General features: G+C 28.1%; 1 protein-coding gene across 3 annotated transcripts; it reads left to right on the top strand.

The window, feature by feature from the left end:
* The first annotated feature begins 308 nt into the window (after positions 1-308).
* Positions 309-112,507, top strand: LOC132920945 (lachesin). 3 transcript variants are annotated; one of them, XM_060983696.1, is made up of 9 exons: positions 309-712; positions 51,445-51,551; positions 89,412-89,619; positions 90,363-90,524; positions 94,337-94,465; positions 104,807-105,097; positions 106,300-106,362; positions 110,346-110,465; positions 112,344-112,507. In XM_060983696.1, exons 1-9 carry the CDS (start codon positions 637-639, stop codon positions 112,439-112,441), a joined length of 1,254 nt encoding a protein of 417 aa, XP_060839679.1. In that variant the 5' UTR covers positions 309-636; the 3' UTR covers positions 112,442-112,507. The 3 variants fall into 3 exon arrangements, with proteins under 3 accessions (XP_060839679.1, XP_060839678.1, XP_060839680.1); XM_060983695.1 differs by having other exon boundaries at positions 94,334-94,465; XM_060983697.1 differs by lacking the exon at positions 110,346-110,465 and having other exon boundaries at positions 94,334-94,465.
* The last annotated feature ends 4,069 nt before the right edge of the window (positions 112,508-116,576 follow it).

Genomic DNA, 116,576 nt, shown 5'->3' with positions numbered 1-116,576 from the left:
TGTATACAGTTTACTCGGAAATCATTGTCCGATCTGCAGGCGGCTGTCGCGTCTGGCTGGTGTTATTTTTTTTAGGGGTCACCGGAGCGATGGTAAAACTGTGTTCGACCTTAACACGGTATAACATGCGAGTGGTAACCCACGAAGTCGATAAGTACCTATGATGGTAATAACAATGAAAAAAAAAAAACGAGAAAACCGTGCGAGACGCGTACATATTATTATCCGGAAAGCACATGCGTACGGTGCCGCCCACCGAGTAGGAAGGCACCGACAGAAGCAGCTCGCCGCCCGCCGCTGCCGCCGCCGCGCGCCGTCAGTGCACTCGCCGCAGACCGAACGTCCGCACCGTGTACGTCCACACGCGTTGTCGGATAGGTGAAATCTCGTCGGTCCCACGTGCGTGGCCCTCGTATCACCGCATTATTGTGGCGCCTTCGGTACCATCGCCGGAAGTCCGGACTACTGTCGCAACCGAACAGGGGCACGCCGGCAACCAGAAACACTAGTTCACGGGGGGTGGGGGTGTTCTAGACTTCTAGAGTATCGATAATATCATTATTGTTATAACTATCATCATCATCATCATGACGGGTTCGTGTTGCTAGGGAAGTCACGAAACGCACAATATTCGCCATGCTGTTGTTTTGTCAAAGACCGGACCGGTACGTGGTCATCTGGTTGTTTCAAATACTGACCGTCATCTGTGCAGGTAAGTCGAAAACATAATAATATATAATAATATAATATGGAATGCACACTGGTATACCGTTGGGGGGATGTGGATTTAAACCATGTTGCACTAAACGCGCCGTGGTTTCGATCCAAGACTAGATTGATAAAGTACGATATCAGATAATTAAGCAAATTTTTCAAAGGGGTTAATCGTCATAGTCACAGCATGGTAGGTTGTAACAACAATAATTGATTTCATTTTGAAGTTTTTTAAGACAAATTTGCAATAATTATCGGCTTAATATTATGTTAAAAAATAAAAATAAAATACGTGTTTACTGCCTAATCTAACACGAAAGTTAAATATTTCATTTTATTATAAAAATAAATTATTTACCAAATGGCTAAGTGCATGATTCATTAATTGTTGAAATAATATTCATAAGTATAGATATTGAACAAAGAATAATTTACATACTTAATAATTTTAAAAAGAAAATAAGTAGGATCTAATCCATAAGTTTATTTTCTTATATTTCTTATGTACTACAATAGAATATCAATTATATTTTTAAAATAAAAAAATTTTAATTTTTTCGTTAGACATAAGCATAGTAAAATTGTTAGTAACATAGCATAGAAAAAATATGGAAACAAATTTTCATTAATTAATATATATTAAGGTAATAATAATACATAGAATATTGTTAATATGACGTGAATTATTTATAGCGTCGAGGCCAATAGTATTTTATAATATACTTAAGCACATCATATTTCTCAAAAAAGCAAGAACTTTTTAAAAAAATGATAAATTGATAAAATAATGATCAAAAATTGATGTAATAATAGATATTACAAATAATATGTATACTATTATCGTTGTGTTCGTTTAGGTTTTAGAGGTTCGTGTGAACCCAACTGTTGATTATAACATAAAAACATAAGTATGTTGATTAAAGCTGGCTAAATTTAGAATTTTTTAAAGATAATTAAGAAAAAGGGAAAAACTATAAAAGTATGTTTTTACGTATGTAATTATGAAGTTAACTGCAGTGTCTAAACATTAATCCGTTTATATATTGTACTTGTTTATTAGAAAAATAACAAGAGTTATACAATAAATATTATTTAAAAATTGAAAATATAATAATTTAGTAAAGATATTCGTTATATTTTAACTGATTTTGATTTTAAAACAAAAAAAATTAAAAGTCGTTATTTAGTCTTTATACAACTGTATTTTGGTAGAAATCATTATTTTCAAAAATAAATACAATTAATTAAAAAAATTCTTAATTTTAAAAAGTTTAACAGCATAATATTATATGTTAAATATTGGACAAACTATAGTTGAGATATTTAAAAATTACGATTATATTTATAAATTTCGTATTAACATACTTTCAATTAAACAAAAGTTTTTTATTCTAACTAAGTAGTTATATATTTATAAATTCCTAAAAATTAGAATATTTACATAGAAGTACAATATTTATAATCACATTTACAATTTGAAATAAATTGATTTTATTCATTATTATTTATTACATATTGTATATTTATTATATATTGTATATACCAATATAAATAATAATAACAACTTAAAATATAATGTCATTAAAAATGTTATGATCTATTTTAAATGCAATTTTACTAAAAATAAATTGTATGTTCAAGATAATTTATCGCAAGATGTAACTTTGAATACTTCATCAATTATATATGCAATTTATTCAAAGAATTTTTTAATTTCGTTTAAATAAATATTTAAAAAAGAAAGATTATAATACATTTTCTTTGATCTTTGAAATATTCAATAAATGGTAAATTAATAACTGTATAAAAATAATAATATTCGTTTATAATATATTATGCATTTAAAAAAAAAATAAAATAAAAATAAAAGATACTATATATATATCCATTCGTTCTATTCTAAAATACCATCAAAATATATAAAAGGGTGATTCCTCTAAGGAAGTTAAAAATTCTAAAACGAATAGTATTTTTCTTCTTTTGTTGTTTGAGTATCAAATATCGGCGTATGTGTACAATATATATTCTTATCCTATGATGCTTTGTTCATAAACCGAATAGGTGAACCGTACAATAATAAGTTTACTTACTTTTCAAAGTTACTGGGTCATTCATTTTTGAGGAAATTGTAAAAAAATAAACTATAACCAGTTGAGAATGAAATCCTTATAATATTTATTGCTTATATATAACTGTTTACTGACAAAGCGATACATATATAATCTATATGAAATCGAATTCAATTTAAAATTATTTTACTTAAAAAAATTAATGATATCATTATAAGTATTATTAATTTAGTGTCAACACGAAATTATAGTATGATGTTTATTTTATAACTACACGTATTTTTATTTTTATTTTTGGTTCAAAATTAGAACTTGTAGCAAAAATTATAGATGATAAGTACTCAAATTAATCTTAGTATAGTTATAACTGATACTAAAATTTTGTTTTTATAAATACCCTTTAATTATCCTTAATGATATCTCATAATCACTGAAATAAATGCACTTTATAAAAATTTGTATCATAATTTATTTTTTACAATTTCGAGTTATGGATATCAACTGATTATTTTGACTAGAACTTAAATATTATTGAATCGAATGTATTTTTTTATCAAATATATATAATATATATATGTACGTTGTATAAAAAAAACTCCAGTATACAAAGTAATAGATCATAGTCAGAATAAATATTTTTTTAATGAGTTTTGTTTTTGGAAATATTATATTTATAACTTATTGTTTACCAGATTTCCAGGTTTGTAATTTTCTCAACGATTTAGGTTTCTAAAATGCACTATATCATAAATAGTTTTACTTGGAAAATATTCTTTGCAGTTTCATTAGACATTGAAAATGTTACAAGAATATTATTTACTTTACGTTCCCATGTAAAAGTAAAATAGTTAAGCATTTTGCAGATTGCATACCTCATATTTATTCGTTAAAATAATTGTTGCATTTATCTGAAATAGTAAGTTAGATCATTTTAACTGTATACATACATTTTCCTTTTTTGTCTATAATAATCAACAATATAATCTCCATTATTAATAATTCAAATGTATTTGTAACTATTTAATTATTTATACAGTTTATATTACTTAAATAGTTATCTTAATATTTATTTTCCTGTAATTTATATTATAGTACAAAACTTTATTGATAGTTTAGATTCTGAATGACGTGAGAATGTATTGGTTTTATATTTTTATAAAGATGTGCTATCTTTTTTGTTTATAAAGTAATATATTATAAATATTTTTTTTAGTACCATAAGAGTTTCAAATAACTTTATACCTAGATAGAAAATTGATTATAGGTGGCTTAATATTCTATAATAAAAAATAATAAAACGATGACTATAATTAATCTTAATTACACTTCATGAATTAATTTATAATTTTAAAATATGTAATGAAATTTGAACCATTATAATTTAATTTTCAAAAATATGTGTTATATAAAATATTAAAATTTACGAGTGTAGATTCTATATTAAATTAATTCAAATTCAAGTTTGAATTTAAATAAACTGTATAAATTATTAAATCATAGTTCAGATATAAATATGAAATGTAATTGAGTTGATAAACGTATCAGGATAGTAAATTGTACAGACATTTTAAATTAGATCTTTCTCGGAATAAGTTAACTAGTTCTCCTTCATTCACGACGTCCATTCGTCTAGTAAATCTGAATGTCAACCATTTTACTCACTTTATATTAATATATTATTAGTATCGGTATAAATTATAAACATGTTTTATCAATCCGTTTCACTGAGATAGTATTGACCAATGTCGATTCAAGATATAGGTACTATTATGATATTATAGTAGACAACCGTCGACCGCACAACATTTTTGTCAAATACTGAATAATAAAATTGAAAGCTATGGAATTATGTGATATGATCTGTGTATAGAGCGAGTTCCCTCTTGTTATTTTGGATATATGTAAAGTTAACACGGTTTGAATCGAAATTGCCAAAAACAGAACGTGACGTGAAGAACCTATGCCAACTTCCGAGCGTCTCATACATGATACGATGAAGTTCAATAGACGGGGGACGTTTCTTCACCAAGGGAATGAGGATGTTCAAAGCTGAAACTTATGCATGCTTTGAATAATATCGAGTGTATTATAATACGCACACCCGTACCCACACACACAGACGTCTAGCACTTCCGACTGTTTTGGTAAAATATCTATTTAGCGATACTCTCTCTGTCTCTCTTCCGTCTATCTTTTATCTTACTTTACCTCTTTATCGTTCTCTCTCAGCCCCATTTCTCATTCATACATGCACCTCCAGCTCGTCCTCTCTCTGGAAAAATATGGTTATCAATATAATTTGAAACTACTGCTGGGAAAGTACAAAGCGTGATACGAACGCATGATAGTGTACGATAGTTATGTATATCTATATACTGTGAAATTTCGGAAGCGTATAGACACTACCGAAGTAAATGATTTGATTAAAAATGATGTCATTTCAGAAATTACATTGTTCTGTTTGCCACTTTGCCGTCAGATATTAAATTATTGTTCGATGAAAATACCTTATACTACAATATTTGTTTATCGGTTATCATAATCATCGCTTTAATTTGAATTACTCGGTTTATTTTGCATAGTAGTATAATATAATATATCATTTTGAGTATTCGTTTAATGTATATGCGTGTTCGTGGTTACGATGTCAACAAGACACAATCCGTATAATATTATAATAATTAACAATAAGTCCTATCACCGTGTTACACCGCGTTCAATTTGATATAAAACATATCACAGAGTCATGGGTTTAATCAAAATTATTATTAGAAAATTAAATATGTTTTGTTTTATAAAATGATTTAGTACGATTAGAAAAGCATTCAATAGTTTTGATAAAACTTATTACCTATTAAAAAAGCAAACATATTATTATTGTCAGAATTTATTGTTATAGTTTTAATGAAAAGAAAAAAAACACGAATAATTTAAGAACTAAGTGGATATTCGTTCAAAAACATAGGAGTAAAGTATTTTTTTTTTACTTTAGAAATCCGTATAGAAAACATCAAGGACATTGGACAATTGTAAGATCTCAGTCCTGGGAAATGGGGATTACATTATATTATATTAGGGAGTTAGGGTGTTAGCATGTTATGATGTACTCTCAAATGTAATCCATGCACCTTCGCCACACTATGGTTCAATTATTATTATAATTAGAAGTCTAAACGTTATTGAACTTGTGTTTTTGTTTAATTATACTATTATTTAACTTAAACTGTGAATTACACATAATTATTTTATCTACACTCCTTGTGATTATTTTGTGTTTGTTGTTGACTGAACGGAACGCAACCTGAATAACAATACAATCGACGTGTGTGATTTGTCTGTCGACAATGAAGTAATCATCTCGAGAAAATACTTGTTCAAACTTCTAATTTCAAATGAGACATAGCGATATTCGTGTATAATGCACATTAAAATAATATCAGCAGCGGAAACACGTATTTTAGTGCTCCTTCGACACCCAAATACTTGTTTTCAGTGATTATCAATAAATGAGTACATGATGTTTAAATATTATCATTTCATATCAAATAATTTGTTAAGCCGTGTCACCACCCCCCCCCCCACCACCAAACATCACTAACCCTGTTACCAATAGCACAGGAACGGTAGGTAGCGATATACGGAGTGCACAAAGTATTATTATTCTGATAATCGTAACCAAGAAGGATTGATGAAAAGCTTGTTTCGCACGCCGCCTTTATCTCTCCGTCGGCCCTTTGGGGACTTAAAAACATTGACGATGAAAGAAACTTTTAACCATCGCTGCACGTTGAATATCGCATTCACATTATCCTGGGTGAAATCGGCTAAAAGATAAACTCGCCCGAGCACGTACTAGGCATTATCTTCTTATGTGTATACGTGTACAGAGCCGACGTAGAAGAGGACTGTTTTTAATGTCGCAATGGTCTTAAACCGCAATGAATGCATAAATAAAACATTTTTAATGTAAACAGGTATATGTATACGAATTCCCATCCCACCGTTACGTCTAACCAATGGATAAAATATGTACACGAATGGCAGCGTACCTATGTACCATGTATATTATATACCGACCACGATAAAAATAAAAAATAATATAAATAATCTTTTAAACTATATCAGCCATAAAACATGGTTTCGATCGTCACAAATTCCCTTGTAACTGTCCTTTGTAATAGGAGTGTAATATAAAATAATAAACCTAAATTATCAATGGTTTATATATATATATATAAACCATATATTCATACACAGACGCGCGCGCGCTCGCGTGTGTGTGTGTGTGTGTGTGTGTGTGTGTGTGTGTTAGACAAATATAATTTTATATTTCAGAAAAATGTTTATGTGATTTATTGAGAATATTTTTTTAAATGTGATAAATCCCCCAATTGAATGACGTATTAATCGAATATATATTTTACTATTTTAGTGTTTTAAAATTTAAAATGTATAATATTATTTAATCATATGATTTCACGAAGTGTATCTACTTATATTATAGGTATTTAGTTACTGTTTTTATTAAATAGAAAGTTTATGTTTTGGTACGTTAAATTATTAATGAAATCATAAATAAATAAATTTAGTTCATTAGCTGTATTCAAAGATTAAAACGATTATAATATTATGGACTTCAGGTAAAATGTATAATATTATGTAAACAACGTTTATAATGTTTTCTTATTCTAATATATCTACTAGACAATTAAGTAATATTTGTATATTTCAAAATAATAATAACACATTTTGTAATTAATAATTAATACTTTTTTAATTGGAGTTATTTTAATTCTTTTGTACTTTAAATAATTGATTATTATTATTAATTTTTTTTTTTTTAAAGAAGCGTACTTTTTTGATAACATTATAAAATAGTGTTTAATGTTTATGTTTTCATCAAGTTAATCTCACATTTTTTTTAATTAAACTGAATAAAAAATAAATAATTTAAGTTATAATATTATATTTATAATTAAAAATCTCAAATCATTGTTCATAATTGCTTAGATAATACAAAGTATTTAAAATATTCTTGGTATTTTTTAAATTGTATATGTATGTTATTTTAAGAAAAATCGTTTTAATTTTTATTTAAATATAAAAATATAAATTATATTACCTCTATTATAATAAAAATATACATTTTATTAAGTGAAATTATTATTTATAATTTAGTTAACTCAGTATTTAGACATTTTGGTAAAAATTTGAATCAATTAAAAACACTTTTAGAAGATTATATTTTTATGTTCTTAATTTCCTAAAAAATAGCCTATTTTTATGAGGTTAAATCAAAATATAAAAAGGAAACTTCAAGACATAAAATAAATGTAATGATATACCCAATGGGAGCATCAATAGTACTTAAGTCTATCCACTACACTATAACCTTTTTTTTATCTAAAATTTAGAGTCTAGTGTTCTTGTATTATCCGTCAAAAGTTTTTTTTGTATCTTAAATTCTAAAACAGTATACTTAAATAAATACATAATATTATATTTGACGAATGTTTTGAAAACTCTCCACTTTATATATTATCTAATACTAAAACCGTCGGTTCTCAGACGAGTATAAAATGATATTTTGATCAATACACATTTGTCCGATAATAATGTATAGAAAGTTTTAAAATAAGAATTGAGATAAAAATATAATAGTTTTGGTTTTAAATCTAAATTAAACGGTTGCAAAAACAGTTACGATTACCCCAAAAATTGTCAACATTTTGTTAAAACAAGCGATCTTAAGTTATACGCGGCGTGCTATTCTTTATCAATACTTGGTAAAAAATGTATATAAATTGTATTTTGTATATAATTATCGCCTATATATATTATATTAAGTCACATAAGACCTTTCAGTCTTAATTTTCATTTATTAAAATTAACAAAAAACTGTACACACAATAGTATCGTCCTAAAACCAACAATTATAATATAGCCGCTCCAGTTTTGGATCAAGACGCAATCGCATCGCTTACAAATAAAAAATAAACGCATTGCGGATGGAAAAATTGAAAGTAACTCGTCAAATTCCTCAATTGTCAATTTATGAAAATTGGTTGAGCACGCCGACGCTAACACGTGTTGTACACAGCGATAGCTAACATGACACGTAACACTATACGATTATGCACGCGGATAATATTATGTATAGGGATGGAATACAGAAAATCGGAATAAAATACTATGTTATAATAATGTTGTCATGGTATATATAGTTATGATTTTTGCGCATCGAGGCGTTCCAGCGTCGTAATATCCGCAAAAAAACACTCGACGACATAATACCCGAATAACAACAAAACTCGGGAGTGCAAATAAAAAAAAATAATACTAAAACGGATGTCTCGGTGGATACTGTCGATACGATTGGTTGGACCTACCGACGTAGCCTTTTTCGGAAGAGAAAAAAAAGCTCGCCGCGGCGTTGTGTATTTAATATTATTACAGTATTGACGTTCGAATTGCATAAGCGGCCGTCGGAACGTGATTATTAAACAGTCCGAGGAATAACGAAACGGAAATTATTATTTAACGATCGTAATGTCATCGCGGCGATATTCGCCGTCTCGGACGATACGCCACAGATAGCGTATCGATGTCCGTACGGTTATATTATATAGTACTTACGTATATATATATATTAAATTGTGTGTAATCGTTGAGAAAAAATAGTGTCCTATTTACCGAGCTGAATTTGATATCGCCAGCGAAAACCCAGATGGTTTCGTCCGCTAGTCGCGCGTTTTCAATTTCGAAACGACAATAATGATATTGAGGAGACGTGAGGCAAAACGGGGAAATGTCTGCATTTTGTTGTACATTATTTTTACTTTTTTAAAAATACAATCGTCCTTCTCGCGTTGTTGAATTTTTAGGCAGCTGTTATCTTGAATTTTGTGGCCGCGTCGCTGACAATATCGTACAATTTTGTGTTGTCATATCGCGAAATTACAAAAATCCATATTTCTTTAATTTTTTCGTTAATTTTTCTATATAATTAGCTTAAAATTAGGTTTATTTTTAAGTACATAATATTATCGTAGTGCGAAGAATTTAGTTTAATTTTACCTGTTTATATTATATATAATCGCGACAAAAAAAGTGCCTATATAATGTTTATGTATCGCGTAAAAACAGTGTACGTGTCGTGCGCTCCCCGATGGATTAAAATTTATCCGTCTATCTTTCGGTCTCTCGGTCTCTCTCTCTCTCTCTTTCTCTTTTCCCTGCGATCCCCCGTCTCACAGTTTTCGCGAGTCCGCACCCCATCAGCGCGGGCAAACACACCACAAATACATACGCACATATATATATATATGTATATAAATATATGCATGCTCAGGGCGGTGATAGGACTAAGGGACAGGGGTAGGTGTTGTGCTGCGAATGGGGTGGCGAGGAATACCTGAAAATTCTTGGCTCATACTGTCAACACCGCGCTAGACTGTACTGCTGCTGCACTACGACCGAACCGCGACGACTGCAACTAAGACGACGACGACGACGACGACGGCCTACACCTTACCACCGCCACCGCCGCCACCGTATTGTTGTTTGCTCACTCGCAGAGTTTCCGGGCAAACAGATTAACCGTTTGGCCAGGCAGTTGTGTAAACCGTTTCTTCCGTACGCGTATAATATTATACACACATATTATGCGCACACACACAGAGAGTATAAATACATATCGTACCGTCTATCGCTCTCTTATACGATATTTCCGCATATTGCGACGTATACGCATATTGTATAACATTATGTGTGGTATTCGGGTAGAGACGATCCCTCTCTGGGGGAGGCGGTGAAGGTTGGTCGGACTTTTCCGCCATAGGTCTGCACCACCAAAGCAGCATTTGTACTATAACTTTTTACACGCGTCTTTGTACAACATAATAATAATAATATGTACACGGTATATATACGACTCGCGTACACACTATACAGCAAACATTCGGCAACCCCGCGAAGACGACAGATGTGAGCAAAACGTATAAACACGCACACGCACACACACAGATATTAAATACCATACTTATATGTATGCGTATATGTGTGTGCGTTGTATGATACGCACAAGTATGTAGTCGCCGACAACGTTAAAATGCAGTCGTATAATGATATTCCTGTTGGTTTTTTTACAACGGTTTTGGACACCACGTATTATGCGACTTAAGTCACCGGGCGGCGTTAATCTCATTATTCCGTCAAACACTAACAAAGTGCGTAGTAGTTGCATAATTAATTTTACCACTTTATTTCTGAAAATAAACTACTAACGCGCTGGATATGTTACGATAATGCAACGCTGATCCGTATACTCTTTCTAAAGTTGAGGTTGCAGTTGTCTCTAGCGCCACCGCGGTTATGGTCAGTCGCATGGTTAGTCTGATATCTCCATATTATAATGCTGAAATTAAATATATTATGTTCGGGGGAGGGGCACCATTCCATTGCTGTGATTGAATTACTTAAGCGTTTTTAATCAGTTTTTACAACCATATAGGTATGAAGTAATAATTGTAAGTACAAATTAACAAATCAACATTTTTTTTTTTAATGAAATAAGCCAGAATTATTTTAAAAATCTATATTTACAGTCAACTGATATACATTTTTATTTCTTTAAATATTTAGGCTAAACAATTTAAAATCTTAATTTTCATTATCTTTCAAATTTAATTTCTCCTCTTCTGCAATAAATTGCAAAATAGATTTAATTATTTTTTATTATTATTTGTTCACACGAAGTCATTGTTTTATTTAAAATATATTTCATTTACATGTTTTTATCAATTATTTAAAATTCATTTCAATAGCTATTGGTGTAGTCGATAAAAAATAAGAAAAATGCTATGTATAAAAAAGGATATATATTTTATTTTTTTTGTTATTGCCAAATGCAAATAATGGAAATTTTAATTTCAGTATATCAGATGACAATAATTTTTTTTTTTAATATGTCTAAACCTATAACCTATTCAATTTTCTGTAAATACGTTCCAAAATAGTATCAAATAACACGTTAACGATAACGTTTTTAAATAGCTATCCAATAATTATTTATTTTATTATTACTTATTCGTTATTGTTAACACCGGCAGAAATACTGTTTTTATAGTTTTATAATAACAATTACCAGTTTAAGAATTTCCTGATGAGAAATTTTAAAAATGAATTTACAACTATGGAGTTCAATTTAAAGTAATATAATCTATAATTTTTATTTAATTTTTATATTTTGACTTTTTACATTGTAATTGATAATATTGTAAGTAATTAAATTATGTAATTTTTAATTAAATTTTCTACTGAAATGTAATTAGTAGTTAATTACTTTTTTTTAGAGTAATATACTCATCTTTGACCTTTGTGTATACTAGCGTTAGAAAGTACAAACAAAAACAACTTTTTAGCGAAATTCCAGTTTCCATATAATTTAAACCTTATTTTGTGGAGTGAACAAAATCGATATTTTCAAAATAATTATAGTCAACAAGACTAACATATTTGTTCATGCATGTCATTGAGGTAAAGAACTACAGCAATCAGAAAGTTCGCTTAAAAACTGCATACTCAATTATGTTCAATGGGTAAGAAAACGAACTCGTTCACTTCACATTATTATAAAAGAACATAAACAGGTTCAATTTCATATAAAAAAAAAAATAACAACAAACACGATTATATGGTTTAATTCATTCCAATTATTACTTTAGAAAATTTTAAATAAAACGATGAGAAGTTTGTCTATGTTGCCATAAAATAATTAGATATAATATTATCGACTATAATAAAATAACCTTAACTAATTCGAATAGTATGATTGGGTTACCAAATGTATTAAAAATAAAATCCATATTGATACACTCAAATATGATTTAAAACATATTAAACAAAAAAAATTGTGTAATCATTTCAAATACATTTTTCAATATTGTATAGGTATTTGAAATTATTTTTTAAATACTATGTAGATAAAAATGACTTAATAATTATAAAAATACAAAATTTATTTGAGCAACCAAAAAGTGGTTAAATTTACTTAAGCGTTAGAATTTCGTTCACATTCGTTTTTTATTTGATATTAGTGGTGTTCTACAGAAGAAACCGTGTAATAATGATATTGTGTCATACGTATTTTGTACTCCTCAGCACTCATACAGGCAATATATTATTTTTTTATTAAGTTTATCGATTGGTGTTAATTTACTATTTAGAATAACTTCAGTAATTTCACTTATTATTATCCGTTATTGCTATAGTCATTATCATTCCCTAATAATCGGCTCTGAAAAAAGGGTACTTACTTATGCACATAAAATATATGCAAACATTTTGAGAAATGCTAATTTCAAAGATGGGCGTGCAAAGTACCCTCTAGATTTTCCCTTTTATTTGTTCCCATTGTAGTACCGTACCATAGATACCTCTGCCTCTACTACCACCGTTATAACACTACTAAAGGTAGTACATATACTTTACAGTGTGTGAAGTATACGAACAGGATTTTTTTTTTTTTTTATTGAAAATAATTGTTATAAATATTTATTTTTTTTCAAATTATTGATCGATCGACCTGTAGTATTTATCAAAACTTTTTTTCTGTACACAAGTGCACAAAATATATTTTACGATTGTAAGAACCATATAATTGTACATAACTACCTGATTATAATATTTTTTTCTATATAGGAATATTTTTCTACTTTTAATCATTCAATTTTTTTTTCGTTTTTTTTCCTCTAATGATATATAGTTATAGCAAAATTACAAAACTTTAAAATAAATATGATTTTAAAAATAAACGGAGATATTTAAATTAAAGAGAAATGCTGATCCGATTAATTATAATTGTTGCAATAACGGTAATATCGGTGAGGATTTTTTCGAATAATTTATTATGAAATCATCATTATTTGCTTCATATTATAAAGCCTGTGCTAAGTTTATATACTGCAATATTAAATGTATCAATCTATGTGTGGGTACGGTGGTCCATGTTATATTTGAAATTTATAGTCATACATTTATTATTTTGTGTGTGTTTAGATATTATCATCATATTTTATAAATTGACCAATAAAATTAATTAATCAAAACGGACAACATATTTCATTAATTTATGCAATTTAAGTTGAATAATAATTTTTAAAATAAAAGTTATGATTTTGTCACATTACCTACATATAATGTTTTAAATGCATTTGGTCATGTAAAATTGAACAACTTTTCAGATTAAAATCTATTGTTATACACTTTTTGTTTTTCATTAATTTTTTGTTTGCCCAGGTATGAAGTTAATTTGGTGAAACCTATTTAAATTTATCGTTATGATGTCTTGAAAATGACTGGGATTTCTTCTAGTAAAATAAAATAAAAAAAAATGGCCACGTAATGCGGCATAACAACAACAATGTTATTTTTTTAATAAGTACACACCTTTTTATACAACATCTTTATACCTTGTAGTCATTATGGCTTGAGTGCTCCTTTATAACAATGGTCGTTTCCTACGAAAAGTTTATTTTTTAACATTTACGTTTATGGCAAAACGCTTTTTGCCATCCATCTTCGAAACTTTTGAGATGATATTCATTTTAAACTATTCGTTACAAAAAAAAAAAAAAATTAACGTAAGTACGTATAAAACACCTCCTTAATTCACTGCTTACCCATGCCGGCACTACCTGCGAAAATTAACACTACCCGAAAATGATGTATTAAAAATAAATCAATGCGTATATTATTTAATCGAGTTTAATGATATTACCACATTTTCTCGGCTCTATTATAACAATAATAATAATAATAATAATAATAATAATAATAATAATACACTTAATAAATAGTTAATATTACGTATATAATATATAATAAAGGTACGTTAGCAAGTGACTCCCGTCATAGTTTGTTAAGAATAGATAACATATATTTATTTTATAATTTCTGAAATATAATATGCAATATTATTAACGCGCAGAAACTGTTTGGTATACGCAATATAGTCACATTGTGATGAGATACATTCGTAATATTGTGTATTTGTATCGGTTTATTAGAAAGCTTATGCAATATATATATATATATATGACATTAAACCGACGAAGGATGGACTCCGTTTCTGCGGCCACTACAACTCATTGTATATTATTGCACTGGCTATTGGCTACCGGCATTATAATAATGTCATAATCTAAATTCTTGTGGTCGCCGTAATATTATTATTATAACCGCCATTGTACGTAATGGTTAACAATGCGGACACTTGGCTTTTATATAGGCTATAAGGCTTCGGCAGCAATGTTCACAAGCTTTTTTAAGCCGACGGACAACCAATAATAGAAAACAATTAGTATACGGTAATAATAATAATAATAATAACAAAATTGGAAAATTTAAATATATTGAAAATAATTGTATTTTTACCGGAAATAACTGTAAGTATAGGTGCGTGTATATTACTACAATATAATATTATAGTGTATTTGTTTTGTCTATATATTATATAATATTGCAGTTTTTAAAATTCCTATATTTCTCATTGGTAGAATAGGAATAGCTTTTCAAGTATCTTTAAAAGTCTTATCCTGCAAATTTCAATCATCCAGCCCACGCGGGAAAAGTTTATTTATATTTTTATTGTTTATAAATTTAAACATTTAGATACGTATACTATATTATAGTTACGTGGTTAAATTTACAGATGATAAGAATAACATTTTGCGGTTAGCTTTCTTAAAATAAATTTACCAACCAAAATCTAAATGGGTAGAGCAGGCTAATGCCACTTATTATCTCCACTAAGCCTGAATATTTCATTTAAATATTCTACGCATTTTATAAAAATATCTTTTCTGTGTCCGCTGTAAATGTTAACAACACGGTTGGTCATATCATTTCGTTTTCGATTTTTTGAAAAATACCATTACTTTATTGTTAACAACTTTATTGTTTAGACTATAATACTGCATTTATTCATTATTATCATTATTATTTATTTAATTTTTTAATAAACCAATTGAATAATAATTGAAATAAAATGTCAATATTATAACTTAATATTATATTTTATTTCACTGCAATAAAAATGTAGCTACCTATTATTATACATTTATACCTACTTTATAATGAAGTCATAATCTAATAGATTTGTATTTTTAAATTATTATATTAGACAAATCGCGTTATATAAATCCTTTAGTGCTGTATAATAAAGGATGCACATTTGCAACTAAAATATAATAATCACGATTAAGAGGTGCGAGTCACTATGTGTGTATGTTCTGAGGCAATACGATAGGAATTATATTCGGTGCCTTCTGAAATGCTTATACAGTATATACTATGCAGTGCGATTAATTTCTGATTCATCTTGTTTTATATGTTGAAATATACTGAAAGGTAGTGGCAGTAAAGGTATTACGGCATGTCTGAGTAAACTAATATATAACAGAAAATAAATAAACTCCAAATAGGGTGTATAATGTTTATTTTGATTATTGATTTTATATTTGAATACTATCTAACTTCATTAGTGGCATATACAAACAGTAATTTTAAAACTTATTAATGTTTATAATATTTTATTTATGAACGAAATATCACTATAATATGTAGAGTTTATAATATAAAATCTCCACGACTGATGTGGCCTCGTTGAAGTATTGACGATTATAATAATAGAAAGTATACATAGTACTTTAAATAATAATGAGGGTCTATACTCTATGTGATAATAATTTTGAAAAGGCTGTTTTTTCAATTTATTATGCAAGTTGTAAGTATTTCTTGTTTTCATATTTAATATATTCTAACCAAATTGAATTGCAGACTCGCATGAATCTATTCATTAGTTCACGACACTTCGTTGAATTTTTCCTTTCTATCGTGTATAGTAATAACTTTTATTTTTTGTGCCGGTAAAAAGCAGTAGAAATTAAAATGTACGTCTCAAAATGAAAAGGGAAGAATAAACGGGGTAGTTTTTTTTTCATTCTCACTTGTTGTGTTTATATTTCACCAATTAAAAACCACAAACCATTGAAATATGTTCAGAAACCACTATAATCACAACCAACCCCAATCAGGCGGGTCTGGGTATATACTTGTCTTCATCAACTTCATGTTATTAACATTAGGCATTGACGTAAAAATAATTTTAATCCAATAAAATATAGAGTATATACACGTGTGTGTATGTATAATATACAACGATAAGAACCAACCAAAAATAAAATTGTTGTTCTCATATACAACGTAATGAAATATGAAACTTGAACGATTTGTTTAAGATCAGGCATTAGTTGTATTTGATAATTTCATATTTCAAGCTACTCAATATTCATAATCAGTCATCATATAAAAATTAAATTGTATAGAACGAAAAAAATGTATACAATTTATTTACATTTAATTATGCATAATATGTTTATTATTAAAAATTTTTATGAAACTTATTTGACAACGATAATACGCCAATATTGTGTCTAATACACAAGCAAATTTTAATATTTTTGTATAAATTAATTATAATCATATTTATAAATTATTATTATAGGTAATTATCCAGTTTACTAAAATCGTATTAATAATATTTCAAAATATTTTATTTTATTGATTTTAAAAGAAAACATCATGTTTTTATTACAATATGACATATATGATTTGAATTCATAAAATAATATATTGTACTAGTTTATCTAATTATTTTAAAATTTAATCATCTATTTAATATTAAACATTCAATAATATTTTACTACATTATACATTATTATTATAATTGGGTTTAGTATAACTTTTATCAATCGTTAATATTTATTATAGCGTTGTCATAAAAATACAATATGATATTTCGAATTTAATGATGACTTAACATACAATTTCATGATATCCCGATAGTTTTAAACTTAAGAAAATAATGATAGAAAACCTAAAAATATCATAATAATAATGTGTATGTTAAATTTTTAAACATTTCAAGAAGGTATTTAAAAATACTGCTTCGGAAATGATAACTACTACTAGTTTGAACAGTTATAAAGATTATAGATGTGTATAAAAAATAATTATTAAAATAACTATTTAATATATAAATATATATTAAGTACTCTATTCCTTAACTGATTTTATTAGGTTATTTTATATATACCTACAACGAGCAACGAGTACGATTGCTTGTAATTTGGTCTTTGATAAACTACCTGTAAACCACATATTAACGTTAACACTACTCACGCCAACAACTATGTGACAGAATTAAATTCACACTGCAGTAAATTAATTCAGGATACTAATTATATATATATTATATTTACAATATACGAGTATGAAATATATTATATATAAATTATACATATATAATTAATAATTATATCCAATCAATTAATTACTTTTAACGTGTTTATTGTAATATATATATATATATATATATTAAACTAAATAATGTATAATTATTTTTTAAATCTAAAAATGGGGGTACAGAAAAAAATTAGCTATATTTGTCAAATATTATATTATTGATTAATGGATAAGATATATTTCTGATAAATTTCTATAATACCTCAAATATATTTATTATTTTATAGTTAAATTTTGGATAAGATAAATTTTTTTTAAATTTAATTTTCGATTTTAATTCAGTTGAAATTTCCTAAAACCTTCGTTCAACACGTTCAACAGTAACTGTTTATAATAAACAACTATATAAAATATAAATTATAAACACACTTCCTAGAGATATTGTATAATTATTACTTTATTCTTAAGATCTTAATGGAAATTATTTAGGTAGGTATTATTATTATTATTTTTAACACTAATAAACATCTTCGAAACTTTTATTCTGGTTAGTTTAGGTATCTTGAAAATTGTTTTGTTTTTATAGTTTTTGATGCAAACCATCATATAAATCCAGAGTAATGTTTGCAAATTATAATCTGTTAAAACTTTGAATAAAAAGAATACGCAAAACAAACGAAACAAACAAGAAAGTAAAATAATAATTCTTCTGTACTATAAAGGAACACTGTTTTCACACTGTATCTAGAAAATAAATATTTACGAGATGATTATTATCAAAGGAATACAATCAGAAATATAATAACACGTTACTTACTGTAAATATAAAGTTGCAATTTGCAGCAATTTTTTCGTTAAGATCAGACACAAATGTCGTAACGCGGCTATATCCGATACAGGCACACTAAACTACGTGGAAAGAAATCGAAGGTACTACGTAAAACAGTACTAAATTTCTGTTGAAACGAAAACGTCGGTGGTATGCAAAACCTTTCGCGCGTGGGGAAGAGTTTTTTTTTTTATATTATATTATAAGTATAGCGGCAAATAGCAATAGTTTATAATAATAAAATATGTTATCATCTATCGTATTATTAATATCGTTATACACTTTTATAATAATAATAATCTTATATTATAAAAAAAAAAAAAACAATTACCGGTTGAACTGCACAGCTCTTATATAACGACTATATTATAACACGAGGAATTTGCGTGCTCTTTAATCGTGTATATAGGTATAATACATACATCATCATTATAGTCGTGCACACAATATGACCGAGGTGAAGCGTTCGGTGAAAAATTTTGATCCGCACACATTATGTATAGTGTGATTACGACTGTCGGCGTCGGGGCCATGGCACCGCGGACAGAGACCGCAGATGGTGACCGTCAGTAATTATAATGGAACAAGCCCGCACGCACACACATATAATATATGTATGTATGTACATAATATATATAAAATCCTTGACGGCCGCCCCGTGATGGACACTTTGGTCGGACGAAACAGCTGTGACACACGCGGCGGGTAACGGGTTGAGGGATTTTCGCGAGCGCGTGTGGCAGTGGAAAAATTCGCTATATATCTGTATTTCCGTATATGTGTGTTTGTATGTGCGTGTGTGTGTGTTTGTATATATGTGTTTTTTTGCGGTGATGAATAACGTGCCGGTTTTCAAAAGCATCCGCGCCCCCCATAGTTTTACCGTTTTTCATCCATTCCCCCCCTATTTTCCCAATGCGAACGTGACCACATGACCGACTGCATCAATCATAGTTTCCGCGCACAGTCACATCCACCTTTCCCACTATTACAAATTTGTCGTATACCCCTCTCACCATAATTTCTCCTTCGATAAACACACACACACACACACACATGCACACATTATATATTTATATCATAAACAACCGCGATAGAATCATACCCGAGAATATACTGATGGATAACCTAACCTCAAGATCCATTTGGAGACGGTGAAATCCTCGGTTAACATCATAATAATTTGTTATTGTTTCGAGACTGTAGTTTTTTTTTCCGCTCCACCATGGCAATCGTTACTGTAATGGTTTTTGTTTTTGAAATTCCGATGGAAATAAGGTTACTCGCATTATACCCGACTAAAAACGGTCAAATTACGTTTAAAAAAAAAGAATTTGTAATATATTACCAAATGCTATAATTTATTTATATATTTAAAAAAACAATCATAACAAATGTAACAATATATAATGAGTATAGACACGCTTCATAATACATAATAAACTCAGGGAAAACACGTGTAGTAGAACTATTCACTATGATTTATATTATTTAAAAAGATTTTTCTCGTAATAAAGGTTAAACTATATATTTTTTTTTTTCAAAAAATTTACTAGAATTTTAAAATTAATTATTGTCATCTAAATTTTTATTTTATTTTTTTTCACGATTTACTCTTAATAAAAGTACAATTTATTATTCATGTCATAGTAACGTTGTAAGAAAGTAATGACATACTAAATATGTTGGTTTATTTATAATCCAACAGCATAACTAGCATAAGATTATATTATTGTTTATACATTGAATATTTGAGTATGGTATTTACTATTTTGTTATAGTGAAGAACTATTAACATTTAGATTTATCGTTCAAATACTTTAGAGTGGGTATTTTTAGATGGTAAATTTATTATCAACTATTGATTTGTATTTTTGTGACAGATTACTTTATCATGATTTTTTAACAATACAGTATTAAATATATTATATAGGTATATGTATTTATAGTAAATGTTATATATTAAATGTATACCGGAAAAACAGTGCATTTTGATTACGAGTTGAGACAATTACAAAGACTTGAAAATGAATGAAAAAGTATTCAACTCCTTTGATCATGGATTTTGTTTTAGTTATTAGAATTTTAAAAATTCTGTGAAAATGTTAAAAACTGTCATTAACATTATCATTATTCACAAGTAATAACAATAATTTTAAGAGTATAAATTTGTCTTAAATTATTATAATAATTATAATGATTAATGAGAATGAGTAATGGCGATGTTCGTTAGAATTTAACAGATATAGCAGCACATTTGTCAAAATAATAAAGTTCAAAAAACTGCACCATTGTGGACTTGAAGTATACCAATGAGCATTTTCAATTACTTTTATAAGCATAAAAAGGCATTTTGATATATGATTTTTGTTCATTTATATTTACTTTATGCATCTGGTTATTAAAAATTTAATAATCCACGAACACTGTATTGACAGACAACACAAAAAGAATATACTCGCGTTGGTGGAACGACGAAAAACGAAATGAACAACGATTTATATGCATATTCTATATACATATATTTTAGAGGAATAGAACCGAAAAGGATCAAACAATAGAGTTCACTCGGGTTCTTCTTCTCTCGTTTTTTTTTTCATTTTTTATTTTTGTTTGAACACCTCTAATTACCATAAACACCCCGCTGCGAAAATTTATCAACAGAACAATTTCAGAAAATATAGTATACATAATATATTACGTACGAGTATTATGTTCTCAAATTCTATATTTTATACGATTATTATTATATCTACCATGTAGTTTTATTGTTGACATGACAAGTATATAGGACCCCTCGTCTCGGGCTGATAGTTCCATATACGATGGTAACAATAACACATGCAGGCGTTATAGTCGCACACGTATACACAAGCGGATATATAAAATAATAATAATAATAACACAAATGCAGATACTAATGATAAACAATAAAAATGAAAACGGGAGAAGAACGGCCGGAGGAGAAGACGAAAATAAAAAAAAAAAAAAGAGGAAAAAATGACCCGACTCGTCTTTTATGTGGGCGAATATGTGGTGTGGCGCGCACAATAACGTATTGTTTACCATCGTCCTCTGACAGATACATTATTCAACGTTTCCCGGTTACTGCTGTGCCACCCCACCCCCACCCCCGAAAGCTTCCTTTTACAACTCTTTTATATCACTTTATGTACAGACCAATCCCCCCCACCCCCCGGGCCGTCGTCGTACCCAGCACTTGATCCCAGCGCCCTTCATTCTATTCGTTGCCTATAATATATACACACACATATTATATACGTACGTACGTACACGTCCTAAGCAGCTAGTTAAAATACACTCTCCGCGCCCCGCCCATCAGACGTGTCACTATACACGCATATACACCACATACTCTGCACACATATATATATATATATAATATTATATACGTATATACGCGCGATGCTATTTCGTAAGCGTCCGTCGACGATATTCCGCTGTTTTAGTCCAGCGCGAAGTTTCTTTTGTGTTTTATCGTTATTCTTATATTGTTTCACTATGGCCGAGGTGTGTGTGTGTGTGTCTTTTCTCGGTTACGGTCCGACGCCCCACAACCCTATAATATAATATATATATATATATATATAATACAGCTGTTTTTCTGTTTTCGGTTTTCACAGTGATATACACGCGTACACGACGTATATACACGACGGTCGGTAATATTTCTGAATTCGGTGTGGTACAGTCTCATATATTTTATGTATTCAACATTTCGTATAGTAAAATATATTATAATATTATAATACACCGCGGGTATTGTCCTGTCTAATCTCCGCGTGTGGTCAATAATAATTACTGTCATGCTGTACTCGTATGTTATTATATTATATTACGCGTATACACATATACGTATTATTAGGATAGGATATACGAAGGACTGCTATGACTCCTCGTTAAATGTATATCTATACACGACGTACACTACGTAGGTGTACCTAGTTTAGTTATTGATTGGGATTGAAGTGCACTCTCGAAAATGTGTAACTCGGTATGATTTCGTCACTGCAGAAAGACCGTCGACAGAAATTAAAAACGAAACGCCGAGAGCGAGACTGAGCTATTCGAGTGTCTTGAGAATTTGAGATAACATGTATTAGAATATAGTGTTACAAATTCGAGTAATATTATATTATATCGTGAGTAGTTTGCGCGCTGAGAGGGTTTAATTTAAATCTCGCATACGGAAAAATGCACGATGTGTACTCTGTACACACTCTTTTATTCGCGCACACAAATATATTAATACGTACCTACCACGCACAGTAAACACAATAATGCGCGATCGAATACCTACTAAGAAAGTCCAACGTTCGGGTACGGCAAGTGAACAACTTATTATTTCATAACGGTAAACTTCATTTTTCAAAAACAGAACATCGAAATACATAATTTACATAGTGAATATTTCATAAATTAACCCCTTTGTTATTCGTTATGATAATTATTATTATACATGATGCAGACCTGGCTGCAGCATAAGCTTAATATGGTACGTGAAACATAAAATATGTGATTAAAAATTCTTAATGTTTATTAAAATAAATATGTATTACTCGGATATGATAAACTTAGTTTTCAGACACGTTTAAAAATCATCCATTAACGATAAAGACGTGCGAAATAGTATTTTTTATAATTTTATTTAGCTCTTTGCTAGTTAAACATCAATATGTACATATAATTAATGTACACGTTATACTTACGGTTCAATATAAAGTTAGTTTGTGTTAGATAATATGGGATATGTTATCTGAAAATGTACCGATATACTTATTATACCTATTTTTGATTGCACCTATAACTCACTAAAAGTAAAAAAAAAAAACCGTTACGATATTAATATTGGCTAATGTCCAACATTATAATTTGTATTTGTTGAATTTAAAATAAATAATATTATATCATATGTATTTTTTATTTAATAAAATACATTTTCAAATGTAAACAATGCAAATTAAATTAAAATAATAATACGTTTTATTTATAAGTAAACGCAAAATATATGGAATAAAACTTGTATTTTAAATTAGGTAGTCGATATTATAGTAAGCGAACGAGCGAAAGTAATTAATTTGTGATTTTGTTGAATATTGTCTAAGGATATACTACCCTAGCGGTATTAAATTAAAATTATTAAAGGAAAACGGAACCGAATGTGTTTGATCAATCGCCCATTATAATAATATATTATCGTTTCGATTCTAAACGAATAAATAGAAAAAAAGCGGTTTGCCTACACAGTGCAAAGATACGTGAGATATAATAATATCGTTTATAGTATTAATACCTACCAGATGTACAAAATATGATATTATATAGTAGGTAACAGTCTCGCCGGAGTTAACGAAATAAAATCGTAATCACAGTTGCAGTGGTCGACGAGAATAATAATATAAGAAACCTCTGCTCGAGAAGAACTCGCCATAGAACCGATAATAATACGGGACGTAGCGGGTACGCGCGCGTGATAACGATAATAATCCGAGAGACGAGCGCGGTAATATTATTACAACACAGAAATCGGCGGCGGATTCTGCGTGAAGTCTCCTGTTGATGACTTTTTGATCAGACACGAAAGCGCGGAACAAAACAAAAACGAGGCAGGACAATTTATCAAACCCGCCGTCGGGTCAGTTGTATGGTATAGGTACACACGATGAGATCACCGCCGAATCGTTCGGTCAGGTGGCAAACCGCATTATATCGTATATATATATATATATATATATATACGCGTGGTGTGTACACAGACGGGCCTACAACACGACTCCATTACCACAGTCAGTGGCAGTGCAGGTAAGTCTTGGCCGAGTGTATATACGTATATATATTTACAGTGGCAGTTTTACTACACTGTGGGCAGTATATACATGTGTATATCACTATATATATATATAGCAGTAGCAGGCTATAGTTGTTGTAGTCGTATTACTGTACGGCCGAGGGGGCGGCGGTATTGTGTATGCGCGAGCAAGAGTCTGGGCTTAATGATAATTGCGTTTGTTCGGTAATAGTTTTCGCCGCATACGTTGCGAATGAGCGGAAAAACCTGACGGTCAGGGACGACGGGCGAGGGAGTGGAGCTATTTATATTATATGCTATGTGTATAAAAGAAGTTTGTCCGTACAACAGTATAATAATAATAATAATAATAATAATATATAAGACCGGAGAAAATCTTTTGGGAACGCGGACGCATCGTCGTCGTCGACCCGTGCGTATAATATTATACAGCCCGCGAGTTCGACAACTACTTTCTAGCGTGGCCCATTTCCGAGCGGCAACGGTAACACGAAAAACGGGGCAAGGGTGATTTTTTTTTTTTTCAAAACGAGCGCGGTGTTTCCGGAGAAAAAAAAGTGTTTTCGTTTAATTTAAAGTGAAATTATGTACTACACGTTCGCCAATTTTTTTTTCCTTTTTCGCGGTACCTATTTCGTTTTATTTTTAGAAAAATACTCTGCTTTAGAATCCGAAAAAAGTAAAGAAACAAAAATATATAACCTACGTAGTATCAAGCTATGACATGAAATTTACAAAACCTAAAATTGTATTCTATATATTTTTTAAACATATGTTTACATATTGTGACATTGAACGAAATCTATTTTGTGGTATTTATATCGATATTAATTATATAAATTATTTTTTCCTGAAATAATATTTTTTTTATTTAATCTGTAAATAAATTTGCTTAATTTCATATCTTATTATTTAATGTTATTAATTTGAGCAGCGTGCTTGTTTATTAATTTACAGGATTGCTGTAATTTAAACATTGTACACTATTAAAAACACATTTTTTTATGACAATGCTCAATACCTACCTAAATACATTTACTTGCTATTATTCGTATATTTTACGAGTTATAGAAGATGGTTATAACACTATAACACGTCATAGTGTTATCTGTTATTAATTTTGAATTGTTTTTAAAATAAGTATGACACTGCAAGTGTATACTAAATAAAATATATTATCTACCTGTATTTACGTTGGAATATTCGTGATGTCAATACTTTAGCAGTTTATCCGTCCTTTTTTGTTTTGCGTACGCTATTTAATTCTATTAGAGACTAGCTAGTATGCAGACGTGCAGCTTACTTTATCTCATGTCAAACAAATTAACTTTTAGGTTTAGACAATATTTAACGGTGCCCGCAATAATTATTCTACTGATATTTAAAATCCAAGTTTTACATTTTAACAAAATAACTTCATTTCAAGCAGTTTCTACGTTACTGACTTTAAAAAAAAAAACTTGTTATAATGTATGCCAAAACTAACATACAGTTGTCATTCGATTTAATACATAGGTTATTTATAATTCGATCATTTATCGATGTATTATAATAATATAACACGGACACTAATGTGCAAGCCTTATATTATTTTTATTTTTCAATTATGATATATTACAATTGAATGATTGTCTATTATACATTATATTTTTTTTTAACAATATATATTGCTTAAAACAATAATAATATTATATTATCTTCATCAGTGTATCAGTGTTTAACGTGTTCTATCTTCATCAGTGTATCAGTGTTTAACGTGTTCGATTAAATTGGTGTCACATATTTTTAGTTAATAAAATTAGTAAATTAATGTACGTGATTTAATTTTGGTTACTTTAGTTTTAAGTTTTTAAATTTAAATTTAAAGCAATGCACTTCATTTTTAATTAATTTTTTTTAAATATTATAAATACTTTTTAAACAAATGATTGGAAAATTATTACTTGAAAATTAAATCGTCCAAGTTTTCATAATACCCGATTTCAACATTTAAGCACGTAGTAACTATATAATTCAATACAGTATTTCGCGTAAATAAGCGATTAAAAAAAAATGAAAACGTTGAAAGCGAACGAGCGTGAACACGACACGTATAAACAGAAGAAATAAAACGATATTTTAAGAATATATTTTTATCCGATGTCTGTGACCGTAATAGTCGATATCTGTGGGAGTTTAATGAATATAAGATAATATAACGACGGAAATTGCTTGAATATAACAATATCAATGACTAAATAGGAAGATAATTGGATTCCGTTAACAGCAGTAATAACTAATAACTATAATAACAATAATATCGTCATCGTCATTCTTTTAATGGCATCTCGACTTCTGCCGCTCTCGATATGATATTATTATTGCAGTAGCGGGGGAGGATAAAAATACTAAAAAAAAAATAAAAACAAAAATACAAAAGAACGAAAAAATAAAAATGTATACTATAAAAGCTTGAATAATCGTCACCATGCTGAAACGCTGTATATAATATACAAAGTGAAATGCACAAAGTTTAAATAGATTAATGAGTGTTATACACACACACACACACACACACACCGCGAACGGTCTCTCAGCTCCACTCTGGTCTTGATACCCCCAAATTAGTTTCACCGGGCTCTAGAGCAGCCTCCCGCGCGGTCCACGGCCCGCGGTGGTGTGGCGGCGGCGGCGTGTGGGCAAATCGTTGCGGGGGGGAAGGGGGGTACAATGGCCGTAAGGCCGTGGGAGTTAGCCATATTGTTTCGGATGATTTAACACCGGAGGTAAATAATAGTCGCCTCTTATTATGTGTTTAATAAAGTTTCTTTGTTTGCTGCTTTCGCGTTTTAAAGTACGCGCGCGCACACACACACACACACACACACACACACACACACATATATTATATTATTATGTATATATATATATATATTTAGCGTTGCGACTATATGCGTCGTCGTCGCCGCCACTGCTATTTTATACAAATATATACGCACACACACACAGACATATATATATAATATTATTTATGTATTATATCGGTGGCTCGCGGAGATTTGAAGCAGATTTATTCTTCGCCCACCGCCGTCCCGTTAATGGCGATCTGCTCTCGACAGTCGACTGATTACTCGTTCGTTTTGTCCAAACCTTTTGCCCTCCACCCCCTCCCCAACCCGTTTTGATAAGTATTTCCTGTTCCGTTATTCTAATTCAACGTTAACCAGTCGGCGCGCGCGATACGAATATTAAGGGAAAAAAACAAACGAATACCCTCCCTCCACCTCTACAAAAAGAAAAAAAAAAGCAATAAACGATCAACTTAAACGTCACAAAGGCTGTATTTTACTGGATCTCTACAAGAGGGACTGCCGGATCGCGCTTCATAAATAAAACATAATATTTTCCTGTCTTCCGGTTTGTATATGAGCCACCATCGTGTTTACCGAAACAATTGCCTTCATTTGAAATGTACCGTACCTGTGTATATACGCGTATCGTACCACAATATTGCACTGCACAATTACTTATCGACACTTGTCGTTTACACTGCTACAACTGCAGGCGAATGATCATAATTGACGGTATAAGGGTACTTTATTATAGGATGACAAGTGATGGTCATGGTTCTCGACTAGGGGAGATATTTTTAGGTAGGTACTGCACGTAAGGCAACATTATATTATTATATGAGTAGTAAATAAATTATGAAAATCTCATCAAACAAATATCAAATTCTAACATACAGTAAAGCAAAGAAAAAAAATCGATTGGACATTATGGAAAACGTCATGCCATACATACTCTCAAAGATATATCCACACAATACATATAGACTCTTTAAGAAGCAAACAGAGATTTCACAGTAAGATTTTTCATTTTACAAAAATATGCTACATTTTTTAACAAACTAATATAATATTTAATAATGATACATAATATTATATTTGAACAATTTTTTTCGGTGTGCAAAATATATTTTTTAATAAACTATTTTATTGTTTTACGATACAATGGATTTTTTGTTTAGCTTTTATTTAATTTCAAATTTTATATGACTTACTATTTTTCGAGTAAAAAATGTAAATGTTGAATGACTACCTGACTAGTAAAGAATGACTACGAGCGGACTGGACAAATTCTGGCACAGTAATCAAATTTAAATGATGTCCTAGAGCATTTAAAAATTATCACTTGCTACGCTTCCAATTATTCATTAAAAAATTATAATCACTCAAATTCTTTTAAAAACATAGCATATTTTATCATTAACCTTTAAAATGGGTACCTATTAAAACGCATAGGTTCACCATAGGGCAACCTATGGGTACCTATCCCCATAGGTAAACATAGTAATTTATATCACGGTACTTTAAGTTCATGTCTTTATAACTTAAATATATGTAATTTTATAGATAGTTTATGATATTGAGTCTTATAATATTAATCTATTTTGTTACTATTTAAATGTTTTTCGATCAAAAGTGCATAAAAATTATTAAAATTAAAAACGATATACGGAAATAAACGTACTGATTAGGTTTGAAAATATACGATATAGTCGTATGGGTAGATAAAAAGATGCTGCATCCACATGTACGAGTATTTTCCATACATTGTGTCATTATACTCATGACGTATTGTCTTACAAACGTATAAGTTGAACATGCATACTACATTTGTATTCAAAATAATCCATTTTAGTTTAATATTCTAGTGAATTGGCTTATTATGAGATTTAAATCACAAAATTTGGTTTAGACTGTAGAACCTAGATTCTAGGGTAACATAGGCTTTCGTTGATTTTCAATGTTAAAGTGAATTATGTAAATGATTTCAAGCTTAAAATGGATATGGATTGATTTACAATTTAAACGTTGACAATAAACCTACGATCCAAATTTTATATAATATACATTCGCGTTCAAACGTATCGACATTAACGATACATAATAGATTGTACTCAACACACATATTTTATATGATATAAATACTGATATGCATAATATTATGTACCATTGGCCCGAAGCCTAAACAGACGAGGAGCGGAGCAGTGGGGGCCAGGCCTTTTTTAGTGTGCAGTGAGACACGTTTTGTGCAGTGAGAGAGGTAATTTCGTAACGAAAATTGTTACCTTGGTGTATTATGCGTGATATTTGTATTCAGTTTAATTCTTTCTACTAAATCCCAGAAGTGCGTGGGAAATTTTGTTTGTACAGTCAGAAAAAAATCATTAAAAAAACTCCTGGTGCGGGCATTTGCTCATCTTTCCATCACCGGCAGCACATCGCGCAGCAAGTGCTTTAGCTGTCATCGATGTGCTGGACTTGATCGTGTCGGATCCTGCGAGTGGGATTGAACACACCGGTTATCTCCGTACGCCCGCAGGCCGTGAGTGTTAGAGTTGTTTGCGTGACCGCGGATCGCGTTTCGTCACGGGGGGACCGAACGAGATATAATAATATATCGCATCGTCCGCCTGTCCGACAACCCATCGTGAAACGACGTGTGTCTCTCTGTTTCGTTCGGTTCGCGCGCGCGCGTGTGTGTGTAGAATATATTTACGGTTTGTAAATATATTTCGTAACGTGTAAGAGTCCTGTACGATAAGTCGCCGTGACGGAAAATCGATGTTTTTTCATGCTTTGCTCCCGAATTTCAGCACGAGAGAAAATCCACCGTTTTCACATACACACACTCACTGCACGAATATGCACGACACACGCACACACACACACACACGCGCGTCTTCTATCGTCGGCGCTCTATAATATATTATTATTATTATTATTATTATTCCTGTACCTCGCCCCTCGTCCGTCCGGAGATGGATTTCTCTCTCGTGCCCGTAAAACACTGTTTGACGGCACGTGGCTACGTACCCGGCATACATTTACATACTCAAGAAACACAACGAGGCCGTCGACTATTTCCACGACGACGACGACGACGGCGACGACAGCAGCAGCAGCAGCGTCGGCGGTGAGGGTGCGATGTCGTCGACGTGCACGTGTGGAGGCGGTCGAGGCGAAACGTTTCTGCATATTATTGTACACCGATGCTGCGGCGTAGTTCTGCGCGCGTACACATGCAATAATAATATATAAAACGTATACCCAATACAGAGGTGCACGCGGAGACTGTACAGAAGTGGATGAGCTGCTGCACGTCACCGCGTTACCGTGTGCGAGAAGACGATTTCGCCGACGGAATACGTAAAATGGCACGCACGAGTCCCCGCACCACAAGAACTTTCGCGTCAGATATCGGATAATACGAATGTGTCGGCGGTCGCGTGCCCCTCCCCCCCAAAAAATAATTTTGTAGCAGAGGTGTACCTAGGCGTTTTTATGCCGCGTACTGTTGTTTGATTCTCTTGCGCTATTGTCGTCGTCGTCGTCGTCGTTGTGATTTTTCGACGGAAAAGATCAGTCGTAGGCCTGCGCGACGACGACGACGGTGTTTTTGATTTCGTGTCATCGTCAACGGTTTTCTCACGCGGAACCCACTGCTCTCGTACCGACATTTCAATGTTACTATCATACACCGATACCATATATCGTGTCGTTATATTATTTTTATTACGATGTATTATCATTATCGTATCGAATCGTTTCAAAACGACATATTTTAGCTCGTGAAACCGTAATCGCGTTATTGGATAATCATTGAATACCGGTAAAAAAACCAAATTGTATAAAACTTATTGTGCAGTTAAAACTACATTTTTTTATCACATTAATTAGCGATATTAGGTTCGTTTTTTGGATTTAACACCAATTACAAATTTCCCGATAAACTGACGATCGATTAATTTTTCCACTGCCGTACTATAATTGATAAATATTTATTATTTAATACCAATTAAATTACATTCATATAATTAGCATAATTATATAATATGGTATTTATATTTTTTTTGTAATAAAACGGAAACGAAATTGATTTTATCGAGAAAACACTGGTGTTATTATCAATAAATAACAACTACTGCTTTCCTAGAATTGGTGAATTGAACAATAATGAATATACTGAAAAATACAGATAATGAAATTAAAATATTATATTATATGATTTTATATAAATAATACATTTTTAATGTGTAGCGACAGTAATGATTTTTTTTTTATGATTCGATAGCTGATATACTTATTTATTTGAATGCATAGAAACGTTCAATTATTATTAATATTTATTAAAGATAAGTTGTTTTAACTATCTTTTTGCTTATACTGTGCCTTGATAAAATATTGGTTCATTTTGTTTTTAATCGTAACATTCCGTCATGGCGTGTGTCCACTTCGACAAATAATATGTAATTTATAGACCTGCTAGGCTCATTAATATAGGCATATAAATAAATAATAATATAAACATAGTGAAATATTTTGAGGTAAACGTGTAAGTTGTAACTATTATTATATGTATTCATGAAAATAAAATACGTACACTTACTAGTATACGGATAGTTGAAGTCGCCGGTTAGGACACGTAAATTTTTATATTTTTTTAACTTTATTTTCATAAAAAAAAAAAAATTACAATACTTGTCCTATATAATATGGTTAGGTCATATGACTGTAATGCTGTATACATCGATCAGGTTTCCGAGTGAAGTGGATATATATGGAAATAAGGTGCACGATATGATCAAAAACACGACGTTTTTGTGTTTTGAGTAGTTCTACAACAGAGCAAACAGATAATGTGCTGAGTTAAAAACTTAAGCATCCTTCCATGAAAAAGAGAATTCTTCCCTCAAGGTATGAACGCTATAATATACGATATATATATCACGCGTGCAATAAACAGTGTATAAAACTGTCGACAACGGCGTTTTCCGGCAAATTATTCACACCTTTTCGAGTTTGAGTTGGTTTGTAATTATTATTTCCATACACCATCGTATTTTTTATGCAGACCCAAATTATAAAACCCGATTTAGTTTTAAAAAAACATAAATGATTTTTAGTTTAATATTTTTTTGTCGTTTTTCTCCATATTAATAATGTCAAACTGCTCGTCACTTTTTATTCTTTACTCATTTTATTTTGTATTTATTCGTTTATTTTTTTTTTAAATTTCGGTCGCTTGTATAAAAATTGTACGACAGATGACACTTTCAGCCTTGGACAAATGGACTAAGCAGTTTTAAATGTTTTAATGAAGCTTTTAGACGAGGGTCTCGTATCACATGATGTATTGTATATATATATATATAGGCGGCAAGAAACTGAACGGTACACGCGTGACGTTGGTGCATATTTAAAAAAATATTTCGACTTAATATTATACGACATGTATATATATAATGTTCTTTTTTTTATCGTACATGTGAACCCACCTAGTTTAACGATAGGAAAAAAAAATCCGACAAAACAGGGTTCACGTACCACCTAAGCGCCCAGACGAATAATTATTATTGCACAAAAGAAGAGAGCAGAGTTTGACGGTCCGGCGACCCTTTTCAATGTGAGTTCGCGTATCTGTCAGGCTCCACTGCAATACAGTTGTGTTGTTGTTGTTGTTGTTGTTGTTGTCCTCGTCGTTGTATCCGTTGCCGTTGTGTGCGGATGAAAATTCTCTCGGTTTTCTCATTATCGGTTTCCTTCCGAATACATCGCATCAGTGATGTACGTTTTCATGCACTACTGTATGTGTGTATGTACATCGTTCACACAAATTATCCGCTACGAAACGAAGTCACCCCTCCCCCCCCCATCAACATGGCCGAACAACTGGCGTGTTGATTAGTGCCCGTTTCGTTGTACCAAATGATAATAATAATAATAATATATATATATATATATATATGTATATTATTATACTTATTTGTTATATTTTAGATTTGAGGCACAACCGGGAAATACTACAACATAATAACAATAATATAATAATATATTATCGGTTTGTCGACTTGCTGAAGTTAAATCACATTTTTATTTTCATTGTAACTGATGTAATTTTTCAAAAAGAGGAGTGGTCCATAACAGTTCCACGTATATTTTCCCATAACAGTTTCTATTGATTAGACAATTCATAATAAAAATGATGTATTTAGGAAGTTCTGGTATAATGTTTTGTTGAGTTAATAATACAAAGAAAGTACCGTAAAAAATGGAAACATTTACCATCACTAAACGACAAATGTTTAAAACGGTGCCAATGTAGTAACGCGCAAAAATAGTACCATATGACTACAGTCAGTTCGTATTTTTTTTACCAAACAAACTCTTTCTTACTTAAAATATTGCCCAGGTCTCGTTAATCGTAAAATAAAACTCAGAATTTTCACTAAAATCAGGAAACAGTTTTTTGATTCCGAATTTATTGATTATATATAATTAGTGTGTGTGGTATTAAACGATAAAATCGTGTGAAATCGAGTGTGTGTATTTGAATGACAAACTTTTTATTGTAAATTAACAGTTAAGATGATGTCGGTTATGAACACGTGTTTTTGCAGTCAGACCACTAATAAATCAACGAATTCGTTACCAGCCCAGGTCACCTAGCTGCAATTATGACGAACCGGACGAACCAACAAATATGAATAATATTATTGAAATAAATAAAATGACAAATTTGTAGAGTCAATCATACAGTGTATACATGAATTAATATACAAAAAAAGTATTACAAAACCAAATCGATAGGTTATGTATTTCTGGTTGATGGGATACATTTATAATTTGATAGGGGTTCGTAATAGAGAATTATTCGGAAACGTTAAAAAGATATTTTCCACGTATTTTATAATACAAATTAATCATTTAATCAAAAAATATCGCTGTCAGACTAATATTTATATCTGCCCTGTTCCTATTTCATGATTGCACGTTTTAAATTATGCTCAAAATAACCAATAGCATTATGAGTGTTTAAATATACAAAATATCAAAAGGATTTCTAACTAAAAGTTGCAAAACTGATAATAATTATCAAACATTGTTTGTTTTGCATTAATTACCTTTTAGATAATTAAATTTTTAACATTTATTTAAAATTATTTTTACATTTAATTAATTATAATTATCAAATAAACAATTTAATTATGCACATTTTTTAAAAATATTATTACCATTTTTTACCGCATATTCGTACGATTTTTTATGCATTGTGGCATAAAGTACAGGTACCTTAGATACTTCAACTAAACGGTATAACTAATAATCGAGGTACCTACCTATCTTCCTAAATCATTTTAATTATTCATCGATTCATCATTTATTAGTTAAGATTTTAAAAAATAAATATAATATGTTTCAATACTTGTTTTTATTATTATATATACAACTTTTAGGAAACATAAGTAATCTATAATTCCTAGTAAATAGATTATGAAGAATGTTGATATTTGAGAAATAAGTAATAAAACCTATATTAGACTCAACAAATTCCTCATTTAACAAACAAGAATGAACTAATTTATTTATAAATTGATTATATTTAATTTAATATAAAATATATGTTTTTCTACTAAACCATTTGTAATAAAATTTTTAAAATAACTTAAGTTTGTAACCAATAAAAAAACTACAAAATACTATCAAAAAATATCTTTGAAAATAATTCATAATAGGTACCAATATTTTTATTTGTGTATATTTTTTTACAGATCTTATAGATTTTTAAACAATATTATGTTAATTTTTTATTAAAATTTAAAATAAAATACTATATTTAATGTGTTAAAGTAAACTGCAGTCTCATTAAAAGTGTTTTAGGATATAATACAATATTTATTTCAAAAAAAAAAATATGATATTTTTGTATTTACTTAACAAACTTGTTGATTATGTTTCCAAATACATTTAAAAAATAATTATTAAATTGAAAGTCAAATGATACTGTTATTTTTGATAATAAACATCTAATCATACTTTAATTTTATTTTATACGATAGCTTATAATAATTAGTTTATTGTTTTTAATGTTCCAAACAGATAGTGTTGTAACAAATTTTATGATATAATATATTTGTATAAAATACGAATTATCTAATATGTTTTATTAATAAAAACAAATTAAAAATAATTTGCCTAAATGAATTTGTATTAAAATTATATTAAATAAATCCTTAAATATTTTTTTTCTATTGCAACGAACAATCAATAAACTGTCAAAAATTGCGAGTTATAAATAAATTATTTAATATACACACTATATATAAAAGTATTTTTTTTTTAAACAAAAAAATTTGAAGCTTTTTAGGTATTTGACCTGGCACAATTGACAATTCCATTTAAATAAGTTACGATCAATAATATTTAATTTTAACTATTTTTATTATTTTTTTAAGTACAACGATAACAATATAAATTAAAAAGAATATCCACTATAATACATTTTTACTATCAGTGTCAAACAATTAATTACGATTTACAGGTAATAAATAATTTGATGAATTTTGAATTGATTTTCCTTCAAAATGGAAATTTGACCTAACATACAAAGTTAAACAAAAGTTCTCATCTTTCAATTCATATTAATTGATTGAAAAAACAATTTTCAAAAAAATGATAAAAAAAAAAACAACTACAGCTGATTGAATGAGTAACATGGTACTATAATGAAATATAAAAATATATTATATACTGTGATACTATGTCAACTAAATAAAAAATAATCATTCCAAAAAGCATTAAATATAATATCAATAACGGATTAATTAAGAAAAAAAAATGTTATTCATAAGTATAAAACATTATTCGTTGTCAAAAATAAACAATGATTTTAATTAATTCTGTTTAAAGTATAACTTAATAAAACTCTTGAAATAAAATACCGGTAAAAGAGTTTTTTGTATTTGAATATGAAAATTAACTAAAATGGTAAAATGATATTCAATTGTTTATCTTTCGAATTGTTTAACCTAATTTCATTTTACTTAAATACGGGTCTGTAATATTTTTTTTAAAACTAATATTATTTTTAAATCGTATTGCATTACCACGTTTGACGTCTGTTTATCAGAGAGTCCTAATTAAGTTTAACATCTATAATATATACATATGGATATGTATATACATAGGTAGTTATTATATGGATTTATTAATACAATAAAAATAGTAACATAATTAATTTAGTTATTATGTAGAACAAAGTATACGTATAATGTCTAAATATGTATAACATACATACTTATTACATCATACGTAATTAATTTAAAATAACCATGTATTATTTGTATTGAGTTGTTAGGTAACGTATATTTTAAATAAATAATATGACATGATTCATTATTTAGTAGAAACAATATTATTTGGTAGAATAAAATAATCGAGCCATTTTCCGATTGATGATATTCGAAAATATTATTTGGTATTTTTGAAAACAATTCCACTTTAAATGATGTGTATATAGAATTGTTGAACTTTTTTCAAGAAAATAAACCAATATAATATATTTAACATTATCATTAAAATAATATACTGCATGATAAAAACCAAACTAATAAGATCAGAGAATAATTTTTGTACAACACACATAGTATTATATAAATAATAATATTTATACATAATATACATATAGTATAATAATATAGTATATAATATATTATGATAAAATCAAAAATAATTTACATGTATAAAAATTAAATGCTGTTTGTCGGTATTCGCATGACTTGAAAAGTTAAAATGGATGGACTGTTTGGGCTAAATTTATGTTTGTAAATATATTCGCAATTGTTCAAATAAGGTTTTCACGAAAGAAAAATTGAAAAAGTTGTCTGGAAAATTGAAAAATTCGGTATGAACTGGAAGTTTTTTTTCGATGGGCATTGTAAATGAACTCGTGACAATATTATGCGCGTATAACATTTGCCAGGTAAGTTATAAAATATAAAAATGCTTTTTGTGTAAAATAACGTTTTTTATAATATATATTACACTAGGTGTCTATTAATTTATTAAAATTTTATGAATTTTTAATAAACACTTATATAATAAAGTTGAAGATTTTTTTTATTTATTTGGCAGCGTTGATATCTGGAACTACGATTAGGGTTGAACAAAAAGAAAAAATCAAAAAGAACGCTAAGCTAAAAAGAAGTAATATCATGGGAGAGTGGTGAGATGTGGTGTGTTGGGAGCTGACAATATCCGCAGTGTCAATTAAGATAAAATAAGCTTAAAAAGTTCGAGAACTTATAGAGGCTACGAGGTTTTGAGGTGGATTTTTTTTGTACGGGCAATGAAGTGCGCGTGGGGACATCTATAGTTATTTATAAATCAAAAGCATTTTAAATATAGACAACTGACAAGTAAAGTTAATTGGTTGAGTGACAGGATAATATAGCCCATACAGGAAATACGCTTTGGTAACCAACCACAACTTGGTAGACTGTTACTCCGGTCTTCGAGTGCTCAGGTAAACCATAAAGATCGGCTCAATATGGTAGACGTACCAAAAGGCGATTATCCATTTCGGAAATATGTTGTTTAATAGGCGTAGAGCCCATATATTAATATAACTATAAAATAGGTATCACCCGGACCATTTTAACATCCATTACACTCCCGTGACATTAAATATTCTATATATTAACCGTTGAAAAAAATGCAATGTATATATATGATATATAATAGGATAAAAAAATAAATAACCTAAATAAACCTATCACAAAAATAATTATGTTAAAATTAAACTTAAGCGAAATTTTAATGTTGTTTAATAATAGTGTAATTATTTATCTATTGTGTATTACAATTGAATTAAATGCATGTCTTACTACGTTAATAGAGAAACTCCTTGATGTACAACATATTCAATTGTGTATATACAGCCATAAGTGACAAGAGACACAATATTGAGTCAGTGTATCATAAGTAGCTGACACTAAGTAAAATCAACAATATGTTGACAAACGTTGTTATGCCCATAAAGAACTTTTATATTTTATTTTTATAGCTGACTCGGCAAACGTTTGAGAGTGATTCAGAGTATTGTTGTCATCACTCATCAGTACTCTACGTGTATGCCAATTTTCAGCGAATACACGTATATGGTCGCTAGCTCATACAAAAATCCTATCGCAAAAGCCATTTTCAGTTTTTCCCTAATTTTTAAATTTTCCGGACATTTTTTCCAATTTTTCTTTCCGTAAAAACCTTATTTAGACTATTCCGAATATTTTTTTTTTTTGCTAAAAAAATGAACCCAATCGGTCCATTTGTTTTCAAATTATGCTCTTGCCAACGAACAGCATTTCATTTGTTTATATATATGTATACATATAATATATAAAATGTGTATAAAATATACAGAGACAGGAGATCTCGTAAAATATATCTACGGGGCAGTGTTTCGAGGCAAATGCGTCGTTTTATTTTTCGAATTTATCTCGAAAATCCACACGACTTTAGTCTGAAAAACGTTATATAGTAGGTATGTGTGTTTGTGTGTGCACCGGGTGTTGGAGGGGAATAAAAGAATAACAAGAAAAAAAATAAAGAGAACAAAACGATACGGCTAGGAGAGACGAGGGCGGCGAGTGGGCGAGCGTGTGGCACACGCACTTTATTTGTTTCTCCGGGTGGGCCGAGAAAGGTCCAACGTCCGTGGGAATTCGGACATGCCAACACACAAAAGGGCCCGACGCGCACGCGTCACACCTACTAAATAATTCGGGAGTTTATTTTGTGTGCACCACCCTCACGCGGGTCGGAAGACGGTATACACACGGGGTGCATAGGGACGAAATAATAAGAACAAAAACAGAAGGTGAACTGAAAACAAACGCGTGGGAAAAAAATCGACGTTTCTCATTTTTTTATTTATTTTTTTTTTTTGATTCTGTTTTTCACTTTTTCTCCGTTTTATAGGTTAAGTATACGCACAAAATAATATTTTTTATTTTTTTTAACGCTTATATATTGTATATTATATATACAAATAAAAAATATGTATATGTACATTATTATTATTATTATTATACGTACAAATATTCACCTCTGTCGGCGTGCACTGCTGTCAGCAATATCTCTTCCCCTGCCGCCGACACGCACACACACACGCGCACCCGCGCGTTTTACTCGCGTTTCACCTCGTCGAAAGTGTGTTCTTGTTATTGTTATTCCCGAACGACGCTTTTTATTCGAATCCTAATACGACGTCAATCACTTATAGGTCTGCTCCGCGTCCGCCCCCACCCCGCCGCGATCCACCGCACTCATAAATATAGATTTATACGGTTTGCGATGTGCATTTACTCGCAGGACATGAAAATAAAATAAAAAAAAAAATAACTCTAAATATTTATTGTATTATACATAAACAAATCGTGGTAGCCATGAAATACTCCCGAGAAAACCGTCGTTTTTGTTTTGTTTTATTTTTCGCCTCCTTTTAGGAATTCCCCTATGGCGTTCGAAAACTCTGAACTTCGCGATCGAAAATCACATTCGACGCGTTCGAACTCGCGGTCTTCGATAATGTGCAGGTCGTTTCTGACACCGATGCCAATGTGAAAAAAAAAAAAAACTGGACGTGCATCATTAAACGTGCTGATGTTTGCATGTTACGATGATGTTTACGATTTTTATATTTTCGAGTACTATATATCGTCATGTTTTAGTAGCGTTCTTTTAAAACATAAAAATGTATTTTGAGTACATTTAAGTATGCTTTACTACGAGGTTTGTGATTATCGAATTCAGAAAATGTGTACAAGTTCTGTACCGAATATTTGCACGCACGAGTTTAATTTTTAAACTATTATTAAATATTATAAGTTTCTCGAGAATAACGCTCCTGTAACTCGACACCGAGATGATATTATTATGCATCTAAAATATTGATAATTTAATATAGCAATAATATTATGTTATTGGCGCTGGACGAAAGATAAATTGAATTTCCCGCCAATAATATAGTCTTTACATATTATCATCAACATCAGTGTAATACGTACGGTTTGCAAATGCAAAAATATTACAATATTATAAAAAATAAAACGTTGTGGCGTTTTGTATGGTTTGGCGTATGGACTATATTATTACATTAATATCGGTTCAGCCGAAAAACCAAAATAATAATATTAATAATAATAACGATGATCGCATATTGCATAAAAAAAAAAAAATGCCAAAGAAATACAAAGCCAAGTGTTGAGGGACGAACGGATGAGGTATAAAAGATATTGAAATAGGATGTGACTTTTATTCTATTACCGCGGTTATGGAAAAAGTATCTCTTTCGCAGCCTTTCGTACGCTTTAGATCATAAAACAGGTAGAGCGAGTTCTTTTGCTGCGGTTTTTTTGGAATACACACACGTGCACGTGCACGTGCGCAAGAGCGGGGAAATAGGTGGGCAGCGGTCAGGAAGGGGTCAGGCCCAACACTTGGTCGGTAATTTATTTTATGAGATAAAACGCGCTCACGCCAATTCGCTATCCTCTCTTTTTCACTTTACGTTCACAACATGTGGTCCCCCTTTAAAAGGATCAACGTTTTTTTTTTATTCTTTCGTTATTTATATATTATATTTGTATGTATGTGTATATTTTCCATAAAAGATATATCACCTTCCTTTCGATTTACTGGCATTTTAATATCACTCCGTTTGAGTCACGATAAACTTTAATAAGTCACCTATGCATTTTTGTTGAAAAAAAAAACACCTTTCGGAGGTAGGAAAATAATATTTTTTAATTAACCTTAAGTGATTTTAAACTATTTTTTCTAATCTAATTATTTTTGAAATTCGACGACAACCAGCTAAATCTATAAACGGTTACAAGCTGATTGATATTTTTATGATATATTATATATTAATATTATTTATAAAAAAAGAAAAAACTACCTCGTATTCATCAATCATACCTGTGTCCGAAGTAATAAACACATTTTACTTATTTAATTTAATCAGTTAATGCATAAGATAATATTTTTAGATAGGTTTATAAATACAGGTATGTCAGTTTTAAATTGTTTTTGCCCGTAAAAGATTAAAATAATGTTATTGTTGAATTCATAGACATATATTTTCTTGCGGCATTAAACTTGTTTGAGTGTATATCGTACTAAGGTTGACGTAAAAATTCAGATATCAGCCTATTATATAAAAACGGTATACATATATACAATAATGTATTATAAACATATTAAATAAAACAACAGAAAATTAAATACGGTCGTTTTAAGACGTTAGTTCATATTTATCTGTAAATACTATAAAGTTATACTTTATATAGGTTTTAAGAAATAAAAATTGATGAGTGTTATTAAAGTGAGAATTTTAATTTCCATATTTTTTATAAGTTTTTAATTGTTTATTAATGCTTTAAGAATTAAGACGAACAATGTAACTGTACATGTTAATAAAACAATTAAAAGCAACAGTTACCGTAAAATAAAAATTAAGTTTTTACATTAACACAATTGTAAACAATTCTTGATTTGAATTAATAGCATTTCTATTGTTCATGTCTAAAATGTATAAACCGTAATAATGAAATTAATATGATATAAATATTATTAATTTAAAGCTGATAAGGTATATACTTACATGCATATATTATAATATATTTATCAATGTTTTTATAAAAACTATAAAATATGTTGTAACGTAAGTTTTTCAATGTTTTGAATAATAAAAATAAAAACTTAAATTTGAACATTGTGTAAAATCATGTAATTGTCAAAATTTACATAGATACTATTACACTTTATCATGGTATTATATTAGAGAATTTTCATCCTAAAATATACATTTGATGCAATAATATATCTATAGGTATATTCATATATTTTATATGAGATGTATATCACGCACATAATTTGAATGTCGTAAAATATTTATGGAATATTATCAATTTGAAAGTTTCAAATAACTTTCTGTATTAGTGATGTATTTTAAAAATGAACTAAATAATTTTATGGATCAGATTTAAAGTTAAAATAATAATAAGATATGAAAAAAAAACAGTGTATTATTTTTTAAATAAACTTATTTTATATGTTTGAAGATATTTACAATACGTTTTTCATAATATGTTAAGATGAAACGCTAAGAATTGAGGAAAATGTTTTAATCGAAAAATGACATACTCTCCAACATTGTTCAATGTTACCTATCCTTTTTTTTCATTTTTACTCTTTTGCACAGGAAATTGACCTTCCTTTTAGCTAGAGGGAGAAAAAGTGTATGATATTTTTTTTTTATCAATGGTCTCAAACAATATTTTTTAGTTCTTCTTTTTCTTATAGAAAACATCTATTTTCTTCTATATTACGTATTGAAAATTATTTAAAACATAATATATATTAATATATATTACATGTTTCTAAATATATATTTTACCATACGATCCTTTGTAACTGCAGATCACTATAAAAGATGACTTTTTAAATATAAAATATATATATTTTATAATTGCATTTAAAAAAAAACAGTATTCACTTGTTTAGTCTGAAAAATAAATAAATAAATGAGTAATATTGTTATTTAACTTAAAATACAATTCTGTACGGTGTAATTAAAATTCTACCTGAACCTATAATAAAAATATAATCTAACCTGTTTTCTTTTTATAATAACATGTTTTACTAAATACGTTTGTAGGCATGTAAGAATAAGGTTAAGTCGAGTTTTTTTCTCATAAGGAATTTATATTTTTCATTAACACCTAAAATACTGTGATATATTCAAACAAAAAGTTGGACGTAAGCTACGTGTTTATTTTAATTAAAACCCGTGGTAAAAAAAAACACTTAGCAAATCACACACTAAATATATTTTATAGCCTTCGAGTGTATTTAATGTACTTTGTTATTGAATAGATCACTTTAAGTCACTGTTATTATTAACAAATGTGTAGGTTTATTTTAGAGTTAATTCAAAACCACACTATTATAGTATGATCAATAGCTTAAAATTAAGAGTAGTATTAAACTAAAGGTAAATCACTCTATTTGAAAAATAATTTTTTCATCTCTTAATTTGATAAATGGTCAACGTGAAGTGTTTTAAGCAATTTAAATATAATAATATCTCGTGTCTGTCTAAAAAGATCATTCACGCGTTCAAATATATTATTTTTTCACTTCAGATAATCATTCGACATTTTAATAGTTACTGAATAAATTATACTTAATTTTCTTCTCGATTTAATGTACTTTACTGTAATTCTTGCATTTAATATAAAAATAATAAAGCTTGTATAATATTATATTAGCCCCGTTCAGCATAAACGGTTTTAGTATGTGTGTGTATATCTTCGTGCGCACGCGCTCAAGTAACGTTATTTAGCATAAATATGACGATTTATTATTGTTGTTTATCGACGAACGCATTTTTACAATGTTTGCTATACTATTATGATTGTCGAGAGTTTTACTCGTTTGTACTCGGTGTTTTTATTTATTATTATTTGATTGTAATACTTTTAATAAATTTGTCATGGGGCGGTAGATAAACGAGACTATATTTTAAACACGTGTGTGCCTGTAAACCACAGATGATGCCTTTTCTATCATTGTATCACTAGAAGCTTTTGTACCGAGTCAATTTTACGACAACAAAATAAATAGTGTATTAAATATGAAACAGTATCCATACATCTGGGGATTGATTTTTTAAATAAAGTGGCGAATAAAAAAAAGAAAATCGAGGTTATTTGTCGTGTAAACATTTAATTTAAAAAAACCAATGTAGTTTTACATTTAAAACACAATATGTATTCGTGAGTATATCATTCTATTGTTCGTAGAAATTCAAACATACATACACTTATATGCATTGGAATATAATATTATTTTGTGAAACAGTATACTTTCAAATTAAGAAAATACATGATATTATATACACTACTAACTGTATTATCCGACCATGTCTAGCAAAAAAATGTACAAATATATTTTATATTTTACAATGTTATCGGTGTACTTCGGTCTAACTGAATTAAAAAAAAAAAAAAAATTGATCGTCAATCCAAATTTTTATGAACGCCTGAGTATAGAATGTTACAATTTTCTTCAACATTGTGAAAATTCGAACATTATTTTGAGGTTTAAATTGTCTAAAAGTGTTTAATATTCAGATATAAATACATAATATATTTAAAAATTAATACAAGATAAAACAAATGATAATTATTATAATAGAATTAATAAAATTATAAAATTAATTTTATAAATTTAACACATTTAATAAATAATAAGTTTAAAATTTCAAAAAAATATATCACCAGATATGCTTAGCGATAAAAACTGACAGATCGTCTCCGTTCAGAATTATGTGTCGTATACAATGATATATCATTTTTTTTTAATTTAATACATTAATTACAGTGACTCATACCATATCTACTGTGCAGTATATTATATAAATCGTTGTACCTACTTTCCCATGTTTGCATACGTGGTTTACATCAATTTATTTATTTTTGAGTTGTTAAGAAAGATACGATCAGCTGTTGTATGCGTTTTGAGTTGTGGGCTTCCGACAGAATACTTGAAATATCTGCTTTTATCTCTCTCCGTATATACGATTTTCGGTTATCTAACGTGTCCCGCAGCAAGAAGATACAAAAACTAAAGCATAGGAATACTTAAATACTATCTTTATAAAACTACAAAATTGCAAATAATTGTAATTCAAAAATTAATAGTTCAAACACGTGTTTTTATACACAAAATATAGAAATAATCATAATTCTCATATAAAAAATATAGTAAATATAGTAATAATAATTAAATTGAAATTTTATATTGATTGCATAAAATCTCGTATTATTCGATACACATAAAAATATTTTATATTTAAATCAAAAAATAAATAAATAAATAACGGAAGGTACTTAAAATATGATATTTTTTTTTTGTGAATTTGGCACGAAATGCATAAGATATTATTATGATACGAGTCAAATGGCGCTGGTCACTTCTCAGCTGTTGTAATATTAATATTATATTATGTGTGTGTGTAATAATATAATATCCTTCTGGGGGTACCCTGTCGGCAAAACGATTTCACGCTCATAAATTATTTCTACCTTAATCATCTAGACGTCTTGCTATTTGAATACACCGTCAACAGAGAACGGTTTCCCAGACATGACAATCATCGTGATGTTGTCTTATCGTGCCGGCGAGTAAAGTTGTCGTCAAAATCTTTAAACGTGGGTATCAGTGATACACTATGCTCGAGACTGAGACCATTGTCGCAAGAAATAAAAACTAGGTATGTCGACATCGTTTTAAGTTCTTTGAAATAAACGCGACGAATGTATCTCAGTATATAAATGCTTTTTCGTGGTTGTGATCATATTATGGTATACACGCGCTTCACAGAAAATAAATTAATAAAACATTTAAAATATTGAGCGGACCGAAGAAAACAGCGTGTGGAAAATAAATTGGAGAAACAGAAGTGTGTGTATGTGTTTTTTATTTTTTTTATTATTTTTAGTCGATTTCATATTACACGTGATTATATTTTCGTATACGAAGAGTGCTTCAAGCATTCCGTAGTTTCGAAGCATATTACGCACCTCGTGCAATTACGAGTTTCACCATTTTAATTTTTAATTATGCGCTGGAACTCATCATACAGATTTGGATATGAAAATATTCGAAAAAGAACAAATCCCTTTTCGTGAGTGTTTTCGTAGTCTACTTCGAAACCATCGTTATTCTCTCAGTTATGATTTATAATATACTTTAATAACCAATATCCTCATCGATGACATAAATTGAAATGTTATCTTTGTGACATTTGCGAAAACAATAATCAACTGCCGGCAAAATAAATATCAAATCATATACACTTACTATGTGTGGTTAATGTCTCGGATTGTATCTTTCTTAACTGCGCGGATGATATTTATAAACTTTTTTCAAGAAAAAAAAAATGAAATTGAACCAATAATAATAAAAGTTTTAGTTCACTCGAGTGTTGTAAAATCTGACTTCTTATTATTAAAATATATCTTCCACCCTCTTCAAACTTTCCGTCACGTTGTTAGGTCGATTAACAAATGGTTGGCCGCGAAATCGTTAAGACTTTTTAAAATTTTTTGTTCGTTAATAGTATCGTTACTCAAACAGTGTCCAGCTAAATAAAAACTGTCTTGGACATAAAAAATAATTAATTTTAATAAAACAATATTGGTTACGCGCGTGTACGTGTACAACATAACACATAATTTTTAAGCTTATGTGAGATCGTTTGAGTCTTCGAGTATACAACAACGGTAATGATAATGTCTGGTCGTTATCATAGTCGTTTTACAAGCGCTCGGCGTGAGAGAAATAAAAACGGTGACGCGCAAACCAACCCGTCCGCGGGCACAGTCTTTTTGTAGAGCACCGAGACGTCTTTTCAGTATACAGAGTGATTATTTCCACACTCGTAACACTCGTTATCGTATGATTTTAGTTCCGCATTCTCAAACAGAGTGTTTTTCTGAAGATTTTAATGAATACCAAACATACAGGACCAGGAAAATAGTGATCTATATATAACTATATACATAAATATTTAAAATTTAGACGTTTGAAATTAAATACAAAATCGTTTAAACTTTATAAATAGTTAAAAATAATAATTGCAGTTCGGCGGTAGGTAAAAGTTTTCATTTACCCGATATCAACAAAGAAAAATTGATTCTGGTTAGGATTAAAAACATACGACATCGTCTGCTTATATCGAAACGTTTTCATTGTCAAGAACATATTATTATTTTTATACATTAAAAAGAAATGATTATTCTTTTCAAGGTAAAGAGCGAGTGTGTTTGCAGTTAAAAGAACTACGCGGTATACGCGAACACTATAACCACTACAAGTAAATCGGCGACTGTTCGTTTTCCATTTCGGAGTATTTCCCGTTATTTCCAGCTGCAGCGCGTTTAATGAACAATAGTTTTCTACTTGTTCCTAGTACTGGTGACGGTACCACTAGGTTTTTCTTGTTTTATTTACATCAGCTCGTGTGCGAATTTTACGTTTCGTGTAAATTACGTTTTTCCCACATCCACAGCGGGACGAGTGTACCTACCTACCTACCTACCTACCCACCCACCACCAATACCGACCGGCTGAATTTAAACCAATTGCCGCTGTAGAAATTTATTAAAATGCTTTTGTCACATATTTAATTTTTTTGTTTTAAAACGTCTATATTGCGTTACGTATAATAAATAATAAAATATCAACGTATTTTACAAAACAATTCAATTGAGATTTTCCGCGGGATGCGCATGATCAGAAATAAATTCTTATTTCATCTCTACGGCTCATTTTGTAACTTCAGCTTTTTACCGACAACCGTTGACGAGGTATAAACCTCGACGTTTACTAATGGAAATACCATAATATAAATAAATTACGTCTCAAAAGTCGATCACAAAGAATTTATCTACATGAAAGTTTTTTGGTTTATGTTTATTGTTTGACGTTTGGAGCTCAGTTCGTTTAGCTAAGACAAACATTTTGCATTCAACATAATTAAGTGCAAAAATAACTATGATTCCTAGTTGTGTACATTTAAATACTTTTATATAACTTTCACTCAAAGTTTGATCATAAAACTGTACATATATCGATCGAATAAGATAAAAAATAAATAAAAATATAGTCGAATACAAAAGAAAACAAATTAATATATTGCACTGTAAACGTAGAAATGAGTGATGTAATAATTTATTTTTTAAATTTATTCTCATAAAATCTAAATTTTTTTAAATTTGATAAACTCTTAACCGTATAATATCGGCTGTTGAACCAATAAAAGTAGATATATACCTAATAAAATAATAATGTATGAATAAAAAAACTAAATAAGTTCAAATAAAATTATTGAATTTTAAAGCTATTTCTACCGTATTATTAAATAAATCAATAATTGTAAATAATTGTATAGCGTAGTATAAACTTAATTTTTTTTCTTTTGTGTAAGTTTTACATAATGTTGTTATAAAGCATATAAGAACAATTTCTATTAATTTTAAACATGTAGTTATTTTTAACTGCAATGGAATTTCATTTATTTATTCATTGAGTGGCGATGTCGTTTTAAACATATTTAGACCCTTCGTTTTGTTCAATTCTTGTCTTGTTTATAATTTACAATTTTGCTATAAAAGGCAGGTTACATTTGTTTTTTCAAATAATAATATTATTATATTATATAGGTATATATATATTTAACAATAAACTGTTTTATTTTTAAAATTACAATTTCAATTCGTTTTAAATATTCTATATAATATGATTATACGAGTGCAATATAGTTAGTAATTATTATATAATACTATGTTTCTAATATATGTATTTCACAATATATTATTATAAATTAAAAAGTTTTTCTCATCGTCTTTATACATTGCATTGTTTTCTTTTTGTATCAATTAATTACCTTTTGGAACATTGTTTATTACGTTAAAACAATTTAATTATTTCGTCTCAATATCCAATTATTTTGATACTTACGATTTTCTAGATGCCCCAGTTATATTATTAAATATTTTCCATTTAATAAACTAATTATCCATCAGTCGTTATACTTATAAACGATAATATTATTGAAATAGATTGATTTTTTAAAACGTGTTTGTTGTGCACGGAAAACAGTAATACGCGACCATATCTTATAATATTCAAGTTCTTCAATAATTTGCTTGTCTACAGTGAATAATCGTTTTTATACAATTCGTGATCGTATATTTTTCGTCATTTCGAACAAATCACGTTTCGACGACTCGGAGTCCGCGCCTCGATAAATTAAAATACAAATCCGTAGCCATCACCTGTGCAGCCCGGCGAGTCCGCGTATTGTTGCTTATAGCTCGAAATTAATTTCAGACTTTCTCCCGATCGGGGCCGGCTCCGGTTCAGCTCCTATAGAATATCTGCCGCGCTTAAAATCATCGAAACGACGTTAAAACGACCGCGTCCCGATGGTTCGCGCGCGGGTGAGACGAGACAAACGCGTAGTGCTGGCAATTATTATACTCGTTCGTAATAAAGCCCCGGAAATTCACTGATATATATATATATATATATATAAACGATATACTCGCGCGCGTATGATTAATGCAAGCTCAGAGTTGTCACTACAAGCTGGAACGCTCCGTGTGCGGGGGGGGGGGGGGTGATGGCGAGTCGGGTGGCGGACGACGGTGTGGACCGGCTGCTTTTGACGACGTTTCTGTGCCCCGGTGAAACCGGAGACCGGGATAAAGGTGAATTGTCCCACGTCCTTTTGTCGTCGGATGTACTCTACCGCCGCCGTCGCCGCCGCGCCACCCCACACTGCCCACCTCTTGATCTGCGCCGCCAAAAAACTCGGGGTATATCAAATTTTCGGCCACTTCACGCACGGATAATAAAAACTGGAGTAGAGATTAAATTGTTTTCAGACAACGCGCCATATACATATATATGTGTGTGTGTGTGTGTGTGTGTGTGTGTGCAGTATATATATATATATATACATTATATTATACACAAGCCCACACACACATACGAATTCGTGTATTTCGTATTAAAATGCGTGTGCGCGCGCGCGCGTGTGTAGGCGTACATGCATATAATATGCATGCAGCCACGTCTCGTTTCAAAGCGCCCGAGAGCAGGGTTTCGGCGAACGAGTTGAATATGATGAAAACCGGGAATCTTTGCATGTATAAATTGCGCCGGGCCGTTGAACGAGAGAAGAAAAGTATTTTAAATTTCAGTCGCTTTCTCGGTTTATTTTTTTGTCCGGTCGGCCAGTGTTATCGTGCGACTACTGCGAATAATGATGATATTTATAAACTACCTACTAAGAACTACGTACGTCGGTGAATTCTACAGTGATGATATTTTGAATAACATATAATATACCTACACGATTTGTGATATAATATCACCATCACTCGATCTATTAAAATAATTTTAGTAGTAGTAAAATAACATGACATAATATTATATTGTAATTTCAACTGACAACGGTGTACATTTACTTTGGATTTTTCTTTTTTTGTTTAAGTGTGTAACTAAAACATTATAAATTGTAAGACGATTATTGATACTATACATAAAATACATTTATTTTGTGTGTGTCTAGATTGTCAACGCAACGACTATAGTGTTACCAAAATATAACTCGTTTTCTATGTTTTTTGGTAAACACATATTTTTACAATAGTAAAGTTTACAATATAAAAAAAAAATCTTGCTCAATATTTAAATTAATATCTTAAAATATAATATAAAATTAATTATATTATTTCGTAATTATGTTGGCTTTTTAAGCCGTTATTGATGTTTGTGTAATTAAAGTATTATAAATCGGATGAAAAGTTATGCGTGTATAATATTATCAACAAATAAATTATGATTCACGAGTAATGACAAGTTTTGTGTGACTGCGTGACTTATCATTAGTTTGTTATGACTTATGACTCTGTTCGATTATAAATTCAACACCTGGTTTTGGGTTTAAATCTATTCTTAATTGTATACATTTGTTAAAATATTATATCGCATGAAATATATACATAATATTATACAATAACATTAAAATGCTATATTTTATTGGTCATTTTAGTTGTGATACATTTTAACATTTTTATTATTAAATAATATATTATATCCAGTATAAGGTAAATTAATTTCGAGTAATTTCATATGATGTTTATTAGTGCAGGATTCTGTAATCAGTAAAAAGTCAAAATTTTTAAATAGTTTAAATGTATAATATCTTAAACAAGTCAATTTGTTTTACAGTATTGACGGACGATCCGAATTTCGCAGAGCCTATACCAAATGTTACAGTGTCGCTGGGGAGAGACGCATCCCTTCCATGCGTAGTCAACAATCTCGGCACGTACAAGGTAAGATGCCACGTACATATTATTATTAGTAGTAGTGGTAGTAGCAGTATTATTATATAGAGAAAAGTACTTCATAAATCATTTCAGTGAAATGTATTTTCAAAAGATTTACGACCGACAATTTTGGGTTACTTACGTGTATATTATTATGTACCTCTACATTGACCAATCAAAGGTTCTAGTATATATTAAGAATATAAATGACTATTATATAATATTTTTATAAGTGGAATTGGAAACAAAACGTCTATTATTAACTTTAATGGGTTTTGTTCGTTGTAGGAAAACAAAAAAAAATATATTTAAATACAAATCGCAGTAAATCACACCGCAGTGAATATCTAATAATACACTTTTTACACACAAAATAATTTCTGTATTATCAATTATGCTAAAAATATTCAATGATAACATAATTTGATAGTAAAAATTATATAATATTTTAAGTAATTATGACTTTATTCGACGAGCTATTTGAACGAAAAAATTACTTTTATCATATTATAATTATTTTAATATTAATAAAACCCAGTATTTTTTTTTTTAGAAAATTAACACAGATCTGATGTGAATTTAAAATAGCTTTCAAATATCTACGAGGACACTATCAAAATTATAAAAAAAACTAAAATTATTCAACAATAATTTTTGATGATCTGACAATGTCACTCGTTGTCAGTTGCCTAATATAATATAATATAGTTTTACAAGCATAATTTATTGTCGTAACACGGCGTTAAATATAGGCAAAATAGGTACAGCTCAGTTAAAGGTAGTTATGCTATTATATTATTATAATATTCGAATAACATTTTTTTAACGGATAATATAAATTGATTTTATTATGAAACTAAACGGTGTTTGTAATAAATCTGTGATAAATAATCATACCAAGGACAATTATAATATCTAAAAATAAAACGAGTTTCGAATAAAATAATTATTTTAATTCAACCAAACAACTACTATACATATCTACTACCATGGAATAAGGATAATACAATTTTATTATTATCGTTACGCATGCATGTAATGTGCATCGATTTGGTACGTTATTTTCTGAGAAAACATAATATCTTTATGCTCAATAACCATTATTTGCAATGTGAACCGGATTCACAAAATAAATACACTGAATCATTCAGAACCACAGTCATTTTCATCCAGACACGTAAATCATTATATTCTTGGTATTATTTTGAGTGTCTGATTTAGTAATATACTTAACGTATATTTTAACTATAGCATACGAAATGAATTATTCTGTATAATGACGTATAACATCATTTCAAATTTGGCATCGTATTTTTATTTTTATATTTTTAGATATATTTTTTTAATACATTTATAACGATAACACTCATAATAATACAATAGAAAATTATTACCTAAGTCTTGATTTAATGTGAAACAAATTTAAAAACAATAGTAAATTAGAAATATAGTTTATTTATTGATTTAAAATAAAAAATAAAATGTTTGAAAATTTAAATGAATTGTATCTTTAAAAATATTAAATATCACAATTTTCGAGAAGTATATATTATCTATGTTTAGAAAATTGGTATAGAAAAGTTGCTATAAGTTAGGTAGATATATGTATATGTAAAATGTTTGGCTTCTTCTATTATATAAAGGCTCACTGATTGAATACGTTCATCAACACTTCCCTAATTTTACTATTTATAATTAATATATATATATATATATATATATATCATTCAAAAGGTCTAATATCTTCCTTACATATTCCTAAATAATAAAAATATTACATAACCTAAAGGTATGTTGTCTTAGGATAGGTAAATGAAAGTTAATTACATTTGTTTGTTCGAAAACAAGGGTGTAATTATTGGCTTTATTTATATTCCATTTACACTAGTTAAACTTAATTTCCATGTCCTTTACTCTTGTATCTGTAATTATTCTTTATGTTTGAGTATACTCAACATGATACGATAGATTCAACTTTTAGTTCCGGCTGAATCATTTAAAAATAGTTTGTACTCATCCTTTTCATATTTTTCTTTTACAGTTAATAATTCTCACAATTCTCACGTGGTCATACCCACGACTTTTGCTTTTATTTTTTTATTATTTATCATTTATGAATGTTGTAAAGTTCCAGTTCTGGGAGTTCAGCATTAAATCGTGACAAATTAAAACGTATTTTATATAATACATTCCTAAGTAATATGCAGCTAAGACAAATTTATTTAGCAGCAAACATAAACAGCAAATACCAACATACCTTTTAACCCGATTAATAATATTATTAGTTATGTAATAATTATATTCCGCAGTTCAATATAATTCTTTGAATACATGTTTTTTTTTTTTATTTTTTTTTTAAAAGACTCAAAACGTAAAATTTCCAATTCAAAACTAAATGTATTATTGGGATGGCACGTATCATGTTTATATTTACCATGTATATGATCTGTATTGAGATCATGTACAGGCATATAGAGTTTCCGGATGTGTTCTTACAACAGAGTTCGACATTACCCCATATCAACCTCACTTGTGTGGTCACGTACCGGACTTGGGCTTGAATACATATGTTTTCGTTAGCTGGACAAATTGAACCGTCTTCCAGGGAAGACCGCGTATAGATTTAAAAATCTTATTTTTATTTTTTTTTATTCGCGAGGATTTTTAGACTTTACACATACGTGATAGCTGTAGTCTGAAAATCTATAGTACATACATTATTATAAGATAACTTTAAATTTTTAATTTGATCAAATTAATATTAATATTAAATATCATACATTAAAAATTAGTATTTTATACGAATAATTTATTACCTTAAGGCGTCGGATCATACTTCTAAAGTATATTATGAACTATTTCTGTAGAGGCTTGTATTAAATATAGACATATTTTAACTTATTTTACGAATACAAGAACAAGTTAGAAATCAATAGAACGCCAAAATTATTGTACGATTAATCGTTTTAAAAATGTATTTATTTTTATATATTAATTTTAATTCTTTTATTCAAAATTAAAGTAAATAGTAAAATTTATTTTTGGAAAACTCATATATTATGTAGAGACGGGCAGTTACTATAAATTATATTAAACAAGTAATGAGACAACATTTTTTTTGGAAGTAAAACTAAAATACATAATGAAAGATTTATTTGATATTTAAATAGTTTTATTTGGTGTGTAACAGTTCATTTAAATTAAGTCAATACGAATTTAAATAGTTTAATTAAAGTGATACCAAAAATATCATTAACAGTTTAATTAATTAAAAAAAAAAAATACAGATAGGAATCGAAAAAAAAAATCAATATTATGCTTTTTTACAGTAAAATTTGTTAGTATTATTATGCTATACTTTTTAACTATTTATTAATATAATTTACGTGCTTGTTATTGCTATTTTTTTTTCGCTTATTTTTATGTTTAACTACAATCGCATACTTCGTGAACGCGGGGTCACGGGTTCGGCAAATATACATGTTTTAACCAATTACCCAAAGCTTAACCACCGGTGCTTTAAAATTGTGCTTCTAAGTGAAGGTAAATGGCCAAGGATTATCTTTTCACATAAATCTTTCGTTACAGTTGTAATCCAAAAAAAAAAAAATTAAAATCCTCAAAGCAAATAATCCGACATGAAATTAAGTTTTTGGACATTTGCATCAAAACGTCAAACGAATGTTTTAATTGCATCACATATAATGGTAGGACTTTAAATAAATAATTAGTATACTATATACCTATACTTACGCTTATTACCATTTAAATATGCATATGAGTATAATATTAGTTTTGAGAATTCTCGTGGATTAAAATCTAAAAGATAATGAAATACACGCTTTCACAAGTATTTAATGGGAAAATATTTCTAAATGTTAAATAAATAAACAATATGATTTTTAGTCGACGATTGATTGACGTATTTCAAATCAAACGTACTACATTTTTTTGCGTTGTTTATTTTTTTTAATATCATATTATGAACAACACTTTTTTTCTTTTAATTCGAACATTAACAAATGTATTATTCTTATTTAACACGACTTGTTATTAAAAACTTGAAATATACGTATTTCGATAATTTTTCCGTTAATTTACTCCATTACCAAAAGGCCGGACGAGTTACACATAGCCACATAGGTACTGAATAAACTAGCATTGATTTACCTTGGTACAATGTACAATGGTACTGGATACTTTGGCACGCTCTGACATTACAATTTTTTTTCTTTCTATTTTACATAATGTAGTTTTAACAAGTTCGTATTCATTGTGCTCAACAATTATTATCGACCCGTTGGCTATATATAATATTATATTTCTTCAACAAACTTATGTTTATATATTTATATTTTTTTTTTTTTTTTGAGTTGACTACAAAAAAACTATGTTCACTATTATAATATTTTTTACCTCCATTTCGTCTTAAGTACTGCATCAAAATATTCATTTATGTAAATTACTTGTATGTTAGGAGTATAGGTCAGTATGTCTGGTACAAACTAAAATATATAAATATATATATATATATATATAAATATTATAGTAATATATAAACAATATTCTATATTTATATATTATATTTTAATATCATAAAATCACTCATATTTTATTCAACGTGGACATAAAACGAATTAGGATCACTGTGAAATGTAAATGTTTATATTTACTAAGATTTCAACATAATTTTGTTGTGGTATAACAAAATTGTGTTCGCAAAATAAAATGAAAATTCGTATCTTCACATGACTTTTGAAAGTATAATATTATTAATTATAAAATATACAATTATGTAGTATTGCTTTTTATAAACCCACAAACGTGCTTACATAGTTTTTTAGCATTAGGTATAATATGCCACATTAATGTTTAACGTGGTTCATAAAATATCTTATACGCAGTGTAATACTATCTGGCGTTTATAAAATACTCTAATAGTTGCAGTACCAAGTTAAAAGAATTTATAATTTATCTTCTGAATTTCTATATGTGTTTATTTATTAAAGAAATAAAGTACAACATATTATTATTTAATTTAATTATGTAATATAGCGATATTTTGTATGATGACTTAGTTTATTTTTTCAATGTAAACATGTCTACATTAGTAGATACATTTTCTGTGTCAATTTTTACTGAAATAAATCGAATAAAAAATAACTACTTATTTTTCTGATAAATATACGTATAGTTGTATTTAATTTAATTTTATCAGTATTCCATAAAAGTCAATATTTTCTAAATTAAAAAAAAAATCTTTTAAATTCAGTTTTTTTTCTATAAAATGTCATTATCATCGCAAGTCAATAGTGTTCAGAATTAAAAGACAATTTAAAAAAAATTCTAAATCTCAATAGTGTAATAGTTTTAGAATACCATAAAAAGATGATTTGTCATAATCTAATTTACATAGAATGGATCAAAAATATTCTTGAATCTTATTTGTTTACAAAATAATTAAGAAAAAACACCGAAGTGATTGTTTATTTTTTTATTATTATACTGCTGTGATTTTTTGTCATACTAAGTGGTGTTGTCAACGTCAATTCAAAATAGTACTTATATAAATACTAATAGTTATTCCTAAACTTTTACCAAACAAAGTGAATTGGTTTTAGTTTTCGCTCTCCATCGTGTAATGGAAGATGTGCGCTGCGCGCAATAATTATTCGTCAAGGAAATTTATAAATATTTTATCGGTGCTAAAAGGCTCTACCATCTTCACCTACAACACCGCGCTTTCTGCTGTTGCTAACCTCTATCGTCCTGTCTTATTATGTGTCCCTTGCATTCACACTTTCTTTGTCTTACTCCCGTGCACATATATGCACCGTGTCTAAAGTTTACAAGTCCAGACCCCGAGAGGCGTTAGTTTAATTAAATATAGTCAGGCCAACAAGCTAGTCAGGATGCGAAGCCACTGAATAAATAAACAAGCAATTTCGGGGCGAATAGTACTCTCTTTCCTTCTCTCACTCTTGGCCCGACGTCGGTTTAGTGCCCCCGCGGGAATCGCACCACTGCACACCTCTGCGTAGCCGCCACCGGTATAGTTGCCCACCAAAAATACAACCGACATAAACAAGTATGAAAAATGTATCAGTAACCTACGTATACTGCCGTACGCCATCCTGACAGATAAATGCTATAGGGTCGACCACCGTCAATATAAAACCCTCGACAAACATTTCTTATCTACTATATACTATTGTCTAATAATGTTTCTTCCCGGCTTATTTATATTTAATTATACACCTTATATAAAGCAATACGAGTTGTAACATATACCATTTCATTTAAAGAGTTATCACCGCCTGTCAATATTAGAAAAAAATAAACTTCTTGAAACTTAAAAGTACTGCAAGATAAAAATCACTTATTTTTTATTCATTTATAAGATTTAGTCGGGGAAAAAAGTTTACTATAATAATATATCTGATGTATATTTAAAAAATAAACCCATTTATAATAATCGTAAAAAACCATAACGATAAAAATCGATCACATAAGATAAATTACAATGATAAATTATACACACACTGCATAAATGTACATATTATATATTAATTTTGTTGAAATATAGCGTTATAAATTATATTAATATAGGAATAAAAACATTATTACAACCTAATAACCATTTATTTGTTACCGGGTTATATGTTTACTAGTATCAAATGTGGACTTTTTTTAATAAGAAATACAACTTTTTTTAGTAAACAGTAGCTGGAAAATCTCGATTAAAACTTTTGGTTCGAATTCTGTAATAATACATTTAACACAACTTGTATTAGTTTTCATAAATTTTAACTTTATAAAAATACATTTAATCAACTTCTCTATGTTTATGTTTATTGTATACAATATTATTATTTATATTTTTACAGATTTTTATAAAATTGTATATGTTTAAAAATACAATTGTTATTTAGTATATATATGAGTAATACACCAAGTACGATCACCACCTTTATTGAAATTTTGATTTTGTATTTATAATAATCTGTCAACATTTATAATTTTTAAAAATGGTCCTATAGTAATAGTAAAATAGTGTAAATTAATATAGTAAACATACTTGATTTGATATTACATTTATTTTATATTTTTATGAAACTTATTTTTTAGTATACACGTTTTGATTAACTACTAGTTCGAGTGTTGCATAAGGTTTTAAAAAGAATAAAATAAAATATCAACTAAACAATTCCCAGTAAAAAAGAAGAGGTTATAATTTGAAAAAAAAAGTTTATATCATAACAGAACAATCCTTAAGTTAGTTGTACGAAATATCTCAACAATTTCTAAATATGGTCTTCGAGTATATTTAAAAATTTCAAAAATCAGAATTTGTCTAAATGTATTATGTAACGAAAAATAGGGAAGAGTATACTTGGTAAATTACATATTGTATTAGGTTTAATGTATTAGGTTTTGATTCTCCTGATTAATGTAAAATAATAAATTGGTATGAACATTTAAGTAAATATTTACATATTATGCCATGCATGTTATATTGATTTTAAATGAAAACTAATTAAATGTTATCTACGATTTCCAAAAAGTAATTTAACAAAAATTCTGAGTATTTGTACAGTCCTCGTGAATCACAATTTTCAAGTATAATTTTTCTGAAAAAAAAATATTTATATTTGTCAAGTCAAAATACTGTATTATTTATAGATAGATCGAAGAAATAATCTTGTGCAAATCACATTTCATATTATAGATCAGTATCGTCTTAAAACAATGTGCTGAAGCTCAGGGTCCAATATTATAAGGTTTAATACTTTGGCATTTAATAACTAGTACCTACGTTTATATAAATATATGTATATAATAATATATTCATTGAAAAATTAGACTAAACTTAGAAAACAATTTAAAATATTATAGCTAAAAATATTTAATTCTTATAAACAATATAATATTAACTTATGTAACTTTGTATTATGCCTATTATGGTTTCCTTTTTAAAGCTAATTATTTCTGATTGACTTGTATTTTGATTTGATTTAATTACGAATTCCATACCGTTTCCTGGCCGTTTCTTGTATTCCCAACAAACATGTTATTGCGTTCCTAGATTGCGAATTACCACTAAAGAAACCATATCAAAAGCTATTAGTTATAATGAAAATAAATTTTCCTTATTACATATTTTATATAACACTTGTATCGTTTGTATAGATTTATCTCATATTTATTATGTACCTATAATATACAAAAACACTTAATTATTATTTAGGTAGAATCAAGAACTAAAATTCTAAATTTTTACATACATAAATAAAACTTTTTCGTTTGACAGGTATCCATTATCTATTAAATAAGGTCAATTTGAAAGATTGTAAAAATAGCTTAACTAAAATTAAACAATTTTAAATAACGATTATAAATATACTATTTATATTCATAAGAATTTTTTTTAGTTTAATACAACAATATCGTTTAAATTAAATAAACATTATATTGTTTAATCGTTAATTCTTTTTTTAGCAATGTCAATATTAAATTATCATTTTATTTTATCAACCAATTTTTATTTTGAATAAATACCGCAAAAAAAAAAAAAAACATGTTTTATATCGTATATTTATAGCGATGAATAAAATTAATACAATTTAGATTTTAATTAAACATCTATTTTTTTTCCACTCGACATCCTTGTTTTATAAATAATATAATATTAGTATGCTTTAGGAGACGACCATAATTGTTCAAATAAGACCCTGATTAAAAACGCACGACAATATATGGCAATCCATTGCACAAAGAACAACTCTAAATTGGACCATCGGGACCAGCGCTGGTTAAATACGTAAAATAGATGGTGTGCACGGAGATTTAATAGAAATATTATAATATAATATGTATTCATCTTAACACAATTCACAAAAGCAAGTTAAAAACGTAAATAAAATGTTAATACTATTTTGTGGTTGTTATCGTAATGTGTACGTATGAGGTATTGCTTTAGTTACTGTTCAAAGTCATTCATTATGACGTGCATTGTTCATATAAATGTATATAATTATTATAAATAATAATAATCAAAGAATTATAAGCAACTAAATAACTTGATTTTAAATGATGTGAATATTTTTGTGGATGTGTATTCATATTTTGTATTGCAAACATTACAAAAAAAGTCGTGATACTATTAAATGTACCTAATTAATTAGGATATTATAATATGTAAGACTCGATTATAAATCATACATTTTACAAGATAAAGATCATTAACTTTTGTGAACCTACAATGTACAATGTGCTTGAAAATGTAATTACAAATTTATAACCTCCTCATGTGACCTAATTATCTTATCCATATTAGCTTTTAAGTATAAGGTATATCATTAAATATCAATTTGATTGTAAACTATTCATATTTGAATTATGTGTTTTAGGGTAAATTATTTTTTTATAATAATGAGTGTATTACAATAATAGGAAAAAACTAAATTTTTTTAGTTTTTAAGTCTTTTTTTATTTTATTTTTTTTATAATGAATTATATTTTAGATTAAGATTATCAAAATTACTCATTATTCTTTGAAAATAAAAACACTTTGCAATAAAAACAAAAACAGATCGGTATAAGTAATTTAACAAGGACTTTGTTTTTGCTTGATTGATTAATTAATTTATTGATTAAAACTTTTAACTATTATTTTGATGATAAATAAACATAATCATTTGATTTAGACAAATTTAATTTGTTTTTTTTTCTAATTTATTTTAAAATATTTTTAAAAGCTTAAAAATATTTGTTTGGTGCAAGTACTTGTATTTCATATACGATTGCTTGAATGTATAGATATAAAAAGTATACATTTCTGTAAAATGTTATACAATATAAAGTATGTAAGAGACTAATTTTTGAAAATAAAACTATTTTTTGTAGCTACAAGTGTTATACGACACTTGTACATATAAAAATTATTCATGTATAATTATGATTTTTCTAATTTCCATGACCACTTATCAGTTATTACGATAATTACATGACTCACACAATTTAGTTACATACACAATATGTACAAAAGTATTATACATCCTTTGTACATATCCATTATTATTATAATTATAACATTCTTATGTTTTAGAATAAAAGAGATTCAACACAAATTCAACTTTTTTGATACTAATAATAGATTATATAATTAGAGGGAAAATATACTTTACAATAGAAGTAACAATTGAATATATAATTTATATTTGTATAATTCATTTTTTTTTATAAAATAACATATCTTCTTGGTGAAAAATAAACTCATCAATATTTATCTAGGGAGGGCACCTTTTTTTTTTTTAGTCTCTGATGCTGAGTGAGATTAACAATTTTTATTCATAATGTGATGTCTGGGAACATGGTTCCCAGAGGTTATTTTCCTGAAATTCAGCGGTTAATATTTCAAAGTGCGGTGGTTTGAACGCTATAATTTGTGCTTAACCTAATGTTGCTATTGTGACAACCACAGAAAATACCACAAGAAATTAAAATATATTTTTGTTATACTATTGACCACGTTTATACAATATGATGATACAATTTTATACTTTATAATAGAATAACCTTTAAATTACAATTTCTTTTTTTATAAACAACTAAATGAAGAATACAGTAAAAAAAACTACATGTCTTAAAAAGCCACAAAAAAAATCTAAAGTAAAATAAACGTCGTAAAGCATACAACCACAGCTTTTATATCTTTAATATTTTGATATTTTTAAAAGTCCACTTTTAATTGAGATAAATCTCGGTTACCTATATTATAGATAATAATGTAGGTTAACTATTTGCATATTCGAATTGTACAATGTTGTCGGTATACGTACATAATACAGAACAGTTCTATAAAAAGAGTACGCGCAATTTAATTTATTAAATATTTATTTTTTCGCATATTTACGAATGATTGAACGTTATGCATTTTTTAGTTTTAATATTTTTTCATCAAATTAATAATAAATGTAAAAATTGGCACAGCACAGTGAAAAAAAAAAACATTAGTGTTTTTAATATTTATTGACTCTATAACACAATTCACAAATAAATTGTTATGCACAAGATATTATCTTGTATAAATTAGTTTTTAAAATATTAATACAATTCTATCTGAAGCCCGAATAATAATTATTGATCATATACAATTTATAACTCTACAATTTTATACAGGTATAGTAATGGTTTGATGATCACAAATACCAGTCAATATATTATTATATTAGAAGTATCTTTAACGGTGATTCAATTTTAATAATCATAGAAATCTTTACAAAAGTATATATTGGTAAAATAAAATAATAATAATAATGTTTCTTATAGTTTAGGTAACATATTATTCTTGTTATCGTGCAAAAAAAAAAAATCACCTCATATAATTGTTAGTGATTAGATATTTAAAAAATAAATAGTAAATAATGATACTATAGTATAAAAATGGTAAGTCTAGCAAGTTGTATAACCTACTTAATTTGTAGCGGAATCACAAATCACACACAATAACAAATAACGATTATTCAACAATAAGTTTCAAGGTTTTTTTTTTCTATTCATTATGTTTATTTTGATATACGGTGTACACTTGATAAAACGGCAGTAGACAAACAACTAACTCAATAATGAAGAAATTACGAATCGTTTATCAACAAATATTTAGTACTTATCTTATTTATTTTGATGGATTTTTCGTCAGACGCAATTTACAAACAAACGAAAAAGAACACGGACCGCATCTAACACCAAAATATTGTGCGATTGCGTTTGATCGGGACACAACATATCTACCATATATATTTAGTGGTTAAATAATTTTGGAGATGTATTAATAATAATAAAAACTATAATAAATACAATATAATGTTAATCGATTTAATAAAAAAAATACCTTCAGCCGAGGATCGAACTACAAACATTTTTTTAATATCTATTGCTTAAGACTAATACAAATATTTTAATAACCATTAAACTTTTTCTATAATATTATACTGATGAAAAATTAATACGAAATGAGATGTGCTTCTAATCCAACTAGATCACGTCAGACGTATAAGTGGTTGAACTATTTTTATGATTATATTTTAAATACCATTAAAGGAGATTCGTTCTCGTGGTTACGAATCAAATAAACGAATTATGTATATCAATATATCAATAATACGCTGAAGAAAACCACGGGTTTAATAGGTATATACAATAATAAACAATGTGTATAATAAGTTTTTTTCTCTTCGAGAGTATGTTTTACTCGAGGGTTCGAAATTAACGTTTCCTCTTTCTTCCTGCTCCCTTGTAGTGTGCCTGTGGTCGATCAATTACGCCAAAATTTCCACAGCATCTATTCCTTTGCATCAAACGGATAACAGTTGTAGTCCTTAATACGAATTCAAAATAATAGTTTAAAAAAATATGATAGGGTTGAGGTTTAACGTCTCCAGAACTATATAGATGTGATTGCAGGTACACTTATTTTTTTCTATTTAAATACTTGCATTTAATGCTTATAAGAGAAGTTAAGTAAAGTTTTGATATTAGGTGAAACATAATAATAACCGTCGATAATTATAAGGTACCTATTGAATAGTTAAAGAGTGATAATTAAGTACTTATAAATGTACTTACTTAAAGTGTATTTAAAGTTTATGTTAGGGGAGTCGAGTGGTACTGGGATACACCGCAAAATGTTTGTCCACTACTCCACTCATCCAAACATTAAACTAACATAAATAACTAATAACTAAGTAAGTAACTTGTTGTTAAAAATTTGATTTAACGTATTTAAATTATAAAAATATTCTGGTTCAGAATATATAATTAAAATAGTAGGTATGCCGTCATTAAATGAAATTAAAAATTAAAAAATTTATACAATAACGATAGTAAAAACATTTTATATTTTTTCTAAAAAACGTTGTTTTGTTTTTACTTTAAATAATTTAATAAAATATTTTCTAAAGCCTTTCTAGAAAATTACCGATTACATAATCACCTTTTTTATATATACGTAGTTGTATTCTATAAACTGAGTAAATATTTAATATTGTAATTTCTGGGTACTTAGGTATCTAGCTAGTAGTCTCGTTGTAATATTTAAGTATTTAACCCTGTGTCATATGAATAAGGTAAATATTATAGTAAAAATATTTATTTAATTATCTACAATATGATTTAATTAATTTATGTTTAAAAAAACCAACCTACAATATACATTTTTAGTGTGCATGTTATGTATATAAACACTTTTATTACATTTTATTTTATATCTACTTCTATTTGTATAGAATTGTAGAACAAGTAGATGCATATAATATATTATACGAAATAATTTTATTGTTACTATCATTACGATTTTACGATTTATCCTACTCACTATACAAATCAGACGATCGATTTTTTCCTAATAATAATATAATGTGAATTATTATTTTTTACTCTGTTATTATTTATTTTATTTTTTTATTAATAAATCATACGAATTATGTTCATATATTTACGATTTTAAAAACTTTGTTATTATTATTATTAGGTACTATACTATTATGAAAAAAAACTTTTTTATTTTAAAATTTCCCATTTTGTTCATTCTAAAACATTGAACATAACAACAAAAATAAAACAACACATTTATTATAGTATGACAGATGTTGGTCGAATTGAATTAGATCATATCATTATTATTTTGAACTCTGTTGACAATCACGTCAAGGGACGTTGATATAATATTTTGTTTCAGCATTTATTTCCCAAATCCAAATAATTTTTAATGCCCATTATTTATACTCGAATCAAGATCAGGATCTTATTAGGCCCGTTAAGTATGAAGCATTAACGTCATAGACGATTTCATGCACGTAATACTACATCGTGACACCCTTTAGATTAATGTTACAACTTTGTCAAGGACTTACTATATATAGTTTAAATAGATTTTAATAATGGCGATACGACGAGGAGCTAAGACGGAGTTGACAGATTCCTTTCGAGCGATAGATTCTAGAAACATCAATAATCGAGTGTCACGCGCGTATTTAATTCTCTCCTGTCCGCGACAAAAACGAAATTATATCGACTACACAATATTGTATAAATCCGCTTGCCCCGCGTCAGACTCGTCGGATCGATTAGCTGCGGGTCAATGTTACTCTCGACACCACAACAGGTGTCCGAGCTTAAAGCCGCTGATAATGTGATATCGTTATGCGGCGAGCTGCTCGAGTGGACACGTGCCGTGGAGTGTGGGGGGGGGTGGGCGGAGAGGGTTATTATACCGTTTTGGAAACGGCGCACGCCACGAACGGTCGTGTATAGCCGATGGCCGCGGCGGCGAATCGCGAAACGTTTCGGAAGCGCGACGGTAATGACCGGAAATATTCCCCGTGAAACTCGTCCGCGAGTGCGGCGCCTCCGCTTTTCGCCCGTCCCCGTTATTATCCGGTCCGGATAAGTTAAGTGGGATCTATCTCGGCACAGCCTTCCAGCGAGCTTCCGCCCTCTCTCGCGCGCCCGGTCGTTATACGAACTTAAGCAAGATAAAACACATCTTAGCGGGCGGCGGTTTAGCCTATATTATTATTGTACTAACCGTTGTTATAGTAGTATTAACTAGTATTAGTAGTAGTAGTAGACAGTAGTAGTAGTAGTAGTAGTATTCGTTCGTTCGTTCGTTGGTTCGTTGTTGTTGACGGTAGTTGTAATTACGACGTGCTTTCCACCACTCCTGACATCCTTCTCCAGCCGTCGGCACCCTTGGTTTCCGTCCTCTCCCGCGCGTAGCGTAAACAAACGGCAGGGGGAAGGGGTGAAAAGCGCGTTCTGCGTTTCCGGTAACAACGTTTTCGTTTTCGTACCCGCCGCCGCTCTAAACACGTCGTATTATTATTTATTTATTACTCTGACGCCGTCGGCTCGTTAATATTAATTAACGACCGCGTCTCGTTCATTAGCCTGCAACGGTTATTGCAATCTGCACCGGTGGTGGCCGAAGAGCTTCCGAAATATTTCCGAGAGTGCAGTTTTCGTTCGATGGTCCCCTCCGGCCTTACCGCGATTATGATTATCTTATGGTTTCATTGCCAGGCATTTAAACCGCCGCGCGCCGCGGGTCGGGTGTAACAGGACGTTTTCAGTCATAACGACAAAAAGAAAAAAAATCTTCGATTACGGTAATATTCTACCACGGCCGCGGTCGTAATAATAACGATACATTTTTTACTGTTGTATAGCTGACGATATATACATAGGTTTTAGAATACTCACAAACACTGTAAGTAAAGGTGTTTGCCTTTGCACACCATCTCACTCGTCGACTATATTATGACAATATTAATTATTACGATAGCCGATAGATTACCAAATACCAAACCACACACCGTTACGTTAAAACTGGTTGCCCTTTTTTTTTTCAGACTATGGCATATTACGAATCTAAATGTCATATATGAATTAATGTACATTTATATGAGAGTTTATATTATATAAGTGGAAACTACTGAACTGATTAGCATCAGATTTTGTTTCAGATAGTTTTGAAACGCGGGGAGTATGCATAGCTCCGTTTTTTTAACCCTAATGGTTGTCATAGCTATAGAGTGGATCACAGATTGATTTCACTAAGGCTTATGTAAAATTGAATATTATTTTTTTTAATTTATAGCATTGTATTGACATATTGGTTACAGAAATAATAACAATTTTTACATAATTTATATTTTATATAATATATATTATATTATATATACGAATGCATGATTGTGTGGCTCATATTATACTGAACCACTATTCGATCAATTTTGACGAAAATTTCAAATTGTTCTTAGAGATATAAGGAAAGTTCAGAAAGTAGTTAGAACCACGTTCGAAAATATACCAAGTATTATATCCGATCCACTGCAGGTGAATTGCCTATTTCGGTCGAATTAGTTCACAAAGCAAAGTACACAGACTCCGATTTGGCCCGTCGCTCATGAACTGAAGTACACTAAAACCGAGATACACTCTACAGTATATGCCTATATTATACTTCGCTGTTTATAATATGTATATTATATATTATTATATTATATTAATATACGTAATAAAATGATAAAATTGTCTTTTAATAGTCAATTGAATACATTTTAAATCTATATTGTATAAATCAATCAGTTGATATTAAATCTACCGTGAGAAACATTAATTTGGTTCCATAATTCACTTTTTAATAACTTATAGATTTAGATTTTGAGTAGAGCAAAAAAACAAAGTAACATTATTTATATATATTTTTAATTTTGCATTTTATTTTAGTAAATAAATGCTTCAATCTTTAACTGTTTTTTTTTTATGTTAGTGAATTGGATCTATTTAGTACATTAAGAAAACAAAAGTAAAAATAACCAATACTTAAAAAAAAATACAAAATAACGTGATTTTTATTTTTTAATTAAAACAAGTTTCTGTGGTTTTCAATGTAAGAAATCAAAAATCACTTTTATTAGTATTTTCAAGATATTACATAAGTACTTAACTCTTGTAGTGCTAATTATAGATATTTTGAATACTCTGCAATTTTTTTTCGATTAATGTATAGTAATGTCAATTATTATTATATTTAAATAGAGTATTTTCTAATAAAATTTGAAAAAGGGTATTTCATAAGTTATTTTTACAGCATTTACAACATATTGAAAATTAATGAGTTATTTTTATAAATGTTTAAAGTTAAAAATCATGTAAATTTAATTTTTAATTTTTAATTAAAATGTATATATTTTTAATTTTAATAATAAATTAAAATCAAATAAAAGATTCCTCATAAGTTTATTTAATTTAAATTTAACATAATAATAAAGGTATGAACATTTTTTTTTTTAGCGATGATTTAAATTATAACAAATTCACATTTGCATATAAATTTTAGTTATTTATTTTTAATTCAAAAAATATTTTAAATATTCTGCTTAGGGAATCGCAATTTTTCGACACTGTGTATAATTCTATTCTTTATAAGTACTTAATAAAATTTTCGAAATATTTGAATGTTTTTATTTAAAGTTTTCTATGCCACAAACTTACTCATAATTATATTTCCATGGTACATTTATATTGATATTTATATTTATAAAAGTCAATAATATTAATTTTTATATTACAACAATTATTTAAATTTCCATGTATTTTAGGGGATTTGTAGTAGTTAAAAATTAATTCAGTCTATCTAATTACTGACAGTAACATAAATGTGCATAAGGAAATGTCATTAATTAATATAGAAATATAGTATGATTGATTACTCCAAAAAAAAACTTTTTTCATAATTTACATATATTTACTATTTAATTCAAATTTAACACGTCCTGTACAGTAACTTACTAAATAACAAGGTACATTCAATATATTCAATATTCCAAAGCTAATTTCCCAGTTTTTTTTTATGTATATACATTTATATAATTTAATTTAATATTCTTCTTACAACTCACGATTAAAATTTAATTTTTAACATTTAAGAAATGTATTGACAAAGATTAAAATTACTGTTAAATTAATCTATTACATTTATATAAATATATAATGAAAGTTTAAACCTAAAGTCTTAAATAATTAAGTTATTCAAATACTTCATAAATATGTTTTATACTCTGTTTTAAACATATTTGATGTATTTTAATAATAATAAAAAAAAATCGTTATAGTAAACTGAATTCAAAATATAATTATTGCTAATAACAGATTTAATTTATTTTAAAAATTTTTCGATTTTTCAACAAATAGAATTCATAGGTATACTATATTTTTTTTTTTTATACATTTTGGGGCACCAGTCATATAGCTAAGTATGTAGATTTTATGCTCTTAGTTTTAATTTTTAGTTCATTTTACGATGTTATTTAACCAAATGCACAACACAAATAAACTAACATTGCGTACATTTTACGTCCGTTTAATTAAAAATTAAAATATAGTGACATACAACAATTTATTATATTTTAATAACATTTCTAAGTCTAATTTCAACTAATTCAAAAATAATCAAAATTTGAAACATTTCTGTAACTTGAATAATAATACACCATCCGATTCAAGGTTGTCTACGTTGTGATACATTACGATTTTTATATTTTTTTTCTAAAACGTTTAAAGTAAAAATTATTATTCCTACTTGATTTTAAATATAGTAATAACAAGTGCGAGGTATAAAAATAAAAAATACAATATTGTAAATGATGAACAGTAGTTACAATTAATATAATATTATTATTATTATTTTTTGTTTTGTATTTATATTAACACTATTATAATATGTGATTTATTGTACTTCATAATATATATGTATGCGTTTAATACAAACTCGTTCAAGTTATAAATGAGTCTTAATTTTAAACTGTTCAAAACATCGTAAAAAAAAGTGTGAATATTGTTTTGAAAAATATAGTATAACTGCGATTGAAAAAAATTATCGATCATATTTGTAAGTGGGTATACCTATAAGTGTATAATCAAAGCACATTTTTGAACATTTTTCACAAACTGTAATTAAATTTAAACGTAGAGTCATAACAATACGCGTAACAGTTAACTATATCTCCCCCCTCGTCCACGTCTACCGGCGGATACAATTATTTTTAATTGTGGTTGCTTAACAAAAATAATTTGTTTAAATACTCCCATTGCATTGCAGGTATGATATCATTCATTAATGAAACTAATCTTCATTAATCTTTATTAACTTAAAGTATCAGTTTATTAGTGCAAACTAAAAACTATAAAATATATTAAATAGTATTAACGATTAAAATTCGTACTGAATATTTTATTAAGCAAACTTACTGACTTCGACCACGATATTGTTTTAAATGAACTTTTAACACATCCATCGATAACTTAAGTCTAAATAATAATTCGATTCACAGATAAATAATCACCGAGAAAAACAAGCTTCGATCTAAATAATATAATTGTAATAAATTATTTTTGTTTTATTGGAAACGTTATAATACGGGTGACAATACGCATTTAGCTCGTCCCACTCCTCGCACCGTTTACAACAGTATATTGAGCTGCAATCGCAATTTACTTTTAAAGGGTGTAATCGTCGAGCTGAATCCAAACTATACATTTACAGTGGGGATATACAATATATAATATATATATATAACCTATTAGTCTAGTCTGAAAATTTTAAGCACTCATAGACAATTTGCTGTTTATTTCGTATAATACACTATAAAGGTATAACAGTGTGATTTACACGATAACAGTTGAGTTCTGTGTGTATATACCTATCGACGAATTAATACGATTAAAATAGTTACATTTACATTAACGGAACGGACAAAGTTATTCTAAGTGGATTTCTCAGTTTGTGGTTGTACTCGCGAAAATCGTAGACACAGTTCAATCGATTTAGTGGGTTACTGATGTGTTATATTATTCAATTTATACGGTTGATTTTATTGAAAATATAAACGTAATTACCTTAAAAATAATTAAATCAAAAAATGTTGTTACTTTTTTATGCTAGTTCATATCCGGTAACTATTGTAAAATGACTACTATTGACTACACTTTAAAAATATATTTTTTAATGCTATTTTTAACATATTATTAATTCATTTTAATGAAGCATTATTTAATTTAGTGACCATTTACTAAAATTCCTGTTATAAATTATTATTTTATTCATAAAAAAAATTCGATAATACCTAATACTAAAGAAAATTCATTGAATTTGTCTAAAAACATTATAATTCATTTTAACTTTTTAACGCATATGAGATCAAAAGATAGTCTATGTAAAGAGATAATTATATTGTAGAATTTATTTCATAAGTTGCCAAAATATATCTTATGATTTATGAGATACCTACTTAAACAATGCATTTGAAAGTTTATAAAATAATTAAATCAGTTTAAAAGTTAAATAAGCTGCAAGGAGCATATTATTATGTTTATAAAAAAATCTTATTTCAATAACAATAATGGCATTTTCCAAAACAGGAAAATATAAAAATATCTGTAGAAAAAAAATATGGCACTCTAAAAATGTTATACCTTATTATATTTTAATTAAAATCCATTAAAGTGATTCCTAAGATAAGTGTACTCAAACTTTATTATTTTATTGCATTCACGCTGTAAAAAAATTTTCAGGTTATTATAAATAAAATAATTGAGAAAAAAAACACTAAGTATAATAATATGTCTTGAGACTTGAATGGTCTTTTAGTGGTTTTGTTCAACAAAAATTTTAGAATAGGTTAAGTTTTTGGCCGATGTGTATAATTATTTATATAATATAATATTCATCAACGATACACTTTGGCACCAAAGAGTACACCATTATATATGTTCAACGTATATGATTATATTATATAGTTGACACGCACTTTTTGATTCATTAAAAAACATTCGAAATGAATAATTTATACTTCGGTATTCCGAAGTACGTATTCCAAAAAAAATTCTTTTTAATTTTAAATATCAATTTTAATTTATAAAATAATTTTGTTTTATTTCTGTCTGTTAACGAACTTTGCATTATATACTTTGTATTTTTATCAAGATAAAGTCAATAAAACAATATTTCTGTTGGTATTTTTCTTTCGGAGTAGACTCTGATTGAAATATTAATGGCAACTTCGACGAAACGTTGTGTATTTTAATGGAAGACCCGACTAATCATAAATACATATTGCATATTTAAATTCGAATTATAATAATCAATTTTGAATTTTTTTTTTTTGTTTAAAACGTCGATATAATAAACATTTCACGTATTCGTACGAACTGAAAAATAGAGTTGTATATTATATGCATAATTATTATGTAAAATGATAAATTCTTGAAAGTGTATTGTTTCGTCGAATTACAGTTACACGACAAAAAATATCGCACCTAAGCGGTATATAATGACAATAAATGAAACGTTGTAAAAATATAATAATAAGGCGTTTACGTTGTGTTTGAATCTTACCCTCTGCGCGTGTATGATAAACATTCGAAACTCTTTATTTTGTCTTCATTTTATCATACGCAACGTCCCTTTGTTATACAGCAAATATCTTACATTTCCATTTTGAGCCGTATATCTTATTGCGGAAGTCCCCCGAGGAAGCCGTTACTCATAAAAGCACTAGTTCGAGAAGACGGTCTATACATAGTAAGGAGGTGGGGTCGCATTCCAGTAATGAAATTTTGATAGGAAGTCGATCGCGTATACTGCTTGATATTCCTATAAAATCAATAAATCATATCCAGCCATGTCGTGGTTTCTATAATATTCTGCCATGATAGAGATTGTTCAATAATGACCCACCGTATACAGTATACACACACCACCGGTGTGTATCGGAAACAGTTTAGTGTGATCAAATTAGTGGCACGAGGGGCAAAACAAAACAAAAATAAAAATAAAAAAACATTGAAAAATTGCATTACCCGGTCCGCATAATTATGTATGGCCGCATTGGCAGCCCTTATAAATATGAAAACCATAACTGAATAGTAAAAGTTCAATCGGTCTCTGGGAAATAAATACTGTTATACGCTTCGTAGCACGTCCGAATAATTACGTTTTTGAAATACACAATATTGTTCAGATCAGACTATTAAATATTTTATGGAGATATAAATATAATAATATTATAAAAATTCGTATTTTGTAAATAATTATTTAAAAATAAGTACTTACGCTACAGTTTTTAATATTACAAACGGCGTAAAATCAGTTCATTATAATTATTGTTCAATGTAATTTTTCCACAGAGTTGTTTCATTAAAAGGTCAATTTTCTCGATTTATTGGCTTTTTTCGTTGGGAAACGTTTTAACTATAAAATATCGTACGTGCGTGGCCCAAAGTCCTATTCTCGCTCTATTATTATTACATTTATATATTTATATTAGTAGGTAATTGTTAATTTATAATAATTATGACTTTTATTATACATTAAAATATAAAGTGTACACTAAATATAAAATAGTCTTTACCGAATTATAAGTATAAGTAATATTATAAGTAATAAATATATTCGCATATTTAAACAATGTTATAATGCTTTATTTATAATATTTATTTTATTATGTTCTATAAATAATTAATTATGATCATAATATAATAAAACTTAATATAGACTTAAGGAAATCACTATTTATTCGCAGTTTTATGTTTGCCGCTTGGGCAAAAACTTTTTTCGTTAAATCGAGATAAAATGTGTTATTATATTATATAGACTATGTAGGTTTTATAGTAGGTTTATGTAGATCTGGGCGATCAATGTGTACATAAAAGAAAGATATTAAATAGTAAAAGATAAATAGTTTGTTCTGTTACAAACCTGTCTATGTCTACAAATTAAAAATTATTATAAATATTATACGGTTTTATTAAATTAATTTTAATTAATTAAAAACTTTTATTAACTCTTTTATTTTATCTTAATTAATTCTTACCAAACGATTTAAAATATAATATTATAATCTACCATATTATAACAATATAACATTTCGCTCTAATTATAACCCAATAATGATTGCTTTCTATTTTTCAACTTGACTGTGTGTATAATAAAAATGTAGGCTAAACCTAGTTCAGTAGTTCCATGGTGAATCTAGTATTATAGTTGAAGTAGGTAATACTCATATTTTGAGTTAGCATACATCAATTATTAATAACCGGTATACATTTATTGTAAAAATACAATATTTGAGTTGAATTTTCATTTAAAACCAGTTTTCTACGGCTATATAGTTCTGAAAAAAATAAAAATAAATAACTATTTTGGCCATGAAAACTTTACTCGATTTGATTTTGAAGTCAATAGTAATAATAAAAGACAAAATATTTTACGTTTTACACCCTTTACAATATATAATCATATTAATTGGATTGAAATGTGTTGTCTTTTTAGTTATTACTTTTTAATTTCTATAGAAAGCGATGTAATAAGTAATATAACGTAATTTAACTTAAATATTACCTTTAAACACACACGTCATGAATGACGTGACATAGTATTTGCGCATTATGGTATCATATATTATAGTGTTTGGACAAAATAATGTTTTATAATATACGTTTTCTTATGATAGCATAGTATAATACGTTCATCAATTGAGACATTTTTCGTGTTTTTGGTCTTAACTCGAAACTCAAAATGTTAAAGAAATATATCGTGTTCGGGTACGTATTTCGGGGCCGTCCTCCCTAGAAAATTCGGTCTATGCGTTATTATTGTTTTTCGATTAATTGTCTAAGCATCGCCGACAATGGAATGGGGCTGGAAACTACCGCAACGATGATTTTTGAAACCGCAAAGTACAATATCAATGGAAATTGTTTTTTTGTTTTCGCAGCCGTACAATGCGCTCTTTCGTGGACCTATTGTAGCCGTTTGAATTGATGTATGTGGCAAGAGATAAGATGCACCACACTAAATTTCGGTGTAGTCGGTTGACAATTATTTAACAATATATTATTATTATTGTTGTTGTTGTTGTACACGTTCGTCCACCGGGCGCGATAACACGCAACTAGACAAACTCGTGTTACAGCAGTAACAAAGAGACACGATAGTAGAATTTATTGGAACTTGATATTTTTTCGTCGATGAAAACTATACACACTATACAGACAAGATATCACGTGAGGAGAAACAATTGAACGTATTTCTGTGACATGGAAATCAATAGAATGCGTATTTGAGTGTGTCGTGCCATTCCAGCGTAGACCATTGTCACGTCAAAAGACAAAACACCCGCAATTTACATATCAGATGTAATTCTCGGGTATCGGCAGAGCGAGGGGCCTTCAGCTCAACAACAGCAGTAATAATAATAATAATAATAATAATATTCAAATAAGAAATGGTGCGCTAATGTGTCGTTTATGATTATAAATTTCACGCGGGACAAACGTAGTAGAGACTTACTTGCGGAATGCTTTATAAACAATAAAAATGAAAAATTATGCATCGAGGGATCTCCCCTCCCCACCCGTGTCGCGGGCAATACTTCAACTCGTAAAAATAAAACCCTAACAGGCGTCAAAAATATACTCGAAACAACTATACTCTGTCGTTGTATAGCATTTATTATATATAATATTATTATTATTTGAATTCCGTGGCCTAATGATGTAATTCAATTCTTAACACGTGAAAAAAAAAAAAAACATGAACTAAAAATCTTTTTTTTCCAAAATCACCTCAAGTTCATATTATATTATTATTAAATTGTTGTCGGAGGTAAACGGTTCTTTTTTCGAAATCATCACGACGACGATGACTTTAATAGTTTAACATCGTGTGTGCGTATTACACGTATAGCAGCTGCGACGACGGATTGGAATAATTATTATAATAACACTAAACAACCGCGTTTTCGTCGAGTCGATTATCTCGCACGTACTAACGGTGTATAGCTAGGTAGGTAGTAGGTACACATCGTCGGAAAGGTTTTGGCGAACAAATTTAAAACTTAAAACCACTCGTCCAGGCGCGATCCTAAACGATTTACCGAAAATCGGCCCAGCTGAGTCTCCGGCCAAATTGCCGTGTAAATCATTGACCGCACTTTCTGGTTATTATGCGTATACACTGTTACTGTTCGTACACACACACACACACATACACACACACAAATATACACGGCCCGAGGGACTATCAGCGACCCACGGACGGCGTAGTATCGTTTGTCACGTGTCACCCCACATATTAATGACCGCGCGATCCTGCTAAAATTTATATCACTTGCCAGATATCATTCGTCCGACGCATACGCGTCACGCGTGTCTGCGTATAAAAATATAATAATGTGTGTACACAATATTGCATGATATCGCGATCGTGTGTGAAGTCGTAGGTATACGGATACCGAAGTCTTGTGGTGTTTTTGTTAAAACGTTGGCGAAGTTCGAGGGTTTTCCCCCTCCTTACGAATTCTCGTCGGATCCTGCAGGGACGTAGTTGTATCGCACTGACGTCGACGTGGGCGTTTTATGTTTTTTATATGAAGGGTTTTTTTTCAACACTTCCGAGAGAGGATAAAAACAATCTAAAACTTTAACGCGACTGCACGTCTGTAGATTGGAAATCTAATACTCACTAGATTTAATTTGGAGAGGTCGTCTTTCGAATTTCGCTTCATTTCACCATGTAGTTTCTAGAAAATCGAATAAAATAACGAAATAATGAATGATTAATATTGAGCGAATTGGTATTTACTTAAATCCTTGTCGATTCGATAATTTAATCTCCACTATGCTTGTTCGTTTTTCGAATCCAATGACCTAACAATACTTTTAAAATATAAATACACTTTCATTGGGCTTAATTGACTTTATTACATCACGATAGATTGTTGTATTGTGACTTACCTTTGTAAAAGACGTTTCGACGGATTCAAAATGTATCTGAAAATTGTAGATAATTTACATAGCTTTTGATTCGTGACAATCTACAAAATGAATAATATGTATTTGGAGTTTTTGAGTCCAATTTTACAGAGAATATTTTATAATTATACAGAGATACTAATCGTATATACATATTCTAGAATCTATAGACTCTTGAGGTCTAAGGCATTGATTTTAAAACGTAATTTAAAGTTAAAAATAATGTTGGTAAGTAGTAATAATTTCTATGTTAAAAACACTCATATTTTTACATATTTTTTAATTTAATTTTATTAAATATTTTCATAGACACTAATATACACCATACTCATTTACACATTAGTATTATTTTTGCGCTAAACGTTTAATGTTAATTTATACACCGATACATTTTCCAACCATGTCATAGACGTATAATACATTAGAACCATCGCACATTATTGTATTTTTCGCGTGTAAAAAATTATATCACGATTTATAAGTTAATTACAGATTAGCTTAAAATAAATTAAATGTATTGTTTGTTTAATATTGATTTATACAGTAAAAATACAAAAAAAAATACATCACAGCGTACTATGCACAATAGGTATTGCATTAGCACTTTCACAACCAATCAATTTATTATAATTTCTACCTACCTATTATTTTTTTTCGTTACTATTATACCCATCTAACCGTAATAAATAAACATTTTATACCTGCATTTTTCAAAAATATCTGGTTATATTTGTATTCGGATAGAATATGACTATAGACGTATCCAAACATTCAACGGTAGGTACCAATATTCTTGTAATACGATTATTATATTTAATAACTTATTGACAATATTTTTTATAAAAATGTCTCGATTTTAATTTCCTAAATATCTATAAATATAAATAACATAGCAAGCAATAAAACTCATTCGTAATATATCTAAAAATAGTTTGAATAACAAATAAACTAGATTTTAGTTTTTAAAAAATATGATACTTCAAAGAACAAGGATTGTTAATCAAGTCCATTGGACAAAACTTAACAGTAAAGAACTTTAAGTCGAAAACCGTGTCTGTAATAGTGCGGGTTTTAATCACCACGTCATTACCATAGCTCTTTTCTCGCAATGTCTTAGATACTTTTATTGCTCAAAAAGCTTTTAGAAACGATTGGACCTGGTGATTAAACATCGAACAAAGAGAAAAACACCACGATACTGTCTAGAAATTAATTCAAACCCCATGCTGTTGCTGGTGGTGGAAAGCAAAAAAAAAAATGTTTTATGTGGTTAGATACATCTTTTTACTTTTTAAAGTTAATTTAAAATTATCTGCATCATCGTTTCAATGAATTAGTAGAGGATTTGATTATAACGACGATGATGAGCATTTAAACCGAGTAAACTGAACTACGTGTAGTTATGAGTTCGGTTTAAATATTGTTTAATTTAAACCAAAAATTTAATCTACAAATTAAATAAAACATTTTTATTTTATTAAATCAAATCTCATGTTATACTAATAAATGATTCAAACATCGCGATCGTGACAAATTGCAACTATATTATACCTACTAGATACCTATACGGTTACTTACTGTTTACATTGATTAAAATATATACAATATACATATTTCAATGTACCTATATATTTAATCAATGCTATATTTTATTGTCGTTTGTAAATATCAATAAATCTACATTTGAGTACATATTTTTATGAACACTTTGATTATTTCTGACTAACATTCTTTGAATCTTATAGAAATCAATAACTAGGGTGTTAAATAAGTTTGGAAACGGCTATTAGAATAATCGGAACTGATGATAAACGACAATATGATATACCTAATTAATAAAGTCATTAAATATTTTACATTATAAATGTATTGCAGTGTAATCTTTCATTATCACATGTAAGTATCAAAATATGTATACGGTAATTAAGAGTTTCCGAACTTATTAAACACCTGGTATTATATTGACATAAAACAATACTTAAGTGTTAAGTAACTTGCATTTTATAAATAACAAAAATTAAAATAATGTTATAAAAACAGATCATTTTGTATTTATAATTTATGTATTCATTTATATTGCAATAATAAAATCATATTCAATTTTCTCATATATAAGTATTAAGTATATACCTACATTAATATAAGACATATTATGATCATCCTTCTATAATTTGGAATTAGTTGGAATTCTAATAATCTATTTGGTGCATAATCAATTTATAGAATATAGACGGTAATTAGTTTAACAGTGAAAAGCCATTATTACATCAAGTAGGTATATTAACGTTCTTGAAAATATATTTTTAACATAAAGTTTATTTAATGTTGACATAAAAAAAATGATAAAAGTAATAATATATTTTTAATTATTTTTATAAGTTATGATGTCTTAAGTTTTTAGTTGTTACATTTTCAAAAATAAAATATTTTTATAATAATTGTTATGTATAAACATAGAATTTAGAACGATTCGTCAATTATTAACCATCTTTAAAGTTTTAATGAGTGCCGAATAGTAAAAAAAAAAATTGCTCTGGGGTACCTATATGTGCCAATCCAATTATCAAAACGATCATTTAATTAATACTTTCGCTCAATATAAGGAGTGAATGAAAATCACATAATTTCACTTTAAATGAATTAAATTTACATCTTCCTTTTTTCGTTATACTTTAACTCTATTTATATTTCAAAATGTTCGTTTATATTAATGAAAAATTGTTCAGATTATCTGTATTAAAAAAAAAAATGTAAATGCATAATAATGAATGAATATATAAACGACTCAATAAGTATTAGACAAGATGATATTTCATAACTGCATACATGGTAGGTACTGACAGACATACCGGTAGATTTCTGATTTATAACTCTTGTATTTAAATTATACCAGAGTTCCGTTTGCTGGAGTAATACATACATATATACATTTACCATTCTTGTCAAGGTAGCACCTATCTATCAATATATTTTATTGTTTTTAAAATTGTGTAACATTTTATATAAACACCATAATGTTTAGTGAATTTGATTATTTTTCATTAGTATATGTGTTTAATACCTGTGTGGTTCATACCTATTTAACGTCTTTTATATTAGTTCAAAGCGATTAAAAATACATTTTTATTTTATCGTTATTACATTTAATATTTATGGATTTTTTTAACATTTAAAGTTCATTATAATTGTTCTTATCTTTATTTAATTGTATAATTGCTTTAATATTTGTATTAATACATATACGAATTTGAAAATCTACTTTATGATGTATTAATATAGTTTGTACTTATTGACTAAGTAATAAATATTTGTACAGTTTATTTATGTGTTAAATATAAATTGCATACAGTTAGGCGGGACTTGAAAATTATTAATCAGTTAGCTATCAAAAAATTCTATCCAAATTTAAAATAATACAATATTAAATTAAACATTTTACTGGAATATGTTCCTGTCATTCATGATTAAATCTATTTCAATTTATTAAATTGACATATAAATAAGTTCTTAGTACGTTTATAATTAAAACATTCAAGGAATCATATTATTCTGCTATAGGAAATACAAAAAAGGATGTTCATAAAAAAAAGTTTGTAACGTCGAATAGATGAATGAAACTGATTATGTTAGCTGAATCATCATAATATGTGGTGAATCAACCTTGAGTTTTATTCAATAAATCTCATATTTGATTTTTCAAATAAAAAATCAAACCACTTATATTATATATTAAGTGATATAACCAAATAACTATGATATTACGATATCTAATGATTTCTTATACTGCGAAATTGCATAATGGTTTCCTATAGACGGTCTTTTATTAGACTAAAGAGACATAAATAACATATACATTTTAGAACATATTATATTTACAACAAACAAGCTGGCAAAGCTTTTAGAAAATAATTTAGTGTTACTTGAAACCAATATTAATTTAACATGCTAATTTAGCAAAGCAATACCAGCCATTTGTCTTGTTATATAATAGCTATTCGTAAAAATGAAATACTATAACTGTTAAATGAATACGATATTTTGGTGGACTATTTATTTTTATTTTTTGATTCAACATTGTTTGCATACCTATTTAAAAAAAAAATTACTTTATTTTCTAAAATAACAAGATGTAAACATTATAAACTATCATTTTCTTTTTTACAAATTATAATATTAATTTTTGTGGTAAATAAAGTTATACTTTTAACATTTTAAAAATCATATTTAAATTGTTGTTTAAATTTTAAATATTTAACATAAAACTCTAGTTACAAGTACTCGTATAAGTACCTGCATAATTATATGTGTGATCTGTAGAATTTTCAAAGTTTCAACTAGTTACTATGCTTCAGAACCCAATGACATGCATTGAAAAATTGTATTCATATTTTTAACAAAGTAGTTTAAGTAGCCTTTTTTAAACAAAGAGCATTTTATTTACGTCTAGTGTATTGACATAAAACAAATAAAAAAATCTTTTAATATTATACTTGCAATGTATAATGTATCAATATATTATACATATACAACTTGAACTACATTTAATATTTTAATGCAATGTTTCACCTATTTATAAATTGTAGAATAATGCGGTTCTGTTTTCTTAAAATAATAATAATACATATTGTTACTCATAATGTTGAAAATTTTGTTTTTTGTAATCAAAGATCATAATTGAAGTAAATAATAAAAATAAAATGCATTACAAATATGTATGTCTGTATAATTCGTATTAATAAATGTGCTATATTTTTAGAACCAAATGCAATAAATTAAAAGCTTGAAACAATTTAGTAGATATTTTATTTTACATTGGTGTGTCAATAATTTAATGATTTCATAATCAATAATGTTAAGTGTACGATTGCAATAATATTAAAATATGTATGGTAGATTTTGAAATTAATACTGTATTTTAAATAATTTATATTAACTGTGCTTTGCACTATAATTTCAATAACTATAAGCAAATTACACCCAATATTTTATTATAATATTATACTTACAAATATGTAAATTAAATTATTTGACTACATTTAATAAAATAACCATTAATTAATAAGCTTTATAAAAAAAAAAATAGGTCAACGAAAACAAGCCAACATCAAACGATTTATTATACCTACAGTCAGTATCTTTCAATATAATTAAAAGTACCTAATAAGCTACCCCTAAAATGTATTTCGATAACATTAAGTGAACTTAAAAATAGTGAATTACTCTAAAACAGTGTACTAAAAATAAAATTTTAGCTACATTTCTAGTTCACGTTTTTAATTATTTCATACATAATATTAGTTTTGTGTACAACAAACGTGATTAAAATGTTTATAAAATTTAAATTATTGATATAAACACATTTTATTTTGAAACTTAAAAGTTAAATAGTAAAGTAAGACATTTTTAAAGCAAATTTACAATAAAAATATCTAAAAAGTATCATATGTAATATGTATTAATGAATAATGATACTATCGAGATTAATTTGTGAGTTAAGTTAGATCTTCTAGTTTTTAATTTAATTGTATTGTATATAAAATTAAAGTGTAATTAACAGAGATTTAGTTAATTTATGGATGGCCTATTCAATGGTAATATTATACTGAATTTACTGTTTACACAACAGTTTGGCATGCATCTTTTATTATAATGGTTTACTCATAATATGTCGTAATTTTGATAAGTATTTTTTTTTTGAATTTATTAGAGAGTTATATTTTCAATAACTGAAGTAAAGTTGTTCATTAATTTTTCAACAATTCAATTATGCTATAATAAGTTGATTGTAATGGCTAATAATATTATATATCGTATTTACATACTCTTGGACTTGAAATCTAATAAACAAATGACAATAATATAATGGTTTCCTGCTACCGACTTTTTTACTTAAAAAAAAAAATGCCATAACTTGAATTTGGTTAATGAATTATCTTTGTATTGTTACTTCTAAATAACTCTCGCGAAAATAAACACCTGTATCACTAATAAATTATTTGTGTATACAAATGTATTATACCTACAAATTGTATCTAAGCACCGACTTAAAATTATCAAATTAACTGTTATTGAACAGCCTCATTTTGACATGAAAGAATTGTTCAACCACCGTTTTCATGACCACCGCATCATCCATCCGTATTATCTCTGAAACTTAACTTTGACCCTTTTGTAGATACATTTAGATACGGTAAAAGTCGACAACAATGACATCGCGGAAGTTTGATAACACAGTGTGTTTGTATGCACTAGTTTGATAGTTCATTATTACGCATAACAATAATATTAAACAAATGCAAATTTCTATTCGATTAATACAGATTGTACTTATCTATTTGGATGTTTTGATTTGGGTATAAGCTGTTTAAGAGATGGCTGATGCATTGGAACAAACCGAATAATCACATATCATATATTTGGGCATGCATCATAATATACTATGCATAGTATTATTGTTATACGTCTCATCCCGGTGTTTTGGTGTTGATGAATTTATCAGCAGCGATTTAGAAATCCGTTTAGACATATTAAACTTTTCGAGACATATTAATTCTTTCTAAATATAATATGCATACATAATGATTGAGTTGATGCGTTGAAACGAAACGCATAATCGCATATCATATATTTGAGTATGATATTATTGTTACACAATTTATCTCAGTGTTTAAGAATCTATCAGCGACAATTCTGAAATCTGTTTAACCGTTTTAAGCTCGTTAGGTCATATTTCATTCTAAAAATATGCATAATGCGTGTTTGAGTAAATATTTATCGAACGATCGATAATGATTATCGATTTAATAATTCTCGATAGTGGTGAATTTATATTTTCCATATAGTTAAAATAATATTATAAGGAAATATATCACCAATCGTCATAAAATATAAAAATACATAATATACGTCATAATATAGTGCAATATTGGATGTATTTAAAGTAGACAGTGTCGACAAAGATGACATAACTATAATAATTATTTACTGTAATATATGATCGACAAACACACGTATATTTCACGAGGGGTTACCAAACACCATCCCATGCTAATTCGATCGGAATTTAGATCTAATCATTTAAGAGGACGTATAACCCGCATGTGTCGTCTCCGTCTTACAAATGTGCGACATAGCAAATTTTCGTTCACCACTTTCAGTATTGTGCTGTTAGTTTTGAGTGAACTGTCCTATTATAAAAAATTTAAAGGTAAGATTATTGCCCGAGGCCCAACGTAGCCTTTTATTGATTTTGTTATTTTTAAGTAAGTTATGATCTTTTTGAAACCGATGCGGGTACTACATCCTCTCAGAGTATTTGAAGGCACAAAACGAAATAACGCAATGAGGTTTTATTTAAAAGATAAAAAAATAAACATTTTAAAATATAAATTGTTGATTTTCCGAATATACCGGAATCGACCACGTCACGTGATATTTTAACGTCGTGACAAATAGGTACATAAATAGGTACGCAGGGTGAAATACGTTACGATTGCCAAGTCCCGCAGCTTGTACATTATATTATTCATGAATATGGAGAACCCGTGAGGATTTGTGAGGTCTAACCACATTCAAATGGACTTTTATCCGAACGTATACGTTTGACGGCGCGCGTTCGCCGACGATCTGGTAATATTTTTCTGCGGCGGCGGCGTTCGTGTACGACAAATAAACCGACAGGTCGTATTCGTTTACGGGCCATTTTAAATTTCGACAAGACACTTTCCACCGGCGGCCACGTTTGCGCGGCATTACGCGTAGGTGGTAGTGCGCGGCGGTGAATCCCGAAATCGGGTATTTGACATTTCCTATATGGTATACATCATAATATCATAAAATATTATAGCCCACCTAATCTACGACGAAAAAAAAAAACGGAACAAAAACCCAATACAAAATAAACCCGCGGCCAGAGCGACCGGGAGCCGCATTTTTCGTGTCAAATGAGCAGTATATTATATACGTTTAATACGTCTTATATTATATATATATATATGGGTATTAGGTATAATGATAATAATATATATATATATATACTGCCGATATCCTCCTCTCGCTATTATTTTCATATTTTTCTTATTTTCACAACACGTACGCATAAACGCGGATTTGCGGTAGCTTATATAAATAATGATTATACGCGCGAAAATAATATTGTCGTTATACCTATACAGAATCGACATGCATCTGTCAATCTGTCTCTGCGGATCGGTCTCCGCCCGCTCCATCGCACTCTATTAAATATGGCTTAGACCGTATTTTCTTGTACATATATTTTATTCTTCACACATGTTTCTGTTGGTATTTTCCCTCGATCCATATCCACCACCGGCGCCATCCGTCTCCACCATTAACCTTTTCAAATTACCCCAGTCGCATCCCGAGACACTTTCATTCCTTTTTCTTTCCCTTTCATTTTATATTTTTTTTTTATTTTTGCGTTACAAGAAGTTTTCAAAAAAAAAATAGAAAAAAAATAAAAAAAAGCTTGCAACGTATTGGCTGGTGATTTTTTTCTCCATCATTATTATTTACCCTCACATGCCTCGTGCCCCCGGGTTATTAAACCGCCGCCGGGTAGAGTTTCAATTGAGCTGCAACAATGCGTACAGTAATCGGTCACAATGTGCAGAGTATAAATTTACGCTCCGCAGACTTGACCCATATGTTTTTTGGTGACATAGTCTATAAGAGTATATTATTATTATGTACTTCCTTAAGATACGAGCGAAATAAAAATCAAATTTGTATTAATAGTTAATAAATGGTACGTTTATAAACAATAGTTAATTATTGTAGATTATTTAGTAGGTATTATTTTTTTATCTATAAATTTAGGAATAATTCCCCCCAATACGATAAAATAATTTAAAAACTATTAAATAATATTTATGAATTTTTATAGAAAATATATATAATTATACCATAAGGCATAAATAATAATATGTTCACATAATACATGGAACGAATATATTGTTTATTTGTTTGTTAATAGTTATAAGCTTTAAAAGTTATTACTAAGTACCTATTGTTTCTATACTTTTATAATATACACTAAAATATATTATATAAAAACAAATAAAACAAAATGCTTTATTTCAACTGAGAATTTAATATTTCAGGATGTTTATCAAAGGTGCTCAATAAAGAGGTCGCAACATTTTATTAGATAGTCAAAATGATCAGACACTAAATAATACAAATAACGTACATATTATTTTTTTTTTCAAAACTGGGCCGTGTTTTCTTATATCATCCTGGAAATTATCGAATAATTACTTTTATAAATATAAATATAAATACACTATACACCGCTCTATTATAGTCTATAGACCATATTCGAATATAATTTATCTTTATTTCGATAGGTATACTACTGATAATTATTCAAAATTACAAATGCTAACGTTTGGTCTCACTTAATTAACATTTTAAAATCTTATAATTGTTGATTTGTTGATTATATTATTATACGCATTATATTTTAAAATTATATTTCTGTAAATGTATATACCTAGATAATTGCATATTTTGTATTGGTAAATTTAAACCAGAAATACTTTCAACTAATAATGATAGTTTTATTACAATTAAATTTCATAAGTTATCAGCAACTTTGACATACTTGAAAATCAATAACAAAATATTAATAGAAAAAAAAACAATAAAAAAGACCATAAATACCAAAATAACTTTATAAATTTAAGTACATCGAGTCCTGATTTACTTTCTTTTTAGATAAAAAATGTGAGCATCGTCCTGAATGGGTTATTTATTTCAAAATATAAGCTTCTGAGAATATGAAACCATAAGATGAAACGACATCTAGAAATTAGGCATCTTCAATTTTTTAATAAAGTTTAATATTTTTCTAAGTGGTTTAAAAAAAAAATGCTTTGTATAATTTTTCTTTGGTCTTACAGAAACCAATAATAATCTTTTGAAATTATTTCGTAATAATTATTAGAATTTTAGCCAAAATTATATGGATATTAATCGAATTAGAATAAATTAGATATAAAAGTAAATTTAACCAATTTTCAAATAAGTTTTTATACACGTTTAATACACGGTTTTCAATCATTTTCAAAAAAAAAAAAAAAAATAATGAAATGGGTAAAATATTAATTATATTTTAATACTGAAGAAATAAATCAAAATTTAAATTTAAAAACCATCGAGAAACTAATTGGGCTATTATCAAATCAATATCTTGTATTTCCATTCGATTCAAATATCTAGAGCTATGTATCAAAACAGACAATATTGATTAATTCCACTTATCTCAACTTATATATTGTGTATTTTATAGTCGTTATGAAAAAAAAAAAATAATTATAAATATTTAATGCTGAAGAAAATTTAAGAACTGTGTTTTCAAATATAAAACTTAATATGAAAACTAGTATGTCAAATATCCAATCATAGGGCGCTCATTAATATTAAAATTCATATTATTATTATTTTAAAATTAATAATTATGTTTTTTGGTGTCTTTAAGATTAAAATTTTGAATTTTATTGTTTATTATTGTGTTAATTTTCTAATATATATATATATATATATATATTATATATTACATCTAATTCAACATTAATTGTCAGGAGGGGTGATTGATAGTATCATTAAAATGTAAAATTTTGGGTGATTGTAATGCGTGGTTGAAAATAAGTTGCAAACAATTGTTATGTAATAGTTATAAACTGCATATAATTTTCTCTTATAGGAAGTACACTTTTTAAAAGGTAAATTTATCCCGAACTTGATCTATATAGTACTACAATACAAATATTTTTTTATAGACTCGTATTTAGGATAATCTGTAGTAGTAACTTTATAAATTATAGACTATATTATTGTGATGACGCATAATCTTTAGTGTACCGGTTGGAGAAAAAACAAAACCAAGAAGTTTTTTCATTTTGCCGGTTAAAAATATTGTATAATTCCGTTAACAGCATTTATCGAGTATGATGTTTGTGTGCATGTGCTCCGACTCCAAAAATAGGTATTTGTGGTTATTTAATAATCAGTTAATCTGCATAATTTGTCATGTCAAACACGTTATCGTAGTCGATATCTCGTCAACGATTATACAATGTAGTCGATAAGACATTTTTCATTAGATAAATATTTATTTATCGACTTACCGGTATTCCAAAAACCGAAATTATTTGTATTACGATAAAAAAAAAATATATATATATTACCGTATACGATTTAACCGAACTGACGTTGAGCAAAAACTCTCTATTAATGCTTTAAGTGTATCTGATGTTTTAAAGCTCTAAAGTTCATTAAACCTGGCCGCAAATTGACTCTGCGAAATGATGACAGAGTGTGTGTGTGTGCGCGCGCGAGAGAGAGAAAATGAGAGACGGAAACGGCATTTATTATATACATACATCTCTGTTGTCGTATATACCGTCGCAGGAGACATCTGGCAATAATGGTTAAAGTTCCGTCCTTGACGGTAACATTTAACGGAAATTGTAGGAACATGCAGCTTTCCGCGGACATCTTTCGTTCGTTATTAATGGCGTTATGACCAGGGTTTTCCGCTGTATATATATATATATAGACGGAGACGCTGCACGACCGGCTAAACGTCCGCGAGATATTGCACCGTCCTGTCCCGTTAACCGTTTGCAACAATATTGAAATCCTATCCGTATCCGGTCCGACCGTCGGGTGGAAATCATAATATTAAATAGGTAAAAGTAGATGCCGAAAATTATACGATATTTTGCGATCAGATATCAACGAAATTAAATGCGCGCGCGTGCCGCCGCCGTTATATTTGTATAATATATTTGTCTCCACAACAATTTTGACGTCGACCACTCATCCATAACCGCGCTTACTGTATTTCCGCCTAAAAGACATATACCTAATATACGCGTACAGACATAAATATTAGCTGTCCTAACTATAATGGCTAAGGTAGACAAGTGATTGTGTATAATAGCCCGCAAAAAAAATACTATTTTTTTTATTTCGACAGCAGTGTTTTATGAGACATTAAATTACTAACTCGAGATTAAACTGTTTATGATGTATAAATATAATTTATATATATATATATGTACAGGATGATTCACTAAGTCTGCTTACCAACCTTTTTTTTATTCAAAAATGCAGTTATTTAAAACCTGAATTTTTGTAATTTTTGAATATATACTTAAAGATCATAATATTATATTCAAATTCGTGATATTTTTTGTTTTACTTAAACAGTGTCCAGTTAAAATAAAAACTTCTATTTTTTCAAATAAAAACCCCACTTGTCTACTGTACATTATTCAGCGAAAAATTATTTTGAAATTTCATTAAAAAAATTCCAAAAATCATTATTTTAATTATCCAATTGTTAAATGAAAATTGTGCGTGATCAATGATTACACTTAGTAAATAACCCCTTGTAAATTAACATTTTTTTAATGATCATTAGCCGTAAATTTATTTCATATTGAACATATTGTATTATAGGTAGCATGGATCCACATCGATCGGCAAATGATTTTGACTATTCATCGTCACGTGATAGCCCGAATACCACGATTTGGCATCACGTACGATAGTCAAAAAACGTGGCTGTTACATGTCAAGGGTGCGCAGCCTGAAGACAGGGGCTATTATATGTGTCAAGTGAACACAAACCCCATGATCAGTCAAGTTGGATACTTACAGGTGGTCGGTGAGTATGATTTTAACCGTGTCATGTTCCGTTTCGGAAATATACCACCGGTCGCTATTGCAATTATTCCTATAATAAATATTATTAATTATTACATATTTTCAATTGAATTAGAACGTATAATAATATTCTCTAGCCACTTCGTAATGTCTATTTTTTCAACAAAAAAAATTGTCCGTTTAAAGAAATAATCATTCCAATTTGATATTGTGGAATTGTATTGACAATGCGGACACATTCACTTTGTGGCATAATACAATATTTAGCACAGAAAAAACTTATTTTATATATATTTAAAATAGTTTACCCAACTAATATAAAATGTAGACATTATAAAATTCTTGTGATGAAATGTAAGAATTTTATTAATAGTGACATATAAATGTAATTAACCATGTCATGTTTGACCCTCTTTAATCTCTTAATAATATTTTATTTAGGTAAATTCAATTTTTTGGAATTTTCTTTGAGTGTACCTATTTAAGAACCATAAATAATTATTATTTTCAAATATTTAGAAGTTTCATAATATTATTTAATGATTATTTTATAGTAATTTTCTATTGAAAATTATTCTTATTAAATAAGAAACCAACCTTTTTTAGGTTTGAAATCAACTTGATAAAATATACATACTTTCTTAGAATATAAAAATAACTGTGTAATTTTAATATTTGTATCTTAATTGTTTGATTTTTACATTTTATTTTTTTGGTACAATTTTAATCTATTTTAAATGACAGTGCCACCAAATATCATTGATGAAGAAAGTTCTCCATCTTCAGTATCTATCCGGGAAAATCAAAATCTATCCCTTACGTGCAAAGCAGAAGGATCACCAACGCCAAAAATAAGTTGGAAAAGAGAAGATGGTATTAATATAGCGACGGATCGAAAAAAAAAAGGTATTTTTCATTTATAATTTCTGATTTGCAATAATAATACTAATATAAATTAATAAATTAAATCAGTGTTAGATATTGAAACCAAAATCAAATTAAGTCATCTTTAATATATTTTTCTGTTATTCGAATAGAATCATAATAATGTTGATAAAACTTTACATAAGACGTGGGTTGTTTTTGTAACGTTAATTCCGTTAAAGTATCAATAAAATGCCATCTAACTATACAGTTGTACCGCTGAAAAAATAAAAACAAGTACATAACATTTCGAATCATTGTAATAACGATTTACCGAGTGAATAGATGTTTATTATTTACTTCATTAAATTAATTGAAATTAAAAATCAGATATATTTTCAAATTAACAAATAAAAAATAATACATTGATTATCTCGAGTTCCTGTTATTGATTTAATAATTAATTAAGTGTTTTTAACTTAAACATCTGAGAATTGTTATATAATATTATTATAATATGTATTTCAATAACTAATTCTGATTAAAACAAAACTCATATTTTATACCCACTTAATGTCATAAAAAATGAGCATATATTTTATTTTTAATTAAAACAAAATATATATGACTCTCGAGTTAATTTTACCACTTGACCATTGATAAATCGATGAATTGGTAGTATAGAATTACCTACATGTTTGTTTGTGTAAGTAAAGAAAAACACGTCGAAATGCTATTATTTAGATCTATATAAACTACAACATATCTAATGAGTTCATGTACTTAATACTTTATTTGAAATAAAATTGTTTTTTATATACTTTGATTGAAACACAATTAAAATATAAATCTTTTTCTTAATTAATTATTTGTACAACCACTTAATACTAAATTCTTAAATTTTAAATAAATTTATTTTTTCCAACATAACTACGTTTATTTTTTTTAAAAGAAAATTTTATTATTTTTTTAAAATACCAATATTAAAGTTTTTAAGTTTAAGATATTTATTAACAATACAGCGTATTTTCAACTAGGTTTATCCTAGAATACAGTTCTATTGTATAGAGTCTTTACATCAGTAGTTCATTTTAAATCTTGGTAGAACGATTTTGGGGTAATTTACTTCCGCTACATTTTTATGCGTATATGTATAATACATAATCGAAAAGTGTATTTGAATTTACTCAACCAATTTTAATAATATAGGGAAAATTTGTTGCTGTGGAATATTGTAATAATATCACAAAAAACGAAAGAATTAATAATACCAAATGTTTATTTCATTTTTCTAAATTTATTTGGTTCTTACAACAAGATTGCTTATAAAATATTTCTTACGTTAAAAATAAATGAAATATTCTCATAGGACCAACTAAATACTAATATCAAAGATAACTCTCAAACTTTAAAAAATATTTAGAGTATCACGATTTGTTTTCAAAAATAGATAAGAAAAATCCACTTTTTATGAACTTTAATATTAGTATAATCGATTAAATTAAAATAAAATAAATATCTTTTATTAAAATATAATTAATGTTTTTTGTCTTTGTATTTTTCAATTAACATAAAATTGGATTTCAAGATTTTCGCCTTGTTTGTTGATTAATTTTTTTTTTTTTTGATAAAAAATATCAATTTTTTAATTTCCAACTGGATTTTACGGCTTTTCGGGCTAACCACATATGAGATGAATGTATATCACGCATGATAAACTAATTCCATTGTTATACGATTTTTATGGAAATGTAAACTTTACAGCATCTTATTTTGAATTATTTTATTCTTAGGTTTAAAAATGGTACGTTTATTTATGATTATTTTTTTAAAATGCATAACATAATAATTAAACTTTAGTAAGTGCCTATATGAATATTATTTAAATGAAATTTTTTATAAATATTGATTAGAACCAGTTATTTCATTTGTAAGATTTTCGTGGGACACCTCGTATACCTATAAGCCTTGATAATTTAGTTATTTTCGATATGATAGTTTGAAATACTGATGACAAAATATTCATAAACGATCTATTTTTTCTTAATTCTTCTTTCCATGCTTTATCATAACATGGACAATTTATTGGTATAGTTAAATTGCATTTTTCTTCTTCCTCTTTTTGTTCTTTTTCTCCCATTAAATATTCTAGTGATTTTACATCAGAAATAGACGCAGACTGATCTGAGGTATTTGCTGATTCGAAAAACAATAAATAGTAATCTGGAATATACCTTTCTGTGATAACGCCTACACCACTCATATATTGACGAATAATATGTCCACCGCCAAATACATGATTTTCTTGTGGTTTTTGTTGGTCCAAATAATTAGAATAGTTTTTATTCATCAATGTAACAGACGAATTGTTTTAGAAATGAATATCCATATTGCTGTTAGTTTCAAACATTCTTTATATCATTTAAAATACTTTAAATGTATTGTAGAAATGTTTTACTCAGTGGTGAAATAAAAAAAAAAAAAAAAAAACACTCCGTTGTCATAGTATTTATTACCTAAAAAACAAAAAACATTTAAATTAAACGAAAACATTAAAAATAAGTAATATTATAATATAATAAATAACTTATAGTAATTAAATTATTTTTGGTTTCAAAAGCCAATCGTTATTATTTACTTCCATATTTTTATAAATTATCTATATTATTTTTATTACGTTTATGTAGAAGAGGTGACTAGTAAGACTTACGAGTCATACTACGGAATGATAAATATGTGTAAGAACTGAGTAAAAATAAAATGTTCTTTTAACTACCATCAAGTGTTTGATGGTCAATTGTTGATCTTAAAAACTGAACATTTTATGATAGATATTAATTAACTTATATCTTAATACAGAAATCCATTAAATAGACAATTTTATCGGATAAACATCAGATTAGCAAAGATATTGTTTTTATGTTTTCCTTTATATAATATATATGATTGTTTGTTAAGTAGTGAAAAAATACAGTCAAAGGATCATGTACTAATTATTTAATCCTTTGAATAATCAAATGGCGTTGCTTTTAAAACTGATACAGATTATTTTTTACATTCATTATCGAGTATGCATGTTAGAAGCTATGAGTTATGACATAAATACATAAGTCATTATAGGCATCGTTTATTTCATAAATATTACAATATTTTGTTATTCTGAATTAATATTTTTATGAAAAAATACTACATTTATTTGAGAACGATTCATTAGTTTTATTTAATAAATATTGTTAGTTTTAAAAGCTCGAATGTAAAACAAAATATGATAATCTAATATGTAGTTTTCATTTTTATTTGTTTTATTGCAAACCATTAACATAATATAATACTCTACAAAAAATAGCTAAATTATCAACGCTGTAATTTTTTAAAGTAATATTTTATTACATCTGAAACTCTGAGCTCTTTTTTATATAATTTTAATATATTATTGATCATTTCATTTGAATAAGCCATGATTTAAAATTAAATAAACAAAGCAATCGATATTGTTTTAAATCGAGAATATTTAAGTAGAAAAACTGAAAAGCTTTAAGTAGATGTACAGAGATTTACTGATTTTAAATTCGAAGTAAGTTGCATAAACATTTCTATATATTTTTCTCGTTTGTCAATTTATCTTAAACCCACGAAACCAAAATATTTTACTCTAAGGCTTATAATGATCTAGTATTATTATAATAATAATCACTGTAAAAAAACCTATATTATGTAAGGCATATCATCTCATGGTTGTATAAATTAACTCAAAGTCAATAATAATATTAAATCGATATTTCTATCACTGTTGTTCAAGGTGCTTTAATTTTTTTTTTTCATCTGTTTGATTGTCGTACGTGTATTTACAGCAGTGGAGAAGCTGTTCGGCGACACGTTAAACTTGACAAGAGTCAACAGAGCGGATATGGGCGCATATCTCTGTATCGCTAGCAATGGTGTGCCGCCGTCAGTTAGCAAGCGCATTATACTCGACGTCGAATGTAAGTACAGAACGATATCGCTCAACAATATAATAGTTTTAATTAAAACGTACGGTAAACGTTATACAACACCAGTCCACCTAAATTGTTATGTACATATAATATAATAAATTATATATTATTATCATGTTAGGTACACGTGTGTGTTGCGCTGTACAATAGGATCCAAGAAACAATGTCACACGCCATTGTTATGATAATGTGTGTCGTCTACTATAATAAACTTACTGTACAGTCGATATCGTGATTTTGATCATTTTTTTTTTTCATTTTTTTTAGTTAAAAGTATAAGTACGCAATTTAGTGAACTCGAGAGTATGGCGTGATGTCATCTGTGTTCTATGCAGAAGTTTTTTTTATATGTATTATATATTTTTATTTCAATATCATTTGCATAATATATTTTATTATAATTCATAGTTGAATTTTTTATAGGGCACAAATGAAAAATAAAATAAAATATTATGTAGCAAATGACCAAATATAGTAATGATTATGATAAAAAATTACACACAGTTTTCTACATTTAGTAATATATGATATTGACATTTATCATAGTGCGCTTAACGCTTAATTGAAACTAAACATTTATGTAGCTCTTTTTGTGTGTTTAATAAAAGTAAATGCCAGTGTATTATAAGGAGTTACCAAAAACCTTTCAATAAAAAAGGGAGGAGTATATTACTCGTATATTATTTATATTTAGCATAACGAATTAGACCTTTTTTTAAATATATTGGTAAAAGAAGGGTAAAAAAATCAGTTAAATTAGATAAATTAATAAATTCACAGTATGTTACCGATTAGCAAGGCTGATAAATTTAAAACGTATGTTATTTAACTGGTTTTAATTACGAAGTAATCTAGAATTGAAATCAAAGTGACAATTTTCAAACCGAAATAATTTTTTTTTAATTTTTAAAGTTTACAAATTCTTCTATTTCTCGCAAATCACTTTTAAAATTAAATAAAAATAATGGTATTTAATTTACTATATAAATATATTCTTGTTGTGTTATAGGCTCATAATAAACACAACGATTTGATGGATAATTTATTATTTTTAATTTTCTAATAACCAGTATATTTTAATATTTACCAAAACTTGATTTATTTTTATTACAAACTAATAGAAAATTCTAAATTATCAGATAATACTCAATACCGAATTCAATAAACTATATAATGTATAGGTATTAGGTATATAATAAATGTATATAATATGAATACAAAACTGTATTATATTTTTCGTCCAATACACTCATGTTGAACACGTTAATCGCTTCTCAAGAAATAGTTGTTGTAGATTCTACAACAAACTTCACCGTTTTACATTATATAACGATGACTTAAAAAAAACTTCGATGTATTAGAGATATAAAAATGTAAACTAAAAGATTTTATTAAACTGGGAACGTATCATCGTCGTTTATTTTACAACTTTAAAATTAGCATTTTCAATAAAATAGCTTGTACGTAATATTATGGCTAAATAGTATAATATATATATATATAATAATATAAAAAAAATAGTAATCAATAATAATAATATTTATAATGTACAATTAAATGTGTTATTAAATGAATAATGTATTTTTATATCATAGTATAAATTATAATAGAATGTTGTATCAATAACAATTAAAATAATATTTGTTTGATTCAAATATACGAGTAATCGTATAATATAAATTATTATTTTTAAATATAATTTTATTAGATAATATGAGAAAGTATTACGTATGATTCATTAAGTATAACAATTATATACTTGATAAATGAATAAATGATAAACAAATAGCAAATGATAGTTGTTAAAAATACTAAAAAGGGTAGTTACGATATTATGATGAATACAAATTCAATTTATTTAATGACAATTTATTATTTTTTAATTTAATTTAATTTAAAGTAAATAATATAATATACATTAAATATACATAATATCATCAAATTGTAGTCTGCTAAGCATTATAAAATTAAATGTTTTGTTTTTGATGTTAAAAAAAAAATTGTTGATAACTAAAGAAATTAATTTACTTTATTAGAATTTTTAGTTTACGTCAAATAGGTATATAATTGTCAATAAATTATAATTATATATTTGGAAAATCGCGGCTTACTGTAAAACGATCCGAATGAAAATCTGGGAGCGTTGATAACATTCTCAGACTAGTGTAAATAAAAATTGTTTATATGTTTTATCGAATATAAACACACGGTCGGTAGGAAATGAGTTAAATAAATCGATATTTTTTTCCTCGTCACAGTTTCATGACGAGAAAATATGAAATGACCTAACATCCGGTGGTCTTATATGCCCTATCAGTAAAATCTTTGACTCGAATAGGTAGCGACGCCAGACATACAACGACGGTCTCCAAATGACGTTTTACTTAACGAACAACTAGATATAAACCTCATCGGAAACAACAGATATAAAATCCACTCGGTATAAGAGTGATGGGAGTGGGGCAAGAGAGTGTATCAAATACCTATTCCCGTGTGCATTGGTTTATTGGCTTTGCCGCAATCAGCCTTCCGTCCCTGTTCTACGCACGAAACCACGAAATCAACTCGAGTATAATACGTTATTGAACAAATGCACTTAACGATACCGAATTTATTGGTTTTACTCTAATAATTTTTCCTGTTTGAATCTCATATTCAACCTATACGTTCAATTTTTGTTTTTATTTTTTCGTCATGATTTTTATTTTCCCTGGACACGTCGATCGTCCGGATGATAATGCAACAGATTCGCGTCAAGACGGTGTAGTTTATTTACACACTTCACGATAGATTTGAAAAAAAAAATTCAAATCGCGTGATGGTTATTATAGAGACTTTAATGAATATATTAGCTGCGGATAAAACTCAGTGTTTAGCCGGCGGCGAAGACGAATCCGTTATTAAATCGCTTTCGGTTTTAATCTCTCGCTTCCACCACCACCTCACTTCTCTGTTCTAACCATGTGTCTCCGAAATATGTTGAATATGATTAATTATTCATCTATAAAAGGATTACGGACGTGTTTTATCTAAGGACGCGATGCTCGTCCAAACGCCGTTGAAAAGGTCCAGGGATTATGAGTGACGACACGCACATGGTAGTTGATGAGAGGGGAAGCATACTGAAAGTGCTTTTTGGGCGAAGCTAATTGCTGGTGGTTAGGCTAGAAAGGGGTTGAGTAGAAACTATAAAGTTCAATTACATTATCTCAGACCTAACCCTCTACGGAAAGTTCATCCCACGCTGCACTCAGAATGTCCGCTTCCGTTTTCAGGGCCATACTTTCTTTATGGTTTTTACCCCGTTACGGTCTTTCAGAGGAGTACACGTAACATGTGTTCCACAAATAGTTTACTTTCACTTGCTCTTCTCCCGCCAAACGTTACGCCCACGAAATAAAACTATAGAGTCGTTTTACACGCAATGTATATACTATATTATACTCACAATAATTATGTTTCGAGTAAACTTACAAGTAAGCACCACTTTATATTAAACGTGTATGTAATTTCGGCTAGTTTGAAACCAAATCGTCGCACGCATGATATTTTGTTTTTTAACCCCTAGGTCTGCTTGCAGCTTTAATTATCAACTAAAATCGATTCTTCGGATTTTATTATTTTGATTCTTTATAGATTTTGAATTCTTCGCCCTTTTTTTAAAATTATTCTATGTTATGTAAGTATTAAAAATATTTAGCCTACACATTGTTTTGTTTCAAGTCTACTTTCTATTATTATAATACACAACTCTTCCAAATAAGTTTCACTCTTCCAGGACAAGTTTGACTATTTTTTTAAATTTATATTTTATTCCCATCAAAAGAGGTACGTTTTTCTTTAATAATTTCTAAAATCTTTGTAATAGTGTGAAACAACTATATTTTGATATATTCTGATAATAAAATCTCGGTGCAGGGCGTAGACCGTAGAACTTATTATGGCATAGAAATATAACCTAAATAACTGAAAATGGATGATTAATATATGGATTTAATATACTTAATATTATTTTTTATATTTTTAATAAATTTATGACCTGGGTACAAACATCCTTAATTCTAGTCCTCTATATTTATACGATTTCAAGGTTCAAATATTGGAAAAATTTAACTGTGAAATCATAAATAAAATCATACCTATTTGCATTTTAAAATATATGATTATTGTTTTCCGTGTGAATTATTTTACACACAATTTAAAAACCGTAGATAATACAATATACCTATTCCTCTCAATAGATCTTTTATTGATGAACTTTGACGAAAAATCATGATTGTCATCATCAATATATTATTACTAGTATTAGTCAAAATATTATAGTGTTAAGTTGTCGTGTCGCGTATATTTTGATACTTAAGTTTCTGAATAAAAGACAAAAAATATATATATCATAAAAATATAAATACCCCTCAAGTTAAGAGTTAGTAGTATTTTTTTTCAGTTTGACGTTTTTTTTTCGTCACCCTTTCAACCCGTCTCGACTGTTTTGACAAAACTTTTGCATCGCCAACTCGAAACTAATAAACGGCAGGATTAGAGCCGGATTACACCCCCGGGAGCACTGAAGACATTGCTAGTAGAGTATAAAGTTTACAAACATGGTGGCGGTGGTGGTGGCGCGGGACGGTGAAGAGTACACGGGCACGCCGGGAGTATTTAAGTAGTTAAAATTCAACACGAGTCCATCTTTCTCCGTCTGCACGCGTGTATATAGATCTATACAGTGGCGGGTGACGTGAAATTAAAGACGACCATCGTATTCCACGTAGATAATTTTGGCGAGTGCCCGTCCGCCGGAGAAGGATACTAAATATAATATATATATACGTACGCGCCACTTGTTTCTCGTTCTTGATTTTATAATGTGGAAGAAAAACCCAATTATTATGATGGTCTTTTCACTCGTTCTCGTAAACGTCACGTACACTCTTTGCAGTGCACAACACGAGAGAGCAGGGAGCACAATATATTATGACTGAATAGACGTTTAGAGTTGTCAAGTTAATTTAATATTTAAAAAAAAAAAAAAGATACGCGTTTCCGAAAAGAGACTTATGAGTTGTTTTAAAATTAATCTTCGAGTGTTGTCACAATCACACTTTACATAAATTTCGTTTCTCCGACCTTTATTGCCTTTTTGTTTCAGAAATGCAAATTAATGTCAAGTGCTTTCAATTCTTCTGTATAAGACGACGCTCAAACGAATATTTATAATGACGTTTAAGTATAGTATTACTAATGCACTCCATACGTCAAAACGTCAAAGAGTTTAAGTATATAATTATAAAGTTTCAAAATATTTCTCAAACCGAAAATCCATGCCTGCCGATATGTATTTTCTAAATCTAGATTTAAATCATATATACAATAAGTATGATATACACATTACACACCACGTCTCAGTAATAATATGCATCGCACTAATCATATGGCGTATACGATTCAAAAAGCTCGCTATAAACTAACATTGGACACTTATCATAAAACATAATAAAAATAAAAATACACAAATCCGTCATGTCCGTTTCGTTATCATAGCAGGGGTTTGTAGGGACGGGTTGGTCCGGCTGGCTACAGAGAAAAATCTCGGTCGTACCTAATTTTATTTCTTATTTTTATAACAAATAAGTAAAAAAATATATACAAAACATTTGAATCGAATTATTAAACCGTATAGTATTTATTAGTAGCTGATTAAATGTATCCTAAAACTCGGTAGACCGATAATTTACGTAGCTAGTGCTGAACGTTTGATAAGATTGGTGTTATTCTTAAACTACCAAAAATAATAAAAATAATTTAACATATCGTTCTATTTAATAAACATATATTATGACCGTTTTTTAAAGTGCCCGCAATACAAAGGTATTAATGTATTTTTTTAAATAACGTTTGATGGAATAAAAATATATAAAAAACCATCACATAGAGGTGAACGTTAATGAAAGTTTTACTGTATAATATAATTATATATTCATGCATAGACGTCACGGAGGATATCGTTTGTGATTCATACGCGTTATCCAGTCTCGTAAAATTAATCTCTGATACCTGTAGAAATTGTGATTTTCTTGAACGAAGATATGCAATATGCATATTTAATAGATTTAAACATTAAAATTGACTTTGCACATAATTTTATAAATATAATAACATTATTAACATAAACATATTTGTTTAATCCGCACGTTCGATTTATGAATAGCTAAAAAAAAATGTATTTTTTTCCCCATATGAATGTCAATCAAATTGTATAAATACAGATAACCCTAAAACGTATTTGAATTTATATTTTATGCTAATATATAAATATTTTTTTTTATTAATGGTGAAACTTTCGTTTCCCATACAAAGTTGGAATACAAAAATCTAGCACTATACGAACAGATTTTCAAAACAATTTTACAAATTACGTTAGCTATAACTTTTTTAATAAACTATCTAATGATAGACGTGTTCAAAGTGTTTCCTCTGAATAATAAATATATATATATAAAAACTACAAAAAACTGTCATAACGTAATTTTTATGTAAACTAATTGTTTTTTATTATTTTAAAGAGTATAAAAATCTGATACTGCTTTTTTTCCCATCTATCTACGTAGCTAGAACTAGAAAAGGCTATATTTCATCCTATATAATATCTCAAAAAAAAAAAAATGCTTATAATATTATATGTTCATAAGTAATATACAATAATAGACTCGGGATTTTGTAGTTCACAAATACATTTTTGAATATGTTTTTACTTTTAGTACAAATTATCACTAAAACAATATTTCAAATTATTTATAATAATATGTACAAAGTATTATATCTTTTTAATATTAACTATATTGTGTATTTATTTATTAGAACTAAAATTTTTAAAAATCTTAAGTTATTAATATAAATAAAATCTAACATATTGCAATTTAAATTTACCTAAAATGAATACGTCTGTATAATACATGTTATGATAAACACAATATTATCTAAGTAAATTATGTATAATTTATAGAACTAAGTAAACTTAATTTAAAAGTAATAACTAATAATCCAATATACCACTTTATGCTACATTATCATATTATTGTAGATATATTTAAATTTCTTGTTAGTTAAAACAAATTTGTTATTTAAGTACTCTTTACTTGTTTTTCATGGATATATAGTATTAAAGTGATTAACATAAGCTAGAAATTTAGATGTATATGAAGATAATATACAATACACATTATACATATATATTAGTATATTACATATTATAACATACATTATACAAACAGTGTACGCATATTGTATTATGTGATATACACTGATATGCATAAAACCAAATTACTAATCATAATGCAGAATATATTTTATTGACATTAAACATACTTACATACATTGTTTTTGAAAACAATTTACAAGTCTTGACGGTATGTAACACATTTATTATATTAAAACAACAGAAATTTAAGTTTCAAAAACTTCATCTAAACAAATAATAGTTTAATAAAAGAATGAAACCGCTTATTTAATACTCCTATTGTTCTTTTGTTCATTTTAGTTTTTGTAATTTAACTTTTAGCCACTATATGGAAATAAAAATGATTTAATATTTTCTTTTAGCAAATTATGAAACCACTTAAATCCATATAGACCATTATAGTGTTAAGGGTACTTATTTTTTTATATTTGTTATATAAATGACCTTTGCTACGACTTATGTTTAATTTTATTGAAAAAGTTCTCTAAAATACTTTGAATTTTAATTTTTATACTACAAAAAATTCATATTAAGTCGCGAGTATTAAAAATTACCAACATTTACAATATTTATAAATATATTTTTGTATTTAAATTAACACAGTTATTATAAGTTTATAATCAAATTTAAATTTAAATTTTAGACTCTACCATTTATATTAATTAATGTTTTATTTTTTACTTGTAAAACAATAATTTAAGAGTATATCATTAATATTGTCATTAACGTTTTCATAATGTAACTAATAAAAATTGAGTTTTGATTGAAATACGACGAAAAGAATAATACTTGAGTTTGTCATAAAACCAATATAACTCTCTTATACAGATTGGTCAAACAGCCGTTTGAATAGGAAGTGATCACCAAAACTGTTATATTATAATTTCAATATCTATGTGCTAAAAATTCACAAAGTCATTCATGTATTATAATACATATTACGTAGTCAACTGATATTATGTTGAAATTATTTTTTTATGCAATAAAATGTCAAAATCTAAACATAAAATTAGAAATAAAGGTCAATTATATACAACAATATATCGGTACACCGTCGGCGTATTAAAATTAAGTCCGAGATAAGCAGTACGCGCGCGTATTACAGCTGCAGAACTCGAGTAAACACTTTTATTTACACGGTTAATTAAACGCTATTGACTAAATAAAAAAGCAAATCGCACACGGCAGTATTTGTTTTCCTCCGCGGACATTCGAAACACCCGAGTGCCGAGAGCATCATAATACGGGCAAATAAATTTGAATTTCGGTCGTACGCGACTGCTCGCAGAATGTTTACTCGACGCGTTATATTCGCGCGCGGACGGTTTCGAGCGTTTTTTCATAACATAATATGATATTATCTTCGCGAGTCTGTCGTCGCGGTCCGCGCGATGCCGACGTGCAATAATAATGCGGTCGATTAATATTGTATAGGCAATATCGTCATCGCCATCATCATCATCATCATCATCATCATATTATTATTACTATTGGAAAACGGCGGTAAACCGAAAAGCTCCGCGGATAACGCGAATGCAACACACGACTGTTGGCAATTTCCCGTATCACATCGTACATGCATAATATTAACAATGCATTATAATATTATATCTTATTACGTACGTACTGTTATTATATCGTATAGAGGGGCACGTATTATTGCACGACAATAAACGTTGTCGTCGTCGTCGTCGTCATTAAGCACGAAACGTTTTCCGCGTTCGGCGATAATCACGTTATAATAATATATACATCTCGTGATTACACTCTTATTGCGCGAGACGCGAGCACACGACACACATATTATTATTATTACTTATTAGTTAGTAGTACACTGCGATGCCGATACAGCTATTACAGTACCAGACGAGTCTCGGCGACATCAGAGAGGGCACACGACAATAATATCACGGGCGGCAAACGAGTCGTGTCCCAAATACTGAATTGTGTCCATCAGTATTTTGCGAGTTGCACACGAGTTTAGTCTGACTATAATATAAGTAAAAATTAAAAAAAAAACTACGCAAATAATTTTTATAATATTACATATTTGGCAAACATTTAAATGATACCGTTTTTATACAATTGTGTATAGACATTTTATTCTTGTGTAAGATATCTTTTTGAATTTATCAGCATACAACTTACGGCATCAGAATACTGTCATAAATCGATGAATTCGTCTGGGATTTAAATCTTGTACATCTATCCATATATTATGCATAAATATAATCATCGTTAGCTATATTATTACAAAAAATTACGAATAAAGAGCAAACACGCGTTACGGTACAGCTGAGCTTATTTTATATGCACTTATTGTAGGTATTACTTATATCGAATACAGGTGTCTGCGCGTTCTATAATAATATGTGCACGTGTCCTGTTTTTGTAATAATTGTACGGAGACAAAATTGTTGTGGATGTATTATAAAAGAATATACTTTTAAATGTGAAGATGTGAAAAATCCTGTTTTTAAATCACGAGTTTTTATAAGTGATAACTGTATAGGAACGTATATTGTCTTATAACATACTTCAGACTGTAAAATAAGGTTTTATTTGCATGGTTATTGATCAAATTATGACTAAAATCGAAAAATACATTTTAACCGTTTGTATAGTTTAGTATCTATAGGTCTTGTGTATTTTTGTTGTTTTTTAAAAAAAAATACATTTAAGTATAAGTATTATTTTATTTGTTCAATTGTCATGTTTTCTTAAAATGTCGTTAAACAACCGATGCGTATTCTTAATCGTAATTTTAACGTACATCATTAAAACAAAAAAATAATCATCAATTGTTTTTTTTTGAAACTTCGCTTCGTAATAATATTATCTCGAAAGAAAAATTAGGTTTTCCGAATGATGCGATCACGATATCGTCCGTTCGCTTACTGCACTCGGCTCCAATGTTATCACAGAAATTAAATCTGAACGGACTACCAGTCACGGTCTCGGATTTTAATATACCGTATATATGTGACCGGGTTTCCGGGACCCCAATCACATAATGATATCTGGTGCCATGTATTAAAACGCCATTTATAATAATAATACATCATTATAATATTATGTATTCGTTGTTATAGTCTCGCCGATGATATGGGTACCGAATCAATTGGTCGGAGCTCCGTCCGGCACGGACGTGACGATCGATTGCCAGACGGAGGCGTATCCAAAGTCGATAAACTATTGGTCGTTTCGTGACTCGAAAACAATGCTGTTCCCCAACAAGAAATACGTGACGTCGGACACGGAGAAAAGGTACCACATCCACATGCGACTCACCATCAGGGACCTGAGCCAATCGGATTTCGGCAATTACAAGTGCATATCTAAGAACTCGCTCGGCGAAACCGAGGGCTCCATCAGACTTTACGGTATTTAACTGCCACACACGTATTATTACAATTATACTACAGTGTACGTGAAATGTCGAGGTCTGCCCTTGATTTGTCCACGTTAATTTATTTTACTTCTGATACAGTGAAAAACCATCACCAATGCTCCAAATTATTTTATCTGATTTTTTTTTAATAGATATATTTATTTGTATTTCATCGAATGAAAATGTTACATTTCGCTATTATTAAAAATATATATTTAAAAAAAAAACACACACTAAACCCAACTCTAAAGGATTGAGGGGGTTGTCCCCCTAATACAGAGTCCGTATTGCGCTACGCATGCCAGCAATAAGTATGACGTAAGTATCACACGGTCTTACTCGAGATTTATACGAATCGTGTAGATGCTGTCCACCGAGTGTGGTAATTGCCCCGACCTAACTACATGTCACGGCAATGGGCTTATTTTGTTTTTATTTTATTATTCATTTAATTTTTTCATTCCATTTCTTGTTCACCCGCAAACGTTAACTTCATTCCATTCTGGTTCCGGGGAACACTTCAAAGTCGACGACGCCAATTATTAACGGTTCGTTTAAATCCCATTTCCCGTTGTTCCACTTCCCAACAAAGTATATGAAACAACAATTTCCCCCTTACGTGGCCGACATCGATGGTACGTCAAAAGACCGTGATTGATTAAAACAAAAAAAAAATAAACAAAAAAAATAAATAAATAAATACTAATAACGAAAAAAAAAATCAGGAATGAAATGATTATAAATTCTTTCGACTTGTTTACAGACCATTCGTCGACAAGTATAAACACAGAAAGGAAGTATCTACTACCCTTATTCAAAGTTAAACAAGACGACAACGTTAACTGTACATAATCCTAAAGCAGTGAAAATTTTTCTATCTGATTAGATGTTCGATACTGTATATACAAAATAAAGTTTTACTGCCTCAGAGATTCTAAATAAATTATACGTGTCGCCTCCGCAGAACTGTGGTTTTTTCTCAGAGTCTTTCAATTTACTTGTATAAATTCGGATCGATTGTGCAATAAATTACATAAGCCGGTGACTTTTTCTATGGTGAAACGTGAAAATTCATTATTGTGATGTCGTATAATGTTTTATACATTTTGATCTTGTTTACTATTTTTCACCATTTATTCATTCGTGTTGTTTTATTTTTATTTTTATTTTTATTTTTTTTTTTTATCATTTCAGAAATACCAAAACCTTCTTTAGCCCCAAAAAGTGCATCCGAACTCAACCGGCCGAATAAAGAAGGTAAGTCCATGTCACCATGTCTGCTTATCAAGCAACAATAACAGTAATAGTATATAGAATAACAATTTACATGTTTGAATGAACAATTAATATGGTACATTATCTTCTGTGTAAATAAATACTAGTAACTATTTAAAATAACAAAATAGAAATTAAAATCACAATAGTTGTTAAGCTACTATAAAAATTAAATAGCATAATATTACGTAAATACAGAAATTGGTTGTAAAAAATATCAAAATAATATTTGTTTTTTTAAATTCAAAAAAAAAAAAAAAAATAAAGGTTATAAAACTGTAAATTTACAGACAATTATAAACCAATTAGCTCATACACATATTTGTTTTATGTACATTTTACTGTTAATTTCAAACTATGAATAGTTTTTCTTTACTATCATTGAAATAACTTATTTATAGGTATATTTATTATCCATAAAATTATTTAATTTCATACTATAAACATTAATATTATTTTAATTACATATCTTCATTTAATGGGCATTGTATACAATTTAACCATCACTGTATTATGAATATAATATACAATATTTAAAGTCTAAAAATAATATTTATTCATTATTATAATAAAAATAAGAATAAATGTAAAATGATTTCATAATCAATAATTTTTTGCTACATACCTACATCTTTATACTAGAAAATAAAATAATTATATATAGAGGTTTGTAACACGATTTTACGATTTTATCCCTACCGACTTATTTATATAGTATACAACTCTGAAACGAAATGTCTAACATATGTATTATGGATACTATAATATATTACTGCAATGAATTTCATGTTATGAAACCAATATTTTGATAATTTTATTTCTATACAAAAATAATATTTTAATACTTTATTGATAAGTCGATAATCAAATCATTCAGATCATAATAAAAAGATATTTAATAAAATCATTTGCAACTATAAGTAAAATAAATAATTAAATTTCTATTGATTTACAATACATTTGATAGATTGATTCTTAAATATTCAATGTATGTAGTTACTTTTCATTCCTATAAAATATATAATTTATATTAAACTATCTATCTATATAATCTTTCTACCAAAATTATAATAAAATCATCTTCTGATTTTTATATGAGTAGGACCCAGCTTAAGTAGGTAAACCTTTTATATAGATTCTCAAAAGACGCGAATGTACCCGTTTAATAGTTCGGTTATACAAAATTTATCCAACTAAAAAGATATATTATTAACAACAAATTTAATTTACATACTATACGTATTATAACTACTAATGCTTTTAAGAAAAATACTCAAACCTAGGAATATATATTATAGGCAATCTATGTTGTGTACCGTATTCTATAATTCTCACCACTTTAAACGGAGTGTCGTTTATAATATTACAATATGTTTTTAAATTTTTTAAATTTTGTATATATTATTTGTATTATCTCATTCGATTATAACAGTAGATAAAATGCTTTCACATCCCAATTCGAGGGTTCTTTATGATATAAAATTGGATCTAATCAGAACATTTTTGGCACAAATTTTAAACAATTTTGAAAACTATGTCATAAATTTATTAATTTTTAATTTTTATAATTCATAATTCAAAATATTTTCAACTTTAATTTCTAAGACTGGAATATGTAACACAAATTTTCTCATGAGTTAGTTGTTTTTATAGAAACATAAAAATACAAAAACAAATATATTCACAACTGTTTTTATAAACTTTCTAAATTCAAATGTTTACAAAATTGGATGTTAAAATAAAAATTAACGATTTTAATTATTTTATTTGTATTTCAAAAAAATTTTATTCGTAAAAACTAATTTTTTTTTGCCTATATGTTTATTTACTATACTTACATATTATCATAAAATTCTCAAAATACTTTGCTTAGTTTAAAAATTGATTTGTACCATTAATCTATTCACACAGTTCATTTGCAATACGGCCGTATTAACTTATAAATTAATAACACAACTAGTAATATTATACTAAATAATAATATCAATCATATAGTATATATTGTATGTGATTGGTTTTTGGTAAAACTTATTTCAATCAATCACATTACTAACAGAAAAATTAATTAGTAATATTAGTATAAATTGTATATAATAAAATATACTTAGAAATATAGACCTGCAGAACGATTTATATAAAATATTAATTAATCTTTGAATTAAAATATAACATATCCTAAACCTTAATTTAAACAATTACTAAAGAACATTAGACCTAAACTATGAAAGAAAGCATCTTCTCCGACTTCATTTTTAGACATACTTAGAAACTTGGATATATTAAATATATATCGTAATATCGTATGTGTAATATTATGCTTATATTTGAATTTAACACATCAATTCACATAATATTGTTTACTATAAAAATATAATGTTTACTATAAGAATACTATTATGAATATATTAATCAGGTCAATAAGCTTACAGAAAATTTTATTAATAAACTTTCTCTTGGAAAATCATAATAAATTAAAAATTAAAAACAATTCTTAGTAAATAAAATAATAGTATACAGTGCATTTTGCATTTTTAACATAATTTAAAATTATTTATTCAATTATTTTAAATTATTGTTTATGATGTTTATTATCTTTTATGTGTTGTTTCTGTACAATTTCTTAATATTTACACATCATAAATAATAATTATTATATTTTGTGTCCATTACTTGTATGTTCTAAAGAAAACTTGGAAATTGTCTTAAAACTATAAATACATCGACAATAAGGTTATGGTCCATAAAAATAGACTTCGTGTATAATGATAATATCATAGATACATGAGTGGTATATTTTATATGTATATGTTATATTAACGTCCACAATAGTATGTGTAATGTTTATGAATAAAATCATCGGCACATGAGGTAGAAAAATAATACCGACGATACGTTTCGTTCACCAATAAAAAATATGTATGAGTATGACGTATGGTATAGCACCATAGACTGCTGTTTACCGGAGATGGTATTTGCGTTGAGTTCAATAAAGGATACAATGTGCTAAACTAGGAAGGATGAGCTAAAAACTCGGTTTTAAGTACTTCGTAACTCGTGGTTAAGCTCCTCAAAAGAACATAAATAAAAATCGCGTTAGCTATTACCGATTATCGTGTTTCATGTTCCATTACAAATTTACTTAATGGAATGACGATTCTACATTTCCATTTATCGGCATATTTCCGAGTGGTCATATAATTCCCGCAAAGATAAATCCTATAAATAAAGACTTATGTAGTTTTACTAAACATGTTTAACTAAAACCACGTCATACCAAACAAGTTTAAAATTATTAAACTTATTGCTTTATAAAATGTTTCAATTCATATTTAAATTGTTAGTTTTCTAGTTCTAATTAAATTTGCTGATGAAGTCAAACTGTACATTATGTCAACCTTGAATTATTCTTAAAAAAATGTTATCATATCTACTGTAACTTACATGACAAAATACAATAATACCTATCACCTATGTACGTACTTTATAATAATGATATGACCGCGTTCAAAAAAAAGTATATAATAATTACTATTTCAGATTCATACATTTTATGACGCCTTAAAAATACAGTTAATTTCTATTGAATTTTCGTTTTATACATTTGTGTTTCAAACTTTCAAATAGAATATCTTTATCGACTGTTATGGAACTCAATATTAATCAAAATCCATTCTACACTTCAGCGTAGTAGTCCCTACCCTTTTCCACGCTGAAATATGTTGAAAATATACTTTAGACTAAATATTTCAACACCCTATCATCCGAAATCACTTTTAATTTAAGTCTAAATATGAGTGAACGATAAAAACAGTAATGATGATGACATCAAACAGTGACAGTGACTTAGATACAATATGGAATGGAGATAGTGATAAGGGTAGTGAGAGTTGATAGAGTGGGCATAGGGCTATCTGTCTGTGGAATTCATTGTTAACCAATCGCGTTGTGTTATGGTTGGTTTGCAGTTTTGAAGCAACCGAAAGTGTCGGTGGTGCGAAACACGACTGGCCAGTCTGTCCGGGACAACCGGCAGCATCAGTCGCGTCCCGTCAGGCCCACCGTTCCTGGGAGACTCGAGGCCTCAGGTGGGCAATCGCGTACGCCTTTTTATAAAGCACATTTTGTTTTCCTTTTTATTTCATTTTATTTTTACGAAAATTATTGCACACATTTATTATGCTACTTGTTTTTTTTTTTTTATGTAACTCACTCGCAATTTATTTAAATTTTGAACACACTTTGATTACATTTTGTTTTGATAATATTATATAATATATACACAAGTTATACATATTATTATTTATATGGTTTGTACAAAAATATTATTCTCGTTTATTCTATTCTCACTCAAACTCATCGATTTTCGTGATAATATAATATAAGCAAGACGGTTAAGATAACTGAATTATTTTTTAATAATTCTAATATTTACTCATATATGATATTATACTATTAGTAGCTACTATAGTAGTATATATAAGTAAATAGATCAATAAATATTCGATTCACTCGTGAACAAATTTTTTCAATAACCTTTGCATTAAATGATTATATATTACTAATGATATTTGGCACAAACAGAATAAATAAAGATACAGTTAATAAAATAAATTTTATTAATAACACTTTGTTGGTTCGAAAAATAAATTACAATAAAAACGTACCTACTAAGTTGAAATTAAATAAAACGAGTTAGAAAACTGCGAGATGAAAATATATTTTCTCTTCCACTTCGATGTGGCTACAACGAAAAGCACATGAACGAAAAAGAAAAAAATAATAACGACACTAGAGAATTGTCTACGTGACTCGCTTTTATTTTCCTACATCAGTATGATTGAAATACAATTTTTAATTTCATTTTTAATACACATGTACACTCCAGATAGGTGATTTGATTAAAATAAATAAATTCAAAAACAAACGAAATATTGTGACAATTTTGATATAATATTATATACATATATATATTTTAGACCAAATAAAATATACATACGTAGGTATACCGTACATATTATTTTATACTACCTGCTTGTTTGTTCACGTTTTAATTTTATATAAAAAAAAACAACACTGCATGCATGTCTGCAAAGGACGAAAATATTTTTTTACTGTTAATATACGTGAATGTAGCGGGTCATATATTTTTCATAAGTAAAAAATGTTCTAATCGGTTAAACACGATAACCATTCGCTTGCTAATTTTTATGTATAAATATTATTGAAATCAGATGGGAATAAAAAAGGCTTATTTGTGGGGTGAAAACTAAAATACTAACAGTGATAAAAAAAAAACAACCGCAAACTTACTTAATAATATAATAATATCTATTTAATAATTACTTTTCGTGATAATTTTTTTTAACGTTTCAAAAAACTTTTTTGAGTACATCCTATATATTTTATATTAATATGTTAAGTTTTTGTATTGCTTTGTGAATACCATTAATAAACCATTGCACTGCAGGTTATGCTATGCGATTTTGAACATGACATCCATTGTACGCGTTTTGACTTGGTCTGTTGATTTGAATCATATCCGCTTTGAGTTTGTTTTAATATAAAAGTCTCACCTACAGAGATTTATAAAATACTAAAGCAGTTTGAAAGTTGAAATCGTTTTTGTTTTAGTTTTATTTTAAATACATTATTGTGTGCCCCGTTGAAATTTTGTAAATCCATTTCGAAATGCCTCTCGGCAGCATCATTAACGGGCCAGCATTTTTTTCTTTTCTTTTTTTTTTCACACGTTTTGTTTTATTTTACTATTGTTACTGTTCTTTTTTTTTTTTACATATTTGTATATCACATATTTTATCCATCGCAATATCGTTGTACTGTCGACCACCGTAAATATTTGCTCATTGGTTCACTAAACCCGATACGACGCGGGCCTTTAGAACCAATAAATCTTATTTCTACAACGCCGATGTTGCTGTTATTTTTATTTTTTTGTTTTTCAGGCAATTGGGGCCCCAGCAGATACAGCCGGTCCCAAATCGCAATAACCGTGTTTGGTGTAGTCACGTGTCTCACGTCTTCACATCACATACCATCATGAACGGCTCAACATCATTATTATATATTATTATCATAACATTATTATTATACAACAATTATAGCTGAATTTTGTTTTGTTTTGTTGTACACATTTTATTATACATTATTATTATAATTATGATTTTTAAGTTAAGTATGTTACGGAACTCAACAAATATTATTGTTGAAAATAATTGAATAATAAATAACAATAACGCTTGATAATATCGAAATGCTATAATAGAAAATAATTTTAGTTACTGCTGACATTTTATGTTTTGAGAATGCATATACTAGTCATGATAGAAATTATTGAGTCTTAGAACTCAGTATTAAAGAATCAAATATCATCATAATAATATGTGTCAATATAATAAAAAAAAATGTACATTTATTTGTATTTCAATACCTACTAGTTTAAAAACCTATCAATTTAATTTTCACTTCATCCACGTAGTGCCGTGTGTTCTTACTATTTTTTTCATTTAAATATTTAATCTATTAGGTATCTAAAAAATATTATAGGTGCAACCATTAAAAAAAAAAGTACAACAAAATTATTAAAAAATAAAAAAAAAATACAATGCAAATTCCAATTTTGTTTTAAAAACAACCAAAATTGCAGGTTGTAACTGCATGCAACATAAAAATGAATTATCTTTATATTTGTTATGATTTGGAGGGTAAAAAAAAAAAATGATAACGTTTGTCGGATCACCCCATAAAATCGTTTGGACATTTCGAGTGGCGAAGGAACTATGTGTATTAATAGAATATTTATTAACTATATATAAATAATATCTCAAGTGGAAAAAAAGGTCCTATCGCCGTTCTGGATGTCATATACAATAGATTCAATAGAAATAAAAACACGCATAGGTAAGTTTGTGCGCATTTTTAAATTATTCGTATGTTGTACTGCTCTCACAACGTTGAATACGTAAACGACGTAATTTTCAAATCCTTTGGAAAACTCGAGTTTAATAAATAGATTTGGTATGACAAAATGTGCACGTTATCATAAGTGTATTTACATAATATGGTTTATTTGATCAATTTATAATGATGTCCATTATATTATATCCTTTATTGAACTATTCAAATATCGCTAAAATCGGTTAAAAGTAATACACTTACAGAACCGTTTTGTATAATATTAATACATAGCCCGCTACACGTAATAATGCTTCATCGGTTTAATGTTTTTTTTTTTTTTATGTTTTTCAGTAAATTTCTATTCTCGTTGCCAAAGATGACACATGACGTGACAATATTATTAAAAAAAAAAAACAGTTAAAAATAGCGATATAATATTTTAAAGTGACGCGTCGGAAAGAGTACTAAAAAATGTAAATAAAAACAGAGGGTACGTATGTATTAATAATGTATTTAGTTATAGCATATGCTCTTGGAAATTCATAATATGGTTAAGGTACGCTTTGTTTTTATGCCAATGCGTAACGCAATAAAATGCATAAACTGAATATTTTTTAAGTCGCTAATAACTCATGGACGTAATAACATACCTGCAGCAGGCCAATGATGCTTAATAACAATCATTGAAATTATTTACCTGTAAAATTAAATGAAAATATTCTTGGAGTTAGATTAAATCATACCATTCGGGGCAATCGCACAACTATCATTCCTTATTATATCCGCTGTAGTTCCGCGTACAACATAATTCATACGAAAGCGATAATAATTAAGGAATTTCAAAATTTCAAAAAATTCCCGTCATACCAATTCTCTGAATGTATTCGCCGATTCAAACGTGAATAAATTAAATGTTTGTCTTCAGACAACGTGTACTATTGACAAATACATTTCCGCATATCCTTATTACAGTTCAGATCACCTAAATCTAAGTCACACATTTGCATTAAACACGGATAATGGATAAAATATTAAACTTTGTTTTTCGTGGACAGTTTAAAATATAAATACGATTAGATAATTATTTTCAAGTCATTTCAAACTTTGCTGTTATATTACTAGAACGGTCACTACGTTTAAATCGCGATTTGAAATCATTAAATTACATGTACGAGGTGTGATCAAAAAATACCGGGACTAAAATTATATCTGCGTGAAAAATAATCGAATCGGGAATATACACACATCAAAAAAAAATAGAGATAACACTCAATTATGTTATTCAAGCCGCGAGTTAATATTAACTGTTAGTAATGAACGAAAATTCATTGAAATCCGATACTTTTATTGTGTCTGCCGTTTTTGTCATGTCGAATGAACTCGAGCAGCTTCAAATCGTAAGCTGATAATATTATAAACAGTAAACAAGGCCGATACATTTTATTATAGTCGGAAATTCACATACTCAGACCGATGTATCATAATATTAAGTTCAAAAATATACGAAATTCCATCGATATCTCTCAACTTTCACACAATATAACAATATTATAATTTAATATACAGGACACAGAAGTATGGGAAATTTATTATCTGTTATAGTTGCTATAGAGATATTGATATTATGTATGGAATATTTTCTTCTATTAAAACATAACAACCATATTCGTTTCATAATAATTACGAGTTTTTTTTTTTTTTTTTTTGACAAATTTTGGAATAGTAAAAAGCTTTTAATGTCACTAGATTGAAAATTAAAAATTTTCAAAAAAGCATCTTATGGTAATTTTTAAGAAAATTATACAAATCTATAACTTCGATGCTATTTAACACAAAGAAAAATGTTAAATTTAAAAAAAACCATACCACTCTTGGTTAGATTATTAAATGTTTTAAGATTCCATCGCCTTCTCTGAATTTGCATAGTTGATCTCTAGATGTTTCTAGTAGGTAGTTATTTTTATACATTTGGTTGAATGGTGGTTTTTTAATCAGTCGTCCAATATTATTTTAAGAGCTGTTGTGATATACACGGTGTTTCCACATTTATATGATATAATATACACCATAGAAATACTCATTATATTAGTACATTACTTTATAAGTAAGTAAAAAGAACACATTATATTACAAAACATCTTATTTTCAGTTTTAAATAATAACCAACCTGGTCGTAAAAATATAAATTGTAATATTTTATGAATAACAGTCTCACACTCAATATGCACACATAAAAATAATATAATAAAAATAAACTATTTCCGTTTAGTGACATAACAATAATAATACGTTACACGTGACTGTTGAATTTAAACGTCGACTTTTATTTATTAAAAAATAAAACGACATTATCTGTAATTTAATTTTAGTTTTTTATTTTAAATCCTCATTTTAACTTGTTGAATTAAAATTAATAATTATTTATGACACGTGTTTGAAGAGAATTCTTTTGATTTTAAATAAGTGCAATGCAATAGTTTCAATCATATTTAAAAAAATAATTGAACACAGCGTAAATTATGATTGGAACATTTAAACCTGAGTTTGCAGAATAGTATTAAAATAATTAAAAAGAAATTCTTAGAAAGTATGTAGTAATTATACTTTTTCTTCCTTTGACTTAAATAACCAAATTAAAGTTAATTAAAATTTTACGTTTATATGAAACATGATGATATTATGTATTGTGTAAAATATTTGTTTATTATACTACATAATATATTATTATCCATTAAAAATAGATGAATTAATTGCGTTTTAAACTAATAATAAAACATAACTAATTGTTATTATTCAAATGGTATATTAACGTAAATTTCTAAATTAAATTGCCAACTTCGTTTATTTGAGTTCAATTTCGGTAAAAATACAATTTTCTAGTTTCATGAAAATTTTATTTAATTTTCGTGTAATATAATATTATATCTTTTAAATAAAAAAACACCATAATAAACATATGTAATATGTATGGTAAGTCGTACATAGTACGTAATTTATTAAAATGTCTGCATTTATTATATAAAATTGATCTAATAAGAGCGTTTTAACTGCAAACAAAGTAAACTCATAAGGAAATTTAAAAAAAATTAATTTAAATTTTTTTACTCGAATAAGACATTTTTTTAAATTTAATACGCAAACATTATATTATAATGAGTTCTATGGTACTACAATGTACAAATTGTGAATGCATTTCAATTATTATATAATGTAAAAAATGTTGAATAGTTCAAGAAAGTTATAATATAGCTGATTTTTTCTTATTATTACAATTATAAATT

This window comes from Rhopalosiphum padi, chromosome 2 (genome assembly GCF_020882245.1).
Source record: "Rhopalosiphum padi isolate XX-2018 chromosome 2, ASM2088224v1, whole genome shotgun sequence".
NCBI lineage: Eukaryota > Metazoa > Arthropoda > Insecta > Hemiptera > Aphididae > Rhopalosiphum > Rhopalosiphum padi.
Note: the sequence above shows the minus strand (reverse complement) of the source record. Positions and strands in the feature narration are given on the sequence as shown.

Coding starts and splice junctions, on each gene's coding strand:
- LOC132920945 (XM_060983695.1), top strand. CDS start 637: ATGCTGTTGTTTTGTCAAAGACCGGACCGGTACGTGGTCATCTGGTTG. Junction 713..51,444: donor ACTGACCGTCATCTGTGCAG/GTAAGTCGAAAA, acceptor TTTGTTTTACAG/TATTGACGGACGATCCGAAT. Junction 94,466..104,806: donor CATTATACTCGACGTCGAAT/GTAAGTACAGAA, acceptor TCGTTGTTATAG/TCTCGCCGATGATATGGGTA.